This window comes from Salminus brasiliensis, chromosome 1 (assembly GCF_030463535.1).
Source record: "Salminus brasiliensis chromosome 1, fSalBra1.hap2, whole genome shotgun sequence".
Lineage (NCBI taxonomy): Eukaryota > Metazoa > Chordata > Actinopteri > Characiformes > Bryconidae > Salminus > Salminus brasiliensis.
Genome location: NC_132878.1, coordinates 7,887,910 through 8,032,088, shown reverse-complemented (window position 1 = coordinate 8,032,088; position 144,179 = coordinate 7,887,910). Strand labels below are relative to the sequence as shown.

General features: G+C 42.8%; 2 protein-coding genes across 10 annotated transcripts; one reads left to right on the top strand and one right to left on the bottom strand.

The window, feature by feature from the left end:
• Positions 1 to 47,115: 47,115 nt before the first annotated feature.
• rnf170 (ring finger protein 170) lies at positions 47,116 to 63,396 on the bottom strand. Of its 6 annotated transcripts, XR_011981769.1 has the most exons (10): positions 63,286 to 63,396; positions 60,787 to 60,947; positions 59,107 to 59,182; positions 58,547 to 58,655; positions 57,308 to 57,381; positions 56,995 to 57,126; positions 56,243 to 56,565; positions 51,116 to 51,275; positions 49,634 to 49,893; positions 47,116 to 48,182 (listed from the first exon to the last, which is right to left on the bottom strand). XR_011981769.1 is itself a non-coding variant. In XM_072696900.1 (7 exons), exons 2-7 carry the CDS (start codon positions 60,924 to 60,926, stop codon positions 56,296 to 56,298), a joined length of 801 nt encoding a protein of 266 aa, XP_072553001.1. In that variant the 5' UTR covers positions 60,927 to 60,950; positions 63,286 to 63,396; the 3' UTR covers positions 51,312 to 56,295. The 6 variants fall into 6 exon arrangements, 3 of the variants coding, with proteins under 3 accessions (XP_072553001.1, XP_072552714.1, XP_072552918.1); XR_011981765.1 differs by having other exon boundaries at positions 47,116 to 49,893; XR_011981773.1 differs by lacking the exon at positions 49,634 to 49,893.
• A 386-nt stretch (positions 63,397 to 63,782) lies between these two features.
• Positions 63,783 to 124,391, top strand: hook3 (hook microtubule-tethering protein 3). 4 transcript variants are annotated; one of them, XR_011981748.1, is made up of 24 exons: positions 63,783 to 64,100; positions 83,030 to 83,115; positions 83,508 to 83,580; positions 83,685 to 83,735; positions 84,805 to 84,937; positions 85,921 to 85,988; positions 86,081 to 86,143; positions 86,735 to 86,818; positions 93,325 to 93,488; positions 96,451 to 96,591; positions 97,518 to 97,719; positions 98,603 to 98,713; positions 101,145 to 101,229; positions 101,393 to 101,465; positions 103,721 to 103,861; positions 104,086 to 104,173; positions 109,481 to 109,515; positions 109,633 to 109,715; positions 111,116 to 111,216; positions 111,731 to 111,835; positions 112,728 to 112,799; positions 114,136 to 114,272; positions 121,589 to 123,415; positions 123,447 to 124,391. XR_011981748.1 is itself a non-coding variant. In XM_072696270.1 (23 exons), exons 1-23 carry the CDS (start codon positions 64,038 to 64,040, stop codon positions 121,602 to 121,604), a joined length of 2,172 nt encoding a protein of 723 aa, XP_072552371.1. In that variant the 5' UTR covers positions 63,783 to 64,037; the 3' UTR covers positions 121,605 to 124,391. The 4 variants fall into 4 exon arrangements, 3 of the variants coding, with proteins under 3 accessions (XP_072552371.1, XP_072552250.1, XP_072552458.1); XM_072696270.1 differs by having other exon boundaries at positions 101,396 to 101,465; positions 121,589 to 124,391; XM_072696149.1 differs by having other exon boundaries at positions 121,589 to 124,391.
• Positions 124,392 to 144,179: the final 19,788 nt, after the last annotated feature.

Below are 144,179 nucleotides of genomic sequence, written 5' to 3'. Positions count from 1 at the left end.
ATTTTACAGCACTTTTAATGCATAGACTGCAGCTCAAAGTGCTAATTATGATATTATTATTTTATGATTTGTATTATTATTGTTATTATTATTGTTATTTTTATTATGTATTATACCTTTAATACATAGACTATGGTTGGTGTGGTGCAGATAACAACCCTACCTACCACAGAGCTACCACACTATGTGGGAGACTGGGGTTCGGTTCCCATTCTGGGTGACTATGCTGCGCTATACCAATAAGAGTCCTTGGGCAAGACTTTTAACACTGCATTGGCCCACCTCTGTAATATGGGTAACCTTGTAAGTCACTCTGGATAAGAGCGTCAGCTCAATGTAAATGTAAATTATTATTATTTTCATTTTTCATATTATCATACATGTTTACACCTAACCCTTATCATATCCTTCCATTTGTAAATACACATCACATCCTCTACAGAGAACACACTTCTGCACACTCAGAAAGCATGGCATTATACCTGTTTATTTGCTGGATGTATTATTGAAATACAATAACTCATAAAATGTGCTATGTTTAAAAATTATGACACATTTTATGTGTAATTGTATTCATTTTAATTGTTCTGAAGTAACAATTCTACAATTCCCTCCTATAATTGACCCTCCTAGACATGTTCACATGTTCACAATGAAGTTTCCGCAACGCACTACTGTCACCTTCCTATAACTCTCTATAACTAGCTCCACTTATCAGAGGGGGTCTGACCCTCTAGCTCAAAGAAAAGCCACTCAAACTCCAGCCCCAATCTCTCCCAGCTCGCATTTTAAATGTAGAAGAACTTCACAAGCTGAAGTCTGCGTCCTGCAGCTGCTTTCCATGTGTGCAAGTCTAGAGAAGGACCGGATATTGTGATTGGCCGCAAGACCCAGAGCGCATTAGTTCTGGTCCCGGAAGGCTGAAGTCCTGGACAGTGTAGCGTATCTCTGCTCACCTGGTTCAATGGTTCCGTTAATTATCATGTTTAGTTGGTGTGTCAGACTGTGCTGGACACTAGGCTCACTAGCCTTCTAGGATAGCAACTGAATACCATTGCTGTGAGTCTGCTGAAGCTATGCGTAGTTTGTTATCCTCCCTGTACACTGGTTGGACAGGCTGGATATTTTTGGGAGGACAGGCAATACAGGCTCAAACCAGCAGTGACATTGAGGTGTCCTGTGGTAGTTCCATAGACAAGCACTGCCGGTAGAACAGGATGCTCTGGAGCTGTTGCACATTTCCCCTTCTTAGAGAAGTGGAGGCAGTTACTGCAGCAAAGGGATGGGATGGATGCTTAGGTAATACCCCTGACTTCAGAATAAATGCTGGATGGAGTCTACAAGCTTTGGACGTACAGAGTTGGCTTTGACATTCCCAGTATGAGGCGACTCAGGGGAAATGGGGAAAAGGGGAAATGGAGAGCAAATGAGGTCAGCAGAGGGTCAAAGCAGGAGGGGAGACAGATGGAGGAATAATAAGACAACAAGAAGAGCGGAGAAGAGGTGAGAAGGACAGCAGAGCTGAGGCTGAGGCGAGGCCTGGAGCTTGAAGTGTAACCGCTTTAGAGGAACGGAGAGGCGATGCTGAAGGACATGCCGGCTATCACATTAAGTCACTGAGCGGCTCTGCCCATGGCTCTCCTCCGCAGGCCCCATTAAAAAGATGAAGGCTCCTTCTGTGGATTTGTGCCGCCCGTTGTGACATGCCGTTGGTCAGCCCGGTCTGCTGCCACGTCCAGCCGCGCACTGTCACCCAGCATTACTGCAGCGCCGAGCACAGGTAGACAGGCGGCCAGCACTCTTTCCACTGTTCTCACTTCTCTGCTCTAGGCTGGGTGGAGATGGGGGGCCAGATATGAGCCAGACGAGGCACTCTCTGAGTAAGCAGTGACTTTCTCCTGTTTGAATGTTACTGTAGAAACTTTTTTTCCGGCTGCTTGTACATTTATAAAAAGGGCTCGAGGTTAGCTAGAGGTCAACTTTCAAACTTTGCTAAAAGAGGAATAGTCTTCCAGTTGACCTGACAACATTATATAAAAGCTGGCTTGCTTACAATTACAATTTCTGTCTTGTATAATGTATTATTGAGCTTCGGCTTTGGGATGCGCATCGCACACGCATATGCAATCGATAACTCGGCCAATCGCACTGCGTGATCTGTTCTAAAATGGAGCACAGATTAAGTGATTGAAACTGATATTGTTTATATTGTAAAAAGTGATCCAGCTCTAAGCTGTCATAAAATGGACTCATATATTAGTTCAAAAATATCATTCAAATTCTGCTTGAATATGGATATTAAAACACACAGTTAATGGAGTATGAACAGAATTGTTTGTTGCCATTTTCATTAATAATCAATAAACTGATTTACTGATTTATTCACTAGAATTCAGTGTATCACTTTATCATATTTGTCATCAAAATATTTACATAATAACATAAAATTGTAGAATCTGTAAAATCATAGTAAATGTAAAATGGTGAATGATGGTTGTGTCTAATAGTCATAAGATCATGAAACTGTGGTAAAATCAGGGTGTCCACTACTTACAAATCATGGTACAATGACTTTACCTGAATGTGAGAAACCATGGTAACACACTGTGTGTGAGGGCATGCTCCCTGTGCATAATGATATTAAATCATGGTAACATTAAATTGTCTAAAGATGTTAAATTATGCAAAATCTGTGTCGAATACTTTTAAGATCATGGTAAAATCACTGTGCATAATTATGTTAAATCATTAACAGAATTGTGGCAAAATCACTGAGCCTGATTGGGTAAAGAGCATGGTACGAATCTGTGTGTCTAACAGTTTTAAGCTCAGGGTAAAATCACTTTGTCTAATATGTTTAAGATCATGGTAAAATTACTGTCTTATGGCACATTTTAAGACTACAGTAACATCACAGTGTCTAATGGTTTTAGGATCATGGTACAATAATTATGCCTAATGATTTTAAGATCATGGTAAAATTACAATGCCTAATGATTTTAAGATCATGGTAAAATCACTGTGTCTTATGGCAAATTTTTAAGACTACAGTAACATCACAGTGCCTAATGATTTTAAGATTGTGGTAAAGTCTTATTGTGGAAGTACCATGGTAAACCCACTGCGCATAATGGTGTCAAGCTCAGGGTAAAATCACTGTGCCTAATCATTTTTAGATTATGGTAAAATCAGTATCTTATGATATTAAATCATGGTAGAATCACTGTGTAAAATCTTTCCATTGATGTTAAATCGTGGTAAAATCACTGTCTACTGATGTCAAATCATGGTAAAATCACTGTGCCTAATGATTTTTAAGATCATGATAAAATTACTGTGCCAAATGATTTTTAAGATCATGATAAAATCACTGTGCCTAATGTTTTTTAAGATCATGGTAAAATCACTGTGCCTAAAGACTACATTAACGTCACAGAGCCTAAGTGTGGAGTGCATAAAATGATGGTAAAATCACTGTGGCTGACTGTGGATAACAGCAGTAAATCACACTGTCTAATAGTGGAAATAGAGGCAAACCACTGTGCCAAATAATTGTTATAATTATGGTCAGACATTATGGTCTGTTTCAAATAGTGAAGATCATTGAGTGTAACTGTGGATCATGGTGAAATCACTGTGGCCACCATCTGCCAGTTATTGTGTCTTAACAGTGAAAATCACAGTTTACAGAATCACAGTGGGCATCACCACAGCTAACAGTTTTTTCAGCAAGCTCAAGCCATGTCTTCCACATAGAGTTCAGTGCAGCCTATAGCGTCGTACCAGAAGAGCCTGTATGACTGTAGGAGGTGAGAGAGCTTTGAGAACTTCTGCTTCAAGCTAGAAGGCCAACCCACCCACCCCCTGCCAAACCCCTCTCGATGAACTGGAGGGGGGGGGCGGTGCTGGGGTGTGAAAACCTTCACCGTCACGGGAAACAGACGGTAGGGTGGAGATATTTATATACAGAACGTTGGATTTGAAGGGGGAGGAGCTTCAGGCATGGTCATGATGATCACCTGTATACTTGTATCTAGACCAGGACAGTAAAGTTCTTGGTTTGTGTTAGTCTTTTTGAAGATATTTCACAGTGTGTGTGTGTGTGTGTGTGTGTGTGTGTGTATTTTAGAGTTTGTTCTCTTGCTGTTTTAATGTTCTGATTAAAGGGCAGTGGTGGCTTAGTGGTTAGAGCTCTGGGTTATCGATAACAGGGTTGTGGGTTTGATATCCGGGCTCGGCAAGCTGCCACTGTTGGGCTCTTGCGCAAGGCCCTTCACCCTCTCTGCTCCCCGGGCGCTGGAGTTGGCTGCCCACCGCTCTGGGTGTGTGTATGCTCCCTGCCCCTAGTTCACTAGTGTGTGTGTTTACTAACACAGATGGGTTAAATGTGGAGGTCTCCAATAGCTGTGCTTTAGACTGAGTAGGTGAGAGAGAGATGAACGAAGGAGCAACTTAACTTCGCCCATGCTTTACGAACACACACACACACACTCGAACAGAAGGAACAACAACAACAACAACAATCTTATCCCAACCTGAGCTAAACCCAGAGATGGGGTCAAGGGATCAAAAGAATGAATAGCATTTGTTGAGGACTGGAAGCTCCTGCAGATGCTAATGCAGATGTTGCTGCTAGGAATTGTGTGTGTGTGTGTGTGTGTGTGTGTGTGTGTGCCACAGTGGCTATAATAATGAAGACAGGGATGTTTCAGTCCATCACATCAGTGTGCTGAAATTCGCACTGGAGAGAAGTAGGCCAGCTGTACACTGGACTGTGGCTAATTCCACAACAAGGAGGAAAAAGAGAGAGAGGGGGTATGAGAGAGGGGACGAGAGAGCTTGAGAAATGGCAATAGAGAGAGAGAGAGGAAGCGCAAGAGGGAAAAACAGAAGCTCTGAGAATTTAATTGAACACAAAGTGTAAATGTTGTTCCGTGCTACAAAGGAACCAACGGATTTGCGCCGCAAATAGAGCTGTTTAACCTCTGGCTAGAACGCGTCGAGCGCGCTCCGCTTCATTTCCACGCTGCTTTTGCCGGGCGTTCATGCCACGCCGCTCACTTTGAGTGGGCGCTGCGCTAATCGCAACGTGGAAAGCAGCAGAGATGGCCTAGATTTGCTCAAAAAAAATAAAAAGGAACTCCCAGTCCAAGTGGTGGATTCTCCAGCACGGATTGGGAGGATGGTGGGTTTTGGCTGGACCCTGGGTGCTTAGCATTTCACTGAGAACCCTTAGTGACACCAACTTGAGGTTCTTCTCAGGGGGTCTTCTCATTTATGATCATGAGTTTTTTCTACATTATACACTACATGTCCAAATGTTTGTGGACACCCCTTAAAATGAATGCATTCAGCTACTTTAAGTAAACAAATGCATACATACACACACAAAGCTTTCCTAGTAGTAGAGAAGCACTAGAAGCCAATAGAATAGAATAGGACATGAACATGTACCTGTTGGCACCATGCTGCCTAATGCCAGGCGTGAACTAGAGGGGTATAAAGCCCCCCAGCATTGAGCTGTGGAGCAGTGGAGCTGACTGTGTTGGGGATGAGTTGGGGTGGTGATCAACATCCAACATCCTGACCTCGCTTGCGCTCTTGTCTAATGCTGAATGCTCTCTGGAGCAGATAAACATGAACCTATTGGCACCATGCTGCCTAATGCCAGGCACAGGCTACTATAGAGGGGTCTAAAGCCCCCCAGCATTGAGCTGTGGAGCAGTGGAAGAACTGTGTTCTCTGGAATGATGGTTGGTGCTCCATCCAATACTTTTGGGATTTTGGGATGAGTCCTGGAGTTAGGAATAAGTTGGGGTGGTGATCATCCCACATACTGACCTCACAAAGTAGTAGAAAGCCTTCTTCCCTGGACAGCTTGGAGAGAGATGTCAGAAGAAACAATGAATGAATAGGTGTCCCAATACTTTTGTCCCAATACTAGTGGATAAAGCTTCTTTAAAGTAAAGCTTTAAAAAGGATGTTCTCACTTCTCACAGGTTCTTCTTCAAAAGGGTTCTCCAAAACTGGATCTGGTTGCATCACAAACACAGTTTTTGAGTCCAGAAGAAAATATTTGTGGCCCAGAAGAAAGCTGAAGCTGAAGATACACTTATTTAGCTTTGCTTTGAGGCTGCAGTTTGAATTATAAGATAAAAAATGATGTTCGTTCTCCAGCTTCCAGAACAAAACGTCCCCTGCTAGCGTTTTTATGCAATCAGTGTATTTCCCTGTTGTTGTTTTTTTGATAACACAACCCTGCGGGGCCAGAGACAAAATAGCACCACGGCTCCAAATTTAAAGCAAAAGGTTAATGCAAATAATGAAGCCTTTAGGGCTCATACCGCACGCCTGCATGCTGCATTATGGGAGCGCGGCCACAGAGCTAGCGCTGCCTCCCCTAGCCTCCACGTCATGCTGATATGGACCTAGCAAGGTGCGACTGGTGTGAGGTGACCTTGGCTCAGGGTTGGGGAGGCCAGCAGTGTCGTGTCGATGCCGACCCTTGTCCGAAATCGTTCCCTCTACCCCCCCTCGCTACGCATGGAGGGCAATTACAGCGGTAACCTATCTGACGGCCCTGCTCCGGCTGGTGAAATGTCAAAGGAAATGATCTTCGAGCATGCAGCTCGCAGTTCTGACATTCTCCAGCACTCGCATGGAGCTGCAGCGCTACCTTGGCTTAAATGTCACAGGCAGCCAGGGGGCCGGACAGGACACACTGATTTAAGGACGCGGTCTCAAAGGGCCACCGGGATGTCACTTTTTTGTAAGAGGTGACGAATATAAAATACTGATCCAAAAAACATACTGATTATACGCAGTCATACACATATCAGAATATTATGACCACCTAATACCTAATAGTGGGAATAACCACCCTTGGCCCGGGTAACCCTAGCTAGACTTCTTGGCATGGACTGTATTAGGTGATGGGTGGTGTTCTGGTCCACAGTGGTGCATTGGTTCCTAGGTATCTGGCATTAATGGCCTGCAGGGCACCACTGTTAGGCTGTGCCTATGCTTGGGCTGCACTCTCTGTACACCTTCACTACAGCAGCTATCACAGTCATATCAGAATATATATATTCCAAATCACCCCTGATTTGGAATGGCATCTGGCCGGGACGTCACAGATATCAGCCACATATCAGGGGGTTTGCAGCATGTATAAACCACACCAGTCAGTTGTAGCAGAACGCAAAATGATCCAGATCAAACATGAAACACATACACACAGATCTGGAATACACACTAATGTCAAATCCATGCTGATATTAGAGGTACGAAACTGACTATAGTGTGACTATAGCTTTATTCTAGCAGAGAAGGTGCTCAAAGGCCCTTAGTGAGGCCTTTGTTGAAGCCCAAATCAGTGCTGCCCTAATGACCTAGACCAGAGGTGTCCAAAACTGGTCCTGGAGGATCACCTGCCCTGCACATTTTAGTGCACACAACCTTCAGCTTAGAAAGGGCTTGGTAATTAGCTGGACCAGGTAAGTTGGGAGCAGAGTAAACCCTTAAATGTGCAGGGCAGGAGGTCATCCGTTTACATTTTATGGCATTTATCCAGAACAACTTACAAGGTTACTCATATTACAGAGGAGGGCCAATATAGTGTTAGGAGTCTTGCCTAAGGACTCTTATTGGTCACCCAGCCTAGTCACCCAGGCCGGGAATCAAACCCCAGTCTCCCATGTGGTGTGGTAACTCACTGGCAAGTAGTGGTGTTATCTGTTGCGCCACACCAACCACATCCAGGACCATGGTTGGGAACTACTGCCCTACAGCATGAAGGCAGACAACTACCAGCAAGCCAGACACAAAGCAGGCAGGCAGGAAGGCTTTCGCTCTCTGATGAAACGACACTTTATTGGTCCTCTAATATTCTACTATTCTTGAGTTCATACTGGTTAAGGTGTCATTGTGCAGGTGAGTGCTAACCCTACTGTGCCTCTCTCCTGGTGAGGTGTTTGACGCTAAGGTTAGGGAGAAGAAGCAGCCGGCGCATGTGCGGAGGCCGTTTCCAAGGAGGTTGGCGTGACGAGCAAAGTGACACATTGGTGCAGATGCCAGTCCATATGCTGTGGGGTAGGAGGCAGTTTGGCCTTGGCCCCTCTGCACCCCCATCCATACTATTCTCATCGTGAACTTTCACGTCTTCCATCCACTCACTGATTCACTGCCAGAGAGTACGTCAATCAGCTCACTGTAACAGCAAACAACCCCACCCCCTCCCTCACCCCTCCACTGCCTCTCTGCCAGTCTCTTCCTCACATCCAGTCTCTCTCACTGTCTCTCTCTCACTCATTCTGTCTCTCTCTCACATTCAGTCTCTCTCACTCTGTCTCTCTCTCACTCATTCTGTCTCTCTCTCACATTTAGTCTCTTTCACTCTCGCTCTCTCTCTCTCTCTCTCTCTCTCACATTTAGTCTCTCTCACTCTCGCTCTCTCTCTCTCTCTCTCTCTCTCCCTGTCTCACATTCTGTCTCTCCCACTCTGTCTTTCTCTCTTTTATTCTTTTCAGTCTTACTCATTTAATCCTTTTCTTTCTCAATCCGTCACTCGTCCACAAAGTCTCTCTCTTTCTACCTTATTACTATATTTTTTACCTCTGTCTACTTTCTATTTGTCTATCTATCTATCTATCTATCTATCTATCTGTCTGTCTGTCTGACTGTCTGTCTGTCTGTCTATCTATCTATCTATCTATCTATCTATCTATCTATCTGTCTGTCTGTCTGTCTGTCTGACTGTCTGTCTGTCTGTCTATCTGTCTGTCTGTCTGTCTATCTATCTATCTGTCTGTCTGTCTGTCTGTCTGTCTGTCTGACTGTCTGACTGTCTGTCTGTCTATCTATCTATCTGTCTGTCTGTCTGTCTGACTGTCTGTCTGTCTGTCTGTCTGTATGTCTATCTATCTATCTATCTGTCTGTCTATCTGCCTGTCTATCTATCTATCTATCTGTCTGTCTGTCTGTCTGTCTGTCTGTCTGACTGTCTGTCTGTCTGTCTGTCTGTCTGTCTATCTATCTGTCTGTCTGTCTGTCTGTCTGTCTGTCTATCTATCTATCTATCTGTCTGTCTGTCTGACTGTCTGTCTGTCTGTCTGTCTGTCTATCTATCTGTCTATCTATCTGTCTGTCTGTCTATCTGCCTATCTATCTATCTATCTATCTATCTATCTATCTATCTATCTGTCTGTCTGTCTGTCTGTCTGTCCGTCTGTCTATCATTTAGTCTCTTTCTCTCTGCAGCTTTCTCATTTTATGTCTATTCCTTTCTCTATCTTTATACTTCATCTCTCTCTCTCTCTCTCTCTCTCTCTCTCTCTCTCTCTTTCTCATGCTCTTTCACAGTCTTTTCTTTCAGTTTTCTCTTCTGCGTCAATCTCTCACACAATCTGTCTTCTGTCTCCCACTCTTTCATCTTTCTCTCTCTCTCTCTCTCTCTCTCTCTCTCTCTCTTTCTCTCTCTCACACACACACACACACACACACACTCTTTTCTTGCTCTCAGTCTGTCTCTTGCACAGTTTCTCTCTTTCATTTTTGTTTTTCTTTAAAAAAAAACTACTGAGTACTGAGCTGTACTGTACTGAGCTGTTTAGAGTCTGAGCTGTTTGAGTATTTCTGTATGTTTGCAGTACTCTGACTCTGGTTGTTGCGTTTCTGTCTTTGTCTGACTGGATTTGCTATTGTTTATGTAGGTCGTGAGTGTTTGCGCAAGACAGTCTTTGTGTCAAACTCAGTCGCGTCCAGTGTGTAGATGCAGCTCCGCTGTGCATTCAGGATCTGTCTGCCGGACAGCAGCGCGTGCTCCCCCGACAAGCCGAGGAAGTTTGACTCACTGCAAACAGTGGACTCACGGAGCCATTCATAACGCTGTAGTCATCTCTCGACGTCTCCCTCCTGTGTATAAACAGAAGCCATGGGGCTATTAATGTCTCCACACAGTGGCTAACCACACACATTTCTTACATTCCTCACATGGCCAAGCCTCTGAATCAGCTGCTGGCAGGCCTTCTCTTCCAAACACTGCTCCAGGACCAGTCTACAACAAACCAAGCATCATTGACTGCTGCGGTAAAGCAGAAGACCTGGCCCCAGGTCAGCAACCAAAGGCCATGTCTACCAACACTGACTCATTAACGTTTTCCTGTGCCATGTTACAGGAACAGCGTCCACTTTTGTGCTGATTTTGGACCAGTTCCATCTACTGAGACATCAGACGAGACTGTAGTATGAAGAAGGCTTAATTAGCCTTAAATTACCTTTCACTGAATGAATAACCAGCCTGGAGAGTTGTGGACGCTATAGCCAAGGACTATTTATAGGAAATAAGCTGTGAAGATCCACAAATGGAAAAACACAAGACGACTAACCAACAAAGGAATGCTAGGCTAAGCTAGGCTAACAATTGCTAACAAAAAGGAGACTAAGATTAATGGAAACCAAGAAACCCCAAAACCAAGCCTTAGAAAAGGCTAATGGTACTGTACGAGTATGTGTATCTTATAGTATCTTATGTTTCTAATAAAGTGGCCAGGGAGGGAAATTACAGTATATAGTAGGTGTTTCTAATATAGTGGCCACTTGAGTGAGAGTCCAGGGTGGAATTTTAGTATATAGTAAGTGTTTCAAATAAAGTGGCCAGTGAGTGAAGGTACAAGGCAAATGTTTCTAATAAAGTGTCCTGAGTGTGGAAATGCAGTTTATAGTAGGTGTTTCTAATAAAGTGGCCACTTGAGTGAGCGCCAATGGTAGGCATTTCTACTAAAGAGGCCAATCACTGGAAGCATAAGGTGGGTGTTTCTAAGAAAGTGGCCAGTAAGTAAAGGCACAAGATAAATGTTTCTAATAAAGTGGCCAGAGAGGGGGTGTACAGTATGTAGTAGGCATTTCTAATAAAGTGGCCAATCACTGGACGTAAAAGGTATGTGTTTCTAAGTGGGCAGAGAGTGGAAGTTCAGTATATAGTGGGTGTTTCTAATAGAGTGGCCACTTGAGTGAGAGTCCAGGGTCAGCGTTTCTAATAAAGTAGCCAATCACTGGATGTATAAGGTGGGTGTTTCTAATAAAGTGGTCAGGGAGGGGAAGTTTAGTATATAGTGGGTGTTTCTAATAAAGTGGCTACTTGAGTGAGAGTCCAGGGTAGGCATTTTGTAATAAAGTGGCCAGTCACTGGAAGCATACAGCATGTGTGTCTAATAAAGTGTCCAGAGAGTGGGAGCACAGTATATAGTAGGTGTGTCTAATAAAGGGTCCAGGGAGTCAGAGTACAGTATATAGCAGGCGTTTCTAATAAAGTGGCCAGAAAGTGGGAGTACAGTATATAGCAGGCATTTCTAATAAAGTGTCCAGAGAGTGGGAGCACAGTATATAGCAGGCGTTTCTAATAAAGTGGCCAGAGAGTGGGAGCACAGTATATAGTAGGTGTTTCTAATAAAGTGGCCAGAGAGTGGGAGTACAGTATATAGCAGGCGTTTCTAATAAAGTGGCCAGAGAGTGGGAGTACAGTATATAGCAGGCGTTTCTAATAAAGTGTCCAGAGAGTGGGAGTACAGTATATAGTAGGTGTTTCTAATAAAGTGGCCAGAGAGTGGGAGTACAGTATATAGCAGGCGTTTCTAATAAAGTGTCCAGGGAGTGGGAGTACAGTATATAGCAGGCGTTTCTAATAAAGTGGCCAGAGAGTGGGAGTACAGTATATAGTAGGTGTTTCTAATAAAGTGGCCACTTGAGTGAGAGTTCATGGCAGGCATTTCTACAGCTCTTCATTTTCTGGCCAATCACTGTGCGCATATGGTATGTGTTTCTAATAAAGTGGCCAGTGAATGCATTGCAGCTGCTGTTTGTATTTAAATGGCACGTGACTGGTTCAGTATAAGCATTTTATCATTTTGTTTTTATTTTTAATAAATGAACGGTGTATGGAACACTTATGGTAATCATCCCAAAAACAGGAACTGTCCAGTGTCCCAGATGATCACAGAGACTGTCCTGTAGCTGCAGTGAACGTTAATGGGATCTGGACAGTTGTATAAAGAAGAACTGTACTCTTCTTCTACAGCCAAGTCAAAGCGGCAAACCGGCCGACTGAAAGCTCTATCAACATCTGTGACTCACCCCGTATTTCCTCTGACCCATTCCTCATAAGAGAGAGGAAGTGGAGTTCACCCATGTGGCATCTCCTGGGCCTCAGTGTTACAGAGCGACTCTGAGAGCAGTTTTATTAAAACATCAGTCTGATTTTAGAACGAAACAGGATATGATTCAGACGCTTCATATGAAAAAGGAGTTGTGATACGTTTGGCTCGGGGCGTGGGGTCGGGGGGTCGATCTGTGGTAATTGTGTGACTTTTTTTAATTGAAGAAATTACACAAAGCACAAGCTGACAGTGCTGGACTGTGACTAGTAAGCCAGTCAGTCACACAGGCTTCACTAAGCCCTGAGAAACAGACTGAATAAAATTACAGCAGAAATCAGCGAACGACTGCCATCACCGGCCTTTCAATACGCCAGTCAAAGCACACAGTAGGTGTTTCTAATAAAGAAGCCAGTCAGTAGAGGTACATAAATGGCGTTTCTAATAAAGTGTCCAGAGAGTCCAAGCACACAGTGGGCATTTCTAATAAAGTGGCCAGTCAGTAGAAGTACAAGATAGGCGTTTTCAATAAAGTGGCCAGTCAGTAGAGGTACATAAATGGTATTTCTAATAAAGTGGCCACTGAGTGGAAGTACGAGGTAGGTGTTTCTAATAAATTGGCCAGTCAGTAGAAGTACAAAATAGGTGTTTCTAATAAAGTGGCCAGAGAGTCCAAGCACACAGTGGGCATTTCTAATAAAGTGACCAGAGAGTCGAAGCACAGTCTTTTAAATGAAGTAGCCAGAGAGTGGAAGCAGACAGTGGGAGTTTCTAATAAAGTGTCCAGTCCATAGAAGCACAAAGCAGGTGTTTCAAAGAAAGTGGCCAGTCAGTAGAAGTACAAGGTATGTGTTTCTAATAAATTGGCCAGTCAGAAGAAGCACAACGTATGTGTTTCTAATAAACTGGCCAGTCAGTAGAGGTACATAAATGGCGTTTCTAATAAAGTGCCCAGAGAGTCAAAGCACACAGTGGGCATTTCTAATAAATTGGCCAGTCAGTAGAAGTACAAGAGTACAAGGTGTTTTTAATAAAGTGTCCACAAACGAAGAAGTTCAACGTAGGTGTTTCTAATAAATTGGCCAGTCAGTTTCGAAGTGGCCAGTGAGTGGAAATACAGGATTGTTGTTTCTAATAAAATGGCCAGTGAGTTAAAGTGCAAAGTAAGTGTTAGTAATAAATTGGTCAGTCAATAGAAGTACAAGGTAGGTGTTTCTAATAAAGTGGCCACTGAGTGGAGGTACAAAGACAGACGGTGTCCCAGTGGCCTCTGAGTTCAGGATCTGATTTTAAACAAGCATCACAGGGCAAGAACTAAATGTCAGCTATGATATAATGGGAAGGGGGTGTCTGTGCGTATGTAGCTGTGATAGCACTCTCTCTCTCTCTCTCTCTCTCTCTCTCTCTCTCTCTCTCTCTCTTTGTCCTACCCTCTCTCTCTCTCTCTCTCTCTCTCTCTCTCTTCGTGAGTCAGCGTCTCTCCAGCCCACCTATGATGAGTCAGTCACCCACTCGCTGGACGGCCTCGGCCAATCAGAGACCACACTGCTGCCACTGCTGCCGTCAGAGCCCCAGTGATGAAGGAGACACACACACTCGCACACTCCTCTGCCACTGCGAGAAATCAGGAGGAAGGGAGGGAAGAGGGGCGTGAAAGGTTTAGGGAGAGGGAAAAAGTGAGAGCATGCTCTCAGCATGGCTCTGTACATAACTGTCTGTGTATGTGTGTGTGTGTGTGAGATCGTTGTATTCCAACGGGGCACTGCTAATTCATTCACAGCCATGGGATTTGGACCTGCTTTGGCTCAGACTCAGGAAAAGTTTGCCCAACTGTCTGAAGTTAAACATAGATACTGGAGCTCACGCCCCATAGGACCGTTAGCGAGTTCGGACCCTGCCCTCAGCTCATGATTGCGGTTTGGGAGGTAAAGGTATTACTGTAAGAGAGGGGAGGGGACTCTGAGGGACATGGTCTGGAGTTCAGGAGGCTTCCGCTTTGAGCTAGAAGGCTGGACCTCCTCCGACACATTGAGGGAGGACTCAGAGATATGACTAAGTTAAAGGTTTGCGGAAACTGAGGAGGAGCTTGGGGCATGAACTTATTCAGTTATTTCATAACTCCATCTGTCAGGCTATTCATACACAGATATTAAAAAGAGGTTCCTCCAGAGGTTCCTAAGTAAAAGCAATGGCTCTACATAGAACCAGGACTTTTAGCCAGTCAGGAACCATTTAGACCAGAGACAAAACATGGATTTTTATTTCTGGTTGTAAATCCTTGTCCGAGGCGGTGAAGTAAAACTCTGTGTGCTTCATTTGGCCGGTTGAGGAGGCGGCTTCATTTCCGGTTGATAAGCAATTGACCCCAAACCACTGCACGGATTTATTTAATGAAGATGAAAATCACTGCAGTGGATGAAACATTAGTTATGCAAAATTTAACCAAGATGCGAATGTGAGGGCAATGCTGCTCGAGTCCCTCGGCTTCCAAAGAGATTATTAGAATTATTCAAAAAATGTTCTCTGATATGAGAAATTTTCCTTATCTGAGGCCACTTTCACTTAATCACCACTGGGTTTAGATAGAGGGAGCTGGTCCATCGCACAATTTACTCCAAGACTATTTAAGAAATTACAATAACACTCAGTAGTCACGTTTACATCCAGCCTGAGAATCTATTTACAATACAAGTAACAGCTCAATCAGAATAGAATACATCCATTTATACACCTCAACCAGAACAGACGACACTGCAAGACTGTAAGATCCTCCAGGAATCCTTAGAGGTTCGTCGGCTTGGCAAAGATCTTGTACTTTGGCAGTGACCTTGTTCATTTGGACAGGAATTGTATGAATGGTCTTTTGGAGGATTTTTCGGTTTTAAACTGTTGAGGAACCTCTTAAGGAGCTTTGAGGAACTTTCAGTGAACCTTTTTCTACTAAAAACCTTTTCCTCAAAGTTTGTCAAAGCTCCATAAGAGGTTCCTCAACAATTTAAAACCAAAGAACCTCTAAATGTTCCTCAAAGATATTGTACTTTTGACAGTGACCTCATTCATTTGGATAGGAATTGCTTTCAGAATGGTCTCAATCGTTCTACACCGTTAGAAGTGTAAGATCCTTTAGGAACTTTTTGAAGATTCCTCGGTTGTAAACTGTTGAGGAACCTCTTAAGGAGCTTTGACAAACTTTCAGAGAACCCTTTTCTATTCCTGAAAGTTCCTCAAAGCTCCATAAGAGGTTCCTCAACAGTTTAAAACCAGAGAACCTCTAAAAGTTCCTCAAAGATCTGTTACTTTTAACAGTGACCTCGTTCATCTGAACAGAAACTGTATTCAAAATGGTCTCAATCGTTCTATACTGTTAGAAGCATAAAATCCTTTAGGAACTTTTGGAGGGTTCTTTAGTTTAAAACTGTTGAGAAACCTCTTAAGGAGCTTTGAGGAACTTTCAGTGAACCTTTTTCTACTAAAAACCTTTTCCTGAACGTTCCTCAAAGCTCCATAAGAGGTTCCTCAATGGTTTCTAACTGAAGAACCTCTAAAAGTTCCTCAAAGATCTGTTACTTTTAACAGTGATCTTGTTTATCTGGATAGAAATTGTATTTGAAATGGCCTTAATCGTTAAAATGAAATACTTGTAGACCTTCTTGCATGTATCTAACCCACAACCTTGTCATCAATAGCCCAGAGCTCTAACCGCTGAGCCACCGCTGCCCCTGCAATGTGAGTGGACTCACTTGACTGGACTCAGGTGATGCTCATTGTGGTGGTAACGTGTACACTAAGTGGTGCTCTGCACACATTCATCATTTCAGGTCAGATTACTTGTGGCGAGCATGTAAACGGAGATCTTCATCAGATTGTGGAGCAGAGTTTACAGATAAACACACAGAGTCTGCCTCTATGATCAGATCCATGATCAGAATGACTTCAATCAGATTGAGGAAAATATTTGCATGTAAACACAGCCAGTACACTGGTATACAGTTTGCACAGTTCGCAGTAGCCATTCTCCAACCATTCATCAATGGTGACCACAGAGCTGCTCTGGTCTAGATATCTAGCAGCAACACTACCCTCTCAGTGTCACTGCTCTGCTTAAATGGTTCACCAAACGAATAGAATCTGCCCAGCAGCAGCCCTGGGGTCGGAAATTGACCAATGATGAACAGGGCAGAGGGCTGCTGCTGATGTACTTAAGACCATCTACAAAGGGTCCACCTATCAGAGGAACCCCTCAAACCAGGCAGAAAACAAGTTAAGCATCCAAATAGTTCAATATAGTACCATTGTCTTTACTAAAGAACCTTTGATGAGCCCTGTTAGAAGAGTCTAAAGGTAATTCTGAATGAGGCTTATGGATTTCTGAGATAGAAAACCCTTCTTACATCAACCTACTGTAAATGTTACCAGCAATACCATTAAACCACCTGCCTTATATTGTGTAAGCTCCCCTCGTTCCCCCAAAACAAGTACCCGTTGAGGAATTGACTGCACAAGACCTCTGAAGGTGTCCTGTGGTATCTGCCACCAAGCAGTTAGCAGCAGCAGACCTTTCACCCCCTGTACGTTTTGAGGTAGGGTCTCCATGAATTACATCAGTGAACCTTTCTGTGAAAAAACTTCAGGAGGATCAGGAGAGCATCAACAGAAGCAGAATGGAGAGATTTAACTCGGCATTTGCTTTAGCAGAATCAACTTTACAGCCATTTGCAGTCTTTTGTGGCAGTTTTGTCTGCGATGAATTTTGTCTAGAAATGCCGGGCAGGCCCACCCACCTATTGCAGGCTAAAATCTCTGTTCCACCCCAACAACGTCCACCATACATCTGGGAGCGTAAACACACCAGACGATTCTGGGAGAACAGAGCAGAGCCATTTTCAGACCAGCTTTGGAATCTGCATTTACGAATATGGAAAGCAATGTGTGTGTCATGATCGAACCCTCTGTAGGGCCAGTCACTTCTACAGTCACCAGCCACATGTGCCAAGTAATAAGCGAATCATGTGATTTACTTCTTGATACGTCTTCGTTTATTTAAAAAATTGTCTTCCGGCCCTTTTTGTTTCTAACTATTCTATTTCGTCCTAGTAAAAAATATTTGTTTTGCAATATTTGGGTGTTTTCTGCATTTTGGACTCAAGTCAAATTTATTTGTATAGCTTTTTACAACTGTTGTCGTCACAAAGCAGCTTTACATAATTAGTAATTAGTAAAAGACAGACAAAAAGAAATAACATAAGAAAACTAGAAGGATCAAAGACCCCCAGTGAGACCCAACGGCAACAGTGGCAAGGAAAAACTCCCTCAGAGCTGGAGGAAGAAACCTTGGGAGGAACCAAGACTCACAAGGGGGACCCGACCCATCCTCCTCTGATCAGAACTATTTATAAATTATTGATAAAATTTGCATTTTCATAATTTTCAAAAACTTAGTGGATAGAAAACTTTTGTCTATTTTTCCTGCATCCAACGCATAAACTTTAGCAACTCACTGTTTACTTGCTTACTTACACACTCTGATACTGCTCAACATTCTCTGCCCTCCATAAAATCCTCCCAGAACGAACTCTCTCTCTTTTTACCTTCTCCGAGTAAATGGCCACCCAGCCCGACCTGCTGGAAGATTGCCTGCTGAGGTCCACTCTACCTGCGTCAGACAAGCTGCCACCTACCAGTCCGACCAGCAGGCCCCCCCACCCACCACCACCCATACCAGACCAGCGGCTCACCCTCCTACCACTGCTACCTGTTTAATGACCATGTTAAAACCTAAATGGACTCTTAACTATCTGCCACTATTAATATCACCACTATTAACCACTATCTACACCATGATTATTATTATACTATGATTATGATCAGAGCAGTTCAACAGTATTGATGGTTTGGTAACTTTTATCAATAATTTATAAATAGTTCTGATCAGAGGAGGACGGGTCGGGTCCCCCTTGTGAGTCTTGGTTCCTCCCAAGGTTTCTTCCTCCAGCTCTGAGGGAGTTTCTCCTTGCCACTCTCGCCATTGGGGTCTGCTCACTGGGGGTCTTTGATCCTTCATGTCTTCTTACGTTATTTCTTTTTCTTCTGTCTTTTACTAATTACTAATTATGTAAAGCTGCTTTGTGACGACAACAGTTGTAAAAATCTATACAAATAAATTTGACCTGACTTGACTTGCTGCCTGATCAGTAGATCCTACATGCACTGCAGTAGACACTGCAGAGCTACTTTTGTATTATCTATCTTTGCTTGTGGTGATTTGCTGCAACACATTTCAGACAGTATCACATACACTATTCACACGTCTTCAGTCAAGATGAAAGAGGAAGAACCGAACACACCAAAGGACACGATGCAAATGAATCATACGGAAAATGATGATGATAAAAAAAAAAAGTAAATAGTAAAAAAGACAAGCCAATACAATATCTAAACCCGCCTTTAGTTTTTTGGTGCAGATTCTGGCCATTTGATTGCACACTGGCCCCTTATTTGACCAGTACTGGAGCTGCCGGGGCATTGTTGCTACCCAAAGGGCGATTGCATGTATTCAAACATGCCGCACTGTGATTTCCACATTTGGACGTTCTTCAGCGCTGGACCACGTGGTGCGGCATAAGCGGAGCTGACAGCAACCTGCTGTGCATACACACACACACACACGCCTCGCCCACCTCATACACACACTTCACAGAGTGTCCCTGGCCAGCCTGGCCTGAACCCAGATCAGAGCTGGCTTCGAGCTCCAGTGGTACGATAAGTGAAGCAATGCTTGGATGCAGATGCAGAAAAAAGGGGCCCTAATCCCCAAGCTTTTCTCAGCATGCTGTCTATGGATACATGTTTATGTGTTGGAGAAAGAGGAAAAGAGAGAGACAGAACTGAGAAAATTGGAAAAGAAAGAAAGATAAGAGGCCCAGCATGGATTGGTAGAGTCTTAAAGAAATCCAACGACATTTTTTAGCCTAATCTCTTTTTGCCACATCTGGAACATCTGGTCAGTTTTTATGGGCAATAAAGCAACTGCCAATTGCATCAATTATAAGTTTTACTGTTCTTTTTCTAAGCACAGGGAAACATGTCAGGAATGACTTATCTAAGCTCTGCCCACAAATGCATTCTTAAGTAGCTGCTGCTGCCAAGTTGAACAAGCTTTACAGAAAAATCTCTTTCAACCTAAATTTGGATCTCCTGCTTAACACTGAGCTCCTAGTTTAAAATGCTAAACAATGGATTTCCCACCAACAACTAAATTAAAATATTTATATTATAAAATAAACCTGACTACTAACTAAAGTTTGACATTTAAAGTGAATTATGCTCTCTATAAGTAGGCATATTGCAAGGGTGTAAAAAGTGAACAGAAGCTGTATTTAAGTGAAGGTATGGAAAGGTATGGTTACTATGTCAAAATGTTACTCATTTAAAGTGTTAAAATGATAAATAAACTCAAATGTCTACTCCTAAACATAAAGGTAACAGTCTTTGAGCAATGCCACTGAAAAATGAATTTTGGTCCCATTGTCACGGTTTGCCATTAGACAGAGACGATGTACTTGCAGGATAATGTTTAATTACAAGACAAGAAAACAGAAACCAAACAAGCACAATCTAAAGCACAAGCACATAAACAGGCCAAATCAACAAACCGTGAACTGGCATGAACACAAACGCATAAACAGGAACATTTGCACACACACATGCACAAGACCAGACAAGGGACGACTGAAACAAAGGGGTACTTATACAGACGCTAACAAGGGAACCACAAGGAACACCTGAGACTAACAAGGGGGCGTGGCTAAAGAGGAGACACAGGTGGAGGCACTAATGGACAGGCGTGGCTAGGGCAGACAAGACACAACAGAGCGGAGCACATGGCAACACAAAACAGGCAAAGGCAGACATGACAACAGAGGCAGGCATGACACCCATAAAGAGCTAGTTTTGTAAAGGAGAACCCTTGCGTAAGGTGTGAAGAAGGAGATGTAAAGGTTCTTCACTAATTTAAATATTTTTTATATTCCCCCTTTTTTTTCCTTCCGTGGCATTTCTCAGTGAACCCTTTTTATCACCTTCACTTTTGAGAGTGTATAAAACAGGGCAAGCTGATCAACGATAACCCAGGATAGTCTAACCAGTCCACCTGGGCTTAACCCTTCTTAATTCTGTGTGTCGTGTGGCAACTAAATCAGCAGAATTTTTGACAGTTTAATTTTCCAGAGATATGAGTAAAAATAAAATAAGTGATTAAGTGAAAAGCGAGACTAAGTGACTTAATAACAGAGTACTTGAGCAGGAGCTCTGGCAAGAGAAATTAGTTTTATGGGTTTTGAGATTTGTAATGAGTCTTACAGACTTACAGATTTGAAGGAGAATATAAGCAGTGAACAGACAATTTTTATGAGAGTCATGCTTTAGGAAAGTACAGATCTTACCACTCTGATAACACTCTGATACTGCTTAACATTCTCTCAGAACTAACTCTGTCTCTTTACCATTTCCGAGTAAATGGTCACTCAGCCAGACCTGCTTGAAGATTGCCAGCCGTGATCCCCTCCACCTGTGTCAGACCAGCTACCCTCTTACCACTGCTACCTGTCTAATAACCATGTTAAAACCTACCTCTACTACACCATGATTAATATATTATGATTATGATCAGAGCAGTTCAACAGTTTAGATGGTTTGGTGACTTTTATCAATAATTTATAAATAGTTCTGATCAGAGGAGGACGGGTCGGGTCCCCCTTGTGAGTCTTGGTTCCTCCCAAGGTTTCTTCCTCCAGCTCTGAGGGAGTTTTTCCTTGCCACTGTCGCCGTTGGGGCTCACTGGGGGTCTTTGATCCTTCATGTCTTACGTTATTTCTTTTTTTCAGTCGTTTACTAATTACTAATTATGTAAAGCTGCTTTGTGACGACAACAGTTGTAAGAAAAACTATACAAATAAATTTGACTTGACCGTTTATGTATAGTTCTACAATATGATTTTGTGGTGCCGATCCTTGAACTTTACAGCTAGGCCTTTATTGTATGCCATGTCAAAACTCTGAAACACACCTAACTCATAATGACAGTCAGTGATGTAACCAGGACTAGGAGCAATAATAATGAGGTATGTAACTGACAAAGCATGAACCTCAAACACTGTTGTTTCCTCTTTAAAAAGAAAATCCTGCTGAATCAGCGGGACATGGCTAATTCCAAAACCCTACATCTGTTCTGTAACAGTCTTGACTCATTTTATTTGTAGCTCTACAATTTACAATAAATACAATTTACAATACACCCAGCCCACTAGCCAAACCCTTTCAAGGCTAAATGCAACGACTACTTCGGGAGAATATGTAAGTGAGGCTAACAGCTAATGCTAGGATGATTAGAGAAGGGAATATGGCTGCCCTGAGGAAGCTCTACCTAGGTACACAACACACCAAAGCTTTGGGAGGCTAAAAGCTAAAATCCCCTTTTCACAAACCCTCCATAAAAGTAAAATCAGTGTGTTTAATTGAAGGCAAAATAACAGGGTGGTAAATAGGTTTGTAAAACCTCATCACAGCATTTTTTTTACCCCAGTTACGGTCACATACTTACTATTTATACATCAAATAACTTAAAATACTCAATAAATGCATTATATGGGACCTTTAAATATCTATCTATAAACATTTAACAAGCTAAAGAACCATTAAACCATTTACTGAGTTCACGGTCACGGTTCTATACAGAACAACTGCTCCTACTACAGAACCCCTGAAGAACACATTTTGTAAGACATTGCTCATTGGGTTAAATAAATGAGCTATAAAAGAACACATCTGTGGGAGGGAGTTACTGTGCTTGAGAACTTACTGTACGCTACAGGTACAGCAGATAGCCATTAGGCAGAAAAACACTGCAGTGTTCCTTTAATGTTGCTAGAGGTGCTCCATTGCCTAGGAATGAATCATAAACCATAAAGCCATGTGGGCAGGAGCTCCAGTCCCATCTCTGAAGAGGGTCCAGGCCTGGAGGGGACGGTCCCGTCTGCTCTGCTTTTACGGCAAGGTGAGGGAGCTTAAACGGCATTCACTTTGCTCCGTGGGAGGCTGTTGTGTTTGGATTGAGGTCAGGAGACCAGACAGTGGGAGAGGAGGAATTGATGGCTCATGGGTCCTTCTAGCTAGTTTCTGTTTGAAACACCTTCTGAGGAATTGCATTGGGATCTCCCTACAGGGGCTAGCCAAAACGTTTTTTAAGGAACTGCTCCTTACATCACGTTTGGTGAAGAGGCAGCAGTTAAAGTCAACATTTCTTTCAACAAGTCAACTTCTAACATTTGTGTGGGTTTATGAAACCAAAACCATTGTAATTCATGTAATTTTCAAATGACCATTTCCAGCCTGTCTTCACCCCAGGAAACTAAATAACCCACTGTTATTGTGCCTTGACCTGACCTCGGATCTGATTGGCTGCCCTGTATTGTTGCTGAAATGTACAGAAAATTGTACTTTTAAATAAATCGCTTTCACAATGAACTTATTGTTTCATCTCTGAAATGACACAGGAGAAGGGAAAAACCTGCTTAACTTTCAACTGAAGTCAATGTAAAAATATTGTATTTATTTTTGTGATTTTGGAGCATTTCTATTGGTCATTTCTTCATGAAATATGGCCACAATGTAAAGAACAACTGCCAGATTCACATTATGTCAATGTTTTTGTGTTTTTTCAGGACATTTTGTACATATATGTAATTCAATTAGTCCCATATATATTGTATATATATGTATATATAATGGAAATTTATGTATATACTACATATATGCAATATTACCATGCCCATTTTATATATATATACGTCACAATGTATATATATATCATGTCATGTTACCCTTTTATCTACAAACTTTAATCGAAAAGGAAAGTCCCATATGTATATATATATATATATATATATATATATATATATATATATATATATATAATGGAAATTAATTATACTACATATATGCAATTTTACCATGCCCATTATATATATATATATATATATATATATATATATATATATAAATTAATGTATATACTATATATATGCAATATTACTATGCCTATTATATATATAGTGTGTATATGTCAACCTTTTATTTCCTAGTTTTAATCAAGAAGGAAAAAACCTTCGTAACTTTCAATGGAAAACTATGTAAACAATGTAAAATACAACTGCCAGATTCACATTATGTCAAAAAGTGGAAAACATCAAAAATGGAGATACAAGGTTTTTCATGGACAGTGATGACACACACATTCCGGGATGATTCATCTGCTTCCCAACAGTTAGGAACTAAGCATTTTCCCACATTTTTCCTTTTAACAACTCTGTGACAGACTGTCTGCAGGAATGACGCACCATATGGGCTGGGTCAAATGTCTGCAGACTAACTGAGCGGTCAGCAAAAATATAGATGCAAGGTTTTTGTGTGACAGTACGAATATATGTATATATTCGCGGTCAGATGTAAACGTGCTCATGGTTCTGACATCACAACCAGGATCAATTCGAAACGGACTGCTGCTCCAGCTTCGATGGGCAGTACGGCTTGAGGGGCAGTGAAAGGGATGTTTTGTACAGTACATCAAACTGCAGGAATGACTGTGAAAGACTCTGTGGGAGCTCGGTTAAATATCTGTAGCCTAACTGAGCAGTCATAGGTAAATGTGAATACTCTGACATTACAACCAGGGTGAATTCAAATCAGGCTGCTTTTGCAGGACTGGTTTCCATGTTCAATTCAATGCAATTCAGATTTATTTACAACAGATTTTCTAATATTTTCACAGAGCAGCTTTACAGGGATCCGGGTCCAAGCCTCTTTTGAGGAAACCAAGGGCAACAGTGGCATGGAAAAACGTCCTTTAGATCGAGAGGAAGAAACCTTGAGAGGAACCAAGGCTCCTCAGATAGCAGAACAAATGAACAAACAACAAGAAGAACAAATTTGGACAAAAAAGCTGTAGTGAATAAAGACAATATGGCAAATATGACGTGACAGTCACCTGCACAGCTATGCAGTGAGGCGAGAATGGTTTCCATATATGAGCAGGACGATGTGAAGAGTGAACGGGATGTTATGTATAGTATACTGATCATAGGCCCATGCTATGGGCCCTTTAAGATCTCTAAGAAAGCCACGTGGGTATTCATTCCTAGCAGCAACCCCCTGCTGTGTTGATCCAATCCTGGAAGGAAAAGAGAGAAAAAGAGAGAGAGGTACGGGGGGGTGGGAGGGTGGGAGCCGTGAGCGGGACGAACCCACACAGCAGAGGAAACAAAACCCGGGCAAAGCTCTTAGCTTGTGATTCATTTCCTTTGGACACTCTCAAAGCACAAACTTCCTTCCTGCTTGCTGGAACTTGCATTTCTTACTGGTAGAAAAGGCATGAGTCACATTCACGTATGTCAGCTGAAGATGGCTTCTGATTTCAAAGCGGGAAACTGCGTCTGAATCATGCTGCAATTTTAAAAACCTCGGGCGTAATTGGACGGAGATCAGGACACTTGATGTTTGTATACATGGCGCTGGTTTCTGTGTACGCTGGATACGGGGTTTCTCTTCTGCTCATTCATACGTGTGGTTTTATGCCGTGTTTGAATGTTGTCCCACATGTACCTACAAATGAAATAATAATAATATTAACCCATAATAATCCTCCAAAACTGCAACTTTACAGGAGGAGGAAGTAACCTTCTTTACTTTTATATATATATACTTTCTTTTATGAAAGTATTTTATATTTTACTTTTTATGGAAGTTTTTGGAAAGTCTGAAAGTCTGACACAGTGTAAAAGAGCAACTGCCACATTCGTATTATGTCAAAAAGTCAGAAACAGCAAACACGGAGATACAAGGTTTTTGTCCTGTCCTTGTATTAGTATATGCAATGTAAGTTCTAGCCATCAAGTTCTGGCTATCAAAATGAAGCATTTTACCAGAAAATTATTGTAATTACACATTTATTATTCATTATTTTGTTGTACACATGATTCTGTGTATTGGAACAACACAAAAAACAGAAAGAAATTTAAATATTTTCACACAAAACCCTTTAAAAAATGATTGGCACCCACAGCTTGGTGAAAATAACTGAAATCAACATATATAACCTTCATATAACCATCAACCAGCTTCTTACACCTCACAACTGTTGCAAACTGCTCCAGGTCTCTCATATTTGAAGGTTTTTAGACCTCTCAGCTGTTGGGGATTTAGATCCAGACTCGTTGCTGGCTACTTCAGGAGGAGTTTTGTGTGAAATGATGTCACATTCGCCCTTTTTCTTATTTTTTGTTGTATATTTATTACTTTTGTAAACACATATTTGAAATTCCATTAATCACGTACGTATTACATATATGTAATACTAACATATCTAACCTAACCTCATATCTCCAAACTTTACATGAAAAGAGAAAAAACTTTCTGAACTTCATGAACTTGGAGGTCAGTTTAAAAATGTATTTATCCTAAAATCACAAGACACAATGGAAAGAACCACTGCTAGATTCATATTATGTCAAAAAACAACAAAAATGAAGATACAAGGTTTTTGCAGGACAGTGATGACACACACACACATCCTGTGATGATTCATTTGCTTCCCAACAGTTGGGAATTAATAATTTTCCCACATTTTTAATTTCAGCAACTCTGTCACAGACTGTCTGCAGGAGTGACACACCATAGGGGCTCGGCGAAACGTCTGCAGACTAACTGAGCGGTCAGCAAAAATATAGATGCAAGGTTTTTGTGTGACAGTACGAATATATATATATATATATATATATAGAGAGAGAGAGAGAGATAAACAAACAGACAGATAGATAGATAGACAGACAGAAAGGAGAAACCACAAAAGGAGAAAGTATGATGGAAAAACGTATTTCAAATAAACGTCGACACATCAAAGCCATAAGCCATATAATTCCCTTGTCAGTTGAAACGAGTGGCCAGTGGCTGGAGAAATGACTGGTCCAATTATGACACACAGCTTTTTAAAGGATGCTTTCCACTTTCTGAAACACCGAATGCAAAGCAGGTCAGAAAAATGGCTCTGCTCTGCTCTCCAAGGACTGTCTGGTGTGTTTGCACTCCCAGATGCCAGGTGGATGTTGTCGAGGTGGCACAAGATTTCAGCTCCTCATTAGGTGGGCCACTGCTTGTCCTGCCCAGCATCTTTGGACTGCAAAAAACAGCCATAAAAAGACTGTAAACAGCTGTAAAAAGCAAAGACTTCAAGGAGTTCAGTCGCTCCAGTCTGCTTGTTCCGATGCCGCTCCAGATCACAGTAGTCTCATCAAGTTTCTTTGCAGAACCGTACTAAATGGAAACACGACTCAGCACTCAGCATTTCCATTTCTTGAATGGAAACCCGGCTACTGTGGTAAAGGCTGAAGAAGTGCTTCAGTATTAAGACCCATAGTGTGTGTGTGTATGTGTGTGTGTGTGTGTGTGTGTGTGTGAGTTGAGGGAAATGGACAGGAAAGAAGATGGGTAATGTTTTAAGGGTGGGCTAGGGGCACTCTAATGTTTATGACCCACACATACACACACTCTCTGCCTAGAGGAGCTCTGCAGGGAGGACCGCATCCTCTGGCCCAGCTCTGCCCCATCAGTGCTACTTATTGCACTTCAGCGGAGGTTAGCGCAACTAATTATCTGTATGTGTGTGTGTGTGTGTGTGTGTGTGTGTAATGGCACATTGCCTTTTACAAATGTGAAAACAAATATTCAAATTGAAATCTCTTCATTTACTAAGTAACACAGATGCCTCTTTTACAGCTGTCCCAATAAAGAAATCAATCAAAATATATATTCTATTGCACAATTGGCCATCTCTGGATGTTTACGGTTTAAAACCCTAAGGTTAAGCTGGTTACGCTGGTTAAGATGGTAGATTAGAATGGGGAATGTTTTCAATGGAATTAATGGTTTAGCTAGTCTGCCAGTTTGACCAGCTTAACCAGTACCACAGTATCACAAACACGAAGAATACGTCAGTGTGCTGTTGGTCAGTAAAGTTACCCATATCTTGGTCAGTCAAGCACAGTTAGAAGAGGGAGCACAGTTTAAACAACACAGCTAAACACAGCACAGATAGAAGAAGGTGCACAGCTACAAGATGAGTGCACATCTAAGCACAGAGCACAGTTGTAACAAAGGTAGAAGAGCACAGATGAGCACAGTTTGAATGATGAATAGCACAGTTAGAAGAGCACAGATGAGCACAGTTTGAATGATGAATAGCACAGTTAGAAGAGCACAGATGAGCACAGTTTGAATGATGAATAGCACAGTTAGAAGAGCACAGATGAAGACAGAAGAGCACAGCTAGAAGAGTAAGCATAGTTAAAAGAGCACAGTTAGAACACAGGTTTAGCTAGTCTGCCAGTGTAACCAGCTTAACCAGATGACAAACACAAATAATAAGTCAGTGTTCAGAGTGTTAGTTGGGCAAGTTAGTTGGGCAAAAGTTGGGCAGACAAGCACAGTTTGAAGAACGAGTGCAGGTCCAAGAGGAAGCGTAGTTCGAACAGGAAGCACAGCTAGAAGGGCACAGCTAAACACAGAGCACAGTTAGAGCAGCACAGCTAGAAGAGCATAGCTGGATGAACACAGCTGAACAACAGAAGAGCACAGAGGAGCATAGCTAGAAGACGAGCACAGTTAGAAGAGGCAGCACAGTTAGAAAGGCACAGTTAGTGGAACACAGCTAGACAGGGAAGCACACTTAGATAAGGAACCACAGTTACAAGGGCACAGCTAAACACAGAGCACATTTAAAACACAGCTAGAAGAGCTCAGATGAACACATAAAAACACAGTAGAAGGACACAGCTAGATGAAGGCAGCTGAACACAGTTAGAAAAGCAGAAGAGCACAGCTGGAAGAGGAGCACAGTAAGAAGATGAAGCACAGTTAGGAAAACACAGCTAGAAGAGAAGAACAGTTAAAGATGAAGCACAGAGCACAGTTAGGAAAACACAACTAGAAGAGGAGAACAGTTAAAGATGAAGCACAGAGCACAGTTAGGAAAACACAACTAGAAGAGGAGAACAGTTAAAGATGAAGCAAAGAGCACAGTTAGGAAAACACAGCTAGAAGAGGAGCACAGTTAGGAAAACAGCTAGAAGAGGAGCACAGTTAGAAGATGAAGCAAAGAGCACAGTTAGGAAAACACAGCTAGAAGAGGAGCACAGTTAGGAAAACACAGCTAGAAGAGGAGCACAGTTAGAAGATGAAGCACAGAGCACAGTTAGAAGAACACATCTGGAAGAAATTGTTTTTACTGGCAAGAGAAAATAGCTGCTGAGAAAAAAAGATTGAAGAAAAGAAACAATGAATGACAAAATACACCCAAGCAGTTATTTATTTATTTATATTTATTTGTTTGTTTGTTTGTTTGTCTGTTTGAGACCTGAACAGAGATTTGCTGCCCTGTGCTCAGTGTGTGGTCTGCATGGGAAATGTCAGTGGGACATTTTAATAAGTGTAAGTGTTCAAATTAAATTTCAGTCAGTATATATATACATATATATGCATGTTTATACCCATGTACGTTTACATATGTACACATGCTGTTGGTGTTGCACCATGAAAATAATGGCCCAACTAAGCAAAATCACCAGTACGGCCAGCCAGCCCAGCGTCACATACCTCTAAACACTAGGGAGGCTTGTAAACCCACAAGTTATTTACACTCAAATAAATAAGCCTACGTAAAACTGTACGCCCCCTCACATTTCTCAACTGTTTTTAGTTAGGTTAACATTTGAGGTCATTTTGTACATTCAACTGGAATCTTTGAGCTGACTTAACTCATAATACTTGAGTTTTGTCTGTTGTCATTGGCAACTGGGCAGTGATTGACCAATGCGAGCTTAAAAACTGCACACGCAAAAAACAGAAACTGCAACAGGTTCCAAGTAACTGAGTCAGCTATGTTTTAATAACATACACTGACCTCTGGGGTCTATTTGTGCAGTACAACCTCAGAGGAGAACTTACACCACTCACATTGGCTCCTGGCACCACCTATTTGCATACTGGGCGTGTTCTTCAGTCACTGAAACTCCACGTCAGTGTGTAGTCATGTCCCCGTGGTTACCTCCTCTTAGGTGGGCGTGAAGGAGGAAACCTTGGGAGGAACCAGGACTCACATGAGGGACCGTTCCATCCTCCTCTGATCAGAACTACTTTACTATAAATTATTGTAACTTATTATAATCATAATTATAATTAGTAACTTAATATAATCATAGTAGTGACAGTAAGAGTAATGAGAGTAATGATGGTTAATGGTGGTGCTAATAGTAATAGTGAAAGACAGATTAGGAGTCCATGTCAATTTGAACATAGTCGTTAGGCCGGTCTGACCTGGGTGGCAGAGGAGCCTGGTGGTCAGTCTAGTGGGTGGCAGCAGGTCTGACGCAGGTAAAAGGGACCCCAGCAGTCAGTCTTCTAACAGGTCTGGATGAGTAGGTGGCCATTTACTCTGAGAAAGTAAATAGACAGAGATTCATGGATTTATGGAGGCCGAGAATGTTGAGCAGTATCAGGCATCAACCCACAACCCTGTGATCAGTAACCAGCAGTCATCTGTTCATCCTGAACAATGTATTGGTGTTCAGTTACATCCCTAATTCACACAGTGGGACTTAGTAATAAACATCCATTCAAACTTTGGACAGATCATTTTGTGGGTAGTTAGTACATAGTAGAGCAAATACACAACATTCCTGACCTGTGTGTGTATGTGTGTGTGTGTGTGTGTGTTCCCCTGTAACATGTGGCTCTGATCACGTCCCTGTGTTTGTTTGGAAATGGATCCAGGTTGACCGAAGTGTTTCTAAGGAGGTGAGCTCACTCAGCCCAGGCTGGAGAGCATTACAGGGATACTCGTCCACACCACACACTTCGATATTATCTCTCACACACAGGCTTGTTTTCATACTTTGTTGGGACACGGGGTCAAACATACACTATATGTCCTCTATGTATTGTATGTATCATGTATATGTCCAAATATTTGTGGACACCTCTTCTACTAAATGCATTCAGCTACTTTTAAGTCAGCACCCATTGCTGGCAGAGAGATGTGCAAATGCACACACACACACACACATACAGCTTGTCTAGTTCCTGTAGAGACGTACTGCCAATAGTATAGGACTCCCTGGAGCAGATAAGCATGAACCTGTAGGCACCATGATGTCTAATGCCAGGTGTGGGTTAGAGGGGTATAACCCCCCCCCCCCCCAGCATTGAGCTGTGGAGCAGTGGAACTGACTGTGTTCTCTGGAATGATGGTTGGTGCTCCATCCAGTACTGTTTGGATGAGTTGGGGAGTCGGGGATGATGAGGTGGGGTGGTGACTATCCAACATTCTCACCTCATTAACAGTCTTGGCGCAGAATGCAATCAAATCCTTACAGCAGGACTGCAGTACTCCAAAATCTAGTAGAAAGCCTTTCTCCCTGGACAGTAGAGACAGCTACTCTTTTTTAATTACCTGATTTTGGAAGAAACAGTAAATGAGAAGGTGTCCCAATACTTTTGTCCAATTGTTTGTAGGCTTACATTCACAAACTAGCATTCATAGCATCATCTTTTCCAACATCGCAGGGGGCATTTGGTCCCACAAAGATATAAAAACACTAGAACCCCCTCAACACGCACACACACGCACACACACACAAACACACACACATTACAGAACATAGCTCTGTTGCCCATCAGGTTACAATGCTGTAAATATAGCTACAGGTTAGGCCGGTCGCTTCCTGTTAAGGGCTTTGTTTTAGCCTGATTTAAGGCAGAATCGTGCTAAGGCCCATGTCTCTTCTCTGGCATTTGCATCAGCAGAGGAAATAACGGGGGAGAGCCTGGCATCCCTTGGAAAAGCAGAGAGCGGATAACAGGATGACCACCGTCATGGAGGAGGAGGAGGAGGCTTATTCCCCCTGGACACAAATGACTTCATCTGATGCTAATTCAATTTAGGAACCTTAAATTTAGCACGTTTCCTCACGGTTCTGAATAAACCTCTTAGGCCGTCCAAGACAATGGTTTAAAAAGATTTAATGTGGGTGGTAAGTGGCTGTACCACACCATATAGCATTATGAATAATACAAATATACATTCATACCATTTAAAATACACAAAACTGCCGCATTTTCATAAGTTACTGGTATATTAGATAAATGCAGGTTTGCACCTCAGCACACCTGATTTAACTTAATGAAATCTTGACCAGGTAGTGGATGGTAAGCTACAAATACTGGCCTGCCAAGAAAAAGTTGGGTAAAGGTTAAGCAAGCCATAGAAATTAAATCAATTACCTGGAGTTCTGCTCTGATTGGTTATAAAATGTGGTCTGATCATTATCTAAGCATTTTGAGTAAACATATCCACAGTGCAGGCTAGAAAAAGTAAGTGAGTCCTTTAGAAGTTTGATGATGACTAATGATTTCTGCATTGATTACTAATAAAATTTGCATTTGATAGTTATCTAAGTCACAATTGTAGACAAACACAACACAGCTACACTTATGTAACACAGTTTTATACTGTAAACTAACATTCACAGTGCAGGCTAGAAAAAGTAAGTGAACCTCTTGGAATTACATGGATTTCTGCATTGATTACTAATAAAATGTGGTCTGATCTTTATTTAAGTCACAATTGTATACAAGCACAAAATAACTACGCTAAAAATACACATAGTTGTACTGATCATGTCTTTTATTGAGCACTTACTAAACATCCTCAGTGCAAGCTAGAAAAAGTAGGTGAACTCTTTGAAATTAATTGGATTTTTTTAATTGATTACTAATAAAATGTGGTCTGCTCACAATGACAATTATAGACAAAAACAGTTTAGCTAAACAACTAATACACAAACAGTATTATTTGTTCATGTCGTCCATTGAGCAAATTAAATAAACAGACATCAAGCAAGCAACAGCTTTATAATTCACTGGGAACATCTTATCCTATCGTATCTGTACATTCATGTATATATATGAGTATGAAAATATGTGGTTAAATAATGTGCAGGAAAGCAGGCCTTCTACTAGATTGTGGAGCATTTTGCATAGCATAGTTGTGAGGATTAGATAGCATTCAGCAACAAGAGCATTAGCTACACCCCACCGCATCCTCAACTCCCTAACTAATCCCATAATTATTCCAGAGAACACAGTTCCCCTGCTCCACAGCTGGTGGTCTGTACACCCCTCCAGCCCACACCTGGCATTGGACATGGTGCCAATAGCTTCACAGTCCAGAGTGCCCTGTTCTGTTGGCAATACTTCTCTACAGGGACTAGACTGGCTGTGTGCATTTGCACATCTGTGTCAGCAATAGGTGGAACTTAGATGAACTTAGCTAAATGCATTAATTAGAAGAGGTGTCCACATACATTTGGACATTCTGTGAATAAGGGAAGTCTTTTTGCTTAGTGTGTATGTATTGTTTATTTGTATGTTTTGGAAGTGTAGCATTTCAGCACTTCTAATATGAATTTCTAATATGAAATATGAATTTCTGAGGGTGGGCCGAAATTCAGACTGGCCAGGGATTTGAGGGGGAGAAGACTGGACCACAGTGACGATCAACAAGTTTGTTTTCAGGAAAGCAAAGTGAAATAATGAGGGGGATGTGAAAGAAGAAAAAGAAGAAGAAAGAAAGAGAGAGAGAAAATGAAAACAAAAGTGATTTTCCTGGAGAGAGCCGGAGAACACACTCTCGTGTGGGCGGGTCATTCTGCTCCGGCCGTATTGTCAGCATGACAGTTGGCAGAAATCTTCTGTTGTAGGAAATGCTGCAGGCAAATAGAGACCAGCTGCTGCGTGAGGTCCGAAAGCGTCAGTTTTGCAGCGCTGTCGCATCAATTCTCACTTACAGAATACAGGGAAAAAAAAGGTCGTCTGGTGAATCTGTTGATCTGACTTGTTGATTTCGAGATCGCAATAAACATCCATTCGAACCCTCCATAAAAGGACATGGAGAGGTTCTGACATTAGGCCGCCTGGAGGAAGTGTTTATGTGGTCCATCAGGCCAACACTGGTGCACCTGCGCATACAGCCTCATCAAACCTGACCTTTAGGAGATAATAAACAGGCTAACAAGCTAAAAGACCACAGGATCTCTTCGCATATTAAGTTTTCATAGCCTGGACCATGAAGGATCCATGAAACTCCTCGAACTCCAGGTGCTGCTGGTTGCCTCTGTCTCTGTAATCATAGGCTACTTGTAATGCAGCCTGAGGCTTGATTTACATGATGAAAGGTTTTATAGATTTCATTTGTCTAGCCTTTTATTTTTTTCGTGTGCTCCATGTATAAGATTTATTTATGTACCAAAAACATCATAATTCATTTTTATCTGAATGAACTGTTTTTGTTACTGTACTTTTAAGACTGATATATGTAAATGTACTATGTTTTAAGTGATTCTTTCAAAAAGCATAAGCTTTTCTTTCAATAAGCTTCTATTTACAGCAGTGTTTATTAGCTAAGCCTCTATTTACAGCAGTGTTTACTAGTCTCTATTTACAGCAGTGTTTACTAGTCTCTATTTACAGCAGTGTTTACTAGATAAGCTTCTATTTACAGCAGAGTTTATTAGCTAAGCCTCTATTTACAGCAGTGTTTACTAGATAAGCTTCTATTTACAGCAGAGTTTACTAGTCTCTATTTACAGCAGTGTTTACTAGTCTCTATTTACAGCAGTGTTTACTAGATAAGCTTCTATTTACAGCAGTGTTTATTAGCTAAGCCTCTATTTACAGCAGTGTTTACTAGATAAGCTTCTATTTACAGCAGTGTTTATTAGCTAAGCCTCTATTTACAGCAGTGTTTACTAGATAAGCTTCTATTTACAGCAGTGTTTACTAGATAAGCTTCTATTTACAGCAGAGTTTATTAGCTAAGCTTCTATTTACAGCAGTGTTTATTAGCTAAGCTTCTATTTACAGCAGTGTTTACTAGATAAGCTTCTATTTACAGCAGAGTTTATTAGCTAAGCCTCTATTTTTACTAGCTAAGCCTCTATTTACAGCAGTGTTTACTAGATAAGCCTCTATTTACAGCAGTGTTTACTAGATAAGCCTCTATTTACAGCAGTGTTTATTAGCTAAGCTTCTATTTACAGCAGTGTTTACTAGATAAGCTTCTATTTACAGCAGTGTTTATTAGCTAAGCCTCTATTTACAGCAGTGTTTACTAGATAAGCTTCTATTTACAGCAGAGTTTACTAGCTAAGCCTCTATTTACAGCAGTGTTTACTAGCTAAGCCTCTATTTACAGCAGAGTTTACTAGCTAAGCCTCTATTTACAGCAGTGTTTACTAGCTAAGCCTCTATTTACAGCAGAGTTTACTAGCTAAGCCTCTATTTACAGCAGTGTTTACTAGATAAGCTTCTATTTACAGCAGTGTTTATTAGCTAAGCTTCTATTTACAGCAGTGTTTATTAGATAAGCTTCTATTTACAGCAGTGTTTATTAGCTAAGCTTCTATTTACAGCAGTGTTTATTAGATAAGCTTCTATTTACAGCAGAGTTTACTAGCTAAGCCTCTATTTTTACTAGCTAAGCCTCTATTTACAGCAGTGTTTACTAGCTAAGCCTCTATTTACAGCAGTGTTTACTAGCTAAGCCTCTATTTTTACTAGCTAAGCCTCTATTTACAGCAGTGTTTACTAGCTAAGCCTCTATTTACAGCAGTGTTTACTAGCTAAGCTTCTATTTACAGCAGTGTTTACTAGCTAAGCCTCTATTTACAGCAGTGTTTACTAGCTAAGCCTCTATTTTTACTAGCTAAGCCTCTATTTACAGCAGAGTTTACTAGCTAAACCTCTATTTACAGCAGTGTTTACTAGCTAAACCTCTATTTACAGCAGTGTTTACTAGCTAAACCTCTATTTACAGCAGTGTTTACTAGCTAAGGGTGGGTTAAAGGTGGTAGGTCCATCTAATTTCATCGGTGTCCGACACAAATGGTGAATATGGTTGTCTTGCCTTGTCTTATCAGTGATTACTAGCTAATGCTCCATTACTCCACTTACTGCAGTGTTTATTAGCCAAATTGAACCAAAAAATAGGCCTGCATCAGGCGGGTGAGTTCGGGTCCTTCCATGGATTTCATCAGGGAGCCTTAGGTGCCTATGACCTTGTTTGTCCTGTCTTTGTCCCTGGTCTCAGATGTGAGTGTCTCAGATACCTATGCTTTAACACACCACCTTCTAGACCTGACTGATTACCTGCTGTCTAATATATCAACCCCTTGATAAACACCACTGTAGATGAAAATGTGGATGTAGATGATGTAGATGTTTCACTTCACCTTTACTAATGTTATGGCTGATCGATGTGTACATCAAATAACAACGCAAAATACTATATATTCTATGACTTGTAGGGACAAAAGGACGTCTCTCCGAACCTGATGAAAATTACAGTAAGCAGCAGCCAGATACATGGATGTACCTCAGATTCAGTGGAGCTTCCTTTGAAGGAAGACCCCATGGTTTAGACCTTTCGTTATGATAATGATGCCAATGAGTGCAGCAAGGTAAGCTAACCCCCTTGAGTCCATATTGTAATTCTTACAGACTCCAATGATCATAAAATCTTACAATAATCGTAATTTTTGTTGTGGTGTGGTGTTACGCTGTTAAAAGTACAAGATCCTTAAGGATTTTTTGGAAGTTTTTGAGTTTGAAACTGTGGAGGAACCTCTTGAGGTGCTTTGAGGAACGTTGTACGGAACGGTTTTCACCTTAAGAGGTTCCTCCACAGGTTTAAATCGAAGAACCTCGGATCGAAGGATCTTAAACTTGCAAAAAACAAGCAAAAAGCTACGTAAACACTTCACACACTAGCCATGACCAGGCTTATAATGATGTTCTGTAACTGAAGCCTCATTATTCGACAAATTACTGAGCAACTATGAAACCGATCTGCACGTTATGGAGTCATAAGAGCGAGGGATTACAGTGTGGGCCCACATCCAGGTCTTTGCAGTTTAAGGGGTTAACAAAACACATTTTCACACTTACACACGCACTTACACCCCCTCACAATGACGACCATTTGCGTCAGTGTGAGTTTTTTGAATGCGAGCTGCCGGGTGATTGACAGCTGGGAGGGAGACGCCATAAAAATAAGATCTGTGAATACATCCAGCAAACACGTGCAGCTTTCTTTACTGCCATGGCGACGCAAGCAGCTCCTCCGTCGAGTATTAATGCCAGAGCTGAGGGCTGTCTTGGGACCCTGCCTGGCTCCGGACCCGCTCTGATCCGGGACGGTCCCCTCCCTCCCTTCATGAGTCCTGCTCACAGCTGCCACTATTAAACTACTCCTACGGCCTCTTGGGAAAGCAGGGTTTTGGCCTGTGCTTGCGATTCTGGGCGTGTGTATGTGTGTGTGTGTGTATGTGTGTGTGTGTGTGAGAAGTGCTCTGGTTGTTAGACATTATGTGGCTGTGTACATACGCATGGGCTTCATAGCAAAGGTCACAGAACTCAAAACACACACACACACACACATACACACACACTGTTTTATAGCATCTGCCTGTAAATTAGAGTCTCAACAAATCAATACACTACTTGGACAAAAGTATTGGGACACCTGCTCATTCATTCTCCCTTATGAAATCAGGGGTATTAAAAAGACTTTCTCCTGCTTTTGTTGGAGTAGCTGTCTCTGCTGTCCAGAAGAAGAAGGCTTTCTACTAGATTTTGGAGGAGCATTGGTGTGAGGATTTGATTGCATTCAGCAACAAGAGTGCTAGTGAGGTCAGGATGTTGGATGATGATCACCACCACACCTCATCACCAACTCCCCAACTCATCCTAAAAGTTCTGGATGGAGCACCATCCATCATTCCAGAGAACACAGTCAGTTCCACTGCTCCACAGCAGCTCAATGCTGGGGGGCTTTATACCCCTCTAGCCCACGCCTGGCATTAGGCAGCATGGTGCCTATATGTTCATGTTCATGTCCTATTTTTTTGGTAATTGGTAATAATTTTTTGGGACTAGACAAGCTGTGTGTGTGTTTGTCAATTTCCACATCTATGTCAGCAATGGCTGCAACTTAAAGTAGCCGAATGCATGTAGTAAAAGGGGTGTCCACAAACATTTGGACATGTTGGGCATTTTCAAATCTTTACATTTGAAATTAGCCAGTTATTTGGGACAAAAATGGGTGCAAACTTTAATAAATATTAGTACAGTCAACCTAACATGAATGCACTCGCTCATGTGCTCACTCTGTTACAGGGCATCCGCCCATGAGTTATGATGTCCACCACATGGAAATACAGGAGCTGGATCTGAAGCCCTATAGTGTCCGCTCCCTCCCTCCATGCCAGTTGGACCGGAGGCCATGAGAAAGGACGACTGACTCCTGGCCCAGAGTTGGACAGTACGGGCTAGGCTGGGCGAGGCGGAGTGGGCTCATGGCAAAAATGATCACACACCTAAAATATCCACCCACTCATAGACCCTCATGGCCAGTGGGAGGACTGGGCAGAGCCAGCCAGTGGTCTGGTCAGGCATTTGGCCAGAGGCTGAGCAGCTTTCTGTTAGAGGCTGAAGTATTAGTGTGAACCTGGTAGAGCCGGACATTTTTGCACTTCACAACTGCCATAACATTAAAACCACAGAGAGGCAAATCTACATATTTAGTGGGATCTACATATTAGACAGCAGGAGAAGAGTCAGGTCTTGAAGGTGGTGAAGGTGTGAAAAGCAGGAAAAATGGACAAGCATAAGAATCTGAGCCAAATCTCCAAAACATCAGGTAGGTCTTGTGGGGGTTTTCTGGTATGCAGTGGTCAGTACCTACCAAAAGTGGTTCGAGAAAGGACAACCACAGAACCGGCGACAGGGTCATGGGCACCTAAGGCTCATTGATGTGATTCATGGAGACCCCACCTCATAACTTACTGGACTTGCTAACGCCTTGGTGCCAGGTACCACAGAACGCCTCCAGAGGTCTTGTGAAGTCCATGCCCTAACAGGTCAGAGCTGTTTTGGTGGCTCAAGGGGGACCCACTTAATATTAGGCTGGTGGTTTTAATGTTATGGCCGATCTGTATTTATCACATATGTAGTACCTACCCTCAACAAGTCACAAGAACTGGTATTTATTGCTTAGGGGCTCCCCCTACAGTCGGGAAGTGTGATTCCACCTCACAACACCACACCAACCATACAGCAACCACTTAGCAACACCATAGCAACCACCTGGAAAACCATAGCAACCAACTAACAACATCATTCCAACCATCTATCAGCCACTTAGCAACACCATAGCAACCACCTCACAACACCACATCAATCGTATAGCAGCCACTTATTAACACCACAGTAACCACTTAGCATCACCATAGCAACCACCAGGAATACAACAGCAACCACCTAGTAAACACTTAGCAACACCACGGAAACAACCTGGAATTAATAACATCCACCTAGCAACACCATTACAACCATCTAGCAACACTATTGCAACCACCTCACAGCACCGCACCAACTATATAGGCAACCACTTAGTAATATCACAGTAACCACATAGCAACACTGGGATACATAGCAACCAACTAGAAACACCATGGAAACCACCTGGAATACATAGCAACCACCTAGCAACACCATTGCAACCATCTAGCAACCACTCAGCAACGCCATAGCAAGTACCTTACAACACCATGCCAACCATACAGTCAACCACATAGCAACACCACAGTAACCACTTACCAACACCATATCAACCACCTTGGATACAACAGCAACCACCTAGGAATCGCAACAACCAGCTTGCAATACCATGGAAACCACCTGGAATACATAGCATCCAGCTAGCAACACCATTGCAACTACCTAGCAACATCATTGGAACCACCTCACAACACCACATTAACCATATAGGCAACCACTTAGCAACACCTTATCAACCACCTAGGATACAACAGCAACCACCTAGCAATAGCTTAGCAAAACTACAACAACCAGCTAGCAACACCATGGAAACCACCTGGAATACATAGCAACCAGCTAGCAACATAATGGAAACCACCTGGAAAACATAGCAACCAGCTAGCAACACCATGGAAACCACCTGGAATACATAGCAACCAGCTAGCAACACCATGGAAACCACCTGGAAAACATAGCAACCAGCTAGCAACACCATGGAAACCACCTGGAATACATAGCAACCAGCTAGCAACAGCTTTGCAACTGCCTGGAAGTTGGATCCACATTAGCTGTGCAGTTATTCAGCGATTCCCTCAGGAAAAGCAGAGCGAAGCTGTTAATTAAACAAGGCTTTAAAGGAGAAGCAGCAGATTTTCCCTCCTTTAGTTTGAAATCGTCCTCAGTGTCTGAACACCCTGTGAAGTCCACTCTGCAGGGAACTTCTAAGATGTCTGGAATGCACCTGTTGTCCAGCTCCTCCTGCTTCTTCTTCTTCCTCTTTTGACCTGTACTTCCTCTCACATGCACTCGTCATCTGGAACCTGCTTTTGGTTTCTGTTTCTCCAAAAACACCTAAGAGTCCCACCGTTTTCTCATTGGTGGGTTGCAGCTTAGCAACGGTGTGTGGACTGTGTTCAGGACATCATGCTCAAAATGCAATTTTCAGATGTTGAGCTGGTTCTGCTCTTGGTCTCGGACGGGGGGGGAGAGAAAGAGGGAGAGAGAGAGAGAGAGAGAGAGAGAGAGAGAGAGAGAGAGGGAGAGGGAGAAAAAGAGAGAGAGGGGAGAGAAAGAGAAGAAAATGGTAAAGAGAGATTTGGAAAAGGGGAGAGAGAGAGAGAGAGAGAGAGAAAGAGAGAGAGAATGAGAGGGGGAGAAAGAGAGAGAGAGAGGGAGAGAAAGAGAAAAAATGGGAAAGAGAGATTTGGAAAAGGGGAGAGAGAGAGGGAGAAAAAGAGAGAGAGAATGAGAGGGGGAGAAAAAGAGAGAGAGAAGGAGAGAAAGAGAGAGGGAGAAAGAGAGAGAGAGAGGGAGAGAAAGAGAGGGAGAGAAGAAAATGGGAGAGAGAGATTTGGAAAAGGGGGGAGAGAGAGGGAGAGAGACAGAGGCAGGGACAATAGGAAAACGGGGAGGACAGTTAGAGAGAGGGAGAGATGGCTGAGGAAAGCTGAGAGAATGGGAAAAGGGGTGGCAGAGGGAAAGAGAGAGAGAGAGAGAGAGAGAGAGAGAGAGAGAGAGAAGAGCTGGAGAAGGGAAGAGAGAGAGAGCTCTATTGTTTTGACTGGCAGGCCGCTGAAGAAGGGTCAGAGGGGGGCATGTAGTGGCATGAACAGATGCACACACACACACACACACACACACACACACGCACGGGCATGATGAAGCAGTCACTTCAGATTGGGGAGTGGATGTCTTGGCAGCGGTCCAGCTCCTGAGGGCTGGATGAGAACAGGCCGGCGCAGCGGCACGAGAGCTGGGGTTTGGCAAGACGGCAGAACATGTATGTCAGAACCTCGTCAGAACTCCGATTACTGTCTGATCACCGACATTTCAGCAGTGTAGCACGACTTCATCAGCCTCGTCTGATCAGCTCTACCTAACCTTCATTACTTCATTACTGCTACTCTTCATCATCCTCATCCTCTCTCATACACAGCCCTCTGATCTAATCCAGGGTCACCGAACGTCTAACTTTACATTCACATTTCTCTTTACACTCATGTTTACGTTTACATTTATGTCTGCCTTAAACTTTACATTTACCTTTATATATACCTTATATTTATAGTTAGTTTTACAGTTAACTTTATGTTTAAATGTATATATATGTACATTCATACATACAAGTTTATCTTTACATTCACTTTTGTATTTATGTAAACATGTTTACTTACTTATCTTTACTTAACATATAACTCATTACATTTAAATTGATCTCTATCTCAATGTTTGTCTCAATGTTTATCCTTACATTTAACTTTACATTTATTTTCATATTCACATTTCCTTTTACATGTAACTTCACTATAAAAGGAAATATTTATTTCTATTTACATTAATATTTATGTTTAGTTTTTACATTTAACTTTTTTACATTTATATTTATATTGGTTATCTTTATGTTTTCATTTATTTACATATCTTTTTAATAACATTTAAATTCATTTAATTTAGATTTACATTTATTTTTATCTTCACATTTCATTTTACATCTAACATTACATTCACTTTTATTTTTATCATAACATTAATATATTTACAGTTAACTTTACATTTAACTTTGTTAACATTTATTTGTATCTCTATTTTAATCTTTACATTTATTATTAATTTTTAACAATTACTTAATTAATTACTTACATTATTATTATTATTTTCATATTTACATTTTTGTTTACATGTATTTATATAAATTTATATGAACATTTATTTGTATCTTTAAAAAATATAACTTTATGTTTACATTTATATTGATTTATATGTTTATGTTTATATTTATGTTAACATTTATTTTCATCTTAACATTGATATATTTACAGTTAACTTTACATGTAACATTGTTTACATTTATATCTGTTATGTTATTCTATTATGTGTACATTTAGTTTTACATATTAACTTCACATTTACTTTGATATTTACAATAACATTTATATTTATATTTACAGTTATCTTTAAACTGAACTTTATGTTTGTTTATATTTATCTGTTTGTTTATCTTATTTATTTTTTTTACATTTAATGTTACATTCACTTTTATATTTATAATTATGTTTAGATTAATGTTTATCTGAACATTTAGTTTGTATTCATTTTTATCTTTACTTTTAACTGTATATTTATATTTACAGCAGTGGCCTGCCTGTGTTCTGACGTTAACATTAATTAAGGCTTACTCCAACAGGTATTTGCTGACATTGCCTTCTGATAAGCCTGTGTGAATAGGCCTTTATTAATGGTTATGTAAGTTTATGTATACTGTATAAACAGAAGCTGTACGTGTCATTTAGCCTTATGAATGCAGTCCTATCTCCAATTCATGTTTTATCTACACTGATATTCCTCTTTCTCACATGGGAATTTCTCCATGGCCTGAACAGAAGCTGACCGCAGATGGACATTCATAAGCACTCTGCTAGGTAGGGCATGTTGGAACGCAGTTATTGTGTGAAATTCTTGGTGTGCTTTCTCTCTTTGGCGTGACTAAGCGTCCACGCCCGTTCAGGGACGATGTGATGACGGAGACATTCCAACACCATGCCGAGTAAGTGCAAGAATTAGCCAGAAGTGTTTGCATTGGTTTATGAATCACTGTGATGAATAAAGAGCCACCGCAGGAAGTGCCCATTATCTCTGTGTTGTCTTCATTACGGTTGTTTCTTATGGAGGCTCCGAGACTGAGGTTTCATTCTCATTTGTGAATGAACACTTGCTGGCCACTTTACTGGAAACAGCAAATATGATTCCATCAGTGGTCCTGTGGTCAGAAACAGGGTTAAGTATGCTCAAAACCTGAAGGTTAGTGTTTCTAATAAAGTGGCCAGTGAGTGGAAGTACATGGTAGGTGTTTCTAATGAAATAAAAAAGTGAGTGAAAGCAGAAGGTAGGTGTTTCTAATAAAGTGGCCACTGAGTGGAAGCACAAGGTAGGTGTTTCCAATAAAGCGGCCAGTAGGTGAAGCTATAATGCAGGTGTCTCTATTAAAAAGTGGCCACTGATTGAAAGTAAAAAAGCAGGTGTTGCCAATAAAGTGGCCAGTGAGTGGAAGTTTAAGGTAGGTGTTTCTAATAAAGTGGCCAATGAGTGGAGCTATAATACAGGTGTTTCTAATAAAGGGGCCAGTAAGTGGAAGCATAAGGTAGGTGTTTCTAATAAAGTGGCCTGCGAGTGGAAGCACAAGGTATATGTTTCTAATAAAGTGGCCAGTAAGTGGAAGCATAAGGTAGGTGTTTCTAATAAAGTGACCAGTGAGTGGAAGCACAAGATAGGTGTTTCTAATAAAGTGGCCAGTAAGTGGAAGCATAAGGTAGGTGTTTCTAATAAAGTGACCAGTGAGTGGAAGCACAAGGTAGGTGTTTCTAATAAAGTGGCCAGTGAGTGGACATACATGGTAAGTGTTTCCAATAAAGTGGCCAGTGGGTGAAAGTAAAAAAGTTTCTTATAAAGTGGCCAGTGAGTGGAAGTATAAGGTAGGTGTTTCCAATAAAGCGGCAAGTAGATGAAGCTATAATGCAGGTGTCTCTAATAAAGTGGCCACTGAGTGAAAGTAAAAAAGTAGGTGTTGCCAATAAAGTGGCCAGTGGGTGGAGCTATAATACAGGTGTTTCTAATAAAGGGGCCACTGAGTGGAAGTATAAGGTAGGTGTTTCTAATAAAGTGGCCTGCGAGTGGAAGTATAAGGTAGGTGTTTCTAATAAAGTGGCCAGTGAGTGGAAGCATAAGGTAAGAAAAAGTTGAGACAATTTCAGTGTCTGAAGTTCGCAGTGTACAGTACTTGATGGGTTAAGGGGTTGCAAGAGTTGCAAAGAACCCCACAGTGACAGCTAGGGATCTGCAGGCATCTCTTGCACTAGATATACAGGAGTGTGGAGCTCGGGGAGGTTACCACAGAGGAAGCCTGTGGTGAGAAGTTACAAACAAACACAACAAATCAAAGGTAAACAACAACAGCAGCAACAGCAGCAGCGAGATCCTTCTGTATGTCGTGCTACACATCTGAAGATGACCTCATGATCTCAGCTGCAAAGCAGGGTGGAGGGAGCATACTAGTCAGATGCCTTGATGCCTTAAGATGAAGTCCACGACGATGCCACAGCCATCCATCGCGTCCAATAGCGGACTTGCCAGTTAATGTTCTCCTCTACGCGCTTTGATCTGTCAGTGGCAGCTTAAAACCTAGCAAGCAAGTTTGACTGCAAAAGACATTCAGGAAGATTTAAGCAAGGCATACACTGTGCTAGAAGTGGAGATACGAGGGTTTAAAAGACTTCTACAGAAGCTGAAGAATCAACTGAAGCTTTTTACTCCAGTAAAAGTGTAAAAGTACTGGTTTCAGAACCACTTCAAGTAGAAAAGTAAAAGTAACGGACGGAAAACAAAGGCCGAAAGCTTAGGCCACACCAGAATGAGGAGAATGTTCTATATTAATATTAATATGTGATTAATATCTGATATTCTAATGATCTATTAAAATGTTGATGTTAAAAATGTTGGGATGCACTAGGCTCCTGTTTCAGCTGCAGATCTGCCCATTGAAAATGAAGCATTTCAGTAATATCAGCTCTATTAAAGGAGCGTCTCTGTGCTCTACTGAGCATCAACATGAGCTTCATGGAGGAAAATATGAGGAGTCGTTGTCTAGAAGTTTTGTGATGCTGCAGAAAGTCAGACTTCAGAGGCGTGTGATCAATAAGCTTTATTGGAATGTAAATGTGGGGCTCAGTCGGGATGTTTCACTGCAGCTCTCTTGAGTCTCTGCCACGGACACAGTCTTCATACTAGACGTGTGATGGAGAGCTTATAAACCAATAGGGAGTCAGAATGGTGTGTGTTTATACTTCTCTGACTCCATCAGTGGTCCTGTGGTAAGTGTTTCTAATAAAGTGGCCAGTGGGTGAAAGTGCAAAGTACTGTTTGTGTTTCTAATAAAGTGGCCAGTGAGTGGAGCTATAATGCAGGTGTTTCTAATAAAGTGGCCAGTGAGTGGAGCTATAATGCAGGTCTTTCTAATAAAGTGGCCAGTGAGTGGAGCTATAATGCAGGTCTTTCTAATAAAGTGGCCAGTGAGTGGAGCTATAATGCAGGTGTTTCTAATAAAGTGGCCAGTGAGTGGAAGTACAGCGGGGGTGTTTCTAATATAGTGGCCAGTGAGTGGAGCTATAATGCAGGTCTTTCTAATAAAGTGGCCAATGAGTGGAGGTACATGGTAGGTGTTTCCAATAAAGTGGCCAGTGGGTGAAAGTACAAAGTACTGTTTGTGTTTCTAATAAAGTGGCCAGTGAGTGGAGCTATAATGCAGGTGTTTCTAATAAAGTGGCCAGTGGGTGAAAGTACAAGGTACTGTTTGTGTTTCTAATAAAATGGCCAGTGAGTGGAGCTACAATGCAGGTGTTTCTAATAAAGTGGCGAGTGAATGGAAGTACAGTGTGGGTGAAAGTACAAGGTACTGTTTGTGTTTCTAATAAAGTGGCCAGTGAGTAGGTGCAGCGTGGGTGGAAGCACAAGGTACGTGTAAAGGTAATGTAAGGAGTAGAAAGTACAGATAACTGTGTAAATATGCAAAAAGTAAAAAGTAAAAAGCCAGCTGAAAAATAATTACAGTAAAGTATAGAAAAATAACATTTCTACTGAAGTGAGGTTATGAAGTATTTGAACTCTGTTCGCTGTGTACAGACAAAGCCTGTGCTTTATATTCTCACACTGGACGAAAGTTACTGGTCCAGCTGACAGGTTGTGTGAGTGAGTGCTCACACTGCACATGAAACACAGGCCTTAGGCAGTTATTGAGTTCGGTGTACAAACAAGCTCTTAAATGAGCATAGCTGTGCTAACTTGTGCTATGCTGTGAGCTCAAATCCCATGAAAAAGGAGGAAAAGTACATGGAACCACAAGTGGCTGCGAAGATGTGGACAAGACGGTTCGTCCATTTAGCAGAGAGAATTAGCGGTAAGAGACGACTTCACTTGTGTAGAGGTGTCCAAGACGTTTTCAGCTTGCTCTCTGGATTCAGTGACTCAGCAGATGAAATCTTTGGCATCTATATGTATGTAACTGTCTGTAACCAATACAGTCCACAACGTGCAGCGTAGAAATCGGCTTGTGAAACTGCTCAGACTGTGAGAAGAACGGCCATCATTTCAGACACGTCCGAAATTCATCCGATTTTCTGACTACTCTAAGGTGCTTTTCATTTTTAAAAGAGGATCTAAAATTAAATTAATTAGTTAGAATTAAGTTATTTATTTAAAAATTTGTTTAATTTGGTACTGCCAATTAACCCACCCATTCGTAACTCCCCCCAGCACTAGCAACACTCCTGATACTAGGAGGGTAAAGACACAAGTCTCCTCCAATACATATACGAAGCCAACCACGCCCTCTTTTTGAACCTTCGTCAAAATGCAGCCTTGCTGGGCAGCCGGAGGAACGTTTCGGTTCCCCAGCTCCACCGCACCAGCTAACAGATGCCTGTGCCGGCTAACATCATTTAGAAGCTCCTGATCCTTTTTTACTGGATTTATGTTCACCTGTATCTGCAGTAAAATTTCTCTTATAGCTGAGATCAGTGCTTTTAATAAAGTGCTTAGGTGCCTAAAACTCACACTGCACGTCAAATGTTAGCTGATAGAGCTAAAATTCAGACCAATCCTGAAATTCAGTTCAGCTTCAGCTACGACCAGATTGGGCTTAAAGCCAGGTAAGAATTGCACAGTGTATGCCTGGCCTCAGCAGACTCTAGAGTGGTGGTGCACTGTTCTACTGTGCAGCGACTCCTGCACTATTATGACCTTCATGGATAACCTGCATCCTCACCCAAGAAATTTTCAAAGGAACATCAAAGCAAGCCTGACGGATTTTTAATATAAAACTTTATCAGGAAATTTCAAACTTTAATTGCGACAGCAAATGAAAATGTATTTATAAAATATATATATATATATATATATATATGAAATATTGCTCTATTTTTTTTGTGCAAGTGGACTCAAACCAACTTGCGTTCCAAGCTGTTTCAGGAGTTTGCACAGCAGAATGGTGAACTCAAGAAGCAGCATCCTGCAAAATGACAACAATGAAAAATACTGCAGTAAATAAACAGCAAAGCGGCTCAAACTGAAGAAATTCTGTATTTCAGAACGGCCGAGATGAACCGCTGTGGTGTGATCTGAATCAGACTTCCCCAAAGTACACATCAACTGAAACAATAACTAGTAAACAGTATGGTCTTTATTTTCTCACTGTCAAAGCAAAACCTTGTACATCCATATTTTGTGTTTGTGTTCTGTGAAATCAGCAGCTGTGATCGGAGTGATCCAAATGTCTCTTGACATTAACATGATTTTTTTTCTTCCCCTTTTAAAGTTATTATTTGGGAGATATAATATTATTCTTACTGTGATATAGGCCAGGGGTGCCCATGTTCGTCTAATGGGGATCAAAAGAGCAAAGTTTGAGGTGGGCTGAGAAGGTAGGTTTTTAAAAGAACAGGTTTATTAAACATTTTAAAAGAAATAAATGAATATTTTAATTTTAATATTCTAATATCAATCAACACACCCATTCATAACTCCCCCTAGCACTAGCAACACTCTCCTCCAATACATATACGAAGCCAGCCACCACCTCTTTTTGAACCTCCGCCAAAATGCAGTCTTGCTGGGCGGCCGGAGGAACGTGCTGGTTCCCCAGCTCCACCGCACTAGCTAACAGATGCCTGTGCCGGCTAACATCATTTAAGAGTGATGAGGGGAGAAAGCGCCATCTACCCACCTGGAGAGAGCATAGCTAATTGTGCTCTCTCTGACTGCGACCGCTGATGGAAAAGAGACCCCCTGGCCATAGTGATAGCTGTATTATTGGGTACTGGACTGGATGTACACCGATCAGTCATAAAATTATTAAAACCATTGACAGATGAGATAAAAACATTGATGATCTTATTATATGAGCATCTGGCAATGAGTGGGATCTATCATATATATTAGGCAGCAAGTGAACAGTCAGCTGCTGAAGGCTGACAGGACGACTGGGTCAGAACTTCTAAAAAAAACATCAAGCAGGTCTTATGGGGTGTTCCCAATATGCAGTGGTCAGTGCCTACCAAATAGTGCTCCAAGGAAGGACAAGGCACCCGAGGCTCACAGATGAGCCTTACAGGACTTAAAAGATCTGCTGCTAACGTCCGTCTTGGTGCCAGATACCACAGGACAGCTTCAGAGGTCTTGTGGAGTCCATGCCTCAATGGATCAGGGCTGTTCTCGCAGCATGAGGGGGACCTACACAATATGAAGCAGGTGGTTTTCAAGATATGGCTGATTGGTGAATGTTATGTTAGTGTCAGCAAGCATTTAACATTTAAGACGCCATAAGGCTCCGCTGTGTAGGCAGGTTGTGGCCTCTGCTGTTGAATGTGGAGAGCATTCACTCCTTAGGTAGTTTCATTCAATTAAAGAATTTGCCTGTACTGCCCTCTAGTGGTGATATTAGTGAGCTACAGTGAAATCTCTTCCACTAGACAGATCCACAGTGGCTTTAGCACATGTTAAATCCAGTAATCACTTTTTTATTTGCTTTGCTCTGATTGAGTTTCTCTCCACACACTAAATGGAGCAGCTGCCCATGACCTGATTAAAACAATAGGATATTCAGCTAGGCTAATCTACCGGCCCTTAATAATGGGAGCTGGAACACCAGGAACACCAAGCTACAGTAAGTAAAGGAAGGATGTCATTCTGGACAGCAAATCTGAGACCAGCCTGCTGTAAAAAAGGAAGCATGTCCTTATCCTTCTTATCAAGGTTTGTGATGATTTAGGTGCGAAATGGGATTTCATATGCTTCCTTTAATTACTTGTTAGCTACTTGTCTTGGCTGATCAACTGCATTTCAGTTCATTTGAATGTCTTTTTTAATTTATTAATTTATTTATTTGCTAAAACAAATTTTAAAGGCCTCACACTAGCATTTTAACTAAACACACTATTCACTCATCAGTTCACTGAAGTTCATATATGAAAACTAAACAGTAAATAACAGCTGCTAATACAGCTGTTAGCTGAAGGTACCCATTTATGTTATTTTTTATGTTGATAGAAACCTCATACGCAGGTGTGTTTGTGATTACCTACCAAACTGACATGACTTGAGGCAGGTTTGTGATGATTTAGGTGCAAACTGGGATTGCATATGCTTCCTTTAATTACTTATTAGCTACATTAGCTAGCTAGCTTTGTAGCTCCAGTGCAAACCAGACACAACACATGTCTTGGCTCATCGACTGCCAACACTATTTTGAAATAATTTTTAAATATTTGTAGAATAAATAAATAAATAAATAAATAGATAGATTGATTGATTGATTGGTTAATTAATTTACAGTGTAAGTAGTCACTAACTCACTGTATTTGCATTTATCTGCCTATTCTGCCAACAGCAAATTAGCCCCACCCACTCACACTAACTTTAATAGTAAAAAAGATTGTTATTTTTTTTTTGCAAAGCAGCACAAACAAGAATAGATCTCATTTACATATATACAGTACTGTGCAAATATTTCAGCATCTGTGAAAATTAGGATTATTAAAGCTGCTTTTCTGGGTAGTAAGTGTTAATTTCCTCAGTAAAACACTGATATTAGAATTTCTCAATCACTGTGTTCATCATCAGGACATCTCCAAAGTTCTCCTCATGGAGTCTAGTATTATTTAGAGTTCTCCTCAGATCAACACCTGGTTTGATGGTAAATCAGGGCTTAATGATGGTAAATCAGGTGAGCTGCTACTGCTGCTGCTGCTGCTGCTGCTGCTGATGGAGTTGAACACATCCTCCACGCTGTGCTGGCTGGACTGGGTGGCGTCCAGGAGAAACCTGGAGGAACCGAGCTCTGTTCTTCAGACTAGCTTTCTTCAGAATGAGACTCCAGCCCAAAGATCTCAGAGTTCTCCATGGTTTGAAACCTGTAGCTGCTCTGTACACTGTGTGAAGCATTCTGGATAAATGGACCAATAGAAATGTTTTAAATTACTTGGAATAAAATATTTGTACATTGACTTCCATTGAATGTCAGACTAGCTCACAAGATCTTACTACTTTCTTCAGAATGAGAAGCTCTTGCTCCTTTTTACTGTAAAATCTGAGATCAGTGTGTTTAATAATGTGCTATGGTGTCTAAAACCTCTGCACAGTGCTGCATGTCTTAAAGTCACAGCAGCACAAACAGCTCGTTAATTTCTACAAATCAAATATATCCATTTTGTGCACCTTTAAAAAAACAGCCACTAATCCTGAACGTCTTCAGGTTTTTATAGGTACTGTCCACTTGCAATACCCATCTGTGATGTAGCTTTTAGAAGCATTACATTTTTAATTCCATTCTCCACAACTGAACACTTCACAATAATGTGGCAAGAGAAACATGTCTGAAGCTCCTCCTCCCAATCACAAGTCTACGCCAAAGTTCTCGCAACCCTCCACCACCCTGTCATCTCTCATTCCTTAGCACAGGGTGGGGTCTGGCTTCCTACCACAGCCAGGAGCCGCCTGAACCCCAGCCCAAAGGTCTCAGAGTTCTCTCCCCTCTCTTCAGTCTCCTCCCAAATCACCATATTGCTGCTGTCCAATGAAAAGCATGTATCTCCATTTTTGTCCAATTTGAATTTTCTCTATGGTTTGGACCCTGTAGCTGCTCTGTACACTGTGTGAAGGATTCTGGATAAATGGACCATTAGAAACATTTTACTTGGATTAAATTATTGGTACCTTGACTTCCATTGAACGTCTCCATGGTCTGAACTAGCAAATTACGCCTTAACCATTGAACTATGCAGAAATGTTGAAAATTTGGTGGAGTTCCCTTTTTAGAGTAAATAATCGCCCACTCATCCAGCCCGACCTGTTAGAAGACTGACCACTGGGGGTCCTCTTTACTTGCATGTCAGACCTGCTGCCCACCCTCGTGCCACTGCTATCACCCTAATGACAATGTTAAAATCTACATGGACTCTTTACTATCTGCCACTATAATTATCACCACCATTAACCATCATTACTCTCATTACTCTATCCATCACTGCTATGATTATTTTAGTGATACTACATTATGATTATTATATTATGATATCATGATTATATCAGCACACCTGAGCAGTAGAACAGTCTTATGTGGTGCTTCAGTGACTTTTATCAGTAATGTATAGTAAAGCAGTTCAGACCAGAGGAGGATGGGTCAGGTCCCTCCTGTCAGTCCTGGTTCCTCCCCAGGTTTCCTCCTCCAGCTCTGTGGGAGTTTTCCTTGCCCCTTGGCCTTTGGTTTGCTCACTCGGGGTCTTAGGTTTTTATGTCTGGTTGATATCTTTTATAGTTTATATGATCCTGCAAACAATGTAGAAGTAGAAAAAATATCAATAATACTGCTGCAGATACTTTATTCGTGATTCAATCTGTTCAAGTTCATAATCCTATTGTTGTCTCCAAGGCAAGTTATGGCATTTTGTGCAAAAGCTCCACAGCTCCATGCGTTTCACAGCTTTCCAAAGTGAGAAATACGGCATGATCAACATTGTAAATGCAGTCTGGGAGACAGCAAAAGAAAATTAGCTGGAAAAATGAATGACAAATAGAGGCCTATTACAACTTTAAGGATTGAATGCAACCTAACTTAGCCTTCCTTAACAACAGCATTAAAGGGATAACCTAGTTTTGGGGGCCTGGAATCCAACAGGATGATTTCCTTAGGAAGTCTTAGTTTACGCTTGGTCACAAAAGCCAAGCGAGACAGTTTTCCACCTAACTCAGACGTTGTCGATCAGCTAAGAAATGTCTGACGTCTGAAGTGTACTTTTTTTAGTTTAGCACTGAAGCAAACAGGCTAACGTTACTGACAAACACTAGACTGTAAACAAGAACTGTGAAGACTAGGGGCACAAAAGAGTGGATGCAAAAGATGAGGTATGTCTGTTCTTTCTGATTAGAAATAACAGTAATCTTGGATTTGAAGATATAGAAGATGTTGAACTGTGTGTGTGTGTGTGTCTATATATATATATATATATATATAGACACATATACATATGTGTATACATATGTATATCTATATATCTACCTGTATATATATACATATATATATACACACACACACATATGTGTATATATGTACATATATGTAATATATATATGTGTGTGTTATATATATATATATATATGAGTGTGTGTGTGTGTGTGTGTGTATAGACGCCTCAAAACCTTGGTGTGTATTTACATAAAGTTATTTGGATGACTATTGATTTCCAGAAACTGTCAGCAACGTTAGCCTCGTAACTCCAGCGCTGAACTAATGAAGCAAAGTTCGGACTCCAAACATGACTCGGATGATCGACTACATTTGGGTTAAGTGGCTAACTGTACATTTTAGGGTAAATATGATTAACAGCATGTAGGATCCCTGCTGAAGAAACTGGCCTGGCAAGCTCAAGCTGTTTGACCAGCTTAGCTCTTGACCAGCATAGGGTACATTTTTGGTGAGTTTGATGACTTTGCTGCTCCCCAAGAATACTGGTCAACCACAGTGACCAAGCCAGTTGACCAGACAAAACACCAACAAATGCAACATACACTAGGAAGAGTGTGAAGAGCTGGTTAACCAGTATAGGGTGAGTTTTTGCCTGGATGACCAGCTGTTCCACCACCTTGACCATCAAAGCTGGACTGGACTGAGCTGGACTTTTCAGCAGGGATCAGTTATGTCATGGATGCGGGAGGAAGGTTTGAGAACTTACGACTGCTTTGGGGTGGAAAACTGACTGCCATACTAGTTTGTATATTAGTATTGTGCTATAGTGCTAATGTTACCACAGAGAAGCTAGAAAACACAGCTCAAGCAGCCAACCACCAAAAATCCACCACAGAGGAGTTGTAGCTTTTCAAAATACCCTCGAAATACGTCACCAGAAGGTATTTCTTGCCTTAAAAGCAGCAAACTATTAGCTATCCCTTTATTTTCACCTCCATTATGGTAAGTGATCAGCTATCACACCTCACCCTCAACGTTGCATAATTACGCTAAACAGCTCAAAATGAAAACATCATACAGCTGGAGACTAATTAACAATGCTGGATTAGATCACATAAAAATGAATAAATTAAACTTAAAAAAAAAGCAACAACATTATTTTCAGGTTAGCAAACGGTCAATAGTCTGAAGACGTTAGCTAGCTGTGTGAATATGAGAATAGATTTGGTTGCATTCTCTCTTTTCAGAGGGAAAAACCCTCAGTTTTGGCTTTTTTTCCAGGAGATTCAATTCCAGGTGATACCCGGAGAGCGTAACTGCTGTGTATAGTAATGCTAGGCAGTGCTGGCGTCTGTTAGCGGGTGTAACACAGTTGGCAGTTAGTGTTCTCCTCCGAGCGTGTTCAGCTGTCCAGGGGCTTTGTATTTGTGTTATTTGGGCTGTAGTCTTTACCCCCTCCAGCACTGGTGGCATTGTGCGATAGGCAGCCATGTCTCTCCACTGCTGCGTTCTCTTCACTGGCTTCCTGTAGCTGCATCAGATTCAAAACCCTGACGCTGGTCTACAAAGCCAAGAACGGACCAGCCCCCCCATGTACTTGATGGCAATGGTCAAAAGCCGATCCGCACCGAGAGCCCTTCGAGCTTCAAGTATGGCTCGACTCGACCCGCCATCCCTCAAAATTCACGGAAGACGAGCGTCCAGGCTTTTTTCTGTCCTGCACCAAAGTGGTGGAACGAGCTTCCCCTGGGTGTCTGAACAGCAGAGTCCAACGCTTGCTGTCTTCAAACGCAGACTGAAGACCCTCCTTTTCCGAGATTACTTGGGCGAATAGCGAATACTTGGGCGAGTACTGTGGTCACCTTATTGACTTGTGTTTAGTAGAGTCTAAGATTAGAGGTATCTTATTATTAAGGTATCTAAGTTATTAGTCTATTCAAACTGGCTGAGGTTTTTCTTGGGTAAATAGTGAAGCACTTTTGTAAGTCACTCTGGAGAAGAGCATCTGCTAAATGCCTTAAATGTAAATGTAAATGCCTAGAGTCCTTACTACTAGTAAATGGAACTGGTATAAAGGGGGTGCATGTTTTTTTGCTAGCTGGCAGTGCTCGACACAGCTCAAGCAGTCAACCCCCAAAACTCCACCACAGAGGAGTTGTAGCTTTACCCTATACCCTTCAAATACGCCACCAGAATACGTCACCTATTAGCTCGCCCTTCATTTTTAACTCCTGTTACGGTAAGTGGCCAGCTAGCCCTCCTCAACAGCTAGCTAGTGCTGTTCCTATTACGCTTAACATCTCAGAATTACAGAAGTATACAGCAGGAGACTAACTGACAAAATGAATAAATTAAACATTAAAAAACGCAACAGCATTATTTTGGGTTAGCGTACTGTTAATAGTGCAAATACGTCAGCTAGCTCTGTGAATATGAGAATAGGCTTGGTTGCATTCTCTCTTTTCTGAGGGGAAAAACCCCCATAAAACCCTCGTAAACATGAAACTGCCCTTTCAAATGATCCTATACATTCTGCATCATCGGTTCAACTAGCATTTCTTTTTATTATTGACGGAACAATGAGTTTTCAGTCAGTGCCAAAGCCAAGCAGCCTTTTACCTGATACAATTTTATGATGGCCTACAAAAATGCTTCTTCAGTATTCTTTAATACTCAACTCACAGCTGTTCACGGCTCTGGAAGATTGTTCGATTCCTGATTCACTCTTAAATCTTAAATTTAAGGACCACCTTTTTTCATTCCCTGTGTTCAAACGGGAACATGTGCAGCTTTTCGAGTCTCGTCATTTATTTCTTTACATTCCAAGTGAATGAGAAGGTCGACGCTAGAACCAGCATATTCTTCCAGCGTCTCTGTAAAGGCTCAGCTTAGCTCTCTATTAGTACAAACCATGGCTGTGGACATGACCTCCTTCCAATTGCAGGGAATAAAAAATCCTTAACTGAGCGAAAGAATGGAAATTTAGCCTTTTGCTGCAGCCGAAATAACGAAAACTGCAGACGAGCCGTCAAGTGTTTGATCTGTTGAGGTTATAATTGAAAAACAGCTCTAAATAAAAATACTAAAGCTATATAATAGAAACTCAGAAAGCTCCGTTGTGTAAAGGAATACTTCAGCATGTTCAACCAAATCTCTAAATGCTGCATCTGTACAGTACGTCTAGTTACCCAAGGCTGTAATTTTATTGAGGTGTCCAGAACGGAAATCCCGCTGACTCGAAAAACTCCCTGATAACAGAAGCTATTGGGCAGTTGCCGAATGTGGCGCATAATTGTCTGAAATATTGAACTTTACAGCATGAATTAAAATAAATTACATTCAATGACATTAAATTTGATTAAATTGTGCTGATGGCACTTCACAATAATACAGGTGTTGGAGTGAGATAGAAAAACAAAAGATATTTGATAAAAATTTGATCAAAGTCTTATCAAAGCAAACGTCCAAACACTAGATGATCAGTCAGAAACCTGTAAAAATTGTGTAATTGTCTTTCCCAGCATTAATTAATTCTTCTATCTATTAATAATGTGTTCCTGAAAGAACACATTATTCAAATGTACGGTTTACGAGTGGTGCAGCTGTCTATGTTCAGGCTCTATTTTTGGGAGATTCAATTCCAGGTGATCCCATAATGCTGCTATGTTTAACAATGCTATAGCAATGTAAGAGCCCTAGAGGTCGTATTACTGGGTAGTAAAATAAAACTGGTATAAAGTTGGGGGGATGTGGGAAGTAAATAAGTACATTTGAAGCATAAATGGGACTTCTTTCCAAGTAATTTTTAAAATTCCAAATCCAGCTTTTATTAACTGAGATTTGAGATATTAACAGATTTTCAAGTTTATGGGCCTTTTAAAGCATGAGCTCATCACTGAATTTAAACAGACGACTGTTTCCAAAAAATAATGAAGGAAATCTGAAAAATTTGTGAAATTATCCTTAAATTAAACAAACTCTGAAAAATGCATTAAAATGCTAACAAAATCATCATTCGCATAAATATTTATTTACAAGATCCAACAACTGCCCAACACCTTCTGCTACAATGGGCTGTATATCCCGATCAGTTATTTATTACAGATGTGGTAAACAGAGATTCTGCTGAAAAATACCTCGAAGTTAAAGCACTCCTTTAACTGAAATATACTGAGGACATGAGATCACACTCATACACACACACACACATCCAAAGAAAACAAGCAAACAAACGCCCACACACACACACACACACACACACACACACACACACACGTACAGCCCCCGATAAAACCTGTAATCCTCTTAAACCTTCTGTAACTGAACCTACTGTGTCTGAACTGAAAACAAGAACGTGGATCAGAGCTTAGGCTCAGCCTGGGTTCATCCTGCCAGTCTCTGCGTCACCACCTCCCGGTACATGATGGAGATGTAGATGAAGAGGAGGAGGATGACGAAGAAGTCGTCCATGAAGCCCAGCAGCCCGAAGAGAGCCTCGGGGATGAAGTCAAGTGGAGAGGCCAGGTAGGTGAGCGCCCCTACCAGGCACAGGAGGATACGGATGCGGAACATCCAGAACAGACCCCCGACTGAAAACATCTCCCTGAAGGCATGCCGCAGGAGAGTGGGGACGTCCCGCAGGCGGTCCAGGAGCTGCAGGGACAGAGAGTGGTTACTACATGTTTGCATGAGGCGCCAAAAAGCTATTACACAACTCTCTCCCTGAACCCAAATGTAGTCAATCCACCATGACACGTTGGCTATTGGACCTCTTCTCATGTTCTTCTGATAGACTTTTGAAAGTCTGTCCAAAAAAAACAACTGTCCACCATATTGGCAAACTTTGCAACCAGTGTTAGAGCTGCAAAGAGGGACAAACTCTATATGAATGCTCATGGATGTCATAAAAGCCTGTGTGGAAGTAATGTGTAGGTGTCCCAATACTTTTGTCATTAGTGCAGGTTGTATGAATTCCAATCTGAAACTGTTCTAGAGCATTTCGACCAAAATCCCACCTCCCAAGCTGCCATGCAAAAACCTTGTATCTCCATTTTTAGCATTAGCAATATACTATAGACTCACAGATCTGGGCTGCCCTGAGAACCTGCGGTTGTAGTCGTTAACATCACTGAGAATGAGCGCCGGGTCTAGCTGCCCATCCTGCGTCTGAGCGCTCTGTCCTGTGTCTTGGAAAAGCGGGAACAGCAGGGTCACCTGACAGGAGCGCAGAAGTAGAGGTCATGTCAGGTAACTGAAAACAATGGCCTTTTTGAGGTTATCTAACGTCTTACCCAAGATTAGCTCCGACAGTATTTAATCCTTTCAGAAAGTATTTCATAATAGTGCAAATTGAGCAAGAGTGTGTGCTTATTAACTGTGAGATAATTCCTCTTACCATTTGCCTACAGATAGGACAGCTTATGGCCCCGAGCCATGTGCCGTAGCGCCAATACGCAATAATACAAGAACCTGCGGAACAGAGATGGCTAGATTGAGAGCAGTGCCAGTAAACTGTGGCACTGATATGACCACGTGACACCTTCATAAGCTCTGACGTAAATGTATGGCTTATTCCAACAAGCATCCGTTGTTGTTACGGCTGCCTGAAACGTCATCCTATCTCAGAGAGCATTATTAGGGGTCAGAGCACTACAGTAACTTTTCTTCTTCTTCTGGATTATTCTTTTTCTGCCTTAGAAATGATCACACAAGTCAAACTGTAAGGCCTAGAGACATGAAGCTGGGTCTGGAGCTAGTACTCCCCACTGCTACCCAAGTGCTGCAAAAAAAGCAAACAAAAAAACAACAAAAATTGTTTGAAAATTGCTTATTTCGAACCAATCTCTGAATAGTTTAGTGGTTGTTTTTTACTCAATATGGTTTCCCTATGGCATTTCTAACCTGGAATTGCTACAACCCATCAACCGTTGGTTTGATCATCTCTCAAATTTTAAACACTTATTAGGAACGACACTTATGAGGTGTGCAAATTTTGGTCCAAATCGGCCTTAAGGGGGGGCGCTACAGCACTACATACACCTACATAAAAAAATTATATACAAATTTTGATCATTTAACACAGTCCATAGAAAACCTATTGGTGCCATTTGATTCAGTACTAGATTCTGAACACATCCGCTATTACCTGTTATGTCATAACATAACACTCCTTTTGTTATTTTGACTTATTTGTTGAAAGACTACAGCTTATAATTAGGCCTCACTGGCCTAAGGGAAGTCATCTGGTCCAGAGCCAAATGGCAGTAACTCAGGATTCCTTCTTCTGATTTTAACAAAACTTTACACCAAAGTTTACAACCTAACGAATTTGGTGAACATGAGACTTTAGGGGGCGCTATAAGAGATGTGTACTGCAGGCCCCTCACTGACTAAGATTACTTGTTAGGTACTAGTAATTGTGCATTTAGCCTTACTGGCCTAAGGTGCGAGGACCCCATAAATTGCTGTTTGCGGCCATATTTACAAATGATGCCTTAATGAATGTTCATATAGTTTCATAGCAGTGGTCATTAAAGGCTGATGCAGGTGCTGTGAACCCTTACGAACTCCAAACAGGTCACAGCTGTGTACAGGCGGCCTCAAGATATTGACAGACGGGCGGTAGCCCCCTTACCGCAGAAGAGGTGGCCGCAGTTAGTCTCCACTGGCAGTACAGCCTGCTGCAGACACACTGGACAGGACATGTCTGAATAGTACTGATGCCTCGGCTCGGACGACGTGTCCTGAGAGAGAGAGAGAGAGAGAGAGAGAGAGAGAGAGAGAGAGAGAGAGAGAGAGACAACGTGCTATTGCTGTGCTCAACTAGAATTAAAGCAGTAGCATGTCCAGAGTTTCCGGTTTATTAGGTACACCTACAGCTATAGTGACATTCACTGGCCACATTAGAAACACCTCCCATAGACTGAGAACGGTCCACCACTCAAATAATCTCTGGTTGGTGGGTGGCGGTGGTGGCCCTGGGTTGCTTCTTTCCCCCTAGATGGTGGCTGACAAACGGTGCATGAACAGATGGGCTACAGTAATTGCAAACCTACAAATCCCACCTACAGGGTAGGTGTTTCCGATAAAATGGCCAGTGAGTGTACATACAAGACGGACTTTTGTAATAATGAGTTTGGATTGTTTAAATAGAAAGATCGACGAATGATGTACAAAACTGAGAAAATGACAGACCTGCTCTGTCTGAAGTTGCTGTCGAACAGCTCGCACGTGTTCCTGATTCTCCGGGTGAATTCGCTGATGCTCATTTCTGACAGAGACAGAGAGAAAGGTCCTCTTATCAACAGTATTTTCATCTTACAGATAAATACAATTTGAAGCAGAATTTATATCTATTGCTAAATTTCTAATCTATAAAACAGCATAAGAAGTGCCCTTACCATATATAAGGATTTATTTATTTCTTAATTAATTCAGCAAATGAACAGTAATTGTTAGGGATGTCCTGATCTGATCTGGTGGATCACGATCAGGGCCAAGCCAGGCATATTTTAATAGATTAGGTATCAGCCATTTTAACCCAGTTCCTTTGTTTTTACCACTGTGTACTAGAGCAGAGCGGCATCTGGTGAGCTGGTCCTCTAGGCACCGTTAATGGACATTATTTCCAAGCCCACAGCAGCAAGGAGTGTTCTCAGAACAGAACAGTTAAGAGTAACGCTGGGCGATATGACCGCAAATCGATATTGTGATTGATTGACTTAACAATTTACCTCGATTATGATAAATTATCGAGTGGTGAGATCCATTACACCACTTCGTGGCGCCATTACTGATGCATTGGTTGCTGCACACACTGCACTTTCCCAACCCATTTAATGCTCCCAACCCAGGAAGGGCGAAGGCCGACACACGCCTCCTCCGACACGTGCGCACCCAGTAACCAACACGCTCAAGGAAAGCGGTGCGTACCCGGATCTAGTACATTGGCCAGCAGACGTGCCACTGCACTGGAGTGATGTGGTGCGAAAGTGCCATCTACCCACCCTGGAGAGAGCAAAGCCAGAACTGCACTGTTTTCCTACATGACAGATGACGCTGCCTGCTCACAGACTCAAGCTCACCTGCCTAAAAGACAGGCACGTAAACACAGCGGGTAATACTGAGGTCATGTGCATGTGCACAATGGCGTAATTATTGGGACAGACCCAGTGGTACTATGTTTTTAAGGGGGCAATACATAAACACTCACAGTGGGGAATTTAAAAAATGTATCTAAGGAAATTTTTACTAAATTGGAAAAACCAACATGAGCAAGATTACAGCTAAGAGTTAAGAGTCAGCAAATGAAAACTGTAGCTAATATCTGTGGTATCGGCGGATTCACTGCTATTGCGCTCCTTTCTTTCCAGACGTTTGTGTACTACTACTGACGTACCTCCTCTTCTAAGAGTATTTAGGCACTAGGAGTAATTATGGTCTCCATACTGACTTCTGTATGTAGTGGCGTCATTGAAGCACTTTTGTAAGTCGCTCTGGAGAACTGCATCTGCTAAACGTCTCAATGTAAATGTATTATGAGTATCATGACTTCTGGAGGAAATCTGGTGAAATTTCCTCCAACAGCAAATCACGTACCTTACTCTAAACAGGGCAAGCAGATACCTGTATGTATGTATGTATGTATGACACTGTGCCATTATTGATACATTGGTTGCTGCACACACTGCACTTCAATTTGGATCGCCAATTTCCCAACCCATTCAACGCTCCCAACCCAGGGAGGGTGAAGGCCAACACACGCCTCTGGTTAAAATTTCCTCCAACAACGAACCACATACCTTACTCTAAACAGGGCAAGCAGATACCTGTATGTATGCATGTATGTATTTATGGGCACTGTGTGGTGTTCACCTGCAGAGCAATGTGGCCAGCGCACCCAGAAACGCCACGCTAAGGATGACCACAACTAGGACGGGGTTGCTGACGCCTTCGATAAGGGAGTCCTCATCTTGAATCAAATGGTTTGCGTCCAAACAGTCGTTGTTTTCCATTCCACCTTCTCATAGCCTGCACTTCTCAACATCACAGAGGGACGAGAGAGAGATCAGTTAGGAATAATTAAACATGGCATTGAGATCACTTTCACTCTTCCGATACTGATACTGCTGTGAAATCAGCTGCTGTTACTGAAGCATCAATTAGGATGTCATATAAACCATCTCCATTTTTTGACCTTTTTTTTTTATTTTCATGTCAAAAATAAAATATGTAAAAATATAAGGAATAAATATAAAGTATTTATTCTTCACACTGTGTCTAAATGTCATGATGAACTTTCACGTTGAAAGTTGAGAAGTTTGCTCTCTTCCACTGTAAAGTTATACGATTTTTAGACAGCGAAGATCTACAACCGAAAAGCTGACGCAGTAACTTTGCTATTAGAGATTATAGCTGAGCTAAAATGGCAAAAAATTGCATAATGTGACTCATTATTATAGTTTTACATCAGAACAGAATTTTTGTTTAGTTAAAGAGCTTAATTTAATAAAAGGGCTGGGGGATATGGTAAAAAACACTATATTGTGATATTTAAAGATGAAACAGCATATTTATCAGGATACCTGTAATCACAGACTCTCAGTGGTCTTAAAAACTACTATTCAGATACTCTCCAGGACTGAGTACAGAAACGTCTAATTAAACCAGTCTAATTACTGTTTGTACCTAATGTTATTCTTGATATGATAAAAAAAAAAACATACATTGTATCACAACAACAAAACTTATCACAATATTTTATCGTATTGTGATACACAACATGCTTTTCTAAGCATATGGAGGATGTCGTCAGGGCTTAAAGAACACTGACCAGCTGCACGGCTCATTACCGACTGGTTTAACTAGATGTAGGATGGTCGGATGGTGGTTTTTAAAAATCTGTCGATGATAAATATCGTCATGATAAATATCGTGAAAATGTATTTAAATATCGTGATTTCATATTTTTATAATATCACCCAGCCCTATTTATTGCCCAGCTCGACTTAGTAATATAAAATAGTAGAAAATAAAATTGTATTTGTGATTTTTAAAAATAGAAAAAGTATTTACTACAACTTATAGTGTTATAAATGTAGCTAGTGTTTTATTATTATTATTATTATTATTATTATTACTAATAATAATAATAATAATTATTATTATTACTATAAGTTATAAAGTTAGCTGCTCTCATTATTGTCAGGACAATGACAACGACACTACAGCTCCTTCTACTCCTCTTAGCACTATTACAGCTCTAATACCACTAATAATAACAGTAATAGCAATAATAATATTAATAATATGAACAACTGCAGCAGTAACAGGGTCAATGTTTTGGTTCTGGTGGCTGAAGACAGCTGCACTGCTTTAACTAGATGTAGGATGGTCGGATGGTGGTTTTTAAAAATCTGTCGATGATAAATATCGTCATGATAAATATCGTGAAAATGTATTTAAATATCGTGATTTCATATTTTTATAATATCACCCAGCCCTATTTATTGCCCAGCTCGACTTAGTAATACAAATAGTAGAAAATAAAATTGTATTTTGAAAAAGTATTTACTACAACTTATAGTGTTATAAATGTAGCTAGTGTTTTATTATTATTATTATTATTATTAATATTATTATTAATATTATTAATATTAAATATCGTGATTTCATATTTTTTATATCACCCAGCCCTATTTATTGCCCAGCTCAACTTAGTAATATAAAATAGTAGAAAATAAAATTGTATTTGTGATTTTTAAAAATAGAAGAAGTATTTACTACAACTTATAGTGTTATAAATGTAGCTAGTGTTTTATTATTATTATTATTAATATTATTATTATTATTAATATTATTATTATTATTATTATTAATATTAAATATCGTGATTTCATATTTTTATAATATCACCCAGCCCTATTTATTGCCCGGCTCGACTTAGTAATATAAAATAGTAGAAAATAAAATTGCATTTGTGATTTTTAAAAATAGAAAAAGTATTTACTACAACTTATAGTGTTATAAATGTAGCTAGTGTTTTATTATTATTATTATTATTATTATTAATAATACTATAAGTAAGTTATAAAGTTAGCTGCTCTCATTAACGTCAGGACAATGACAACAACACTACAGCTCCTTCTACTCCTCTTAGCACTATTACAGCTCTAATACCACTAATAATAACAGTAATAGCAATAATAATATTAATAATATGAACAACTGCAGCAGTGACAGGGTCAATGTTTTGGTTCTGGTGGCTGAAGCTGCAGCTGCACTGCCTTCAGCCCAAAGCTGCAATCGGTCAAAACAGCCCAAAACAAGCCACACATATTTCTCATCGATCCCCAACAGGAGTGAATCACTTACAGGAGTTAATAACAGTCCGACCATCAGACGGGTTAATCGGTTTAACTCAGTAAAGGAGGAGAAGCTGCGTCCATTTCTGCAGGCACCTCTTTTCCGCATCACACACCAAGCCCACCGGGGCCTCAGGGCAGCAAACCCACTCGCCTGATCGCTTTTTTAAAAATGTCATATAATAATAAATGTCATAATCCGTGTTAGCTTATTGTTTCTACTGTTATTATTATTATTATAGTTATTACAATTATTATAATATTATTATAAATAATTATAATTAGAAATATAAAATAAATATCATTATAGGTGTATAATATAATTATAAATAATTATAAATAATTATAAATAATAATACTAATAATAATAATAATAACAAGCTTGAATTACACCGAATTTCCCGGTTTCCCCGTGTTTTTCAGGCAGGCGTTTAGCTGGCGTCGTTTTGCAGGGTGGCAGTCTGAGGACCCCTGAGGCTAGCGTAGCTTAGCTTAGCAGAGCCGGACCGGTGGAGTGTCTGTCCGCATCTCCGCGGATTTCTCCACTGAAACACTTCGGTTAAACCGAATCCCGTCGTAATTCGGACCGTGTGGACGGACACGACGCCAGCAGCCGAGCCGGGAGGCGGTTAATGCGCGTGTTTTTGAAGCCGGGCTGATTTTCCTTCAACACTAAAACCCGGAGAGAAGAAACAAGCAGGACCGAGGATCAACCCTCCGAGCCGAGCCGAGCCGAACCGAGCCGAACCGAGCCGAGCCGAGATGAGTACCGTTGTTCTGGACTCGGTGGATCGAGTGGAGCTGTGCGAGAGTCTCTTAACATGGGTGAGGAAACTACAGCCGCCTCCACCTCCACCTCCACCTCCACCCGCTTCAGCCTGGTGTAGGGCTGCTTCAGCCTGGTGTAGGGGGTCTTATCTCATCTGTTTAGAGACTTTACACACATTAAAGGCCGATTTTAGGGCTTTGAGGCTTTATTTCTCCTTTATTTGTATTTAATAGTTACAGGAATACCGCTGCCCCTGTATTAGAGCCCTGCCTGGACTGAACCGCTGGGGTCCGGGTCCGGGTCCGAGTCCGGGTCCGGGTCCGAGTCCGGGTCCGGGTCCGAGTCCGGGTCGCTGGTGTAAGACTTGGTCATTTTTAGGGGTTTTAATGTTGTTTATTCTTTTATTCGAGTCTGTTGATCTGCTTCAGACTGCTGTTGTTGTTGTTTGTGTTAGATTGAAGACTTTAGCTCTGGTGCTGCTGTCTCTTTATTAGAGTCTGGGTTTAGGCTTGGGTTTAGGCTTGGGTTTAGGCTTGGGTTTGGGCTGGGTTTAGGGCTGGGTTTGGGCTGGGTTTAGGGCTGGGTTTGGGCTGGGTTTGGGCTGGGTTTAGGGCTGGGTTTAGGGCTGGGTTTGGGCTGGGTTTAGGGCTGGGTTTTGGGCTGGGTTTAGGGCTGGGTTTAGGGCTGGGTTTTGGGCTGGGTTTAGGGCTGGGTTTTGGGCTGGGTTTGGGCTGGGTTTAGGGCTGGGTTTAGGGCTGGGTTTGGGCTGGGTTTAGGCCTGGGTTTAGGCTGGGTTTGGGCTGGGTTTGGGCTGGGTTTAGGGCTGGGTTTAGGGCTGGGTTTAGGGGCTGGGTTTGGGCTGGGTTTAGGGCTGGGTTTAGGGCTGGGTTTAGGGCTGGGTTTGGGCTGGGTTTAGGGCTGGGTTTAGGGCTGGGTTTAGGGCTGGGTTTTGGGCTGGGTTTAGGGCTGGGTTTGGGCTGGGTTTAGGCCTGGGTTTAGGGCTGGGTTTGGGCTGGGTTTAGGCTGGGTTTGGGCTGGGTTTAGGCTGGGTTTGGGCTGGGTTTAGGGCTGGGTTTAGGGGCTGGGTTTGGGCTGGGTTTAGGCCTGGGTTTGGGCTGGGTTTAGGGCTGGGTTTGGGCTGGGTTTAGGCCTGGGTTTAGGCCTGGGTTTAGGGCTGGGTTTGGGCCTGGGTTTAGGCCTGGGTTTAGGTCTGGGTTTAGGCCTGGATCTGCGGTCCTGTTAAACTCTTCTGTTTAAGACCCTGTTTTTGAGCTTTTACCACTTCTACTTTATTTTACCTCATTTTTGAGTCTTGACCCTCTTAAAATCCCTGAGTTAAGATTTGAGTCATTTTTAGCAGATGAGAGTTTCACCGACCCTTAATAAGAGCCGGGCTTTAGGGGTTCTGGGCTATAGGGGGTCTGGGCTTTAGGGGGTCTGGGCTTTAGGGGGTCTGGGCTTTAGGGGTCTGGGCTTTAGGGGGTCTGGGCTTTAGGGGTCTGGATCTGCTGTTCTGTTTAAACTTGGGTTTAGGCTTTTCTTTTGAGCTTTTATTATTTTAAACTCATCTTAGAGACTTTCCCTCTTAAAATCCCTGATTTATGAATTGAGAATTGTCATTTTAATGCCCTTTTCTCTTCACTGTATGTTTATTGGTGTCAGACTGAGATTTTAAGGAGTTTAATGTTGTTGTTGTTGTTTTATTAGAGCCTATTTATCTGCTTTAAATCATTGTTGGTTGTTTTAAGTTGCAAATGATTTACTTATATATTATATTATAGATTTTTGATCATTTTTAGTAGCTGTGATGCTGCTATAACTTTTTTACAGCCTGGGCCTGGGCTTGGGCTTGGGCTTGGGCCTGGCCATTTTTAAACCTTATTTCAGAGACTTGGCCCTTTTCTATTCTTCACTGTGTGCTTTACTGATGTCAGTTGTAGAGTATTTATACCTGCGTTAGAAACTTCCTTTATTAAAACCTGATTTAAGACGGTATTTGTCAGTTTTAGCAGTTTTAATACCATTGCTCCTGTTTTAGAGTCCAGTTCTTTAAACTGTTGTTTTGTGTGTTTCTCTCTCTGCTGTATCTTTCCTAATGCCTCTAGGCCTCCAGAGCCTCTAGAGTTAGACATTGCTCGGTTTAGGTTTGAATGATTTTCCAGATTCTTCAGAGCCGTAGTCGTCAGTTGAAATTCAGTTTTAATCCACTGGTTTGTTTAAAGCCTGTTTAGGAGTTTCTGGATCGCTTGCCTTTTTAACCTGCGGGCTATTGATGACAGGGTTGTAGGTTCGATACCCGGGCTCGACAAGCTGCCACTGTAGGGCCCTTGAGCAAGGCCCTTCACCCTCTCTCTATCCACTGTGTCTTATCTTTTTACCAGCTTACCTTCTACCCTTAAATTCTTTCTGTGAAGCTTCGTTACTCTGCATTAGAGCACTTTTGGGCTCATTTCCGGTTGTTGTTCCTTTCATTTCAGGTTAGTTCAGCTCTGCTTTATGGCATTCTGCGTCTTACTGAACTAATCTGAGGCTCTTTTGTGTTTTGTGGGCATTTTACTGCTCATTTCTCACCAGTTTGTCGGGTTCCAGTCTGTTTTTTTGACAGTTTTAGTCTGTTCAGGGCCTTTTTACCTCCTTTAGAGCTTTTATTACCTCTTCAGCCACCCCTTTGCTTGATGGCCTGTTTTGCCTGCTTTAAGATGTAGGTGTTTTTCAGTGTTAACTGAGAGAGATGGAGGGAGGGGGAGGAATTGAGTGGGTTACCCAAACCGCACCGCTGCCTGATGTCGTATACTACCCTAAAACAAGCTGTGTCTTTAAAGTAAGAGCTGCAGTTACACTAAAGCTGGTGGCTCAGCTGTTTTAGACATCTGGCCAGCTGTTGCAGTGGAAACCTTGAGTTAGGGATGCCTGTGGCTGGCGTTCCCTCCCTCTCTTTCTCTCTCCCCCTTGTTCTTGGCTTATTTACACTCAGGTCACACGTCCCTGACCTCTAGTTCTGATCATGTCTCTCAGCTGTAGAAGAAAGCTCTTCGGTTGGTGGACTCGCCATGGAAATGCGAGAGGCCGAAGCTGGGCTCCTATCAGTGATCGTGAAGCAGTCCGTTCTGATAACGCTGATCTAATTGTCCCAGTCATTGTTCGAGGGCCCATATCTTGGACAAAACAAATGGACCTTTTGGTGTGGGACTGTGTACCGTTCACTCCAGAGGTTCAAAGGTTCCCAACCCTGGTCCTGGAGGACCCCCTGTCCCAGATGTTTGAGTGGTTTCCTGCTGTAACGCACCATCTTCAACTCATGGAGGGCTTGTTAGTTAACTGCTTAGCTGGATCTGGTGCTTTGGGAGCAGGGTCGAAGGTCCTCCAGGACCAGGGTTGGGGGACCTGCTGCGTTAGTTTGTACAGTTCATATGTGGAAACAAAGCTGCGTCCTGTTTTGAAGCCGTTGAATTTACATACATGCGTCTATTAATCCCACAGCAGTGCAGCCCCGCCCATCCACTAAAGTTAAAAAACCACTTGTGAAAAGTGAAATATACGATATGCATCCTTTATTTAACCCTTTAAACTCTGCAAAGACGCCCACACTTTCTTTACTCCCGTAAGTGAATTCTTGCCACAATTAAAAGCAATGTCAAAGACCCTAAAATAGAACCCTGTGGGACTCCACAAAAAATGCTAAATGCTTAACAGCTAATTCATCACAGTTTCTGCATTTAAATGAATAAAGTAAGAATATTCCTTGGGTTTGGGGCCTAGTTGAAGGTTTTTTTTTATTTTTTATTTTTATTTGACCTGTTTTTAACTGATATCACCACTGTAGCTTTATTCTAGGTCAACCTGCCTGCGTCAGTTTCTCGTTTTATAAGCCCAGCTTTAGAATACTGTTCAGGATGGGGACCATATTAGCAAACATCATGTAAAACCTGTTTACAGTTACAGTTATCTGTAATGTTTACCCATGTAATTTAAGGCTACATGGAAAATAGTGGAGTATCTGAACATCATTCCAGTATCCGCGCATCCTGAGAGGTCAGCGGGGTCAACACTCCTCCAGGACGAGTACTTTGGCTGCTTATCCCTGATGCAGGGGAAACCTGATGTGTGGTTATATCACCACAACCAGCTTTAGTACTGAAGGAGGTGGGGGACAGCAGGCGGGGGGCAGAGGATAAATATACTTTGTGGACAAAAGTATTGGGACATTCCATTTTTTTTTGAGTTTATCCAGCTTTTGTGGGAGTAACTATCTCTACTGTCCAGGAAAGAAGGCTTTCTACTAGATTTAGTAGTACTAGTGTATTGCTGAGAGGATTTGATTGCATTCAGCAACGAGCATTAATGAAGTCAGGGTGTTGGATGATGTTCACCACCCCACCTCATTCCCAATACCCCGGCTCATCCAAAAGTACTGGATGGAGCACCATCCATTGTTCTAGAGAACACAGTCAGCTCCACAGCTCAATGCTGGGGGGCTTTGTACCCCTCTATCCCACACCTGGCATTAGGCAGTATGGTGCCAATAGATTCATGTGTATCTGCTCCAGAGAGTCCTATTCTATTGGCAGTACTTGTCTACAGGGACTAGACAAGGTGTGTGTGTGTGTGTGTGTGTGTGTGTGTGTGTGTGTGTGTGTGTGTGTGTATAAACATTTGCACATCTGTATCAGCAATGGGTGCAAGTTAAAAGGGGTGTCCACAAACATTTGGGCAGCTTAGCTAGGGGGTTGCAAAACACTCCAGTGCTGCCATTTGGCAAAGGAACAGATCTGAAAGGGTACAGGGTGTGTTAGATATCAGAGCTGTGTGTGTGTGTGTGTGTGTGTGTGTGTGTCTGTCTGTCTGTCTGTCTGTCTATCCAGTGACTGTCATTACTTGCCTCACCTTACCTACACACAAACATTGCTGACTATCAGTCTTGCCATCCCTGGAATTTGGTTGTTGGTGGGGTCACTGGTGACTCGGTGTGACTCACGCTGTTTAACCGTGTCTTTCCAAAACATGTAGGCTCAGACCTCACCTTTAGCTTTGGCTAACCAGTAGCATGCTAGTTAATGCAGTCAAAGGGGGATCGGCTCGGCTGGCTAACTAGTAGCATGCTAGTTAATGCAGTCAAAGGGGGATCAGCTCGGCTGGCTGAGCAGTAGCATTCCATTTTAATGCAATCAAAGGGGGATCAGCTCGGCTGGCTAACCAGTAGCATGCTAGTTAATGCAGTCAAAGGGGGATCGGCTCGGCTGGCTAAGCAGTAGCATGCTAGTTAATGCAGTCAAAGGGGGATCGGCTCGGCTGGCTAAGCAGTAGCATGCTAGTTAATGCAGTCAAAGGGGGATCGGCTCGGCTGGCTAACCAGTAGCATGCTAGTTAATGCAGTCAAAGGGGGATCGGCTCGGCTGGCTAACCAGTAGCATGCTAGTTAATGCAGTCAAAGGGGGATCGGCTCGGCTGGCTAACCTCGACTGGCTCAAGTTTTGGGTCCTAAAATGGTCCTTCTGTAAGATGCTGTCAGAGGGGGTAAGATGTGTCCGGGGGGATAGGGTATGTCACGACACTGGCGCAGTCGTCTGCTGTTTCAAGTGGTTGCTTGGCAGTTTTAGGGTTGCTAGGCGCTGGCTAGGCTCATCTTCTTTGTTTTATGTTGAATGGTTGTTGCATTATAGGTTAAATTATAGATCATTTGCATTAGTGCTACACTGGATTCGTCTCTATAGGCCCCCTGCCCCCATGGTGTGCCGTATAGGTCTTAACTGCTCCTGTCCCCAAACAGCACGCAGCGTATATCTAGGCATCAGTGGAGTGCGGTTCAGTGGCCTATTTGAGTGCAGAGGAGTCCGTTCCCGATGCAGTGTGTGGGGTTGCCGTTACTGGAGGCAGATACTAAACTGGGTGTTTTTCGGGCTCCAGAGAGCTGCGAGTGTCAGGATGAAAAGCCGGTGTCCCGCACTTCCAGTTCCGCGGGTAAGGAGGACGCTGTGGAAGCTGAAGGAGGAAGCACAAGCCTGAACACATCGTACCCTCAGCATGCTGATGACACACTGCTGCTACTGTCATTACAGGGTGTGTCGGGGGTGAGGTAGTGAGCCTGTGTTTACCAGCTTCTCCGCGGACAAGACCAGCTTTTTTTCCCCACCCCTTCCCTTTTTTTCTTCATTCCTCCTGGTTGCTATGGAGATCCAGGGTGTTTTTTTCCACTTGCTGCAGGGTGGTTGCTGTGGTGTTGTCGAATGGTTTTATGTGGTCATGGTCTCCCAGGTGTTGGTATGTGGTCGCTGTGGTGTGGCTTGCTGGTGATACGGTGTTCCGGGTGGTCGGTAGGGCGTTGCGACATGGTTGCTATTGGGTTGTTGGGTGGTTTCTTTGGTGGTTTAAATAAATTGGTGTTGGTGGTTAATATGGTGTTGCAGGTGGTTGGTGGGGTGTTGCAACGTGGTTGGTCTTGTGCCCCAGGTGATTGCTTGAACATGGCTAGGTGGATATGCCCATTTTTGCTAGGCGATTGACCATTTTGCTATGTGGCTGTGGTATCCCAGGTGTTGCTACATGGTTGCTATGGTGTTGCAGTGTGCTTTCTGTTTCTTCCCAGGTGGTTGTGGGAGTTCTTTAGTGAGGGCAGTGGTTCTTACCATGCTGTCACTGGACATTTTGATGCCTATTGCATATTCTTTTGGAATATGGTTGCTGTGGTATTGCTTGCTGGTTAATATGGTGTTGCAGGTGGTTGGTGTGGTGCCCCAGGTGATTGCTCGAACATTGCTAGGTGGTTGTCCCCATTTTTGCTAGACAATTGACAGTTTTGCTATGTGGTTGTGGTATCCCAGGTGTTGCTACATGGTTGCTATGGTGTTGCTGTACACTCCCTGCCTTCTGTTTCATCCCTGGTGGTTGTAGGGGTTCTTTAGTGAGGGCAGTGGTTCTAACCATGCTGTCACTGGACGTTTTGATGCTGTGTGAGGCTCCAAGATGTTCCCACAGTGGAATTTTCTGGCACTTGCTGGACGTTTTAAAATAAAAAAGGAAAGAGGTGAGGGTAGGGATGAAAGCAGAGACAAGAGGCCTTCTGCCTAAGTCATATTTCCTTGGAAATACGGGTATGTATACTGAGAGACCTCTAAAGAACCTTGTGCCTTGAAAGAACTGTAGTACAGGAGCATGTATTTACACTACACCACAGCTGAGTAGGGCCCGATCTGTCTTTGCTCTCAAAACCGCCTCAATCCTTCGAGTCATGAATTCCTCAAGATATTGGAAACATTTCTTCGCGATTCTGGTCCATGTTGACACGATTGCATCACAGAATTCCTGCAGAGTTTTCAGAATCACTTTCATATGGCGAAAGTCCTGTTCGAACCCATCCCATAGCTGCTCTGTTGGATTCCGATCCGGTGGCTGGGAGAACCACTGAGGAGTACTGAACTCATTGGGTCATCCTGGAAGTAGCTGTGAGAAGATTGTACCTAATGAAGTGATTCTCATGGTCAGCAACCACACTAGAATAGTCTCTGGCATTCAGACGGTGGGTGATTGGCGTTACCGGGCCCAAAGTCCATGGATTCATGCTGTCGACCCCATATTCTGACCCTACCGTCTATGCCCCTCAGCAGAAATCAAGATTCATCAGACCAGTCTTTACCTGTCCAGCGTTGCTGAGCCTACGCCTCAGCACTGCAGCCTCAGCACTGCAGCTTCAGCTTTCTGGTCTTGGCTGACAGAAGTGCAACCTGACGTGGTCTTCCACTGTTGTAGCCCACCAGCCTCAAGGTTGGTCATGTTTACAATTCATTGAGGTGCTTTCCTGCTCACCACAGTTCAGTACAGTGGTTATCTGAGTTGCTGTAGACTTTCTGCCAGCTCCAACCAGTTTGGCTACTCTGGTGTTCCCAGTAATGTACTGCATTGAAAAGGCCCTTATTATCAGTCTCCCTGACATGATTACGCTCTTCAGCGCTGTCATCAGTCGGGAACCTTGGGGTATGGCGGTTAAACGGTAGACACCATGTCTCCATCGACTCACAAGACTGGTTTCGGGACTAGGGCCTGCTGATTTCTTTACTGGTTACTGCCCTTGTTCTCCTCTCATCTGGAGAGGAGCCATGGAGTATCATGTAAAACCTAAGGCAAATGTGCAAGTCTGGTGTAGGGGTGCACCGATCCGATATTATGATCTGATATCAGTCCCGATATTAACAAAATTAGCTGTATTGGGTATCGGATAATTAGGCCGGGATGTTTACATGCTTGCAGTGTTTGATTGCTGCTTGGTTGTTTGGTTGTTAAGCTAAATATTTATAAATAAGACCGATTATGGTTTTATGTGTTTGGCAAAGTAAAGCTACTTATTTTTATGTATGGCTATATTATTTTCAAATAATAATATGGCTGATACATTTTATTTATTTTAATATATTTAAAGAAGTTTGACTCATTTTTTATTTTGAATTAAAATGCTGTGACCTGCAAAATTGTTTATTATTTTAGTGACAGATAAATAGCTTGTAAATTTAGTACATTTATATCTGTGTTCATTTGTCATTATGTTTTACAAAGTTAGCAAAGGAATGTTTACGTCAACCTTGATGCTTTAAGTGTTATTAAGGTTTATTAATTCAACAATGGTATTGGTATCGGGTATTGACCAATATGCAAAGTTTATGTATCGTATCGCATGTTCTGAAATTAATGCAGGACATGTTGATTTCTATGAACTGTAGATCTTTCCCTTTTGCATTACTCCTTTGTACCCAGGCGAGAATGTGTCTGATTGTGTTTTTATGAGCTGTAGAAGTGGTGGCCCAACACTTTAGGGCAACTGTGACCTCTCCTCTGACCCTCAGCCGAGTTGTGGGTGTCGCTGACACTGAGAGCCTTGTTCTGAGAGGAGAAGGACTAGAGGAAGCTCTGCTGTGATTGAATGCTGCAGTGTTGCTGCTGGTTAAGCTGCCGCGGGGGACGGCTTGGTGACCGCGAGAAGGGCATGCTCAGCACGACCTGTTATTAAACATCAGCAATTATAATTTATTATGACAATAGGTCATTTTGACTGAACTGAGAAGAGGTTATTTGACTTGCACTAATGGTAGAACCTTTTTTTTGTGTATATGAAGAACTTTAAGTAGACAAATGTGGTTCTTTAAGTTGTCATGAATCTAGAACCATTGATTTATTTAAAGAAAAACCCTAAAGAACCATTTTTAGGGTGCAGTGTATACACACGCACAAATATTTAGTGTACAATATTGTTAATTTTATTTATTTATTATCCAGGTCCATTTTCCATTGTAGGGAAGCTTGGTAACCGCTGGCTGACCCCTAATGCTAAGCCTGCAGATATAGCTCTAGCTAGTACAGCTATTGCTGACTGTGTCCTGCTCCAGGGAACCCCAGCGTGATCCAAACAGCACACTCCCAGCACAAGAGCCTCCGTGACTGTGGTGTAAAGACACCAGTGGCCGCTTTTCTTTCTGTCAGGAAATAATGTGGTCGGCTCACATTCCTCACATAGCTGTTAGCAGACCTGCTAAAAAAGACCTTGCCGTCTGGACCAGCTGCAGCCACAGACCTCAGCCATTACTCTTAATTGTGTCTATGGTGCTGAATGGAGGGTTGCAGGTTTGACAGGAGACGGGAAACTGGTCTGCTGGTCTGTGACTTGGAGGTATGGGACTGGAATATAGGCTTGTAGGCCTTGACTTTTTTTTTGGGAGTGTCCAGCCCCCCCTATAGTCTCCAGCTCTGGTTTCCTCATATTTAGTGAAGCCTGTGGGTGTGGGTTTCCTCTGTATGACCACAGTGACGGTGTAGTCCAGTTCACTTTGGTTAGAAACTGATTATGCACTTATTAGATCACCGATTATAGCATCGATACTGGCACTTACACACAGTATCGGTATCGGCATTAGAGAGCATCAATACCATGAAGCTTACTGACGCTGTACTTTTTTTAACATAGAAAATTTTGGTTTGCAAACTTTATAAAACCAAACGTTTAAGCAGCCAGTCTTAAATAGTTATCACCATTAAACAGACATTTCATGCAACTTTTGGCTCTTTTTGTGGTGTTTTTGGTTCTAAAACCAGACGTTGAGTTTAAGCAGCTTGTTTTGTGTGAAGGCCACACACTGAAGTTTAGTAGCTTTTAACTTGGAGGCGTGTTCTAGTAATGAAATGTGGATTTTAAACACTAAATAAAAGCTGATTGGTCAAGTTTAGCCAGATTATGCTTCCCTAATTGCTTACTGCACTGTGACGATTTTCATCGTTTCATAGCTCTGAAACTTTCCTCAACCGGTACATGCTGTTTTTCTTAAGAGGTATCAGGATTTATAGCCATCTATCTACTGCGTCAAACCATCTGCCACCTACCAGTCCGGCCAGCGGGCCCCCCCACCCCACCCCACGCGCCACCACCCATGGCGGACTGGCGGCTCACCCGCCTGCTGCTGCTGCCTGTTTGGTGGCCGTGTTGAAACCTAGATGGACTCGTGTCAGGTCTGCCACTATTAATATCACCACTATTAACTTTCTGTTGTATCTGCTTTGGTAATTTTTATCATTAATGTTTAAATAGTTCTGATCAGAGGAGGACGGGTCGGGTCCCCCTTGTGAGTCTTGGTTCCTCTCAAGGTTTCTTCCTCCAGCTCTGAGGGGGTTTTTCCTTGCCACTGTCGCCATTGGGGCTCACTGGGGGTCTTGGATCCTTCATGTCTTTTTACATTATTTCTTTTTTTCTGTCTTTTACTAATTACTAATTATGTAAAGCTGATTTGTGACGACAACAGTTGTAAAAAGCTACACAAATAAATTTGACTTGACTACTGAGTATTTAAGTCAGAGTTTGTATTAGTATCGGTACTTGATATCGGCAGATACTTGAAAATCTGGTATTGTATTGGTATCGGAAAGGAAAAATATATTATAATATAATATAGTAAGGGATCTTTAAGGGTTCTTTAGTAAAGGCTGTGGTGCTATATGCAAACATGACAAGCCAGTCTATCATTTAAGGGTTATAATGGCTCTTTGGCTGCTTGAATGGCTCCTGAAATACAAGGTAAAGCTTTTCTAGATGGTGCTTTTACAGAGCTTTAACGTAACTAGGTAGTTCCTAAATTTCTGCAATTAAGAGCACTTATAATCCAATGGTAATAATAATCAATAATAATAACTGTAAACTGTTTCAGCTTACATATCAATTTATTGACTTGAAATTTTTTCCCAAATCAATCTACTACACACATGCTAACCTAGAGCTGGGCAATATGACGATATTTTATCGAATATCGATTTTATTGTGATACATTTTGTTATCGTTATACGCAATATACTGTTTTTTTGGCATATTAGGACATTGGTAGTGCTTAGTAAACACTGAGCAACTGTTTAATTACAAACACTGTGATTAGTCTGGTGTAATTAGATGAAGTTCAGATGGGATCTGAATAGTAGTTTATAAGAATCTGGCCCTACTAAAGGATGTAGTCTGGGATCACATGTATCGAGATAAATATTGTGAATCATTAACGATGTCTTTACATATCATGATAGAGTATTTTTACCTTATCGCCCAGTCCTATGCTAACCTTTTTCTTTATTTTGATTTTTTTTTTTACATGTTGTTAAAGTGTTAACTGTGGCTTATTCTACTACAAATGCCCACATTTAACAAACAGCTTCTCCTCACATCGAGGCCAGGACTGTTTTTTGCCCATTTCATTGTGGTCTTGAGGTCTAGTTGAGGCCTAGGCTGTGCTCAGATACTTCACGCTGGATCGCTGGCTGGACGGCTCTTCTCTAAAATCGTGTGCAGGCCTGCCGAAAGTGTTTGCAGGTGCTAGCGTCCTTTTACCACAGTCCCAGGTCACTGGGTTTGCTAATAAATCCGTCAGGAATTCTGGGTGATTGCCTCAGAGCGTGGATAAAGAGTGCATTATCCTTCACAATCGACTGTGCAGGGTTGTGATTGAGTTTTCCGGGGCTGAGGCTGATTTACAGAATGAACCATGGCCCATAGTGTGATTTATAGTCTGTCTCTGTGTGTGTGTGAGAGAGTGTGTGTGTGTGTGTGAGAGAGTGTGTGTGTGTGTGTGAGAGAGTGTGTGTGTGTGTGTGAGAGAGTGTGTGTGTGTGTGTGAGAGAGAGTGTGTGTGTGTGTGTGAGAGAGAGTGTGTGAGTGTGTGAGTGTGTGAGTGTGTGAGTGTGTGAGTGTGTGAGTGTGTGAGTGTGTGTGTGTGTGTGTGTGTACACCAGCTGGTCACTACTACTTTATTAACACCACCTTCTTGTTTCTAGTCTCTCTCACTGTCCATTCTATCAGCTCCACTTCCCATATAGGAGCACAGACTGTAGTCCTTCCATGGTCTGGACCCCACAGGACTGACCATTCTCAGGCACTGAGGGCCATTCTCAGCACTACAGTGACCCTGACTGACCTGGTGTGTTAGTGTGATGGTGGTACGAGTGGATCACATACAGCAGTGCTGCTGGCTGGAGAATAAAGAACAGGCTGCCAACCAGAACTGTCCAGACAACAGCGTCCTGTGGGCACTGATGAAGGACTAGAGGATGACCTACACGAACTGTGCAGCAGCAGATACAGGGCTTCGGTCTCTGACTTTGACATCTACAAGGTGGAGCAGCCAGGTAGGAGTGTCTAATAGGGAGTGGACAGTGAGTGGACAGACACAGTGTTTAAACACTCCAGCAGCACTGCTGTGTCTGATCCACTCGTACCACCAGCGCAACACACACTACTAACACACTGTCACCACCATTCATCAGCAGTGCTGAGAATGACCCACCAACCAAATACTACCTCTCTGCTCTGTGGTGGTCAGTCCTGTGGGGTCCGGAGCATTGAAGAGAACAGGGTGAAAGGACGGATGGATACAGCCTGGAATTATAGAACTACAGTGCCCCTGTATGGGAAGTGGAGCTGATTGAGTGACAGTGGAGGTGGTTTGAATTAAGTGTGTGTATGTGTATGTGTATGTGTATGTGTGTGTGTGTGTGTGTGTGTGTGTGTGTGTGCGCGCACACACACTCTCAGGGTAGGATTTCTTAAACTGCATGTGAGGGCTAAAATTAACATCTGACCAGCAGTCACAGTGTTTACTCTGTAGGAGTGGAGGGGTGAGATGGGACACTAGGGGCGGATCTTCATCGTGGCTGCTTGTTAACCATCGGAGTTAAGTACTTAAGTAATTGTTAGGTCAATTACACAAGTAATTAAAACTAGAGAAGTCTTAGTCCCTGCATTGCGGGACCATCAAGGCATTTTTAGTAGATCGGGTATCGCCTTTTAAGGTTTCGATCATTAGGTTTGCTGTGGCAGAGTGGCGCCACCTGGTGTCCTATAGGCACTTTTAATGGACATGATCCTCAGCTGCTGCAGAAAACTACCCCAGACAGAGTTCACCTGAGGCATTATTTCTTTTATTAGAACTGAAAAGTGTGGCGATGTTGGCGGTTAGCAGGCAAAACAAAAGCTACGGTTGATTCTAATGCTAACTCTCCATTCCACCTTAAATAGAGCTGCGATATGCCATACCTCATCTAAGCTGCAGCTACAGTGCATCCACTTCAACAGCAGACCGCTCACAGGTCGTAGTTCGCCATTGTATCCATTTGGGAAGATCTAGCGTTCCTCCCATCCCGTCTTTACTCCTGAACCCTGCATGTTTGGTGCTCTCTTCACCCTGCAAGAGAACCACACTCCTTTCTTTGGATCTGAACCGAGTTCAGAACCGAGGAGGAGGCTGATGCTAATGCAAATATCGCCATGGTCAGTAATGCTAGTGCTCACCCCTGGACTAGTGTAGGAGACCTGGTCATCAATCACTCAGAACTGAACAGGCGCTTGAGCTGTGGAGGAAACTCTGAGTCAGCACAAAGTGACTCTTCATCACCTCTCAGCCACACCAGATGGAGCGAGTTCCAGATGACCTGAAAAGCTGGCGGCGTGAGCTAATCGGTTATGTCAGATCTCCTTAGGACTCCGTTGCTGGTTCACCTATGAAGGGTTTAACACGTCGTGTGTTCAGCTCTCACACGGTTATGGATAATCCGTGAGTTGACTGAGTGGATTACTGTGCTGTTGTGGAGAGGGGCTGGGGGGTTGCTAACCGAACAGTAGGGATCCACCGATACCACTTTTTCCTTTCTGATACGATACCAGACTTTCAAGTAAAAAAAAAAAAAAACAAAAACCCATCCAGATAAATCTCTCCATCCCGAAGGTGTGAGTCTGATCGTGGTTGGATGAGAAGTATAAACACACACCATTCTGACTCCCTATTGGTTTGTAAGCTCTCCATCGCACCTGCACACGTCCCGTCACTCTCCAGCGAGCTCACAGCAGACGTCTGTAGTCTAGTATGAAGACTGTGTCCGTGGCAGAGACTCAAGAGAGCTGCAGTGAAACGTCCCGACTGAGCCCCACATTTACACTCCAATAAAGCTTATTGATCACACGCCTCTGAAGTCTGACTTTCTGCAGCATCACAAAACTTCTAGACAACGACTCCTCATATTTTCCTCCATGAAGCTCATGTTGATGCTCATTAGAGCACAGAGACGCTCCTTTAATAGAGCTGATATTACTGAAATGCTTCATTTTCAATGGGCAGATCTGCAGCTGAAACAGGAGCCTAGTGCAGCCCAACATTTTTAACATCAACATTTTAATAGAACATTAGAATATCAGATATTAATATTAATATAGAACATTCTCCTCATTCTGGCTTTTAGAGAAATGGGTTTTTGGGGAGGGGTGGGGGTAGTGCACTATAGACCCCTGTGGCGTGGCCTAAGCTTTCGGCCTTTGTTTTCCTTCCATTACTTTTACTTTTCTACTTGAAGTGGTTCTGAAACCAGTACTTTTACACTTTTACTGGAGTAAAAAGCTTCAGTTGATTCTTCAGCTTCTGTAGAAGTCTTTTAAACCCTCGTATCTCCACTCATGAATGTCAATACTTTTGACACCTTTGATCGGAGGTGTGGAAAAGTGACTCTAGCTGAGCCTTTAGCGGTGAGCTGTGTTGTGGTGTTTGATGTGTAAATAAGGAAGTGTGTGAAAATGCTCAGATGCAGTTTAACAAGCTGGTTTACCACCCTGTTATTTTCAGAGGCCACTCCCCCAGTTTGTGTTATTCTGAGGGAAAATAACAGGGTGGTAAGTTGTCTCTCTCTGTGGTATCTGCCCAATACCCACGCTGATCAATACAGAGATGCCCTCTGCCCTCTAGAGTAAACTTCATGATGTACACACTACAGCTGACCTTCCGGCTGCGGCGTAAACAAGCAAGCTGATTGGCTTTTTCTGTCGAAGGGCGGGACTTTTTTGTGGAAGGGCGGGGCTTTATGCGACTTATGCTTGGCTCTTTTAATATGATGATAACTACGTTGATGGGTCGTTGCATCCTTGGTGTGTGGTTGGGTTAGCTAGTTGAAGAGATCGCTGCAATTCGGCTAGTTTGGCTTTTATCCTAGCGTTCGCTCACCTAGCACCCGGACGGCTTAGCTACAGCTTTTAGCCTTTTATGGAAGTTATTTCTAATTTTACTCCAATATGAACGACAGATTACCCAGCCCCCATTAACGTGAACCTGGCTGAACCTGGCCACACAGCTGGCTGAGGTCATCGCTTGGCTTCTTGTGATGCAGCCAGGAAATACGTGGACTGAGCAGTGGCAGATCTGTGGGTGAAATGGAGGAAGTGAAAGGGGATACAGCAGACTGCTGAGTGACCGTGTTCAGTGTGTTCAGGGGTTGTTTACTGATCGGCTCCGTCATAAAAACCAGCACACGCTTAAGCTTTCAGTTCCCACCAGTAACCCAAAACCCCACCTGTACAGCACAGTCTGAAACTCCGCTGATCTGCAGATCTCTCTCTCTCTCTCTCTCTATGTTCTTAGCATATGTCTCTCTCTCTCTCTCTCTTTCTATGTTCTTAGCCTATGTCTCTCTCTCTCTCTCTCTCTCTATGTTCTTAGCATATGTCTCTCTCTCTCTCTCTCTCTCTATGTTCTTAGCATATGTCTCTCTCTCTCTCTCTCTCTATGTTCTTAGCATATGTCTCTCTCTCTCTCTCTCTCTCTTTCTATGTTCTTAGCCTATGTCTCTCTCTCTCTCTATGTTCTTAGCATATGTCTCTCTCTCTCTATGTTCTTAGCATATGTCTCTCTCTCTCTCTCTCTTTCTATGTTCTTAGCATATGTCTCTCTCTCTCTCTCTCTTTCTATGTTCTTAGCATATGTCTCTCTCTCTCTTTCTATGTTCTTAGCCTATGTCTCTCTCTCTCTCTATGTTCTTAGCATATGTCTCTCTCTCTCTATGTTCTTAGCATATGTCTCTCTCTCTCTCTCTCTTTCTATGTTCTTAGCCTGTCTCTCTCTCTCTTTCTATGTTCTTAGCCTATGTCTCTCTCTCTCTTTCTCTCTCTCTCTATGTTTTAGCCTGTCTCTCTCTTTCTCTCTCTCTCTCTGTTCTTAGCCTATGTCTCTCTCTTTCTCTCTCTCTCTATGTTCTTAGCCTATGTCTCTCGCTTTCTCTCTCTCTCTCTCTCTTTCTATGTTCTTAGCCTATGTCTCTCGCTTTCTCTCTCTCTCTCTCTCTCTCTCTCTCTCTCTCTCTCTCTCTCTCTCTCTCTCTCTCTCTCTTTCTATGTTCTTGGCCTATGTCTCTCGCTTTCTCTCTCTCTCTCTCTCTCTCTCTGTGTCTCTCTCTCTTTCTATGTTCTTGGCCTATGTCTCTCGCACGCTCTCGCTCTTTTTTTTTTTCTTTCTTTTTTTTTTTCTTCTTCTTTCTCCTCGTTCTCCTCTCTCTGACAGTTTCAGTTTACGTCTGTCCGCCTCCCCTCCTCCCCGTCCCGCTACTCGGGCTCGTGAGTGTTATGTAAGCGTGTTCTTTCCTGTGTAGCTCTGCTGCTGAACTGATCTCCCGGTCAGAGGAATGGCCACGCAGGCATAACGTGACGTTCATTTGATGCGTTTCTAATTTTGGGAAGCGGACCAGGGATCCCTCCACTGCTCAGATCAGTTCAGTACAGCAGGAAGAAGACAATTGTTTAAGTTGTTTATTTTCAGTCATGTGACTTTGAAACAGATCAGCAATTGGGGGTGGGGTGGGGTGGGGTTTGGGGGGTAATTTGGTTCTTAGATGCACCTTTTTTTTTTTTGACCATTAAGCCGGCGATGTCAGAACTTCCATCCAACTCTGAATGGGCAAAGGGGGGTACAAACTCTATCGCAGCAAAAATCTACTGCAGTTATGTGATTCACACCAGGGCGCTGAGCTCAGTCATCGCCGCAGTTATTAATAGTTAATAGGTAATATCGTATACCACTGCACAGAAACATTGAGGACGGTATTTCAAAATGATGACGTGTCTCGTGTCAAATTTCTGTTCTGTGTGTTATCTAGTACATGGACTAATTCGCTTATTTATTCATGTGCATTTAAGAGAGCAACAGGTAGGGGGCGCCATGAGTTCACACTGATTGGTGATGTGATGCTGTGAAAACGTGGGGGAGATCAAGCCCACAGTAGCTGCGAGTTTAGCGGAGTTCGACTGAAAGAACAGCAAGCAAACCTGGATGAACTCGTCTGCTACAGGGTAGGGATGCACCGATCCGATATTAGGATCAGATATCAGTCCCGATAATAACAAAATTGTCCAATCCATGGAACCGATCCTTTCACTTTAATTCATTGGTGTTTGACTGCACTAAATGTTTACAGGTTTGCAGTGTTTGATTGCTGCTTAAATGTTTAGCCAAGTTACTTATTTATTCTCAGCTGCTGGATTTTATTTTTGTATTTGGCAAAGTGAAGCTGCTTCTTTTCAGTTTTGGCTGATACCTTTTATTTTTTTTAATATATTTTAAGAATGTATTTTTTTTCTGCACAATTGTTTATTATTTTAGTGACAAAGAAGTAGCAATTTAGTACATTTATATCTGTGTTTATTTGTTATTATATAAAGTAATGTTTAATCAATCCTGATGCCTTAAGTCTCTCCCACTTGGTGAGGTATACGGTTTATTAATTCAGCAGTGGTGTCGGATTGGTATCGGGTATCGACCGATATGCAAAGTTTATGTACTGTATCGGAACTGCAAAAAGCCGGATCGGAGCATCACTACTAAAGGGCCCTGAAAACAGTGGAAACCCCCCTTAAGAGCATTCCCTCGACTCTGTGCTCTCAGATATGAGGCTTTATCCTCTAAACAGGTGGGATTTGAGCCTCAGTTAGCTGGAACACGGCCTGTGCTGTGGGGTTTCAGCTGCTAGCTAACTTATCTAAGCCTAGATAGTCGACTACGAGTCCAAACACAGCAGAACCGGTCTCTCATCTCACCTTTCTGTCCCTCCCAGCACCAGTCGCTCGAATTCTTTTCCTCAGACACGAGTGTGTATCGTCAACACTTGCTACAGTTTTGTCAACAGCAGCTGCGCTAAGCTGTCATGCTAACTTAGCTAATGCTAACCACCTTCTCTCTCCAGTTTTTCATTTTGGGGATGCCCTCTACTACCCCAAACACAGCACAGCAGCAGTTTACGGTCAAAACTTCAACCCCACAGGTCTGGTGTTTACTCTTTTTGGGCCAATCGGAGTCAAGACTGCTGAAATTTTAGAGAATGGTGCATTTCATGAGCTGGGAAGTATCTAACTCCTCTTAACTAACATTGTTGGCAACCAAGAGAATCAGCTGCCGTTCACATTTCAGCTGATATTGTTGTTTGTGATGGACCGTAAGAACTCGAGGGCCGTCTTCCGATCACATTTGTCACAATTGGCAATCAGCAGGGGTCCAGGCACTCTGTTATGAGGCCAGGTAGAACACGGTTCTCGGACGTGATTCATTCAACCTGGCTTGTGTTTGCCTAGTTGGTGAAGTTCCACAGCTGTGAATTCCACAGCCCGCCACAGGGGTGCTCCCGAGTTCCAGTGTCTGATTTATTTTAACTAGGCTTCCTGTGTTTCCTTCAGATCCAGACGTTTGGAGTGGAGGCACCATGCAAGACAGTGGAAGATCTAACAAGTGGAGTGGTCATGGCTCAAGTGCTGCAGAAAATGTAAGGCATATATATACACACACACACACACACACACACACACACACACACACACACTCTGACTGCATGACCTGACATGCATGACTCTGAAACTTCTCCTCAGTGAGTGCGTTCTATCATCTGCTGGCGTCAGCTGATAAGAGAAACACAAAAACACACACCATCCTGCCCACCCCGCCCACCCAGGGAGAGTGAGGCTAGTTGTTGTCTCTGGGCCTTCATGCCACGGATGGCTGTGGCATCCTCAGGGACCAAACGCTTTTGTACATAAAGGACCACAAAAACGTCACGAATTGATGGAAATGTTGGAAATGATGTGTCTGTCTCTCTGTCTCTATCTGTCCTGATCTTTTTCTCCCTTTCCCGTCCCCCTGTACCTCTTGTCTCCTCAGAGACGCAGTGTATTTCAGCGACGTCTGGATAAGCCGTATAAAGTCTGAAGTTGGGGATAATTGGAGGCTGAAGGTAAAGCACTCTTTAGGGTTCAGTGTTGTGTTGGTGGGAGGTGTTGTGGACATTTTAAGAGCTACTCCCGGTTTCATGCTTTGTTCTTTTCCTTTCTTCTCCAGATCAGCAATCTAAAGAAAATCCTGAAAGGTATTTTAGACTACAACCGTGAGGTAAGAACACCTACCTTTCACAGCAGTGGCGACAAACACACCATCTACAGGCCTGATAAAGCGTCTAACCCCGCCTTGCAGTTACATTTAGAATCTCCAAGCTGTGCATCAGAGCCAATCAGGGTCTCTAGTTAGCTGGGGGCGGGACAGCAGACAGCCAAACTCCAAGGCAGAATTACGGAGAGTACCTTATCGAGTGTTAGACTTATGTACTGCAGTTATGCGAGGTGTTGAAGTTAGAAATGGGGATGAGGGACCCTCCACTACTGAAAAACGCAGCTATGCAGCAGTTGACGGTCATTACTCTGCCAACTCGCCAATCGGGGTCTCTAGCTCAGCTGGGGGCGGGACAGCAGACAGCTATACTCCAGCGCAGAGTTCTAGAGAGTACCTTATGAGTGGTAGGCTTAGGTTCGTCATATTTCCCAGCCCAGTTAGTCACCCCTGATCTACAGCATTCAAACTCCCTCAGGCATGATTATTGTTTATACACAGTCGGTGTCAGAGTCACTTTGCACGTTTTGATCTAATCTGAATCGGCCAGTTGTTCTTTGCATTGTGTCAGAATTTCATGATGAATGGACCAATAGAAATGCTCCGAAATGGCCTGGAGTAATATATATTTACATTGACTTCTATTGACTGTGAAGAAAGTACAAGCAACAATGTTGTGTGTGTGTGTGTGTCTGTCTCTCTCTCTCTCTCTCTCTCTCTCTCTCTCTCTCTCTCTCTCTCTCTCTCTCGCTGTTTCTTTCTCGCTCTCTTTTTCTTTCTTTCTCTCTTTCTCACGCTTTGTCTTTCTTGCTCTTTCTTTTTTCTTTCTTTGTCTCTGTTTCTCTTTCTCTCTTTCTTTCTCTCTCGCTCTTTCTCTCTCTCTCTCGCTCTCTCTTTCTCTCTTTCTTTCTCTCTCGCTCTTTCTCTTTCTCTCTCGCTCTCTCTTTCTCTCTCGCTCTCTCTTTCTCTCTCGCTCTTTCTCTCTCTCGCTCTCTCTCTCGCTCTCTCTCTCGCTCTCTCTCTCGCTCTCTCGCTCGCTCGCTCTCTCTCTCGCTCTCTCTCTCTCTCTGTGTAGATTCTGGGGCAGCAGATTAATGACTTCACTCTTCCTGATGTGAATTTGATCGGTGAACACTCTGATGCTGCCGAGTTGGGCAGAATGCTGCAGCTCATTCTGGGCTGTGCTGTCAACTGTGAACAGAAACAAGGTGTGTGTGTGTGTGTGTGTGTGTGTGTGTGTGTGTGAGCGAGCGTGAGCGCGTGGGCTGTGAAATCAATATCTGCTGCTGCTGCAGTGATGTATTGATGAAGAGCGCTGTAGGAGTGTTCTCTGTGAAGAGCATCTACCACTTAGAAAAGCATCAGGCAGAATGGGCGACACACACACACACACACACACACACACACACACTTGGGCGCACGCACTGATCTGAATTCTTCCACAGTCGTCTTTTCTTCCTTTCTCCTTGTCTCTGTGCTTTCTGTGCAGAGAATTCTCCAGGTTTGGTTTCAGGAGCTCATTTGCAAACTGCTTAGATACTACTAAATACAGACTTCAGTCTGGAGACCCTAATACTCTACACACACTACACTTAGTCTAAGTACTCCTGGAAGAGGAGGGTCTTCTGTCTGGGTTTGAAGTCCGAAGCCACTTCGGTGCCATGACAGAAAAAGCCTGGACGCTTGTCTTCCGTGGATGTTAAGGGATGGCGGGTCAAGCTGAGCTGTAAGCTGGAAGGGCTCTTGGTTCTGACTGGCTTTTGACCATTACCATTAAGTACAGAGGGGCTGGTCCATTCTTGGCTTGGTGTCCCAATACTTTTGTCTCCCAAGTTATACATGCTGACTGTGGGGGACACATGCATTTTTTTCATGTTATTATTTTACAAATAAGCATTCAAACTTCAACTGACCACAAAAATGACCATCAATGCCATTCTAGTCATGAGTGGAATTGGCGTTTCCAGTGGTACAGGTATTTTTGAGAACGAGCATTTGATTAAGAAACACTGAGAAGCCTTTAAAGCCTGTAAAATGCCCTACAAATGCTTCACACCCTGCTGTTCTTGCCTGTGATTCAGTGGTTCTACTAGGTGGCGTCCTTTTAAAGAGCAGTTCTGCTCCTGACCAGGTATTTTGCTCAGTTTTCATTATCTGTGTAGTGCTGATTTCCCATCTCCACTCTCCACAGAATACATCCAGACCATCATGATGATGGAAGAGTCCGTGCAGCACGTCGTGATGACGGCCATCCAAGAGGTGAGCGAAGTTGATCCGCCTCTAGGTTTCCTGAGTGACTCTGCTGGGGCGACTGTGCTCACGTTCGTCTCAATCCTGTGTCTGTTTTGCAGCTCATGAGTAAAGAGACTCCGGTGTCTGGAGGAAACGACTCCTACGTTGATCTGGACCGTCAGGTGAGAACGGTGTTGCTGACTGCAGTCTGCTCATTTACGTACAGTATCTGAGAAGTAGGTGTTTATGTCCTCAGTAAAACACTGATATTAGAATAAACACTAATAATAACACTCCTACAGAAAGTGCTGGTGGTTCTCCATCACTGTGTTCATCATTAGAACATCTCCAAAGTTCTCCTCATGGAGTCTAGTATTTAGAGTTCTCCTCAGATCAACACCTGGTTTGATGGTAAATCAGGGCTTAATGATGGTAAATCAGGTGAGCTGCTACTGCTGCTGCTGCTGCTCATCCTCCACGCTGTGCTGGCTGGACAACCTGAAACCTGGTTTTAATGAGATTTGGAGTTTCTACAAGCAATTGCTCTTATTGAAACCATATAAAATAATGTGCTTAGGAGCCTGAAAGCTCTGTACAGTGCTGTATAGCAGTCTTAAAGCCACAGGAACAAAAACTAGGTGGTTAGAGCGAGGTTTGATGATGCTTACTGTTTAAAAAAGGGAAAATTGTACAATAGGGGGTCTTAAAAATATGGACACTGGTGTTTGTGTTGAATGAGTGTGTATTTCCTGTGTGTGTAAATGTGCCCTCAGCTGAAGAAGACAGTGGAGGAGCTGAATGACGCTCTGGCCTCTAAAGAGGAAATCGCCCAGCGCTGCCACGAGCTGGACATGCAGGTAAGTGGTCAGCTCCCCAGCCTTTCCCCCCTCGATGCACATCTGCTTGCTTAACCTTTTATACTATCTCATTTCGAATGGCTTCAGTTTGTTTTTGGCTTGTAAATATTGTTTCCTCTGTAGTCGTCTCTTCCACACCAGCAAATCCAGCCATCTCCATATAGCGCATTTTTTTCATAGAGGCCAAACTGTGTAGCGGGACGGCTTCCTATAGGCTGCTGATAATATACCAAGACGCTCTTGTGCAACGCTGAGAAGCAACACTCATCAGACTGCGCAGCTGTTTTACTCTCAGGCATTCTTACTCTGTTACTGTAAAGATCTAGCCAGCTCTTTCCTCTGGAGATGGCACGATACCACTTTCCTGTTTCCAGTGGCAGTATCCTTGTTATTATGGATAATTATGGGTATATATTTTTAAGGTGGCCAGTTGAAGTTACTTAACATCTCTTAAAGGTCCCGTGTCATGGAAAACATTGCCAAGGTTTCCAAATACACCGTTCACTTCCCAGGCCGTTACCTTATTGTTATACTGCTCATTTTACAATCATATATTAGACAACCCTGAGGTTTTGTTTAAAAAAAAAAAACACTATATATAAAGATATAAAAATGATTACTAGTTATAGACGTCATGTTGAGAGTATAAAAAATGTTGCACAGTAAAAATTATGAAAATGAAACTGCTAGCTATGAAGTCATTTTTGTTATTGCAGATATATGCATTTGCATATATATAAATATTCAGTCAGTAGCAGTTTAGCTCCACCCATTCACACTGAACTTTCAAGTGTTTCAACATAAGCAGTTTTTATTTATTTATTTATTATTATTATTATATTTTTAATATTATTATATATTTTTAAACATTTATTTATTGCATATTTGCACAAACATGGTCAGTACACCTCAAGGTAAAGGTAAAAGATGAAATACACAAAAGCTTGAAGGATATGGGCTCTTCATGTTCTGGTGTAATAGAACCTACCTAGCTCATTGTTCTCATGTTAACATCAAATTTGGCCGTATTTCACCCCCCTCTGTGGTATCTGATACACCATTTCCGGCTGGTGTCGGCCCAAAGCCGGCGCTGTGTATCGGATCGGTGCCATCTCTGCTTTTCTCTGTAGCTGCTTTCCTCAGAGCAGAATGGCAGTAGCGCAGTAGCCCCCCATTGGCTGTTCATTTAGAAACCGGTAAGCCTCAGGCATTCGCAGCTCATCCTAGATGCCGGCTCTGTAGCAGTTGTGGTGTAAAGTATAGGAAATGTGTTTCTACATGTGTTTTGTTTCTTTACTCTCTTTTTTCCCCTCTTTTTCTACTGTCCCACGTGGTGGTTTCTCCCCTCTGCCTTGCTTTGAAGGCGTACCTCGTGCAGGAGGAGCGTGATAGGCTGAGATTAGAGTATATTGAACTAGACGAGAGGGTAATGTTCCCCTTTTTCACTCCTCCTGCTCGCTCACTCCTGCTCTCTCACTCTGTGCTGTTTTGGTGTCCAGAGTTTGCCACCTGCTTTCTAGAACATCCCTCAGTAGTGTGTAGGCCCTTTAATTGCGTGGGTGAGTGTGTGTGTGCATGAAAGAGCCCGACTGATGTGCTTAAAATCTTGATAATCCAGAGTAGATTCATCTGATCAGGACTGAAATTGGGTCCTGAATGTCCCAATTTATACAGTGATATTGGATAAATTCAGTAATTCAAATTAGGGCTGGGCGATATGGTAAAAATACTGTGTCACGATATTTAAATAATTTTTTTATGATATACAATATTTATCATAGAAATATTTAGTTTATTATTATAAACTACAATTCAGATCCAGTGATTTATACTCAACATCTGCTGCTCTTCGTCTAATTACACCAGTCTAATTACACTGTTAGTAATGAAACCTGCAGCTCATCAGTGTTTATTAAGCACTGATAGTCTCCTCCATATGCTTAAAAAAGAGGATCGTCTATCATGATTACAAAATGTATCACGATACGATAAAATATCAACATATTGCCCAGCTCCAGGACCGTCCCAGATATCATGTCCGGTGGTAAACAGACCAGGGCTCTATCTTACACCCTGTGGAAGACGTGTTGCAATACTTATTATCTTACACCGCACCAGCAGTCTATTTCCACGCCTTCCAGGGTGCCTGCTAATATATACATACGGCAATGGGCGTGGTGGTCTCGGAATGAGATGTGTTCCGGTACGTTTCTGATGTGTTGCTATGTTGGCAGTGGAAAACTCGAGGGCGTCACAGACTGAAAACAACCTAGGCACACGTCAACAGTCAGACGTTCGGTACTATCTTGGCAGTGGATTGCCAGCGTAGGCACACGCTCAGGTGTATGTCGGTTGGGCCCTGGTGGGCGCGTGTGTGGGCGCGTGTGTGGGCGCGTCTAAAACTAATGCCACTCACCCACCTGTGTGAGAGCACACCCCTGATTACCATGACACTGGCAGACAATGCTTACCCATGAGTCTTCGTAGCGATGCCCTGCAGTGTCATCACAGCTAGTAAGGGTGACTGCTAACTTAAGCCGAGAGCTCATGATGTGAGGTGTCAGGCTGGACGTTTTGGTGTGTGAAGTTTGCTTCTTTAATTTTTAATTTTAATTTGGTATAATTAATAATAGTTTGGGGATGATTTATTTATTTATTTATTTCTCTTTATTTATTTCATTTTTGGAAGTTTGTACATTAATGCTGTGTTAAAATATGAAAGTAAAAAAAAAATAAATTATTATATTTTATATAATATTTATATATAATTTTCTAACTAAACTAAAAATAATATATAATAATAATAAATAATTCCAAATAAAACCAAACAAAAACCCGTATCGGCCTTAAGTAACGCACCTTCATCTGTCGCAGTCCGCTCTGTGTGCACGAAGGCGTTGTTATTGCTGCGTTGGCTGTTGCACAACTGGCTGAAATAAACATGCAGGTAAACACAGTGGACGATATCAAGGTCAGCAAGTCAACTTGCTCATATAAGTCGACAACGTTGTTATCGCCACTGGGTCTCAATGGAAGATTATACCCCACCAGTTAGCATCCTCCAGACTGCATGCCTATATCCTCACACAGAGAAAGTTAGTAGAGTTATTAAATCAAATGAATGTGATTTAGCGCTTACATCGGATGCAGCTCATCAGCCAAGACATGTTTGTTATGTGCTGTGTGCTAGGTTAATGTGCTAACAAATACTGGAGCTGGACTATCACCAATTTCGGTTTGCCAAAATACAAGCTCAATTAGCTTTTAAAATCTTTTACTTAAACAAGGTAGCTTAAAGAATTTGTGTGTTAAGTTGTTAATTCAAAGTAATACTAAGATTTTAATTAATTACCATTAATCAGTGCAAATAATCATGTAACAATAATGAACCAATTAATTACTTTTAGAAGTAGTTTTTACCTGCAGCCCTGACAGCCAGTCATACCCGGAGTTCTCTGTACAGAACAAATAAGGATCTGAATGTATATTTACGGAGATAAAGGAGATGAGGTACGGAGATAACGGCTCGTTCATGCTCAAAGGTAAACACGGATGCAGACGGAGCCTCCTGTGCGTACTCTGTGTCCATTTCGTCTGTATTTGTGCATGTTTCCTGAAAAGTACGGAATCTGATAGAGCAGAGCAGTACCGATAGAAACCACTGGGGGCAGCGTAACTGATAGCTGAAGTTCTATTGTAGTAACAATCTCCTCCACTGTTGCCATGTTTGTGTGTTGTCAGGAACCTTTGATTCTGATCAGCCCTCTAGTGGATGCATTGCTTGACATCCACGTCGAAGTAAAGGATGCATAGGCGTAGTGTTGGGAGTCTTGCCCATGGACTCTTATTGGTGACTATATAAAGACTCCTAACACTACACTGGCCCACCTCTGTAATATGAGTAACCTTGTAAGTCGCTCTGGATAAGAGCGTCAGCTAAATGCTGTAAATGTAAAAGTTTAAAATGGACATAAAGGATGCATAAATGAGCCTTTAGTCCAGTGTTTGTTAGCCTAGCATCTCCCTTTCTAAACCAAAGAAGCAAACTTAAAAGACCAAGCCGATTTTTCCTGATTGGCTTCATCTGGGGTCAGTACTCAATCCTGTTCAGATTTGTAGATTAGTTGCTTTCTGAGACTTGATGAAACTCTAGGATAATATTATGGATCGAATTCGAGCTTCAGGATTGCTTCTCCTGCTTTTAGATGAGCGTCATCTTTAGGCCGCTTTCTTCATGCTAACATAAAACCCAGGTTCTGAGCGCAGGGTGTTGACCCTCTGGAGTAATCTTCTTAAATTCCGATGTTTTATATCAAAATGTTCACAACAGTCTCTGCTCTCTATAATGAGACCCCTTGTGACCTAGAGCTCTGTGAGGAGGTATTCTGACCTTAAACTTGAGAGATTTTAGAAATTCTTAGAAATTCATGTCACTTTACAGGGGTGTAAAGGTGAGTGAAAAATCATCCCTCACAGTAGTACAAAAAAGAATTTACAAATAGACAAACTGGATATTCACACACACGGAAAAACTGGATATTTACACACACGGGAAAAACTGGATATTTACACACACGGGAAAAACTGGATATTTACACACATGGAAAAACTGGATATTTACACATGAACTTATGCTATACATGTACACACACAAACACCCTATTTACAATATTGCACTGGTAAAGACAGTTAAAGGTTTGCTATAATCTGGATTTTACATTATTTACAAGTGATATGTAAATAATGTACCATATTTACATGTGGATGAATTGGGTTGGTGCTTCAACTGGGTTTCCCAGAGTCTTAGCTACGAGTTTCCTGAGTGTCTATTGGACAGTTTTACACAAACCCATAGACGGACACGCAAATCCTCCAATTACAGATGACAGCAGTGGTGGGTGATAGATATAAATATTATTATTATTATTATTATTATTATTATTATTATTATTGTGTGTATGTGTATGTATATATAATTATGTATTTTTTACCATATCACAATTTAAAGACCTTTATGTTACACAATATTTATAACGATACATGCGATCGCAGGAATCATTCATCAGTAGCGACAGATTGTCCCATACTGAGCTTTTTTATTTGTAATCTGCTGCACTTTATCTAATTCAACCAGGCTAGCTACACTGACTGTAATGAAATGTGCAGTTGATCAGTGTCTTTAAGCACTAACAGTATCCTTCAAAGCATCTCAACCCATCTTTAAAACAACGTAACTTCGGAAGAAAGTCATGTACGATCTGGCGCTGAGATGAGATGCGATGGTAAGGGCAGACTCTACAGATCCAGGAAATGTCTGAACCGTAGTTATTCGCTGTGTCCTCACAAACATAGAGATAGAAACTTAAGATTTTACGCATCGGAGCGTTCATGGACTTCAGAGGGTTGATGACCATAAGAAACTGACTGTAGGTTCTTCTCAACTGTATGAAGAAGAACTGTCTGTAAGAACAGTGTCCATTTCTCATGTTCTCACCCTGTCATGTGAAGCCTCATGATTTCCCGTGAGCACATTTCTGCTGCTTTGCTTGTTGTGTTTGGAGACGGAGCTCACACATCACGCCCACATTATACAGCATGAAGCTCCAGTGGCTTGATTGATTGTTTTTGTTCTTCGGTTTGGTTTATTGGTTCTCATTTTTCTCAGTTTGAATTACTTATTAAATAATGTATTGAGACTTTTGATCTTTAAGTGACGAGCTCTTAAATGTAGGCTGTGTCCGAATAAGGGATGTAACGGTACCCTGGCGTCCCAGTTCAGTTTACACTGCAGTGTGGACCTTAGGGTTCGGTACAGGAGGTGGGGAAAGCTACCCCAGATTTCCTGACCTTTAATTTGAACAGACGGTCGTTTACGCACACAAGCCGTTTTCCAATTGGCTCACTCCTACATTACCCAGACTACTCAGGGACTGGCAGGAAGAAGTCTAGCTAACCGTGCATGTCTGAAAGGGACTCCAGTGTTCCTGTAGTGCCCACAGAGGCAGCCGGTACAGCCTGTAGCGTGTAAAGGTACGTAAATGTACTCTAAAACTGTCCAGCCACGCTGACACACTGCGCTCATCCGACTCGGCTTGATTTCTTGAGTTTAAGTAAGATTTGGAGTTGGCCAGAATATCGGAAACGCTTGTTTACTTTACGTCGCTTTGCTGCGGACAGGACAGTGAGAGCTAAAGAATGAGGAAGCTACTGTAACGGGCTGCAGTAACGTTAGTTTTGCGAGTACAGTGAATACTCTACAGTTCCTTCAGCTGTAGCGTCCATATGAAGGTACCGCTACACCTCTCATTCACACTGCATGTTATTAAACGCAGAAAGATAACTGCTGAAAAACTCAAATAAATAACAAAATTAAAATAATACATAATTTATATATTATTTCATTTCATTTCATTTTAATTTCAATTATTTGCTTCATTCTGTTCTGTATATTCCATTACTCACCTGCTCTCTCTCTCTCTCTCTCTCTCTCTCTCTCTCTCTCTCAGGTTGCAGCTCTGCAGGAGGAGAAGGGCAGTCTGCTGGCGGAGAATCAGGTCCTGATGGAGCGCCTCAACCAGTCCGACTCCATCGAGGACTTGAACAGTCCTGCAGGGCGGCGACACCTCCAGCTACAGACCCAGCTGGAGCAGCTGCAGGAGGAGACCTTCAGGTGAGACATACTTGGGATGAGTTATTTTTGCACCTCCGCCAAATGAAGTAGTGGTGGGATGGGGGGTGGGGGCAGCGTTCAGTCTTTAGGGGCCAGGTACGTTCTCTCCCTCTTGCTGTCTTGGGGCTGATGTACACTTCTGTGATAATACAGACAACCCAACAGAACAGAAGCGGAGACACAGTTGTGTTTAGGGCATGACTATATTATTCTTATTCTACACCATGATTAATATATTATGGTTATGATCAGAGCAGTTCAACAGTATTGATGGTTTGGTCATTTTTATTAATAATTTATAAATAGTTCTGATCAGAGGAGGACGGGTCGGGTCCCCCTTGTGAGTCTTGAGTTCGCCAGAGTTCTCTAGAAGCAAAAATCCCGGACCACTGATTACATTTGGCCCACAGATCAGTTCTCTGAACGGCTCACAGGTTCGAAAACAGCTTTCACACTTGGCCAAATGTACCAAACTCTCAGAACAGGTCATTCATAATTCAGCGTGCCACGTTCTTGTTGTTCTGTAACTCAGGAGGCAACATTTATGCTTCTCTGTAATTCAGAACGCAAAATTGTTGTTCTTCTGTAGTTAAAAATGGCAAATTCTTGTTTTTTCTAATTAAAAATTCAAAGTGTAGTGACTTTTACCCACCTTTAAACTCTTCTGATTTAAATGATTACGAGGGAGCGGGCATGTGTTATCCAGTAATATTAACCAGTACTTTCACAGCATTTGTCCAGCTCTAAATTTATGATGCCCACTTTTCCCCCATCCTAGACAACCATATACACCATTAGTGTTGGACACAGATAGAATATGACCTCCCCCTTTAACCCATCTGTGCAGTAAACACACACTTACACACTAGTGACACTAAGCACATGTGCCTGAAACTTCAAGGCCTGCCTTGGTTGTTTGGTATCGAACCCACAACCCTGTCATAAATAGCCCGGTGCTCTAAGCACTGATCCAGCACTGCCCACAGTAACAGCCGGCTCTTTCCTTTCACACTTACCACATGTAATGCTATTCTTTGCATTTTATTAATCTAATAAACAGTTACGATTCATTAGGAGGATGTGAACTGCCTTACAAAAACACATGAAATTTGACCAGGGTGCCCAAACTTTTGCACACGACCATATACGTATACTCTTCTCCTCCACCTCTCGGCTGTGGATGCCTGTAGCATCGCTGGGGATCGAGCTCTCTAAATCCTGAGTAAAATTGATTTATTACACCAAGCTTTCCCGCTGGTCTGCTGCTGGGCGCTCTTCAGCAGTCGTGTGCTGTGTTGGAGGCCTGCTGGGGTTCGGTGCTCGTATTATGAGCATGCCGGGCTTTTAATGGATCTTCTCTTTGATTTATTTAGGTAAAACCAGGCTTACCTCCTGAACTTCACTTAAATGCTCAAGTTCTATTTGATAAAGATCCATTTGAAGCTTTACAGGCATGCGGCTTCTAGATGGGAATGGTTTGCATTGCTCAGGGAGGGTCTCTTACCCTCTGTAAAAGATTTAAACAGTGTCCGAGCGTGTTCAGCTTACAGACTGGTGGGATTTAAAGCGAGAGATCGATGCTGGGGAGTTTATTGATTCTTTTCTCAGTTTGTCGGTTCAGTCAGTCAGTCGGGGAGGGCAGACTAAAAGCCTGTGAAGACTGATGGAATGGGCTGGTTCAGTGTGTCTGAAGCTAACATAAGCTAAAATAAGTGTCTTACTTTAAATTAGTGACCCCAAGCAGGTCATTTCTCAACTCTTAGAAAAATCTTGATGTATTGGAAAATGCACTGTGTCTACATGTCTGTCAAATATATGAATTATTAAAAAAAAATATAAAGAAATTGTACAATCTTGAAATGGAATTCATAATTTTGTCATTTTAAAATATAAATATTTGTACATTTGCCATTTTAATTGAAATATTTGCAGGTTTGATATATATTTTTCAAATGCAGTTTTAAATTGAAATACATGTGTATCAGATCCATGTATTATTCATCACTATGGACTTAAGTCCTTGAGTATTTAAATAATTATTAATTATTCATTTTTTAATAGAAAACCTACATTTCTATTAGATCTATGTACTGTTCAGCAACATGTAAAAATGTTACTGTTTTAAATTTAAATATTAAATATTTATTTAATTGAAAATGATTATATTTCTGAAGGCTATATTACTTTATTATATAATACTTTAAATACTTATATAATTTTATTACTTTTTCTAAATTATTAATTTATAAAAAAAATTTAATAAATTCAGAAATATTGCATTTCTGAATTAAAGCACAATTGAAATTGCATCTTAAATTCTTTATGAAAAACCCATGAAGTGACCAGGCTTTAGGTGAGTTGCTGTGCAGTGACCCTAACTCTGATGTAGTTTTTCACCTAGTTCATTATTCAGTGACCAGGCTGAGTGTTACAGACCTGTGATGTTATGTTGCTGCTAATTCTAACCTTGCTTCAGGTCAAATGATAAAATCATTACCAGTAGCTTTCACTCACACTTTCCGCTAATGCTAATGCTAGCGCTGGCTTCTTGCGGCAGGATGAGTGAGTCGGAGCTCTCTCGTATAAGCTGGGAGTGCCAGCCCCTGCCCTTTCCTTTGGCTCCTCAGAGCATCAGCCCCATACTGGCCCAGCCCCAGTGGAGGTAACAACACCTAGCATGGGCACGGAGGGCACCTCCTGGGCATAGACACCCTCTCACTGGGGCACCTCATGGGCTTGAGGGATGTAGGTGGATCTGGCAACCCTTTTGAGCACTTTGAGCACTTCACTATTGGTTACCGTTTATGCTTGTATGTGCATCACCATTGGTTTGTGTTCTTACGGGGGGTTTAGGGCATAGTGCTGGAACCTTCACTTTTTGCATGTCAGTCTGAAGCCCAATTGCTCCTTCTTTGTGCCTCAAAGTCCGGTTTTGACTCATGACTATGTGTGTGTGTTCCAGGCTCGAGGCAGCTAAAGACGACTACCGCATCCGCTGTGAAGAGCTGGAGAAGGAGCTTCTGGAAGTCAAAGGTCAGAATGAGGAGCTGACCTCTCTGGCTGACGAGGCTCAGACCCTCAAAGACGAAATGGACGTGCTCAGGTGAGACAAAAGCCAGACCTTGCTAAGCTCTTGCAGTACAATGCAAAAGTCAGAGACCACCCTACATTCAGTGGAATTCAGGTGAAAATGGCCGTTAAATAGAAGTTATTAGTTTTCAGGAGATACACTAAATGTCCAAATGTTTGTGGACGCCCCTTCTAATGAATGCCTTCAGCTACTACACACACACAGCTTGTCTAGTCTAGACTTCTTGGAGCAGATAAGCATTAATCTATTGGCACCCTGTCTCCTAATGCCAGGCGTGGGCTAGAAGGGGTGTAAAGCGCCCAGCTTTGAGCTGTGGAACTGTGTTCTCTGGAATGATGGATGGTGCTCCATGCAATACTTTTGGGGTGGTGGTCATCCAACATCCTAACCTCACTAACACACTTTTTGCTGAATGCAATCAAATCCTCACAGCAGAGCTCCAAAATACAGCAGAAAGCCTTCCTTGGATGTTAGAGACCCTTACTTCAGCAAAAGCAGGATTGGTTCTCTTTTTAATACCCTTGATTTTAGAAGAAACAATAAAAGACCAGGTGTCCCAATACTTTAGTCCATATAGAATATTTTTGTGGACATTGCAAAACTCCAAAGTTAGAAAAAATGGAAAAATGGCAGTCATTACAACTGTGTCTGGTGCCTCAAACCCAGTAGACCACCAACACCCTCTCCATCAGATGAACAGCCTCTAAAGCTTAAAACTTTTTTGTGAGATGAGAGGAGATCTAAAAACATCCACGGGTGCTGGTGTCCATCCTTGCAGGATACGGAGCTGATAAAGAAGCTCTGAGAAAAGTAAACAGACAAATTGAACTGCTGAGGTTCTCAAAGACCTCAACATCCAGACCTCAACATCATTGAGTGGCTGTTTGGGCTGTAAAGGAAACGAGTGTATAAAAACTGTATGTTTTGCTCTCTCTTAGACACTCCTCTGATAAAGTGTCAAAGCTGGAGGCGCAGGTGGAGTCGTACAAGAAGAAGCTGGAGGATCTGGGAGATTTGCGGAGGCAGGTGAAGCTGCTGGAGGAGAAGAACACCAGCTACATGCAAAACACGGTCAGCCTGGAGGAGGAGCTGCGCAAGGCTAACGCAGCCCGAGCACAGCTGGAGACCTACAAGAGACAGGTCTGCATAAGGGTGAACGATACAGTAAACATGTGATATGGTGCTTAAAGCCTCTGGGAACATAATTCTGAGTTTTCTTTCTAATGAAGTTGATCTGGCTCCTCAGGGCCTCCAGTGTAAATGTTAAAAAGTATGTCTTATGAAGATCTTCCCATGGTCTTATAAACGCCTGCTGTATCTCACCATATTGCTCTCCTCTCCATGTGGATTGGGAGGTCCTAAGGGTGGGTCAGGTTTCACAAGACTAACATGGCTCTGTTCTCTGAGTCTCTGAGTCTGAGCAACCTGGAGACTAGAACCAGGTGAGCTACAGCTTGAGACGTGACTGAGGAAGCAGCTGCTCTGCCTGGTCTTCCCTCACTTCACTGCAGATTTTAGAGGCTGAGTGTCAGGACTGCTGGGAGGTCCCAATGCAGCACCATGGCATGGGATTCGCTGCCTGCAGCGCCCCTATACCTACCCTTCGGCAGCCGGGTATGTCATGTGCCAGTAGGAGATGGAGAGGCAAGGGACTACGGGGCACATGGGGCAGCCACCCCATTATATTTGGGCTGGTAACTCTGTTCCAGATATCAGAACTTCAGTAAACCCTACTCTGTCTCAAAGGTGTGTGCGTTGCCAAATTTAGTTGGCCAGTGATTGAGAGCTGTCGCACATGTTCATAAGGATGATATTAAGACCACGCCCAGACCGTTCTCGGAGAGGTCTGATGACTGTATCATGGCGCTTTTGAGGAGTGCTTTGTGTTTTCCAGTGAAACTTTGCTGGGCGCTTCACTGAACACCTGAGTTTGGGATTATACTAAAGATTCAGTAAATGTGTTCCCGGAGGCTTTAAAAGTACTGTGTCCATTTAAACTCATATTGAATGTTTCTGTTCGTAGGTGGTGGAGCTCCAGAACAGACTGTCGGAGGAATCCAAAAAGGCAGATAAAATGGAGTTTGAGTGCAAGCGTCTGAAAGAAAAAGTGGACTCCCTTCAGAAGGAGAAAGATGTAAGGCCAAAACCCATCGTCTTTAATTGAAGTCAAGAGGCTTTCTTGTCATATTAACTACATACAGAGTACACAGTGAAACGAAACGACGCTCCTCCAGGACCATGGTGCAGACAGAAACACAAGTGCGGACAGTACAGCACAATACACACAGTGCAGACGAGGCACCTTCTGTAATTGTCTGTTATTCTATGTTGGAGGATCAGCCAGAAAACAGTAGAGTGCAGCACTGGTTAGTGCAGTACTCTAGCAGCTACTGCTAAAACATCTGTGCAAAAATGCAATGTTCAACTATGTGCAGTCCAGTGACGCAGTGAGGTCGTATTTACTGCAAAATGCTTTCACATTGTCTGGGATTCACCTTGGGTGAATGGGTGGATGTGGAGGAGTCTATCCCCTCTCTGGAGTTGAGAAGTCTGATGGCTTGTGGGAAAAAGCTGTTGTCTTGTCGTGTTCTAGTCTTGTCTTCTTCCCGATGGCAGGAGGGAGAGCAGTTTGTGAGAAGGGTGGGTGGGGTCATACACAATGCTGGTTGCTTTGCAGATGCTGCGGGTGGTGTAAATGTCCATGATGGACGTGAGAGAGGCTCTGATGATCCTCTCAGCTGTCCTAACTATTTGCTGGAGGGTCTTGCAGTCAGAGACTGTTCAGTTCCCAAACCAGGCAGTGATGCAGCTGCTCAGGATGCTCTCTCTGGTGCCACTTTCTATGGAGTTGCAGGCCCTTAGCAGCGCACGTACCCCAGCAGTCATCTACGGCTTCTGGTTTGGGCGTTAGATGATGATACACTAATGCTGTATGCTCCTCCAGGTTAACTGTGTCTCCATCAGTTTCAGCCTCCCCTAACGTGCCACGCCATGCAGTGCACTCGAAACAGTCCTGAAGGGCAGAGACGGCTCCTGACGGCCAGGTTGTCACCTGCTTCTAAACTGGTTTGGAGTGTCTGATGAGAGGCCTGTATGCTGGAGTCAGCCACACAGACATGTGGTCAGAGAACGCGAGGTGGGGGCAGGACTCTGCCCGATACGCGCTGGGGAAAGTCCACGAACGTGGTTAGCCCCACTAGCTGGATGCCACTGTCTGGGATGTGGTCGTTAAGCCACAATTCTACAAAGACTAAAATACGGCAGTCTCTGAAGTCACGCAGCGTAGTCGAATGTAGTCCAGTTTAATCTCCAGGGAACAAATATTTGCGAGGAATAGCGTTGGGATAGTCAGATGGCTAGGGCTAGCATTTAGCCTCACACAGATCCCGGGCTCTCTCTAGTTCTCTCATATTATAATATTACCAGTAAGATCCTTCATACAGTCACATATTTCCTTGCCGGTCTCACTCTCACTGTTTTTCACTGTTTTCTGTGACCTAGTTCAGAGAAATCACCCCTCTCATGAGTGGTTGGTGTGGCGCAACAGATAACACCACTACCTGCCACTAAGCTCCCACACCACGTGGGAAACTGGGGTTCGATTCCCGGTCTGGGTGACTGTGCTACACCAATAAGAGTCCTTGGGCAGGACTCCTAACACTACACTGACCCACCTCTGTAATACGGGTAACCTTGTAAGTCGCTTTGGATAAGAGCGTCAGCTAAATGAGCTGGCCTGAGCTGGCCGTGGGCTAGTTGTTCAGGTATGTATTTCAAACAAACATAGTCCTCTGCCCTCTTGTCACGAACCCGTGCCGCTGCATTCTGGAGGCAGGGCAGGGCAGGGCAGTCTTGAAGTGACGAGACTGAACGAGCACCTGGGTGGCATCTCGTAGCGAGAATGGGTCAAATTCTCCGGATGCTGAAAAGGAGAAATCTGCAGGACCGAGTTAGATTTGCAGCATGACTTGAGAACGGTAATCCATGGCTAATTCAAGCTGTTGTAGATGGAGTGACCAGTGAGTTCTCAAATCCTAGTCTATTTAATACAAACAATGAAGTTTATTCGGTTAGGCTCTATACCCTCTTCTGTTGGCCTTAGCTAAGCTGGTTAGCTGCGGGCAATAGTGACTTGTTGTGTTGCCGGCCGGGGCTCGTTGTGTTGCACAATAGCAAGTACCGGATTACAGCGATTAAACAAAGTAAGCCAAAATTTCTCTTCTGCCCTCTGGTGGCTGGCTGCAGTACAACGTTTCACCCTGCCAAATCACACGTCCTTAAACAGCAGAAAGGAAACTTTTAATTTGACAAAAGATTTTTATTTGTTCTGTCAATCAGTTCTGGCAAGCCCCGCCCACATTGATATCTCCCTAGTGGTTTTCCCTCACTATTAACACGTTTTATGGAAGTTATGTGGAGGTGTTTTAAAGCAGTGTGGTAATTAGGTGATAAGCTTTACCCTGGAATATCAATCATGCTCTCTCTCTCTCTCTCTCTCTCTCTCTCTCTCTCTCTCTCTCTCTCTCTCGCTCTCTTTCTCTCTTTCTCCCTCTCTCTCTCTGTAGCGGATGAGGACTGAAAGGGACTCCCTGAAGGAGACGATAGAGGAGCTCCGGTGTGTCCAGGCACAAGAGGGTCAGCTCACTTCAGGTACAGCTCCAGCCTGTTAGAAGTGTCAGAACATCTCAGCTTTTTTTCTTTTTAAACCGCCTGGACTCATAAAACCATGAAGCTGCTTTAGAGAGTATGGCTGCTATAGAGTTGCAGGTGTTGGTGGTGCAGTCCTGGATACCTGTGTGTTTCTCTTTGTCAGTAGGACTGGTTCCACTGGGCAGTAACGAAGCGTCTGATTCGCTAGCTGCTGAAATCATCACTCCAGAAATCCGGTACGTCCTGCTCTTTCTCTAGATCACTGCTCTCCAAACATTATTCAGAGCACTATTGACCACGCTCTCTCCCAGTGGGGGATGGCGCGCTCTCTCCCCCTCCTCACTCTGAAAGCGATTTTAGCCGGCACAGGTGGCAGGGGCAGGGGATCCGGTGCTTTCCTCCGAGCGCATTTGCTGTGGTGGAGGTTCGAAAAGAGGCAGGGTTGGCCTTGCAGGTGTGAGGAGGCGGCGTGTGTTAAGTCCTTACTGTCCTAGTGTCTGGAGCGTTGCTAGTGCTAGGGGAGCTACGAAGGGGGAGGGGGGAGAAAAAGGGGAAAAAATTAACAATAAAATAATTTAAATTAAATTAAAATAATTTTAAATAAATAAAAAAATAGCTGACATGAACATGCTACATTTAAAATAATGAAGAATATATTATATAATTAAATATTATATTTTTTTTTACGTTGTTTATTGTATAAAAAAAGTATGAGTTGTTTTTTATTTTTTATTTACCTCCCTGTTATTTTCCCCCAGAATGAAATATGCAGCTCTTTCCTGTTTTGTAATTATTGTAAAGATTACAGACTGTTTCCGGATCGTGCTGCCGTCCTCTAGTCTTCATGCTTAATGTCCAGATTTGACCCTGATTCCAGTAAATCTGTGGACCCGTAATATTAGACAGGTTTATTGACCAAACAACGACCTGATCAGGACCTACAACACACAGTTAACTACCTGGGGATCCTCTGCTGAAAAGGACATTGCTGGGTGTTCTGTGCTTTGCGTAGAGGAAAGACACAGTGGCTCTTCCCTACAGTGTGTTATGCAATAGCTGTAACGCAAGTGGTGTGCAGATGTTGAGTTGAAGTGCTGTTTGTCTGAAATCTTTATTTCCTGCCTGCAGTCAGTGAAGGCTTTCACAGCAGCCTCCAGCTCACATGTGCTGCCTCTATTACTCTTCCTTTCTCTGTTCCTTTCTGTCTGTGTTTATTTTCCCTGCTGAGTGCGCCTGCAGGCCAGCGTGGCTGTGCACACAGAGATAGCGGATACACACTGCCACACACCGCAGCACTGTCGCGGTCTCTGTGTGTGTGTGTGTGTGTGTGTGTGTGTGTGTGTGTGTGTGTGTGTGTGTGTGTGTGTGTGTGTGTGTGTGTGTGAGATTGTTTCAGAGACTCTTATCAAACATGCGAGATAAAAGAACAGCTGGGAATCTTTATGGGTACGTGTAGAGGTGGGAAGATCGTGGTCCTGATGAAGCTTTCTTCTTTTCGCCTCAAAGGAAGACCGGAGACTCCCTCTGAGTCCAGAGCGTTAGTTATTAGCTGTGTTCAGTGGCTAACTTATAAAGTGCTGCCTCTGAGGATCGCTGGTTCGAATCCAGGCTCGAGCTGCTTGCCATCTGCAGCCGGAGTCAGAGAGAGCACAGTTGGCCTTGCTCTCTCAGGGGTGGGTTGACGGTACTTCCTCCCTACATCAGTCTTGGGGTGATGCTGGTCAGCACAGGCGTCTGTTAGCTGTTGTATCAGAGCTGGGGAGCTACGCTTCCTCCAAGGATGCTGCTTCAGCGGCAGTTAGAGAAGAGGTGGCGGCTGGCTTCACGTGTATCAGAGCTTGTCTTCACCCCTCCTAGTGTTGTAGGGGCATTGCTAGTGATGGGGGGCGGGAGCGTCATTTGAACAGGGATTTGGTTAAATGGGTAGAAAACAGGATAAAATTATAAATACATAATAATAATAATAATAAGCAGATGATTGTTTACTGTACAAAGGTAGATGTGTGGTGACAGAATGAGAAGATCAGAGGTCGACTGATGAGTTACATTCTTGTAGTTCAGAAGAGATGCAAGTTTTTACTTTATGACCCAAGTGAAATAAAAATATACAAGCTATGTCTATGTCTATTACGTGTTTGTTTGTGTGTGTGTGTATATATATATATATATATATATATATATATATATACAAAATTCACAAAATTGACACGTTTTGCCATCAATGTCTCACAATTTTAGTGTATAATTTTGTTAACTTGGGATCTTCATTGGCATTTTATTGTATCAAACCTTTGATGTATCAGGTTTTTTTTTTTCGAATTTTCAACTGGAATTTAAGTTAAGACTTAATTTCTCATCATTCTGACTGAAAACCACGTATTTAACTTGGATCTTAAATAATGAATTATGTTCGCGGTTGATCTACAGAATCATAACTGATGAATCATAAGAAAGACCAGCTGTATAAATGGTGTGTGTGTGATGTGTGCAGAGAGAGGCTGATCCGTCTGCAGCACGAGAATAAAATGCTGAAGCTGAATCAGGAGGGCTCTGATAATGAACAGATCGCTCTGCTGAAGAGCCTGCTGGAGGACGCTAACGCCAGGAAGAACGAGCTGGAGAGCGAGAACAGGTAACACACACACACACACACACACACACACACACACACACACACTGGTACACCCATAATGCTTGTGCACGTTTGCTCCTTTAGTTTTCTACTGGAGCTACGAGGCTAATGTAAGTAAGCTAGCAAGTAATGGAAGCTAATACCCCAACAGGTAGCGTCATACAGACTGCACGCCTAAATCAGTTGCTTTAACACATCTCCCTCCCTCTTCCTCTCTCTCTCAGGCTGGTGAATCAGAGGCTGATGGCAGGTCAGAGTGAGGTGGAGGAGCTTCAGAAGAGTCTGCAGGAACAGGGCTCCAAAGCTGACGATGTGAGTAGTGCTCTCAGGCCACCTTTTACTCTCAGACCACCCACAGGAGTCCCAGAACTCAGTAGCCTCCTGCTAACCCTTAGTAGCCATCTCTGGAGATAACGTAATCACGTGTATTAAAACAAATCATTTTGTTTTCAATATGGGAGTTCAGCAAAATTTTCTGTTCTTTGTTGAAGTTGAGGAAGAATCTCAGTGAAGCTTTTGACTTAATGTCTCAAAATCGGCGAATATATTTAACTTATTTGTTTTTAATATTGATGAAGATTTTTAATGGCTTGGTTTCCCAGACAGAGATTAAGCTTAGTCCTGAACTACACAGCATTATCAGTGGAGAGTTTCAGTGGAGACTGAAAAGGACTAGGTTTAATCCTTGTCTGGGAAACTGATCCAAAGGCTTTAAAAAAAAAAAAAAACTTTCAAAATTGACTTTTCTCAATTTCAACTTCAAAATAATTACTTATTTCTTAATATTTTTATCTAGAATATATATATATTTTTTATTTAGTGTCTTAAAATTGACCTATTTTCTCAAAAGTGACTTGAAATTTTGACAGTATCCAAAAAAAAAATATGCACATAAATAGTTGTATATTATGTGGGAACTAATTGTTTAGCAAAATGTCTAGAACTTTTTATCAGGGGTGTCTCTGAGGACCCTGATTATTATTTGGATCATGTGTGATGGAAATGAAGGTGGATACCCAGTAAAAAGACTGGGGGCAGCTTTTCCCAAGTATTAATGTGTCAGACTTGACAATAAAAGTGGGCAATATGATGTGTATACCTCTAATTATGAAATTACATCAATCATGAGATTACGGTTTACATTGTATCTGTTCCAACTTATTAAAGCTCTGAAAAACATCATGATGCGTGGTAAAATATTCTGTGTTATGTTTTTGTCATGTTGCCCACCCGATTGGCTTATAATGTTTCTTTAGCAAATCTGTAACCCAGTTTGCTGTACAATCTTTTTCAGTGAAACCTCACTAGGAAATGATTTAGACAGCAGTCAGCAGCCATACTAATCCCATTTGCCTTTCTAACAATGTGTAGTTTTGTGTGTGTTTGTGTATGTGGTGTTTTTGTATGCATGTCTCTCTGTGCTGTCAGTGTTTGCCCCTTCCTGGTTTTCTGTTATTTTGTGTTTGTCACAGTGCTTTTCTGTCATATACAACTTTATACCTAGATAAATGTTAAACACAAAATACCTTTTTACATAAAAAAAAAAGTTATACAGCTTTACCCATGGACAAAAAACGTTATCGCCTCCAGCTACTTAAGAAGCAACAACTGCAACTGACATTTGAGTAGAATACTACCAAAAAAAATCACTGTGCTACATTTCAGCCATTCAGGTGTGGATTTGCCTTTCTGTTTTGAGTCGTTGTCCTGCTGCATAACCCAATGCTGTTTCAGCTACAGCTCATGAACAGATGAACAGAATTTGTGGTTCCTTTAATAACAGCAAGCTGTTCACTTCTTAAGGCAGCAAAGCATTTCCCCACTGTTGCACTACCACCACCTGCCTACCCTGACTGTGTTCTCTGGAATGATGGTGGTGCTCCATCCAATACTTTTGCGAGGAGTTTGGGAGTTGATGATGAGTTGGGTTGGTGATCATCCAACATCCTGACCTCACTAACACTCTCCTCACAGCAATGCTCCTCCAAGATCTAGTAGAAAGCCTTCTTCCCTGGACAGTAGAGACAGTTACTCCAACAAAAGCAGGATACACTTAGTATAAAGTATACACTGACTATTATGCCACAATAGAGAGTCATATCCAGGGAGGGGGCAAATACTTTTTCACAGCACTGTGTGTGTGTGTCTGTGTGTACTAATGTGTGCATGAGTTGCTAACAGGCTTTTCAGTGCAGTCCTCTTCAGCTTACAGTGTCACTTGTGTTGTAGCATGGCCCAGGCATGCCATTGGCTCCCCTGTCCGTTCGGTGTGGAGGTTAACGGGTCATGTGTGATGACATCACCAGGAGCACTGTCCACGTGCCAGCATGTCCCCCATGACTGTCTGTGTGTCCTTTAGGTTGTTTCTCGCTCGACTTCATCCATTCCACACTCTCTCTCTCTCTCTCTCTCTCTCTCTCTCTCTCTCTCTCTCTCTCTCTCTCTCTCTCTCCGATCCTTCTGTCTGTCTGTCTGTCTCTCTACCATTGCGGACAGGCCTCTCGCAGCCCTCTTTCCTCTCTCTCACAATCACCCTCTCCTCAGGCTATTGTAAGTACAGCATGTGGGAATCGACCACTCTGCTGCTGCTGCTGCCTTGATGTGTGTCTCTCAGTCCCGTCTAATGAATACCTCTAATGGCGGGGCAGCTAGCATGCGAATGCTATAGACCAATCATGTGAGGCCTGCATGCATGATGCCCCTCTGAAGCCCCAGTCAGGGACCACTTTAACAGCAGCAACCAGCGTTAAAACCAAACCGAGTAACTGGAGGACACAGTTACACTGGATGATGACACAGTTGTCTACAAACATGTAACTACAGATCAGACCTTGTTATTAGCTATGCACCATACACTACCTGGACAAAAGTATTGGGACACACCTCTTAATCACTGGATTCTGGTGTTTCATCAGTCCCTTTGCCACAGGTGATTAAAATCAACCCCCTAGCCATGCAGTCTGCCTTTCTTCCACACATTAGTGAAAGACTGGGTGGTTCTGAAGAGCTCACTGAACTCCAGCGTGGTTCTGTATGTAATACAGCAACAAGTCAGCTGGTGATATTTCCTCCCTCCTAGATCTTCCTCCATGAGCTGTGAGTGGGATTATTGAGGCACTAATCCGCTACTGCGATGTCTTGAGGGTTGCAAGGTCGGATCCAGAGCCATGCCGCTTCGTCATAATTAGCCAGAGTCAGAGAGAGCACAGTTATCCATGATAATGCACCCCCTAATCACTCTTAAGCGATGTTGCCTGGCACAGGCACTTGGTAAAAACAGGGGGTGCTGGTTTTGCATATATCAGTGGAGACGTATGTAAAGTCCTTACCCTCCTAGTATCAGGAGCATTGCTAAGGCTAGGGGAAGCTACGAACGGGTGGATTTTTGGCAGCAACTTAGCCAGGGAGTGTCAGACCACATAAAAGTCCAGAGCGGGGTCAGGGCCGGGTGCTGAGCTCAGACTGCAGAGCTCTAGACCTGCTGTTAGGGCTGCAAATGAGGGTCAGCTCCATATTAATGGCAGTAGGTTTAGAATGGGATGTCATAAAAGCACCAGTAGGTGTCCCAATACTTTTGCCCATATCGTGTATGCTCAGGTAGTGCCGGAAAAGCAAGCTGGGTAGCCACAAGCCTTCATATCGAGTGTTTCCAGCTGTTCCATTCCTTTTGTCTCCTCCTTCTGTTAGTGACATTAGCCTCATAGCAAGCACAAGCCTTTTATTAGACTGCTTTTATTATGGGAAATTCTGGAAATTCAATTGCTGCCACAAAAAGAAACAAAAACTCAAGTGTGTACGTTAGCTTTTCCCTGACTGGGGCTTTGAAACAGCAGATTTCTTGGAGTAGAAGCAAGTTTTGGACTTTGACCGATGGGCATTGATTGCCTAAATTGATCCAGGCTGCATCTTTCTGCCCGTTAGCCAGCTAATGCCAATGAGTGCTTAGCCTTTTAGCCAGAAGAGAGACTGGAGAGTGGCCGCTTTCTACCTGCTTCTGCATGACCAGTCCAGAGAAATCGAAGCGCCGTTAGCCGTCCTTCTGTTTGTTTGGATTTGAAAATCGAAGGGAGAGCTCGGACCGTCGTCCCTGATTTTCCGCTGTGGACGCTTCCTGTGGTTTCTTCACTGTATCTTTATTAAATGTGTCAGAATCAGAATAAGTGTGTGCTGCACCGAACTCGTCTTGTACCTCCTGATCTCACTGAAACGCAATCAGCATCCGGCCTGTGATTGAAATTGGTACTGTGGACTCACCTGGATGTGAATGCAAATGTGAAACTTGCTGGTGCCCTCTGCTGGCTCACAGGTGAACTGCAGCGGACACATGGGCACAGCATGTTTTAAAATTAGGCCGGAAGTAGCGCAGACGAAGCAAAACATTCCCCTATGTGCATTTAAGAGAACCACAGGATGAGGGCACTGTAGGAGCTCACTGATTAGTGATGTTACGTTCTGAAAACGAGTGGGGGGAAAAAAAACTACGTCCACCGTAGTTGCGAGTTTAGAGGCTTAAAAGTTGAAAGACTGAAAGACAGAGCAAGCAAACCTGGACGAACCCGTCTACTAAATATGGCTAAAAAACAGTCCTAAGAGCATTCCCTCGACTCTGTGCTCTCAGATATGAGGCTTTATCCTCTAATCAGGTGGGATTTGAGCCTCAGTTAGCTGGAACACGGCCTGTGCTGTGGGGTTTCAGCTGCTAGCTAACTTATCTAAGCCTAGATAGTCGACTACGAGTCCAAACACAGCAGAACCGGCCTCTCATCTCACCTTTCTGTCCCTCCCAGCTCAGCAGTTAGCCAGCAGCAGCTGCTCTGGGCTGTCTGATAGTCAGGGGAGCTGTAGCTGAGCTGGTTCAGCAAAGGCTGAAGCGAGTGGCTACAGGCCCAAAACCATGGAGGAAAACCAGCAGACGCTGGATTATTAGTCACCAGTCGCTCGGGTCCCTCTCATCTAAACGTTTATAGGTGGGGTTTCAGTCAGACAGACTGGAATTTGTTCTGTGGAGAGCAGACGGTTGTCCTGCTAAGCTAACTAAGCTAATGTCAAGCAGCTTCTCTCCTGATTCAGTGCAGTTTAATGTTAGTAATGATCCATTAGTAGTCAGATCCAGGGTTTAACATTCATTAAATGATTGCCCCTTCTGTTCTGTTGCTTATATAAATGGGGCTCCATCACCGCCACCAAGAAGGAGGTTCAGATGATTGCTGCTGCCATAATGCACAGCTAACTGGGACCAGCATGCATTGTCCTGCTCCGTCCAACCTCGTTAACTACGCTTAATTTCTTTGGGTTAGGCTGTGGGTTGTGCCCCACTGTCCCCTACGCTAAGATCAGAGGCCACATGTGCCCCCCCGCCCCCTTTTAATGCCGTGTTTTCTGGACATACAGTCGGGAGAGGTTAGTGTTGCAGGCCTGGGAATGAGGGGGGTGGCAGTTTCGCTGCATTTCAGCAGGGGGCGCCAAAGTGTTAAAAATGACCTACCTCTGTGATTGTGTGGGTGTGTAATTGGTCTATGGTGGTGAAAATCTGATTTTTACCTTCTGGACCTGGATTTACTGCCTCTGTTCTTGGTATGTTTTTAAATTGGTGTCCTGTCCCCTCTCTCTCTCTTGCAGTCGGTTCTGCTGAAGAGGAAGTGCGAGGAGCATTTGTGAGTATCCCTAAGCTCGTCTCTTTCTCCTGCAGCCCCTGATTGGACCACAGTTCCAGCTGTAATTGGTATAAATGAATTAAAGCTGTCCTCTCTGTGCTGCTCTTCGTGGTTTAGAGAGAAGCTGCGGGACGCCACCAGCGAGCTGCAGAAGAAGCACAGCATCATCGAGGACCTGGAGACCAAGTACAGCTCAAGCGGTCAGTTAATGAACCAGTTCCTGAAGCGGGACTGCAATGGTTCCCTGAGACGCTGGATTGACCTCCGTCTCTCATTCTCGCGCCCTCTCACACTCGTCCTCTCTCTTTCTCTAATTTGCCTCTTCTTTCTCTTTCGCTCACTATCACCTTTGCTCTCACACCTTTTCCTTTTCTCTCTTTTGCTCTCGCTCTCGATCACTGTCTCTCTCGCTCTCTTTTGCTCGGTCACACCTGTTCTCTATCTCTCTCGCTCTCTTTTGCTCGGTCACACCTGTTCTCTATCTCTCTCGCTCTCTTTTGCTCGGTCACACCTGTTCTCTATCTCTCTCGCTCTCTTTTGCTCGGTCACACCTGTTCTCTATCTCTCTCGTTCTTTCTTTCGTGCACTCTCGCTTGCGCTCTCACACTTTTTCTGTTTCTCTTTCTCCAGCTTTCTCTTTTACACTGCCATGTGCGCTTTTTTTTTTCCTCTTTCTCTTTTGCTCACTCCCACCTTTTCTCTCTCACTTTTGCTTTTTCACTCTCTCACTGCTCACTGTCTAGCACTCGCTCTCTCGCTTTCTTTCCCTTGCACTCTCCCTTGCACTCTCCCTTGCACTCTCTATCCTTTGCTCTTGCTCTCTTTCTCACTGTCTTCCAATCACTCTCACTTTCTTACTTTTTCTTTTTTCTCGCTCATGCTTTTTCTCTTTCTTTCTCTCTTTTGCTCTCACTCTTTATCACTCTTTTTCTCAGTCTTGCGCTCGCTCTTGCATTCTCTCAGTGTCTTGCGTTTGCTCCCTCACACGTTTTCTTTTCTCTCTTTCTCTCTCGTTCTTTCACTCTGGCATTCTTTGTTTCGTTTTCTCTTGCTTTCACACACTCTCTTTTTTCTCGCTCTTGTGTTTTGCTGTCTCGCTTTTTCTTTCTCAGTTTTCTTGCTCTTTTATTGCTTTCTCTCTCTCGCGTTTTTCTCGCACTAATTTGTTCTTTTACACTCACCCTCTCTCCTCTCTCTCTTGCACTCTCTCGTGCTGTTCCTCGCTCTCGCTTTTTCTCTCACCATTGCTCTTTCTCATGTTTGCGCTCTTTATTTTTTTTTTTTCTTTCTTAAATTTACATTTACATTTAAGGCATTTAGCAGAAGCTCTTATCCAGAGCGACTTACAAAAGTGCTTCACTGTTTACCCAAGAAAAACCTCAGCCAGTTTGAATAGGCTAATAATTTAGAATTAGACTCTACTAAACACAAGTCAGTAAGGAGATCACTCTGCTATTCCCCCAAGTACTCTCTGAAGAGGAGGGTCTTCAGTCTGGGTTTGAAGACAGCGAGCAACTCTGCTGTTCGGACACCCAGGGTGTCTTTCTCGCTCGTTCTTTCGCTCTCACTCTGATTTGACTCTCTTCTGTATTGATTTCAGGCCAAAAGATTGAAGAGCTGGAGGAGGCGTTGAAGAAAAAGGATGAAGACATGAAGCAGATGGAGGAGAGATACAAGAAATACCTGGAGAAAGCAAAGAGCGTAAGAACTGTCCTGGAGAACCAGTCAAAAGTTTGGACACCTAAATATAATGATTTCATGATCGTAGACACTGATCTGAAGGCTCATCATATTCAGATCACAGTAAATAAATAAACTAAAAACACTGAAGCTGATCCTTTTTGATTGTCAAAATAGTGATTAATATTACAGTTTAAAATACAAATGCATAAACTCACTATTTTTATTATTTATTTTTTACATGTCAATATTACATGTTATTTATAAAGTAGAAATTACATTAAATACAATTACAATACTTACATTTAACAGAACTAAATATTTAAACACAATACATTAAATTTCAGCACCTTCCTCAAGCCTGGTGAAAAGGGAAGGGGGGTGCTTTGAAAAATCTAGTCATTATAGTCATTATTCAGTTTAACTGCAAACTGCAAAACTAGACATACTGTAGGTGTGTGTGAGTCTGTGTGTGTGTGTGTGGTTTTCTTTTTAATGTGAGTTGGGTTTTTTTTGTTTTTGTTTTTTCTCTCAGGTCATTCGCACCCTGGACCCCAAGCAGAACCAAGGCTCAGCTCCTGAAGTGCAGGCCCTGAAGAACCAGCTGCAGGAGAGAGAGAGGATGCTGCACTCGCTGGAGGTCAACATTAGCTCATTTTATCTTCATTAATGATTTATCATCACAGCAAGAACAGCGAATTTAAATCAGCAGTAAGAAAGAATTGGCATTTCCTGCTCCTGAGCTCCCCCTACAGTCAGGAAGTGTAATACCCTCATTCAGCCACCCCTAAAGAACATGCTTTACACATGTATTGCTGGACATGCTGAGAGATACAGAACAGTCACTGAAAGGTAAAGAAGCATGTGGACTGAGGCGGTAGAGTGATGCTACAGGGCTTTACATTAATATGGTGGTTACGCAGCGTTAGTTGGTTTCTGGAGTGCTGCGCTGATGCTGAGGCTTTTTAAGGTGATGATTCCTAACGCTTTTAGCTGCTCACTGGGGGTCTTAGGTTTTCATGTCCTCTTGTCTTTTTGCTGATTACTGATTCGGGAAAGCTGCTTTGTGACAGCAGCAGTTGTAAAAAGCTATATACCATAGATTTGATTTGATGCTGCTGCTGGAGTAATATAAAATACAGAAACTAAGCTGTAAAAAGACCAGCTCTGAAACCACTGTGTCTCTGAGTCGCAAGAGCCAGCTCATTACCATATCTCCACCTATCTAGCCTACCACAGTTTTGCCTCGCCCATCCATACTGCAGTTCCCAGGAGTGCTTTTTACATGAGGCACAACACAGGAACACAGCCAATCAGAACAGAGCTCAGTTATCTTGTCTGTATTACAGGTGCGGCAACAGAAACAAGCTGTTTAATTCTGTGGGACAAAGAAAGGCTGTAAAAATGAATTTTGACCATTTTGGAACAGCAGAAACGTTATAAGTGGACATCAAGGAAAAATATACCATACAGGTACATGTATTGGGTGTGAGCCCTGTGAGGATGATGTGATGTGGTCTCTCTGTTTACAGAAAGAATATGACAAGACCAAGTCTCAGAGAGACCACGAGGAGAAACTGATCGTGTCCGCCTGGTACAACATGGTGAGTGAGACGCTGTGTGTGCGGGAATATACTCTGACTATACACTGACTCATCACCCTTTACAGATTTGCCCTACCTCAGCTGGGTGTATTCTAATGTTATAGAGTGATGTGCAGATAAACATGTAGTCAGATTGTGCTGTTGGGCAGTAAAGGTATTGATATGTTGGTTAGATGGGCACCGGTTTGAGTGCTGATCTTCTCTCTGAACTCCAGACACTCAATGGATCAGCTCAGTGCCACCAGCAGCTCAGCTGATTTACTTTAATGAAGTGATGATTAGATAAACTAGGGGTTGGATGTGACCTGGGAATGCTTCCAACCACAATTGAGTGTTTATTTGCTTGCTTATTTATTTATTTATTTATTAATTAATCAGATAAATAGCTTCTTATAAGGTTTTCTCATAAAATAAAGACCTTTTTATACTCACACACATGATTCTTATTACTATATTTCTCAGGAACATTAATGCAGTTTGAGATGGTGGCTTTATTTCCAGTGTTGTCGGCTAGAGGGTGCTGTTGTTCTGTCAGTGGTCTAACCAGATACAGCATGTTTCTCTAACCAGAATGTGTGACTCCTGCCGAGGGTGTGTTTGCGAATGGGGTGGTCAGTAGTATTGATCTGTGGTCAGCACCTGTGGTTCTCTGATCACATTTTAAGTGTGTTAAACACAATAACCGCAAAAACAAACAAGCAAAGGCGCTCTCTTTCTCTCGCCATCTCTCACTTGCCTTTTGGCTTGCTCTCTCTGGAGCCCTGTCACTCTCACGCTCTCTCTTGCTCTTACTCTCATTCTCTCACTCTTTCACTCTCACGGTCACTCGTTTTCTTGCTTGCTCTCACTAGCACTCTCTTTTTCTCTTTTTCTCTTGCTCATTCAGTCTCTTGCTTTCTCTCAAACATGCTCTCAATATCTCAAGGTCTCTGCTTTTTCCTCTCATCTTTTTTTTAATTTTATTTAATCTCTCTCGCGCTTTCTCTCTCGTGTGCTCTTTATTGCTTCCTCGCTTGCTCTTGCATTTTCTTTTCCGCTTTAATATTTTTCCTCTTGATCGCTTTCTCTCTCTCGTCGGTGCTCTCTCCTTCTCCTTCTCTCATTTTTTAATTTCTTGATTTTCCTCTCGCGCGTGTGCACTCGCTCTCTGGCTCTTTCTCTTTCTCACTCTCATTTTGAATCTCTTTATCTTTCTGTCTTAATTTCTCATTTCTCCTCTCTCTCTCCTACTCCCTCTCTTTCTTTGTATCATTCTTGCTCTTACTCTCACTTTCTGTCTGGTGCTCGCTCTCTCATTTGTAATCTCTCTCTCTCTCCCCCTCCCTTTCTCTCTCAGGGAATGGCTCTGCAGAAGAAGGCGGCGGAGGACCGTTTGGCAAGTACAGGCTCTGGTCAGTCTTTCCTGGCCCGGCAGAGACAGGCCACAAGCACACGCCGCTCTTACCCCGGCCACGTCCAGCCAGCCACAGCCAGGTAGAGCTGCCCCCCATCGCCATGGCTGCCCTCCCCACGGCAACCCTGTAGCCAGTCAGGATGCGTTTCTTCCCCTCTAGCCCAACTCTCTTTTACTCTTCTTCCTCCTCCTCCTCTTCCTCTCCTAACCTGAACGCTTTAGAGTTGCCCACGTCGTCACAGGGTATCCGAACCCGTTTACAGACTGTTTCTGTTCCTCTCTGTTCCTCTCTCTTCCTCAGCCGGGGGGATTTTAAGAAGAGATGTGATTGGAGGGATGTAGAGTTTAGAGTTTGACATTATTAATGGAACAGAGTGAAAAGTCTCTCTTTCAGGCTGATATTTCTTTCTTTCTTTTTTTCCTTTTTTTTGAAGAGGGCTTTTAACGAGCCCTTCCTGATGCAGTATTTATCACAAGCACTCCTCTCCACAGCGCATGATGGAGTTCGTTTCAGGAAGCTGTCTGAGGTGCTGCTAAGCTGATACTGACCTGTTTGACTGTTACATTTAAGCAGTGTGAAGCTTCATCAGTTGATAGTTCAGCAAAGAAGCTACCATTTACGCAATTTCCCCCCCTTACCGCCACTGTAGCCCATCAGCCAAGACACGCTGGACATGAGTAGAGGACAACTAAAAAAGTACAACTGCTTTTAGTTGCAAAGTTCACTTTAGCCCATGTTTATAGATAACATTGAGTCGTACAGTGTCCGAAACCACATAGACGAGCCTATTCGAGGTCACTGAACACCTCCACATGGTTTGAGGTCAGAGTGGCATGGTTTAGGCATGCAGTTTGCACCATGCTTCCATTATAAAGTAAAGCTAGATTAGCCTTGGAGCTCCAGCGCAACCTAAAGAAGCAAACATCAGAAACCAAACATGTCTTGGCTAACGTCAGAGGTCTCTCTTTATTTGTCGGTAGAAGATAATCCACAAGGAAGGAGAGAGTCAGTGTTTTCAAAACTGGAGGTACGAAAAATGGGGTCTAAACAACCATGCAAGACCTAGTAGACCACCAGAACTCTCAACTGTCAGATAAACAGCAGCTAAAGCTTCAATCTCCAGATGTGAAAACATCCACAGGTGTTGGTGTCCACTTTTCCACTGGGTCTGAAAGACTGTGTTGGTCAAGACGAGCTGCTCGTACTGAACAAAAGTAACTCAGTTCTCAGAACAATACGCTGACCGTCCCAGAGTCCAGACCTCAGCATCATTTAATGTGTTTGGGATGACTTTGACCGTGAGAAGCAGAAAACATCTTGCCCTGGTTTTCTGTTTGCTGTTCTCAGCTCCACATCCTTTCAAACCCACAGCGCTGAAGGGTCTTCTTACAGTGGAAGGATGGACACAAGCACTTGTGGATGTTCTCTGATCTGAAGCTGGATGTTTTTCTCCTCTCTTGCAAAGTTGGAAGCTGTAGGTGCTGTTTATCTGATGAGGCAGGGTTGGTGGTCTGCCAGATCTTGTACAGTTGTTGGAGGTCCAACTTTTGAGCTCCAGCTTTGGAAACTCCTGCTTTTTCTTGTGTTTTTCAGCCTTTTTGACAGGAAGGGAAATAAATGGAGGGTGGGTGGTACGATACATGACCATACACTGCAGTGGTCTTCAGATTGTCTTGGAAAAGAACCGACAAACCAAATACACCAACGTCAGTGTGGAGAGCGCTCTCGTTCTACTCTCTTAAAAATAAAGGTGCTTCCAATGGTTTTCTGAGCAAAGCCATCAAAGAACCACTTTTGCTTCCATAAGGAAAAAGTCCATGTTTTTATAGAGATTTAAAGAAGCCTTTAAAGGTTCTTCTCTCACAACAGTTTTTATTACAAACCAACTGATGGAACCTAAAGTGGCTCTCCTGTGGTATTAAGAACCATTTGAAGCACCTTTATTTTTAGGAGTGTAGATTCATTAAACAGTCGAATACAGGGTCTGGTTGGTGTGCGCCTTATGACCTTATGATGCACTGCATCGTTATCATCAGTGTTCAGTATTTCATACCTTATTCCTTAACTCCAGATAGTTAGGGATGTCCCGATCGGGAGTAGGGTCGATACAGGCATCTTTTAATGGATCCCAATCCAGTTCCGAGTCTTTGTTTTTGCCACAGTGTTCAGAGTGCTGTCTGGTGTCTTCATTGGCCATTAATGGACATTATTATAGCCCAGATGTTTTATAAAACCATCACTGAAACGCTCTGTTTTACCAGCGGGAGAACCGCTCACCTTTCTGTTTTTAAACCAGCATTGAAGAACCCATTCAGAACACACCTGTAGACCAACAACTACAGATAGCAGTCCAGAGTGTGTAACAATATACACACACAGGAAGTGAATGGACCACAGTGTTTAAAGGAGCTGGGAGCTGATTGGTCAGGGAGGAGAGTCAGGCAGGATTATAAGATATTAAACAATATAAAACGGTGATTTTAAGAAAAGTCTTGACTAAACTAATCAATCAATCAGTGCAGAATGTCTGATTATAGAAACTGATACTAAAAATAAAGAGATTTTACTGATCGGATTCATTAATCAGCAGCTCATCTGATCTAAACTGTGGGGCTGGATTATTTATACAAACCCAGAGATCTGATCAGTATCGGCTGATACTCAGCATTAAGAGGCTCGGATCGGATCAGTGGGGGCAAAATAACCTGATCGGGACGTCCCTACAGAAAGTAGATATTCTTTGTATGTTTTCCTCAATGCTGCTTCTTATCTAGCTTATTCGCACAACAGTTAGCATATAGTCACGCATCTCTGCTTAAAACCCCTCTGGCAGGCTCAAATGTAGAGAACCTCTCAAGTTAGTAGTGCTGACCGGGGCCCAGCTTGTTGTAAAATGCGCATCGCTGTCATTTAAAAACCATCAGCTTATCTCCATTTTTACTGTTTTTCACTTTTTGATATAATGTGAATCTGGCAGTTGTTCTTTATATTGTTTCAGAATTTCATGATGAACGGACCAATAGAAATGCTCCAAAATGACCTGGATTAAAATCTTTTACGGTTTTTTCTTTCTCCTGTAAAGTTGACATTTTGGAGATATGAGGTTTTTGCATGGCAGCAACGTTTACGTAAACTTTGGTCCTAGATCAGCACCCTTTACTCACTGAGACGTTATTCCAAAAAAAGCTTGCACCCTCGTCTGTTCTGTCCCGTCCCAGATGATCACGACGTCACAGAGGGTGTACGCATTTTAGCGTACCTTTACCTGTACTGAGCATTTATGGCTCTGTGGTTTTTATATGCGTCTGTATATTTACCTTTCTTTCATCCTGTTTATTTTATGTCCTTAAAAGCATTAAGGGACTCATATCTATGCATTGAACTTCTACAGAATGAGGCAAATGTTTGTTAGGCTGTTGGGAGAGAAGCCAACGGTTCTAGTGGTGATTATCTATGTTCCTGATGTGTTCTCCGTCCTGTGGAAGTCTACGTTTTCTTGTTGTTATTCTGCCTGTGCCACACGGCCTCCAAACCCACCCTTCCTCCCGCTCACCCACCTCTTCTAAAGTCTCATGTGCCATGCCTTAACGTGCCGAATCAGCCTCAGCTTAAGCTACACTCGAAGGCCTCAAACCTACTGACCTGTTCAGTCTGCCCAAATTCAAAGCCCTGATGCATCTTTTTTGCAGTATTGTGGTGTAAGGGTGCACTGATATGTGCAATGCTGATATCTGATCTCAGATAATCCGATATATTTTCACGTACACGTCGGTCAGGCCCAGTTTTTGTAAAAATGTGTAAAAACTTGGGACTTAATCTAATCAGCATTACAGTTAAATGTAACCTTTATTTGGAAAGGGTGAATTTACCCCTTCCCCTCCAATTAATCGAATGCAGGTGTTTTTATTTTAGTGCAGTAGACCAGCCCAGCTCTTCTGGAGTTCAATAAATACATCAGCAAGTATTGACCTGAATGATCAGACAAATCTAAACATCTGTCCAAGAACGATAATTTGTTTTTAAAGCAAGTAAGTGGAGATACAGAGATGCTTGCTATACATCCCTAATAGAGGGTATACACTGACGCCATGTTCCCGCTGGAGAACGCTCCCTTTAGTCGGGCCGAGTGGCAAAACCCTTCAGCAGCACGGCTGCAGCGTTTATTAGCAAAACAGCCAAACCGAGAATGACTCAAGCCATCATCTGCTCAAGTTAAAGGCAGTTTGACATGACGGCGATCCATCCAATTTACCAAAGGACCAGTGGCCAGGAGCATCCAGCTAACTCTCACTCGCTCAGATCACACCTGTTTCGAGGATAAAGCCTCATATCCCAGAGCACAAAGTCGAGGAAATGGTCTTGGGAGTGTTTTCCACTGTTTTCAACTCATCATGTCTCTAAACTCACAGCTACACTGGGCTTAGTTTTCCCTCCACCTGTTTTCAGAGCTCACACATATGTTGGTGCCTGAATTCCAGCTGTTTCTGTGAATTGCAGCAATCCATTAGTTTCTCTTCTCTTGAGCTTTCAACAGTCTGTAAAAGGAGAGCTCTGAAACCCAGTCGCACAACAGCTCTTTCCTGTTTTTGTGTTTAAGCAGCGTTCACACTAAACGCTGAACGTCTTTTTGCCACTCAGTCAAGATGACCGCAGTGACCCCTGCCACCTGTGGTGTCAAGTGCATATCCTCTATTGTAGTCGTTTCCTCACAATGATTGGAGTCGATTATGATTATTTAGGAATGGGAGTCCCAAGATTTCGATGTATTTTGAGAACATTGCCAGATGTGATTGTGATACACCTGGCAACATAGCAAAGTGATTGGAGATATATTGAAGTACAGTATAAGCAATACACAGTGCCGCCCTGCTCCTGGCTAGACGTTTAGGCATCGTTCACACAGCAGGTAAAAGTGGTCTAAATCTGATCTTTGCACATATGGGAGGCAGATGTGTTAGTCTAACGTTGGCAGTTCCGATTTGGGCCTCATTAGTATGTTACTGAAATCTGATGCATATCTGAACAGCCAGATCAGAATTCATGTGATTTTTACAGCAAAGGAAAATAAAAAGCTTAATAACAACGATTAAAGAAACCAAGGACTCAATCCAAAGAAGTGGCCATGGCTTAATAACGTGTCCTTTTTACAGTAAACGCGAACACAGTCCCTGTGATGAGCCCAGCTATCAGCCCCTGAGACTCCTTGATGGCTCCTGTGATGAAATTTCACAGTAGCGTTGCTATTTTGCACATGTGCATCAGTTTAGGAGCAGGAGCTGTTCAGACGAGTGACTGATAAAGGTCACGTTAAAAAGATCAGATTTGGGCCACTTCACCTGCTGAGCCGTAGATGCAGAGGAATGTCGGCCATTTGTGGGCGGGTATCGGTTTCTTTTAAATCTGCATGCTTACATCACCCATTTACTATCAAATCTTTAAGTCGTCTGATCAATATAACTACTAAGTGAAGCAACCTTCTTTGCTGTGATGTCAGAAAAAAAACCTTTAACCTCTATTATTATTATTATTATTATTATTATTATTGTTGTTGTTGTTCCAATGGACCAATAGAAATGCTCCAAAATGACTTGTATTGTTTGTTGGGTGCCCCCCCCCCCTGCTCTGCCCTCCCCCCTCCTTCACTTACACATTCAAGGTTTTGTTACAACAGTGATGATGTATGTAATGCAATGCAAACAGATTAATCCACATCCACCCGTATGTAAAGGTTTGGACACCCTGTATGGTGAAGTTTACTGCATGGTGTGCTTAATTAAACACATTGGAGGAACAACTATTAAAATTTGGTGTAGCACACAGACTACCTCGCATAGGCCCTGGATGACCCTGGAGACAGGGTTGGAGACGGCAGCAGACTGTTTACGTTTACAGCATTTATCTGATGCTCTTTTCCAGAGAAAATGAACAGCTTGAGTAGGAGACCAGAGTCCAGAGTCTTGCTCAATGACTCTTATTGGTGTAGCATGATGTGCTCGCCCAGCTGGGGGACCTAACCCTGGTTTACCACTGGACACTGGCTGAAATAGGACTGGAAGTTCTCGTAGCTCTCAGCATGGCGTCGGTTTATGGATAAAGTCCCACCCTTCAACCAAAAGAGCCTGTCAGCTGACTGATTACATGCTGGTTATATGGAAGTCCAAACAGTTATGTTGAAGTCTAACAAGCAGAGAGTATTTTTAATCTGCAGTAAATCCGGAATTTGACCTTCAGTTTCCATTATTTTTAGTCTCTCCACACATAGAGATGGGAGCTGGTCTTGTGTGGCTGGAAATAACTGCCCGGCGGCTGAGTGAACAGACCGGCCTGTAAGGACTGTGATGTTTATTGTGAAATACACAAACCAGGCTATAGACGCTTCAGTTCTTCTGGCTTTCTCCTACCAAGCTTTAAACTCCACACAGTCTGCTGCTTTCAGTCTGCTGCTGTCTCTTCTCCATGTTGAAAGAGCCTGCACTGACTCTTGCTGATTAGCATCCACTGATCCTGATCAGCTCGGGCAACCTGGAGAGAGACTAGCCACCATTCTGCAGCATGACCTTGAGGCACTGCTCGTTTACCACAGTGCAGAATCTGAAAAGTGGTTCGGGGGGTGGTGGTTGGGGTTGTGTCCTCCCACCCCGGCTCTCTACAGTCCCACAGCACTGTGATCCTCTGCCTAGGAATGAGGCACTAGGTTCTCATTCATCTATTGCTCTGCCCACACTCAGCCCTCACTCGCAGCTCCTCCTTAGGGCTCTGAGAAGTGTCAGCGCAATGATTTGAGCATGCCATGGAAGAGACCCTTAATAGAGATCTGTAAAGAACCATGTAGTAGAGATGTGAGTGTAAAGAACCTTTAACAGGTCTAAATAAGCGTCATCTGAAACCTAAAGGTTCTCACACAGCTCCAGGGGACTCTGGTCTCCTTGAGGAGTTTGGGATGTCCTCTGGATGCTCCACCTCCACCCAAAAATACACATGGTGAGTGAATTGGCTATGCTAAATTGTTTGTAGGTGTGTGTTTTTGAATGTGGGGTGTGTGCGCCCTGTCCATGGGGTATTGCTACTTTCCCCCCCCAATAATGCTGGCTAGGCTTCGGACCCACCAAGACCATGGATGTTAAAATCAGCACATAAATAGAGGTTCTTTAAACCTTGAATAAAAACATGCGTCCTTAGATCAGGGGTGTCTAAACTTTTGCATAGTGTGCGCACTAACACACAATCATTAACATTCATTCATTGCTTTGGTCCTGATTGAACGTTTTGTTTGACAGCTGTCCATATCCCCCCTCTCTCTCTCTCTCTCTCTCTCTCTCTCTCTCTCTCTCTCTCTCTCTCTCTGTCTCTCTCTCTATCTATCTATCTCTATGTCTCTCTCTCCTCCCTCCACAGTGATGTAATGGCATGACCAGCCAGTCGAAAGGGGGTGTGGCTGCATGAGGGTGCCGCTTGCATGACCGTTTTCCTCTTGATTTTGAGCCCTGCTGACAAAATAACACGTCAACACACACTAACACCTCAGCCGTCGTCCTGAACCTGTGTGCCAGCCCATATGGGGGTGTGGGGGGGGGGGGTCTGTTTCTGTTGGTCCAATCACAGAACAGCATGCTTGCTTCACTGTCTGAGAGATGGGCTGGGCAGAAGACTGTTACAGAGTATTGAGCTGAGGCCGGTGTTGGACAGCTTCGTAACCGCAGTCCCGAGTGTTACCCATTTGGCATGGTGCCAGCTAGCTAAGTGTTAAAAACATCGGGTCACAAGTGTTAAAACCGTTGGATCCGCTGCAGAAAGTGTTGTGTATGTGTGTGTTTGTGTGAACATGAGGTGTTGCCCCTGCTAGCGTATGCAGGCTAGCATACGGCGCTGTTATTAACTCCCTTTATGATGATTTCTGATTTTTTTTTTCTATATTTATTTGTTTTGTTTTAGCTTTAATGCCTCTTAATCTGAATGAAGTGTTGTATTATTATTATTATTGTTATTATTATTATTATTATTATTTCCCCCTTTGTGTCCCCTTATCTTAAGACCCGTATGAACAATACTGATTGCTTTCACCCAGAGTGTTGCTGACTGGAAGGTATACGCTAATTATTAGCCACGTTAGCTATGCCTTCATAACCTTCGTATTTACGCTGTGTTTAAAAGTGTCGCTACTTTTAATTTTCCTCTAACCCGCTGGTTCCCAAGCCTGAGGACCTTGAGGGACCCTTTTCCTTGCACATTTCGGGGTTTACCCTGCCCACAAAACCCCTGATACTAATTAGCTAATCAGCTAATTAACAAGCCCTTCCTGAGAAGTCTGTGGTGTGCGTTCGAGCCGTAAACCACTAAAACGTGCGGCTCAGGGGTCCCCCAGGACCTCCAGGAACAGGGTTGAGAACCTGTGCTCTAACCTACAGTCTTGGCCGCTGGGCACATTCGACATGCTAGCAGCAGCACCTTACGATAGCAGGTGTGAAAAGCTGCTAGCCTAGCCAGAGTGAGGGCTGAGGCCAAGTTAGCGCAATGCTAAGTAAAGCGCAGTAGTTTTTATACCTGACGGAGATACAGTATTAGAACAGAAACACGTAGAAAAGGTCAACAGGAAGTCGGAAGTGGGAACTCGTGAAATGAGAAGCTGCTCGTTTATGCTTTGTGGTCATTTAGGTCATTTGTCGACAGATCTTAACAGCTAGCATAATGCTAGCGATGGATGCAGAGGGTTACTAAGGGGCCGAGGCCGGTGTCTTGCAAGCATCATTATCATAAGTGCTTTTACCTCAGATCAGTAGAAAGCGGAGGACTGAGACACAACTGTACCGACTAATCCAGTGAAGTTTCTACTGTTGATTAGCCCTTAAAGGGGAAGTCCACTGAATTTTCAAAATTTCAACAACTGGACGGAAGATGGAAATGAGCTCAGTGAGAGTGGGGTTTGGTGTGGAATTGACCTTTTTAGAGATGGTGGTGAATGAAACCAGGGGTCACTGTGTCGTAAATACAAGCGTATCCATATTATTTACTGTCGAAACTTACCAGCGAACCTGAACATGTGTTTTCTGAGTTGCTGAGGATCTTAAATATGAGCAGAATAAGAGATTTTGATGTGCAACAAGCCCACATGTATTAATAGCAGCCCAAACATGAATTGGATATTAAATCCATTGTTTAAAAAGTGTGTTTTAGGCCGAAAGCATGAGGTAAAGGTAAAAGTACTAAAACTGTGTCCAGCACCAGGTAAAAGTACTAAAACTGTGTCCAGCACCAGGTAAAAGTACTAAAACGATGTGTCCGGCACCAGCCGGCCTATTCATAACCTTTATTGTGTGAAATGAGTTTGTATTATTGTAGCTTTCAGAGGCGTCAAACTTTTCGGACATCTGTTTCCATTCACCAACACTGGAAGTACAGTTCTGAGGGGGAAGCATTTCACACAAATCTACTCTAAAGAACTTTGTTTACATCTCAAACCTTCAATTATGCAGAAATTTAGAAAGTTCAGTGGAATTCACCTTAAACTACCTGCTGCTCCTACTCTCTCAGCTGTTACAGGTCAACATTTGTCTATATTATGCAATAGACCACTGTTTTTATGTAGTGAGGCGTATCGACTCTATCGCAACGTGTGATCCGATTTTTTTGTGTTGTTTGATTTAGTGTAAGATTGGGAGGGTTTGTGGGTTGTTGTGATAGGATTGAGTTGAATTGATGAATGCACAAGTAGTTTCAGTGTGAACTAGAGTATTTAAACTAAAAAAAATCTTTTACAACCGTCCATTACGAGAAACAGTGCTTGAAACTGTTGATGTCCAGAACAGACACCTCAGTAAAAAACACCTATAGAAGAAGAACAACAAAAAAAAGACAAGCAAAAGATCATCATCATCATCGTTACATTTCTCCACTTTTATGATTGCTGTTTATTTTTTATGGATAGACCCGAATCATTTAATCCGAGTAGCAAATAATCTTTCCATTTGCCAAGTTTTATATTGCTTGTAAACAGGATGTACATAAACTGTGTGAACGGCAGTGGAGGAAGTTTCTGGTCTTTAGTTTATTAAAAAAAAAAGAGAGAGTAAGGAGAAGAGATTGACTTTAGGTGAAGTTCATGGCGTGTCTCCATTACAACCGTGTTGACGAAATGTGCTTCCTACGCTGCAAAAATGTACAGTTGTTAATCAAGTTGTAAATAAAGCTTGTATAAAATTTGGATGTACTGATGGTGTCCTTCATTTTACATTGTAGCCTTGACCAGGGCTAACCCACATGGTCTTTGGTCTTTGTCTGAACCCAGTCTGACCCGCAGCACTGCACTACGAGTTACTGATCCAGGCCTAAAAAGCACTCTGTACTGACCCAACCCAAAAGCACTTCACTAAAGGCTGTGTTCACACGGCAGGTAAAGGTGGCCCACAATTTTAACACCACTGTTGGCATCCATTGACCTACAGATTCGATCCCAAACCATTAGCCTTACAAACTGTTGACCAACACTGACCCACAGAATTCTGATCCTGGATCAATCTAAGACCAAACCAATCCTGACAAGGTTCCTCAGCAGCGTCTCTACCACCTCAAGCTGACTTCAAGCTGCGTAAGTATGTGTAAAAATGGACTAGCCTAAGAATCTGAGCCACTTTGACAAGAACCAAGCTGTGATGTTCTAGACAACTGGGTCAGAACATCTCCAAAACATCAGGAAGGTCTTGTGGGGTTTTCTGTTATGCAGAGGTCAGCACCTTCCAAAAGTGCTCCAAAATAGGATGACCGGTGAACTGGCAACAAGGTTATGGGCACCTAAGACTCATTGACGCAATCCATGGAGGCCACATCTCACAGGCTTTAAAGGGTCTGCTGCTAACGTCTTGGTGCCAGATGACACGCCTTCAGAGCTCTTGTGGAGTCCATGCCTCAAATCCTCAGATCTGTGGTGGCAGAACGAGAGGAACCTACTTAATGTTAGGCAGGTGGTATTAATGTTACGGCTGTTCAGAGCCGGCGTGTATAATAATGAAATATAATAACTAATGGGTCACAGCTTGTGTAGAATGACAGAACATCCCATCTTCTCCAAGACATCGTCTTCAAGCACAGGCCTTCCCTCCATTAGCTAAATGTACCATAGCACTGCTAGCATCCATGGAGCAATCCCCAGTGCTGGTCCTCAGCTAAAAGCTAAATAAATGGTCTGCAGATGAAGGCCCACCCTTTCCCACCACTCTGATTACTTTCCCGTGCGATGGACTAATGGTCTTCATCTGTGACAGGTGTCCATGCCTGAGTGAAGCGTGACCTAATCATCTCCTGCCAGGTGAAGATGAGGTGGATGTGATTAAGGGGGAACGGGAACATGACCAGAGCTTGAACCTGAAGCCTGCTCAGGTCTCAGAGTCGCGGTCAGTGAGCTACTTGTGAGGGGTACGAAATGTCAGTGCCTACGTGACCTTCTGGACGGCCTTAACAGCTGGTCAAGCTAATTACACAAGAGCTTCATTAGTGCAGGGTCAGCTCATCTGACTGGCCGAGTAATTGAGTCTTAATTAATTACATTCAGGTACATCACTGGGTGGTCTCCGCAACTGCTTGTAGAGACCACTGTTCACAAAATTAGAAGCTCGTTATTAAAGGTTGTCCCAAATGTTTAAACACACTTCCAGAAACTGGGCTCTGTTTCTTAAAACTCTAAACACAAACTCAAGAGTTTGTGAGTCAAGAGTGAATCAGATCATGCTCCATCACATCTCTGATCCTGGTCAGACCAGAGGACCCCATCCACATCAGATGTGATGTTCTCCCTGGCTAACAACAGGGGGAAAACAGCGGGCATGGCAGATCTATCCCTGGCATGGACATCATTACATGCCTCCTCTATTGTCTGGAGTATTGCCATATGCATGTGGGGCCTGCGTTCATACACTTTACACCACCACAGAAAAGAATAGTGTAAGGTACAGCACAGTAAAATGTGGGCTGTTGGTAAACCAGTTAAAATGTGGGTGGTTGGGGAACCAGTTAAAATGTGGGCTGTTGGTGAACCAGTTAAAATGTGGGCTGTTGGGGAACCAGATAAAATGTGGGCTGTTGTTAAACCAGTTAAAATGTGGGCTGTTGGGAAACCAGTTAAAATGTGGGCTGTTGGGAAACCAGTTAAAAATGTGGGCTGTTGGGAAACCAGTTAAAATGTGGGCTGTTGTTAAACCAGTTAAAATGTGGGCTGTTGTTAAACCAGTTAAAATGTGGGCTGTTGGTGAACCAGTTAAAATGTGGGCTGTTGGGGAACCAGTTAAAATGTGGGCTGTTGTTAAACCAGTTAAAATGTGGGCTGTTGGGGAACCAGATAAAATGTGGGCTGTTGGGGAACCAGTTAAAATGTGGGCTGTTGGGAAACCAGTTAAAATGTGGGCTGTTGTTAAACCAGTTAAAATGTGGGCTGTTGTTAAACCAGTTAAAATGTGGGCTGTTGGTGAACCAGTTAAAATGTGGGCTGTTGGGGAAGCAGTTAAAAATGTGGGTGGTTGGGGAACCAGTTAAAATGTGGGCTGTTGGGAAACCAGTTAAAAATGTGGGCTGTTGGGAAACCAGTTAAAATGTGGGCTGTTGGGGAACCAGTTAAAATGTGGGCTGTTGGGAAACCAGTTAAAATGTGGGCTGTTGGGAAACCAGTTAAAAATGTGGGCTGTTGGGAAACCAGTTAAAATGTGGGCTGTTGGTGAACCAGTTAAAATGTGGGCTGTTGGGGAACCAGTTAAAAATGTGGGTGGTTGGGGAACCAGTCTAACACCAGTATATATCAGCCACTTGAGGCCTCTTTTACACTCTAAGTGTTCCTCCACCTGAGTTTGTACAGGTGCTTTTGGATATTCATGAACTGGGAAATGAACTGGCAGCTCAGTTTGACCAGTTCTGACTGGATCACTACACACTGAGCTGCTTATTAAGGTGGAAAATATGATACCTAACGGGTCACCACCTCACATACAGTGAAGGCTATAGTCTGATTGACCTGTAATATGGCTGTTTGACCATTATCAAATATTGATTGACACCAAGTCATTAGTTGTCAACTGGGATGTCAAAATGAGCAAGATGGAGGAGCTTCAGCACCTGCTGTGGTGATAGAGGCCTAACAACAACCCAGCGCCATTACTGTCCCGGTGTGCTTTTGTGTCGGTGTGGCTTGAGTTGGCGAACCAGTGAGAGGGTGTGTATGAATGGTCTAACACTGGCATTTCCCCGGAGTGCTAGCCAGTGCTTTTACCGAATGGCACTGAAAGACCTGTGTAACCTGCCGTCAGGCTGCCCAGCTTCACTTTCTCAGCCTCAACACTGATGTCATTTTAAAAACACTCCAAACAAATTAGCCGCCGTCACTCAGAGCGCACGCCTAACAGTTATTCTACCGCAACCTGCCGATCAGTCAAGCCAGCGCGGGGAGAAGAAAATCTGACCACACAATGCGCTCATTTATGAAAGGCCTCAGATTTTAATTTCAAACGAACTGCAGCTTGATGACAGCACAAAGTGGTCATTGACAGGGTTTCCTGAGCCGGCCCACGGCTGAGCTGAGCCTGGACGGCCTGTCGTTTTTGGCGAGGTTTTAATTGAAAACACAGGTGATGCTGATGGAACCATGGCGGAATTCACACAACCAGGCTGTGGTAGGGGTGGAGGGAGGTGAACGCCACTGTTCTGGTGCAATCGAACTGTATTCAGAAGCTTATGAACCTGACAGGTTCCTCGATTCCTGAATCCACTGTTCCTAGATTTATTAAATCTTTTTATCCCTTTTATAGTGTCATCATCTTCATAGCCTCTCAGTCTTTACAAATGGGGCACCAAGAGTTCTTTGTCTGCAGGGTTTGGGTAGTAATGGAGTACTGGTGTCACGTAGTCAGGATACAAAGAAACAGTGACTGAAGCCTGTTACAGTGAACATTGCAGGAACATTTCAAAAATAGGGTGATTACTAGCGAGGGTTACATTAAATATGTGCACCTTTACCGTGAGAGCGTTGTTGTCAGAACTCCCGTGACCGTGAGAAAATGTGACAGACAATACCTGAGCGTGTCGGCCAGCATCGCTTAGTAGTGATGAGGCAGAGAGCACCATCTACCCACCCGGAGAGAGGTTGGCTAATTGTGCTTCTCAGGCTCCGGCTGCTGATGGCAAAGTGGCAAGGCTCTGAGTCCTCAAGGCCCAATCGACATTAAGGGGCTTAGGGGGGGAGTTGGAATGGGGCCAAAGAATATTGTCTGGCATCTTTGTTTTGATCTAATGGGAAAAATAGAAGCCATACCGCCCCCTGCACTTTGTGTAATGTACTGCACTCTGTTGGATTAACCATGTGCATTATATTTAATGAATCAGCCCCAGGGGAAACCCACGAGATACTCAGCCAGCTACAATTCAGCGTACTTCAACATAACCCAAGTTCTGACGTATCACCTGCAAGACCGTACCACATCCACACAGTAGAGTAAACTGCCACTGGTCCATATTGATCAGCCATAACATTAAAACCTCTGTTAGGTGAAGTGAATCATAAGGATCATCTGGTTCCAGTGACACCTGTGGGCAGTAAGTGAACAATCAGTTCTTGAAGGTGATGAAGGTGTTAAAAGCAGGAAATATAGGCATGTATAAGAAAAGTACAAAGCCATGCTGGTGTGTTTTGATCTGGTAATGAATTACAATTATGGGGAGATTGCTGAGGAAGGTGACTCACTCGTTGAGCGGCGTCCAGTAAACGAGTGTTTGAACAGCTGTACATCCCTCACGTAGCAGACGAGGGTAGAGTTACCGCTGCTATAGGAGTCGTCCTGATTAATTAGGACACCTCTGCCTTACCAAACACAAATCTATCAAGAGAGGAGAGAGGAATGTGTAAAAGGAAGAAAAGCAGCAAAAGGGAGAAAGATGGAGGAAAATTTAGTAACACATCCAGACACTTCTGGTGCTGACCCGGACACGGCGCTGATCCAGAGCTGGTTCTTAATTGGCTTTGAGGCTGTGCGTTTCCTCGGACTCGGCTAGTCCAAGCTAGCGATGATTACTACAGGCGACTGGTCCATTGAACAGAAGCCTTCCTGAACTCGAGCCTAATTTCTGGAGTCCTCTTCTCTGGTTAGTACACCTCTGAAACACATGGTACACTGTAGTATAGTATAAGATCATCTTAAGGTGCTATCTCAAAAAGGTTTTTAGAAGAAAAGGGTTCCTTAAAGGTTCCTCAAGGCAATTTAAGAGGGTTCTCCACAGTTTCAAACTGAAGAACCTCCAAACGTTCCTCAAAGATCTTATACTTTTAACAGTGTAGGTGAATTTAATGCAAAATTACCCCTTAGCTGTAAGTGTTTGGTGAAAAGCTTCAGGTGAGCTTCAGGTGATGCTATCAGTCACGAGATATCAGCGAGACATGCCGAGATATGAGCAGAAACCAGGGTGTCAGAAGGTGGGAAAGAAAGAATGAGTAGACCATCATCAGCGTCTTACTGCACCAAGAGAGTGGGTGTAGAGGGGAAACAGAAGAGGACCAAGCACAAAGCCTTGTGGGACACCGGTAAGGAGTATGCATGGAGCAGATGTGGACTTCCTCTATGCTACCTGGTAAGAGTGCCACTCCAGGTAGTATATAGAGCCAGTGATTCCATTGCTGGATTGCCGAGGACAGACAGGAGGATCTGGTGATTGACGGTGTAAAGATTGTCAACCCAAAAATGGGTCCCAACACCACAGTAGGAAAAAAATGGAAAGTTTTTCTGGGAAGGCTTTTTTCCCCTGCCTTGTGCCCAATAATGAGCAGGTAGGATCTGCACCCACCGTGACCCTGACCAGGAAGAAGCAGATAAGAAGATGCATGGATGGCTGATCTGAATTGTTCTGAATGTGTGCATCCAATAATAAAGGCAGCATAATAAAAAGCACAGAAGAACACAGGAAGCTCTATTTCCACATGCTGATCTACTTTCATTTTTGTGGCCCGCGTGGACGTGCGGCTCACTGCTGTGGGAGCAGATCTGAACAACTGAACGTCTCTGAATGTACGACTGATGAGATGTTTGGCACGATTTAATGGCTGAAGGACTAGGGGTCTAACTGTGTGGTCTGGATTGGCTACATTGAAGGGTTGGCTCTGCTGGGAAATTTCATTTTAAGAAGTAAATGTTGAACTGGAGTCTTATCTGGAGTCATATCTCAGTCAACGTTCTCTCTTAAAATATGCTGATCTGGCAGCCATGTGGATCCATCAGCTCATCAGATCTCTGCCAGGCCATGAGATACAGATCAGCAGAATCAAGGAGAACAGAGAGGAAAGGACGGTTCGGTGAATCTGTAGGCCGTGTTTGGAGTGGACTGGGTTTAAAAGCTGCAAGTTACTTCCTACCGTTAAAATACTGAGACCTACACAATAACAAAGACTATCAGTGGCAACCCCATTTGTATGCTACATTGACAAAAGTATTGAGACACCTGCTCGTTAATTGTTTCCTGTGAATGAAGGGTACTAAAAAAGAGTTTATCCTGCTTTTGTTGGCGCAACTGTCTGTACTGTCCAGAGAAGAAGGCTTTCTACTAGATTTTAGAGCATTGCTGTGATGATTTGATTGCATTCAGAGAGGAATGTTTGTGAGGTCAAGATGTTGGATAATCACCACTCCACCCCATCCCCAGTTCATCCCAGAAGTATTGGATGGAGCACCAACTATCATTTCAGAGAACACAGTACCACTGCTCTACAGCTCAATGCTGGGGGGATTTATACCCTTCTAGCCCCCCTAGGTTCATGGTTATCTGCTCCAGAGAGTCTTATTTTATTGGCTGTGTGTGTGTGTGCATTTGCACATCTGTGTCAGCAATAGGTGCAACTAAAAGTAGCTGAATGCATTCATTAGAAAGGGTGTCCGCAAACATTTGGACATATATTGTATCTGTATTTGTATCTGTTTAGAATGTGCTATCTGTTCATTCTGAATAATGTTATTGTATTTAGTTACATCCTTATTAAGAACCTTTGTTAAATGGTTCCATATAGCACCACAAATGGTTCTGCGATCGTTACGAGTATAAGAACCTTTTTTTGTTCCCTTTTTGCAAAGAATACAGGGGAAACTAATGTTAATCCAGGCCTGTCATGGAAAGCATGGAAAGCATGCCTGGTTCCATCCTGGCGCTCTAATATAAAAGGAGGCCATTTGTGATTAAGTCCTTGAGGTCATAAACTGCGCTCATCCTCCTCCACCTCCTGTTTGTCCTTACTTGCCTCCTATAGCCATCAGCATCTTTGCCCTGACTTTATTTACTATGTCTATTCCCCCGTAAACGCGCCTGCGGAGCAAGGAAACCGGTTGCAAGGCTGAACCTGATTACAATTTCAGAACCTTTGCTTGGCTGTGGACCACGTTGCTCCTCAAGCTGAAGTATGGGAGTGTATTAGGAGATGCATCCTTGGCCCCCGGTCCTACCGAGCTTGTCTTTTTTGTACGGATTAACCGGGAAAATAATGGGCCTTGTGGCCCAATTCTGTCTCATCATAAAGTGAGTCATTGTGTCGGTGGGAGCTTAGAAATATATGTGTAAAAAAGACTAATGCTTCCCACGGACAGCCTTTGGGTTAGATCTATGGCAGCCAAGGTGTGGGAGAGTCCTTAAGGGGAGGAAAGGAGGGAGGGAGAGCGCAAGATAAAGAGGGAATGAGCCAGATTTAGGTTTTTCCAGGCTCTGCTAATCTCTGCGTACACTAAGGGTGGGCAGTACAGTGATATAGTGTAGTTATTGCATAGTCACAATATGTGGGTATCATCAGACAGAGAAGGGGATTTGAGTCAGCCAATCAGACTTGAGTCACATAAGAATCACATGTTGACTGACTCGCGACTCAACATGACTCAAGACTTGAAGAGCTCCATTCCTTTAATTTGCATTTCTTTATTTATTCCCTTATTTACGACGTCTGTGTGGGTTTCTGCACCAAAACAAGCATAGTTCTTCAGAATGAAGCATCATTTTAGTTACTGTGCCTTTAAGACTCATATGTAAATGACCTCTGATTGGCTGCCACATTCAAAAATCAGTCCAGACTTATAACTGCTGGTTGTACACCGACCAGCCATAATATTAAAATATCATCACATGAAGTGAACTGAATAACGCTGATTACCTGGTTCTAGTGGCACCTGTCCAGTGGGTGGAGCTACATATTAGGCAGCAGGAGAAGAGTCAGTTCTTGAAGGTGATGAAGGTGTTAAAAGCAGGAGAAATGGACAAGCATAAGAATCTGAGACACTTTGTGATGTCTGGACTCTCCAAAACATCAGGCAGGTCTTGTGGGGGGTCCCTGGGGTCCCTGGAAGGTGAGCCAGACTAGCCTGATCCCAAAGAAGAGCTACTGCAGCACAAACTGCTGAAAAAAAACAATGCTAAGTCTTGTGGATTCTCGCAACTCAACTTGGGCACAAGCCCCAGAGGTTCAAGACTGAACTCGAATTCACACCACAGTGACTTGAGACCTGACTTGACCCCAGAAAAAGACTCACGCTGCAGAGACTTGAGACTCAACTTGGATTTGCACCCCAGAAATTAAACACTGAAATTAGTCCTGCACCAGATACTCAAGACTAGACTCAAATTTCCTCTTGTCCAGAGACTTGACTCGGACAGACTCCAGACTAGACTCAGACTGACACTCAAAGACTTGAAGGTCTATACAGACTAGATTTTTAAGAATGAACACACAGTACCCCAGAAAGTCAATACATAATCAATAGTCAATAAACACCCAGAGAGTCAAGACTCAGACTCACACCTAGAAACTCAAGACTTGGATTTACTCCTCAGTAAATTAGGAGTAGACCTGTACTTGCAACTGTCTTAGGACTAGACTCAAACTCACACCCAGAGACTCAAACTCAACTCAGATTTGCCCGCTGGAGACTCAGTACTTGACTCATACCCCAAAAACATGACACAACTTGGACTTGCATAAACACTTGAACACTAAAAACACTCAAAGACTGAACTCAGAACTCACACCCAGAGACTTAACCCAACTCTGAGCCTGAGACCCAAGGTTTAACTTGGACTCACACTCAGAAAATCAACACTTGACTCAAACTGTCACCCAGAGACTCAGCTCAGACTCGTACCCAGAGATTTGAGACTCAACTCGTACTTACACCCAAAGACTAAGACTCTGATTTGTGTGAAGTGACTTGTAAACAATCAACCCCAGACTCACATCACAGAGACTCAAGGTGAGATCGAGCCCCACCCAGACTTGACACTTGAACTCTGACCCTGAGACTTAAGATTAGACTAAAACTTTCACCCAGAGATTTAAGACTCAACACAGACTCCCATTCAAAGACTTTAGGCTCAACACAGGCTCACACTGCAGACTCAAGACTAGACTTAGACTTAAATGAACTCAGGAAATCAATACTTGACTCTGACTCACACCCAGAGATTTGAGACTCAACCCATACTTACACCCAAAGACTCTGAGACGACCCCAGACTCGCACCACAGAAACTCAAGACTACATTCAGACCCATCCAGAGACTTGACACTTGAACTCAGAGCCTGAGACTTAAGACTAGGCTGCAATTTTCTCCCAGAGACTTGAGACTCAACACAGACTCCCATTAAAACTTTCACCCACAGACTTGAGGGTCTTTACAGACCAAAGACTAAGACTCTGTGTGAAGTGACTTGTAAACAAGCGATGTCAATGCTTCTAGACCTTTTAACAACTCCATCTGTTAGGCCAATTCTAGGGAGTTAACTGCATTAACCATTATAGTAACAAGCAGCTGATTGGACGTCAGATCATTCAACCATTATCTCATTTTCTCCATTTATTTCCTTCAAGGGTTTTTCCTTCTGTTCCTTCTTAAACTGTTTATTTTTCTGCAGTGTACTGACACACTGCACTCAGCTTAGTCCAAATTCCCTTCAATCCATCTCTTCCCTGCTGTTGCAGTTTTGCAACTTCAGCTAAAACCATAATCGGACACTAATTTGAGCTGAATTTCAGCTGTTATGATTCTGCTGATGCCCAGACCGGGCCTGCAGCCAACACTGTCTATACACAAAAACGAAAAAGCAAACCTGCCATAATAACATCTCAGGATCCTTCCGACAGCGCTTTTATTATCTCCTATTTATTATTTCACCTCATCCAGCAGGACACGCTCGTTTATTTTACCTTTCCATAGACATGTGCCTGACGGACCCACATCAGAGAGCCTTGGAATATGTTCAGCTAACGTTCCTGTATCCGGTGTTTATAGTCCAGTAGCGCCGGTCAGTTCTTCTGAAAGAGAGAGAAAAAAGGAAAAGCAGGCCACCCCGTCCAGACCGCGCTCGACACCTCCCTAGCCGGTCTGGTTATTGATCCAGGAATTTTTCTCCTGGCTTCCCATCAACAATCACTGCCAAATCCCATGAAACCAAGCCTCACTGGACTTCCAGCACTGCAAGGCCGGCCAGCGAGAGACATCATCCTCCACATGACTGCCCATCTGGCCTCACTGATTCAGGCTGCTTACTGGAAGCCCAATTCATGTGGTTGCCAGGGTCATTGTGAAGGTATGAGAGTCCGTGCACTGTCCTTGCGTGTAACATGTCCACACGGCTTTTAGCAAAAGACCCCTCATTTATCTGAATGAGTAATGTTTCCGTAACGCTATTCTGAGCTTTTACAACCATGAGCTGCCACTCCCCATTAAAAAAGTCCCTTTGAGGAGTTTAGTGCTCGGCTTCCTTGACTCTGCCTTAAACTCAATGACGAAGCAAATCACGCTCTCAGAGATGAACCCTTAGAGGCCTGAAGTTATTGTTTGGTTTCTGGATCAAATGCAGCCATCAGAATCAACAGCACTGATTTTATTCACAAATGTGATTCTGTCCTGATTTTGGGAAGCTACAGTCCAGAGAAGTGTGAAGGCATGAGGAACCAGGTACTCTGCATCAGTGAGAGCTTACTGGACGCCACAGCTGGGAACACATTCCAGGGAGCACTGCCCTTCACCTGTTTTGTGTGGATTTGTGCTAAATTGCAATATTGCAAATGAGAAAGCAAGCACATTTCTTACTGTTATTACCAGCATTTATTTTGTTATAATCAAATTTGAGTAATATTTTATATATTCTACCATTTAGAATTATATATATATATACCCACTTATATATATATATATATATATATATATATATATATATATATATATATATAGTAAAACTACAATATGCAATACCCCCCACATGTGCAATTAAGAGTCATTTGCAATTACCTGTAAATAATATTATAGCTTTTTTACTTTTATTATTTATTTTGTGTATATATTGGTCATTTATCTACATTTTTGTAACTAAGTGTCTTGCTATACCTTTCTGCTGTGACACTGAGAAACACCACACTGTGGGACTAATAAAGATTGTATATTATTATTATATATATAAGAAGTTGGTGTGGCGCAACAGATAACACCACTACCTGTCAGTGGGCTACCACACCATGTGGGAGACTGTGGTTCGATTCCTGGTCTGGGTGACTGTGCTGTGCTACACCAATAAGAGTCCTTGGGCAAGTCTCCTAACACTACACTGACCCTCCTCTGTAATACGAGTAACCTTGTAAGTCGCTCTGGATAAGAGCGTCAGCTAAATGCTGTAAATGTAAATATATACAGAGAGAGAGAGAATTCTCAATGGTACAATATATAAAATATTACTCAAATTGGATATTATACCCTATATATATATATATATAGGTGTGTGTAATATTGAAACTTTGGAATCTGCATTTTTGGGTACAGTTTTAGTAATATATTATATATAAATTAATATATATTAGTGCTGTCAATGTTAACACATTAACACACACGATTAATCTGCATGATTGAACGTGTTAACCTTTTTTAGTGCAAATTAATCATCTTACCAAGTTTGTCAACAACTGCCTCACATATGTGTCTCTTCACAGAGCTTAGTGATGTATTAGTGCTTTTATTCAGCGATATGTAAACACAGCGTCATTACTGTTGAGCTCAGAGGGTAGATTACACTTTATTTATGCTGAAATATGGATTAAATCTCATAACTAATTTTCATTTTCTTACACACACACACACACACACACACACACACACTGCTGCTTCTTAGCACACACTGCGCTCTTAGCTTAATTCAGCCCAGTGACTGATCATCCATTCATCCCTTAAAAAGTTGTTGAAGCATTTTCTCTATTAAAGCTTCTTTGTTCAAGCTTTACCATTTTCGAGGCTAAAGCTCTCAAAACTACACTGAGATATTATATAAAATACAGATTCCTCTAGACAGTTTATTAGGCACACCTATAGCTACATGTTCTGCCACCCCAAAGTTCAAGGGCGTGCCAGCTATCATTTTAACTTGTGATTAATTAGAATTAATAACTGTTTATAGATTGACACCACTAATTTATATATGAATATAGTCATATTTCTGCAAATTTTATACAAATATATCCAGACTTATTCATCCAGACTATACAAATATCATCCTTTATACATGTGAACACTTTTTTGGAATCTACACTTTCAGTCAAATTTCTTCTCTTGGTTCAAAGAGCTGAGAAATAATGAACATAAAATTCTGACGTGCCTTTTTTTTATCTCCAGCAAATCTGTGGCTTCTGAGGGTGAGCCGCTGTCACTCTGCATGGACAAACAGTCTTTAAAGAGTCATTGAAGGAGCACATTTTTGCGCCTCTTGTTCCTCAGCCATGAGAATCAGCGGGGCTGTTTTTGCTTTGATGTATTAATATTCATGGTAACGGAATAGGCCCGTAACCGTGGCGGCCTCCTCCTCTTCTCACCCCCATGCTGTGGCTGTCCTCTCCTGCGCCGTCTTTGAAGAGAAAGCCTATCCGCCTCGGCCCTGTTAGCGTGCCCGAAGCCCGCCGACGCTGCCCGGCACTCCTGCGGTCTTTTGGCCGCCACTTCAAGCGGCGCTCTCGGAGCAGGGGGTTAAGTGGGAGCGTCCTGCTCGGCTAGCTAGTGGCAGGAAAGGCCTCCACGATCCGCTCCCAGAGCTTCAGAGACGTTGACATTTCCCTCTCAAAGGGCCGGCGGAGGCCTTGGGTGGAAGCTGGAGTGCTGATATGGACTAGAGGGGTTCTTTTTGTACAAAGAGAACGAGTACAGCATGCGGAGAACTGCGTTCCTGGAGGTTTTTAGAGCAGGTTTTAGCTGGAGAACAGCCTGCTGGCTGCACAAGAGCCATGTGCCGCTGTAGATAAGGCTTTTTTGGGGTCATTTACATGGAGAGACAGATCAGATCACTTCTATCATAAGACAACATTTTTTCTGGTGTTTGTTTATGTACATCTTTATGACCAACAGAAATTGAATAGCAAATCTGTCAAGCAATTTTTTGGCACCCAGTTTTTTCGATTACCCCAAGCATACTAATGGTAGATAATGCTCCCTTTTCTGTTGTTAGTCTTTATATTTCTGCAAAAACTGCAACTTTACAAGACATCCTTAACTTACAATGGAAGTCAATGTAAAAATATTCCATTCCAGGTCATTTTAGAGCATGTCTGTTGGTCCATTTGGAAGCAATGCAAAGAAAAAAGGCCTTCAAGAAGACCCAGCAGACTCTGCAGTAGTGGTGCACTGTTCTACTGCTAATATCAGCTTCATGGAGGAGTAATCAGAAGAAACCCTTTCCTGCTTCCTCGTCACAAAACTCAACTTCAGACATTTTCAAATAAGCCTGTTATTCACTATATGTCCAAATATTTGTGGACATTCCTTTTAATGACTGCATTCAGTTACTTTAAGTGGTACCCACTGCTGACACTGATGTGCAAATGCATACACAAAGTTTGTCTAGTCCATGTAGAGCAGATACACATGATGAGCCTATTGGCACCATGTCTGATGCCAGACGTGGGCTAGCATGGAAGGTTATGAAGCACCCCAGCATTGAGCTGTAAAGCAGTGGAACTGTGTTCTCTAGAATGATGGTTAGTGCTCCATCTAGTACTTTTGGGATGAGTTGGGGAGTTGCAATCAAATCCTCACAGCAATGCTCTTTCAAAATCTAAGAGAAAGCCTTCCTACCTGGACAGTAGAGACAGCTACTCCAACAAAAGCAAAAGAATAAACTCTTTTTAATACCCCTCATTTCAGACGAAACCATTAATGAGCAGACGTCCCAATACTTTTGTCCTTTAGTGTACTTTACTCCTCGTTCTGTTCTTCTCTCATTGCTTCTGCTAATGTCTGTGGAGATGAGCAATAACTTTACAAAATGACTACAGTCAGACATCTGTCAGAGACCTCCACCATATACATCAGAAAGGGTGGAGATGATTGTGGATTATAGGAAAAGAAACAGAATCCACAGACCTTAGTTTGCGGGACGGTCCAATATCTCCAGTACAATCTTATACATGTTTTGGGGAACTCCTTGAAGTGCAGCGCTGATGCAGATCATATCAGTGAGAGATCTCAACAAAGGCTGTTTCTTGAGGCAATTAAAAAAGGCAAAGTGGCAGCGTAGGAGCCTCAAAGATAATTGGAACATCTCGTCCCTCAGTTGATTTCATTTATATTCAGTGCACCCCTAAGCGAACAGAGGATAATTGTGGAGCCATCTCCTTCCTTAGGGGAGCCTTCCTTCAGGGGGGCTCTACAGGTCTAGCTTTTCTCCTGCTGTGATGAGGCCATTAAACTTCTCCAATAAGTATATATCACTATGGCTCATCAGTATATATATATCAGTATAGCTCTTCAAGTCCAAAAAACCTTAAACATAATAGTTCCTAAGTGGTTCCAGGCTGAGGTATTAGAAAGCATGACAATATGGGCATTGCAAACCCACTTCTTAGGGTGTTTGAGATGGGCATTTAAGACCCCCATCCCAGCTGCATACACACTATGGGCAAAAAAATCATTAAAACAAATGTTATTAATTTAATTAAAAAGGGGGTTTATCCTGCTTTTGTTGGAGTAACTGTCTCTACTGTCCAAGGAAAGCTAGATATACTAGAGATACCATAGCAATCACCTGGGATACCACAGCAACTCACTACCAACCACCTAGATACTAACTAGCAACCCTATTACAACCACCTGGCAACACCATAGCAATCACCTAGCAACCCAATAGCAGCCACCAAGCAAAATTGGTATCTGGCACCAAGACGTTAGCAACAGATCTGTAAGTCCTATAGGTTGTGAGGTGGGACCTCTATCACCAGGACCCTGTTACCAGTTTACTAATTGTTCTTTCCAGCACTTTTGGTAGGTACTGACCACTGCATACTGGGAACCCCCCACAAGACCTGCCTAATGTTTTGGAGATGTTTTCATCCAGTTGTCTAGCCATCACACTTCGGGCCTTGTCAAAGAGTCTCAGAATTCACGGGTTTCATTCAGTCTCATTGCTACAGGTGTATAAAATCAGGCCTCTAGTCCTGCAGGCTGCCTTTCTTACATACATTAGTGAAAGACTGGGTGGTTCTGAAGAGCTCACTGAACTCCAGCGTGGTTCTGTATGTAATAGGAGACACCGCTGCAACAACAACAACAAGTCAGCTGGTGAAATTTCCTCCCTCCTAGATCTTCCTCCATCAGCTGTGAGTGGGATTACTGAACAGTGGAGGCGTTTAGGAACCACAGCAGCTCAGCAAGACCACGTAAAGTTACAGAGCGGGGTCAGGGCCGAGTGCTGAGCTCCATATTAATAACTATGGATTTAGAATGGGATGTCATAAAAGCTCCAGTAGGTGTGATGTATAAATGTCCCAATACTTTTGTCCACATAGTGTATGTAGATCCCACCCCTTGACGGATGCCATTGTGACCAGATTACTAATGTTATTCACTTACATTTACGGTATTTAGCTGATGCTCTTTATCCAGAGCGACTTACAAGGTTACTCATATTACAGAGGAGGGCCAACCCTCCTTAGTATTAGGAGTCTTGCCCAAGGACTCTTATTGGCATAGCGCAGCATAGTCAGTCAGACTGGGAATCGAATCCCAGTCTCCCATGTGGTGTGGTAGCTCACTGGCAGGTGTTATCTGTTGTGCCACACCAACCACTTCAAATGAGGGTGGTTTTAATGTTATGGCTGATCAGTGTAAAATCACATCAATCAATCTCACTCAATCAATCTGTCAGATTATCTGATCCTAATCTGCTTTCTAACCCCAGATTAAGCCGAGTTTGAGACTGAAACTGAGACTGTAATGTGGGCCGGGACTTGATTTTATGGTTCTAGGAAAACGTCCATAAACTAAAGGCTGAGGTGAACGTCAAACGATAACCCTTCAAAAACTATAAACACGTGAACATGTGCTTTGCCTGTTTACAGTGGATCATGTCCAGGCAGATTGGCTGGGAGAATCAGCGCTGATGAAGATGCTCTCACATTGCTGCCAGTGAACCGTCGCGTCTCCCTTCACGATAACAAAGACAAATTGACCTGAGGTGAAATTCTGTTTATGTGTGCAGATTTGTAAAGTTCGCTTGCGTCCACCTGGCGTGCTCACTGACCCATTTTACTTCAGTTGTGAAGTCTTCAGCGGCCATATACCAACTCCCTTTAAAGCCTGATGGGTAATATACAGAACAGATGTGATCTACATATGAATGAACAGTTCAATGAATCATTTATCAAGGGACAGACGAAGGGAAACCAGGTTTGCTCAGCCTCAAAGGAAGAGCTGTAGTTTTTGATGTCTCTTCAAACAGTAAGACTGGCACCAATAACATCAGCTCGGAAAGAGATACGTCTGGGATAAAAGGCTGTTGTGGCTTATTTGAGTTAACTTGATGTAATTTAATTAGCATAAGGCTAACATTTGCACTAGAAAAGATACATTACTGCATGAGACTAAACTGTGATTGGCTCCAGGATACATTTTCCAGTGGTAGTAAAGTTTGTGGACACCACTTCTAAAGAATGCATTGAACACAGCTTGTCTAGTCCCTATCGAAAAGAAGTACTGCCAATAGAATAGGACTCTCTGGAGCAGACAAACATGAATCCCAATGCCAGGTGTGGGCTAGAGGGGTAAAAAGCCCCCCGAACTGTTGCACTGCTTGAGCTGTGAAGCAGTGCAACAGTGACTGTAGTCTCCATAATGATGAATGGGTTTGTCCAATATTTTTGGGATGAGTTGATGAGTGGGGGGTGATTAGGTGGGGTGATGATCATCTAGTCAACATTCTAACCTCAAATCTAGTAGCATGTCTTCCCTGGACAGTAGTTTTTAATACTTAATTTCAGGGGGGGGAAACAATGAATGAACAGGTGTCCAAATACTTTTGTCCATGTAGTGTATCTGCTACTGTGAAGAGCAAAAGATGAACTGATCTCCAAAAAGCATAAGGTTGAAGATGAGGCATTTCTTCTGGATCTCAGCACCCTTCATGATCAGTACATAGTAATACCCTCCTTTGGTGAGTATCACAGCTCGTCTTTCAGTTCCTGTTTGGGTTTTGGATCTTCATCCATTCCTCCAGCTAAAAGCTTCTGGTTCTGTGAGATTCCTGGGTCGTCTGTTTAACTGAATCCATTCTTCCCTCTACCTGTGAAATGTCCTCTGTGCCACTGGATGCAACACAAGACCAAAGACTGACTGAGTCCACCCCCCAGGCTTAACAGTTGACCCCTTGCTCTTTTCCCACCTTTGAGTCATTGAGTCCAAAAGGTTCTATTCTGTCGGTCTACAGAACTCGTTTCATAGCACCAGGCCTGTTTAGCTGTTCCTTGGAAAACTCCTGATGAATCCTGGGGTGAAAGGTATCTGATGAGTCTTCCATTAAGGTCTTGTTTCTGCAGATGTCGCCGCACAGTAGAATAGTGCACCACCATTTATATACCTATAGCCTTCTATTTAGCCCACAGCAGTCTAGCTTCACATGCCTGCACTGAAGGAATAAGGTTTTTGAAGAGGCACAACAGCGGTCAGCCAATCTGAACAGAGTGCATTTACATACAACCCTTAACATTAAAGATGCTACAGAAGGTTTCTTGGGTGAAACCTTCACACATCTCTTTTTGTGTGAAGGTAAAGAATTGTTGCATCAGGAGAAGGTTCTTCACAAAGTCTTCAGACCTTACAAAACCAAAAGTGGTACTTCTATGGCAGCGCTCAAGGAACCTAATGCTTATTTTGTTAGGGTGTACAGTACCATTGGAAATATCATAAGTGGACACCAGTGGACTTTTATTTAAATAGCCTATAGAAATACAAGATAGTATGATATGGGACCCTTCAATGTGTTTTCCTCACTCCTGGGAGCAGAAGATCATTACTTTAGGAATAAATCATTTAAAAAATGAAGATTCCCAAGAGTACCAAGATTCCCTGTGTTATTTGTCTCCCAGCAAAAAGGAAATCCATCATAAACAGCCGATAGTGAATGAGCACAGGCTCTCCACAGATCAGCAGTTCATCTGTAGATGTTTTTGGACATTAAAGCACCACACCAGTGCAGGTGTTTGCACTCATTCCCCTTCAAACAATCCCCCCCCCCTCCCTTTCAGTCTCACACACACTCCCATTCTCTGTCTGTCCTTTTCTGGAGAGAAACTAGTGGTCTGGTAACGACCATCACTTCATAGTGCCTTTGAAGTCCAGCTGTGGCTGGACGTGCGTCCACAGGCCGGTGTGGACACCAAGAGAGCTAAAGTCCAGAATGGGAGGGCCAGCATTTATTTGGAAAAACTATATTTACAAAATGTTCATGGTTTGGTTTGGAAAAACATGTTTAAAAAATTAGTTTTTTAGTTTTTTTAAAGTCAAATTTATTTGTACAGCTTTTTAAAACTGTTGTTACAAATCAGCTTTACATAATTAGTAATTAATAAAAGACAGAAAAAAAGAAATAAAGTAAAAAGACATGAAGGATCCAAGACCCCCAGTGAGCCCCAACGGCGACAGTGGCAAAGAAAAACTCCCTCAGAGCTGGAGGAAGAAACCTTGAGAGGAACCAAGACTCACAAGGGGGACCCGACCCATCCTCCTCTGATCAGAACTATTTATAAATTATTGATAAAAATTACCAAACCATCTATACTGTTGAACTGCTCTGATCATAATCATAATATATTAACCATGGTGTAGATAGTTAATAGTGGTGATATTAATAGTGGCAGATAGTTAAGAGTCCATTTAGGTTTTAACATGGTCATTAAACAGGTAGCAGTGGTAGGAGGGTGAGCCGCTGGTCTGGTATGGGTGGTGGTGGGTGGGGGGCCTGATGGTCGGACTGGTTGGTGGCAGCTGGTCTGATGCAGGTAGAGGAGACCTCATCAGGCAATCTTCCAGCAGGTCGGGCTGGGTGACCATTTACTCGGAGAAGGTAAAGAGAGAGAGAGTTAATTCTGAAAAAAAAAAAGAATTATTTGTTTGATATTAATTATGGATTTTATTGAACTATTTAAATGTAGCTGATTTATTACAAACATCAACCTTGTTCTTTTTTTTATCAGTTTCTTCGCCCATTTCCTCCTCAATTTGGACCACCAATGACCTACCCCCCCACCCCCCGCCAGTGAGGGCGGAGTAGCACAAGCCCCCTCAGAGGGAAATGCTGCATGACTGGGATTCGAACCAGCAATCCTCTGATCATAGTGACTGCACCTTAAACTTTACATATTTTAATAGACCGTTGACTCATTTGTTGCTGCATGGCCCCCCACAGCCCTCCACTACCCTGTTACACCAGCTCATCTGTTGATCTATTTTTTAAATTAGGATACCATAGCAACCAACTAGCAACCACCTAGCAACACCATAGCAATCACCTAGCAACCCTATAAACAATAGCTTCTATGTGTGGTGCTGGTGCGAGTGTATCAGGTACAGCGGCCTCTCTGGGGCTTTTGCACGCTGTGTAGACCAGCTGGCCACTTTATTGGAAACGTTTCCCTCCCTGGAATACAGTTGGGACTTCAGCTCATCTGTTGTTGCATCGTTTGTCCTCTTACCCT

Bases quoted from the DNA above. Each gene is read 5' to 3' on its own strand.
- rnf170 (XM_072696900.1), bottom strand. From the start codon at position 60,926: ATGGAAAACAACGACTGTTTGGACGCAAACCATTTGATTCAAGATGAG. The intron at 57,382-58,546 runs GTAAGGGGGCTA...TCTGTTCCGCAG, and splicing joins CTGCGGCCACCTCTTCTGCG to GTTCTTGTATTATTGCGTAT. The intron at 57,127-57,307 runs GTAAGAGGAATT...CGCTCCTGTCAG, and splicing joins GTCCTATCTGTAGGCAAATG to GTGACCCTGCTGTTCCCGCT.
- hook3 (XM_072696149.1), top strand. From the start codon at position 64,038: ATGAGTACCGTTGTTCTGGACTCGGTGGATCGAGTGGAGCTGTGCGAG. The intron at 85,989-86,080 runs GTGAGCGAAGTT...TCTGTTTTGCAG, and splicing joins TGATGACGGCCATCCAAGAG to CTCATGAGTAAAGAGACTCC. The intron at 101,230-101,392 runs GTACAGCTCCAG...TCTCTTTGTCAG, and splicing joins AGAGGGTCAGCTCACTTCAG to TAGGACTGGTTCCACTGGGC.